This window comes from Siphateles boraxobius, unplaced genomic scaffold (assembly GCF_051911475.1).
Source record: "Siphateles boraxobius isolate OS27281-9 unplaced genomic scaffold, OSU_SipBor_1 77, whole genome shotgun sequence".
Lineage (NCBI taxonomy): Eukaryota > Metazoa > Chordata > Actinopteri > Cypriniformes > Leuciscidae > Siphateles > Siphateles boraxobius.
In genome coordinates, this window is record NW_027509205.1 from 17,364,458 (window position 1) to 17,505,697 (window position 141,240).

At 38.6% G+C, this 141,240-nt stretch overlaps 4 protein-coding genes across 9 annotated transcripts; 3 read left to right on the top strand and 1 right to left on the bottom strand.

The window, feature by feature from the left end:
- The first annotated feature begins 458 nt into the window (after positions 1 to 458).
- Positions 459 to 70,763, top strand: plekhg5b (pleckstrin homology domain containing, family G (with RhoGef domain) member 5b). Of its 4 annotated transcripts, XM_077218708.1 has the most exons (22): positions 459 to 739; positions 1,668 to 1,841; positions 20,284 to 20,360; positions 42,733 to 42,874; positions 43,676 to 43,775; positions 44,628 to 44,697; positions 45,010 to 45,101; positions 45,397 to 45,533; positions 46,656 to 46,822; positions 60,634 to 60,837; positions 62,035 to 62,205; positions 62,460 to 62,555; positions 62,877 to 63,077; positions 63,181 to 63,291; positions 63,998 to 64,147; positions 64,233 to 64,370; positions 64,560 to 64,679; positions 65,621 to 65,753; positions 66,018 to 66,133; positions 66,267 to 66,412; positions 67,347 to 68,276; positions 69,354 to 70,763. In XM_077218708.1, exons 2-22 carry the CDS (start codon positions 1,760 to 1,762, stop codon positions 69,361 to 69,363), a joined length of 3,393 nt encoding a protein of 1,130 aa, XP_077074823.1. In that variant the 5' UTR covers positions 459 to 739; positions 1,668 to 1,759; the 3' UTR covers positions 69,364 to 70,763. The 4 variants fall into 4 exon arrangements, with proteins under 4 accessions (XP_077074823.1, XP_077074822.1, XP_077074824.1 ...); XM_077218707.1 differs by lacking the exons at positions 459 to 739; positions 1,668 to 1,841 and adding an exon at positions 13,417 to 14,197; XM_077218709.1 differs by lacking the exons at positions 459 to 739; positions 1,668 to 1,841; positions 20,284 to 20,360 and adding an exon at positions 28,549 to 28,761.
- An 11,892-nt stretch (positions 70,764 to 82,655) lies between these two features.
- Positions 82,656 to 120,340, top strand: LOC143726006 (ankyrin repeat domain-containing protein SOWAHC). Of its 2 annotated transcripts, XM_077218961.1 has the most exons (10): positions 82,661 to 82,908; positions 94,783 to 94,844; positions 96,000 to 96,233; positions 99,335 to 99,445; positions 108,350 to 108,406; positions 109,594 to 109,725; positions 115,875 to 115,949; positions 117,972 to 118,044; positions 118,544 to 118,633; positions 118,891 to 120,340. In XM_077218961.1, the coding sequence occupies exons 1-10, from the start codon at positions 82,785 to 82,787 to the stop codon at positions 119,073 to 119,075; spliced, it is 1,143 nt and encodes a 380-aa protein (XP_077075076.1). In that variant the 5' UTR covers positions 82,661 to 82,784; the 3' UTR covers positions 119,076 to 120,340. The 2 variants fall into 2 exon arrangements, 1 of the variants encoding a protein (XP_077075076.1); XR_013198372.1 differs by lacking the exon at positions 118,891 to 120,340 and having other exon boundaries at positions 82,656 to 82,908; positions 116,053 to 118,044.
- A 6,567-nt stretch (positions 120,341 to 126,907) lies between these two features.
- On the top strand, positions 126,908 to 128,874 carry irx7 (iroquois homeobox 7). Its single transcript, XM_077218996.1, has 2 exons — positions 126,908 to 127,448; positions 127,950 to 128,874. Exons 1-2 carry the CDS (start codon positions 127,242 to 127,244, stop codon positions 128,673 to 128,675), a joined length of 933 nt encoding a protein of 310 aa, XP_077075111.1. The 5' UTR covers positions 126,908 to 127,241; the 3' UTR covers positions 128,676 to 128,874.
- Positions 128,875 to 130,988: 2,114 nt separating this feature from the next.
- On the bottom strand, positions 130,989 to 136,826 carry cd40 (CD40 molecule, TNF receptor superfamily member 5). 2 transcript variants are annotated; one of them, XR_013198401.1, is made up of 10 exons: positions 136,616 to 136,778; positions 135,789 to 135,876; positions 135,027 to 135,149; positions 134,530 to 134,682; positions 134,196 to 134,286; positions 133,614 to 133,672; positions 133,147 to 133,245; positions 132,205 to 132,224; positions 131,768 to 132,085; positions 131,532 to 131,682 (listed from the first exon to the last, which is right to left on the bottom strand). XR_013198401.1 is itself a non-coding variant. In XM_077219201.1 (9 exons), the coding sequence occupies exons 1-9, from the start codon at positions 136,643 to 136,645 to the stop codon at positions 131,846 to 131,848; spliced, it is 903 nt and encodes a 300-aa protein (XP_077075316.1). In that variant the 5' UTR covers positions 136,646 to 136,826; the 3' UTR covers positions 130,989 to 131,845. The 2 variants fall into 2 exon arrangements, 1 of the variants encoding a protein (XP_077075316.1); XM_077219201.1 differs by having other exon boundaries at positions 130,989 to 132,085; positions 136,616 to 136,826.
- Positions 136,827 to 141,240: the final 4,414 nt, after the last annotated feature.

Consider the following 141,240-nt stretch of genomic DNA (forward strand, 5'->3'; position numbering starts at 1 on the left):
GTGTAATGCCTATGTATGCCTGCACGTCTATACTTTCTTCAGCAATGTTCCTGTCACAAAGGAGCACAAAGTGTAATTTGTCACAAAGACCAATTCCTTGTGTGTAACATACTTGGCAAATAAAGCTCATTCTGATTCTGATTCTGATGATGCCCAGCAGGTGGAGGCAAATATTCACAAGTATTCAGACAAGAGTGCAGATTCATGTATAAACAGATACCGCTGGGGGGTAAATACGCTGAACCTCGATTTCAACATTCACAAAAAGTCATGATTTTGTAAACAATATGTCAAAATAGTATATCCAGGTTAGCATAGGGACATAAAATATTTCAGTAAGAAACTAAAAAGTGAGTAAAAAAAAAACCGAATAAGAGCCAGGAAGACAAATACATTGAGGTAAAATGATCTATCTCTCTTCGGCGCCTCTAGCTGCTGAATCCAGGCACTGCAGGGATCTCTTCACTAGGTGATTTGAATGAATGGGAAACGCTTTCCATGGCTGAAACAGAGTAGAGGGAACAGCCCCAGACAAAGCAGCGAGAAACTTTCACGCTGATAATCACCAGTCCTGTCTCACCAAGCATGGATTTACTCAAGCCAGAGCTGGTGAGGTAGACTCGGCACCTTTCTGCGGGGATGAAAGCGACATTGAAGTGAATTTGAAGTCCTGCTGCTGCTGAATGGACGAGCTTATTTTCTCTCCGAGGCTCGATCATGAAGCTTTACGATGCAACAGGTTAGTGAGGAGTGAGTTTCGATACAACCACTTAATCGAATGCGATCAATTTATCTTATTGGTGAATTGGTCATGTTGTGGTCAATGTATTAATCGCTGAGATGCATAAGTAAACAGCATGCACGCTTACCGAGCCATTGAAATTACAATGCAACATAATACTGGAGAAAGATCAAAGGAGATGCAGCCAAATCTGGCCTGTTATTATGCAAACCTGGGTCTGCATTTATTATCTGCATGCAGTGCAAATATATTGTTTTCAAACATTTAAAAACTATTATACGATTTTATACAAAAGATTTAATGACTGAAATGGCAAGTGTTATAAAAGTACTCTTATATAAAAGTATACTTTTAAAATATGATTGAAAACTTAATATTTACTTAATAAACAACATTTGTTCTGTCAGTATTTAAGCCTTTTTTATTGCCACTTTTTTCTTCTTCTTCACATTTTCTGGACAGTCACACCATGTTAACATTTGTAACTTTAAACCAGACAAAAAATATCAGCATTTCATTTAATTCACAAATTGTATGCTTTAATGTCTTTCTGAATAATTTAATATATCCAGAGAGAACCAAACTAGCATTACATATTTATATTTGTATACATACTACATATATTTATATTTTGCTTTGCTGTGCGACCAGATGCAACAGCGTGAACTGCAAACTGTAGCTAACTTCGATACAAAGTGTTCATTAACATTAATTGTATTGTATATATCTTCAGGTTAACCTAGTTTGATTAAAGAGATAAATACTGCTAGGGGTGTTGTAGATCTCATTCCAACTTCACTTCACAAATCTGGTCGTGATATTGACATTTAGCCTAGATGCTTACCCAAATTTGGGTGATGTGTCCCATCTGGGATCTATCCCCCTGGCAGTAAAAGTTATGTTCATTCTCCAATCATCATGGCAGGAGTCGTATGTGACCGCTGGTGACCCCGCCACCAGCTGTTTAAGTGTGGATTTCTACCTCAACACAAAGGACGTAGAGTAAAGGCACATATCATGGTACCCAACAAGTGGATTTTGCATCCAGGTCTTCACAAATCGCCTCCCAGAAGTTGGCTTGGCATCCGGCTACGTCTCAGTAAGTTTGTGTACTCCTCTGACTTTTATGAAATGTAAACAAACTGTTTTTGAAATTTCAAGAAAAATGTTAGCTCTTAATGATTTGACATATGAATGACTTTGATTGGTCGGTCTTGGCAGTCTTGCATATACATGTTTCGGCATAACTTTTTAAGTTGAACAAACGATTGATATTTTTGCTTCAAATCCCATAAACAAGTCAGCCAATAGTCATGGTTTGACATTAAAGGAATTACATATTATATATGTGACCAATGTAGCATATGCACTCTCTGATCATAGTTTAGTATTGATTGGGGTTTGTGTGCCAAATTATTAAGCAATTACAATTGGTCCTGTGTGTGTTTGTGTATGATGCAGCCTATTTGTCCGGTGGAATTATAAAAATGAGTTACAGCAAATCCCTTATCTGTTTACAGCATTTAAATTACCAGTTGAGTTTATTGTAATTATCATTTTAGATCATTTGCATATTAGGTAATTTTAATGTTTAATTGGTTGCGAATCAGACAAATTAAGTGACCTCTTCTTTATAAAATTTGAAAATGATGATATTTTTATGCATTTTATGATATGTTTTGCATATATTCTGATAGAAAGGTGCATTGTTGCTTACTGGTCTTGGCCAAAATATTTAAGATATTCTGGTCCCTATATATGGCTCAGGTCACTCCTTCAATGTAGCCTAAATCTGTAGGGCTTTTTTCAACCATTTTATCATCCGCCAAAATAATAAGTCATATTCCTAAGCCTAAAAGTGAAAGTAACCCTAAAAGTAGCTATATTAGTAGTATTGCTTGACTTAGCCAGCACCATAAATGCATAAGCATCCATAGCAAAAAGTCCAATAGAATAAAAAAAACATTAATTTAGAGATGTTTTTTTGCTTTTATTGTAATTTATTTGAACTTTATTTGAGTTTTTGGATGGGATGGCCATTCTATACTACCACTGTCAACAAACTGACATGCATAGGCCTAGACGTTTTTTTGCTGTTTCCAAACATTTTCCTGCTTGATTATATTGACTTCTGCAATCTCGAAAAGATTAGCCTTCCAGTCCGAATGGTTATTTATAGAAACCCAAACTAAAGTGTGGTGTAGTACGCCAGAGGCTTCCTAGCTCAGCGGGGGCTGCAAGTTACCCTCAGTGTACCAGACCACTCAAATCCTCCCTGAAATACATGGGTTTAATCTCCAAGCATCTGGTGTTTAAGGCTTGTCTGAGAAGGAGCTTCTGGCTCACTCAAGTTTGATTAGTCATTTTATCTTAACACAGTTCAACCTGGTGTGTTTTTCCTCCCTCATTTTGGACACATGATGTCAACTGACTGCCCTTTAAGTCTCATACCTTGAAATGCTTCCTGAAAATTTTCATTGCATCACAGTGTAAGACTGTGTTTTAAGTTGGTTACTCTTGCATCCGCTGATTCTTTGCCCCAAACACTGGCAAATCCTTCTACTTAGACTAATCTTATTATCTGATCTTATTATCTGAAGTGTCAATTGGTATTTGTTTACCAGTTTGTGTTTCTCTTAGCTAAATTTGGTTCGTCCAGTGATAGTCAGGTTTTCTAAAAGTTACTAAATGAAAGAGGTCATCACTAAATTATAACTTAATTCATGTTTTTGTTGTCTGTTTGACTCTTCTTTGACTTTTGCATGTTGATCATGGGGTCGTTTACACAACATCGTTTTCAACTAAAAACGAAAATCTTTTTTATTTGTTTTGGGCGTTCATTTACATGACAACGGCGTTTTGGGGACCTGAAAACGCAAACTTTTGAAAAAGTGCAAGTTTTGGAAACCTATTCCGTTAACATCTCCATGAAAACTACAAAAAAAGAGATTTTGTAAAAACGGTAACGTCATGCGCATGCGTATTAGGTGTTCAGTCTATAAGCGCGTAGCGTTTCTTTACAAAGTCACATCGCCAACTACTGGGCTGGCATGAATAATACAGCGTTTTTAGTCGTTTTCGTAGATCTGTATGATTGGGGTTTGTTTTGACAACTTTGTCATCTGTACGTGAAAAACGCAAAGGAAAAAAAATTCTGTTTTTAGCACATCGCACATGTAAGCGTACCCTAACTGTGCGTTCAGACCGCCGCCGGCGAGAGCGTCAAAGTGGCCGGAAGTCATTCATTTTCAATGAGAGCCGGCGGCGAGCTCCGGCGAGAGCGGCGCGGCGCGTCTTGGACGGTGAGAGCGGTGAGGAGAGTTGAAGTCAGGTCAACTTTATGGTAATAAGCAATGACGCGGTTCGGCGGCAACCGGCGGCAACCAATCGGAATATAGAAGTGCTCCGTTTGAGAGGAGTCCAGAGAACGCAGTCCTGTAAACTTTGGTTCCGACCACATTAGTTCCCAAAGCAAAATAGAGGAGGTTGATCATTTGAATTTGATAAGAAGGTGCGCTACACTATTTATAGGCAATATTTTCGTGCTAGAACGCTTTTTTTTCAGCAGGAATGTAAATTATAATAGCACTTAACCATGAACACAAAAGCCACACCACACAAATGGCTTTTAATTTGTTGATTTCATTAGCAAACATGTCACTATAATTAAGTTTTTTCCATCGATCAATTTTCTGCAAAAATAACGATCGACATGATTGATGCTTTGTGGCCCCTTTAAATACAGTTGTAAAAATGACCACGCGTTCAATCTACGTCAGAGCATCAGAGCGTCCACAAATCTTTCCACGGCGTCGCTGGCAGGGCGGCGAGAGCGAATTTTGCCGCTCTCGCCGGCGGCGGTGTGAACGTACAGTAAGTGATGAGGCTTAATTTTCAGTGGACAGATGATCAAATTGGTAAAAACTTCCCATACATACACTATAGGACGGACCCAGAAATATCTAGAAGCCAGAATATCATAGAGAATCTGGCTTTTTTTTTCTTTCTTGGGGGCAGTAAGGAACCACCTAGCAACCAACCAGAACTCCATAGCAACTGCATAGCATTGCCATTGCACTTTGATTGCACTTTGAATTTTGAATGGGTGAAATATATACTTATTCATGCTAAAAAAAGTGTTTAAAACCATATGAAAATGACATTTTACACAGACACTGACAATTTAATTGTCAACGAATTGACTGCTTCAATCACAAGCACTTAGTTTGAATCAAAAGCCGCGTTGCATTTTATTAAAGTGATCAAAAGTAAAAACGTAATGAAATATCGCTGGTATCTTAGCTCACATGGACGTAATAGATTATAGTCTTTACTTGAGAGACTGTATTGTTAGCATGACTACAAAAGTCAAATGCAACCCCCTACATACACACAAAAACACACTGCAGGGTTATTGCTATCAGCTTTTCAAGTCCTATGATGTAATACTCATGAACAGGCTCTCGCAGCTGTTAGCCGTTCCCTCCACCGTTCAACAACCCTCTCAGCCTTATAGCTTTCCCATCTTTCCTCACTCTGTCATGCTTTCAACTTGCTTTTATCGCACACTAGAAAGGCTTAAGACTGTGCTATTAGCATATTGTTCTTCCTCCAGATCCTGCCCTTGGTTTAAGTGTTTGTTCAGCTATTAGACCCGTTGAATAAATGAGGTTAGCGGTAATTTAGCCGTGAACTTGCAGTTGCAGTCTTTTTGAAGCGCCGCTGTTGGAGCCCTAAGGTGAAATTTGTGTTCCTTCATTTAGGTCCCAGCTGAGATGAGTAATGAAAATGTTCACTAGTATGCTCTACATACTTCACTGCAAGACTTTGGCTTAAATAATAAATATAGGATTTTTTTTAGTAATATTTTAGATCAAAGCAAACAAGTTTATCACGTTTATCTGTTACTTTTATAAAGTTATTCAATCAAGACCAGTGAGTGATTTTGTCTTTGTCTTTTGTTTAACATTAAGGAAACCAGTAGGTATTTGCATTAGGCTCGAGCCCGCAGCTCGCACACAGAAAGCGCATGGGGATCAGTCTCTTTCGCTGTTTAATGGGTTTTAATAACTCTTTTTAAAATAAAGCATGTCCTGTATTTTACGACAGTCACGTTACATGATTTGATTGATTTGGACGTTAAGTCCAGGCTTTCAAGGAGGGGCGAAAGCACACCGATTTAAAGGAATGGCTTGCGCTCAATGATAATTTTATTTTGAATATCATTTTTTCATAATCGTTGCACTTGGAAGTCAAAATCGATACTGAAACTAAAATTTGATTTAACGCATAGCCCTACTGCTGTTGAATTGTTCTTCAAATAGATCACCATGCATGAAAGACACATGATTGAGACGCATGGAATAATTTTGCCAATCAGCACAGCCTTCTAGTAGGCGGTCATTGCTGTATTTTAACATTATTACAAAGACATAAAAGATCACAATCTCTTTGAACTGCTTAAAGGGATAGTTCACCCAAAAATAAAAATAATTAGCCCATTTTACTCACCCTGAAGCCATCCTAGGTGTATATGACATTCTTCTTTCAGACGCATACAATCTGAGTTATATTAAAAAAATGTCCTGGCTCTTCCAAGCTCAACGTAATGACGGCAGTTGACGCTTCACGCGGTTCAAACAAACAGGGCTGGGCAACCGTTCGTCATTACGTTGTGCGTCAAGTTCAACGGTTACTCTTTTGGCATAAATTGATGCGTACGGCCGTCTGGCAGAAGCTAGTTATTTTAGTCAATAAAGTTTTAAATATGGATATTTTTCTTACACGACCGCATCGCTTCACTTCTGAAGGCCTTTATTAACCCCTGCAGAGCCGTGTCGAGCACTTTAATCATGAATAGATGCGCTTTAATGGACTTCCAAAGTCATACAGCCATTAACTACCATTATCAAGCTTGGAAGAGCCAAGACATTTTTTAATATAACTCTGATTGTTTTTTTGTCTGAAAGAAGACTGTCATATACTCCTAGGATGTTCAGGGTGAGTAAATCATGGGCTAATTTTGTAGATTATGGTGTCTTCAAAATCGATCATGATATAAAATCATCAGATTGCCCACCCCTACATAACAGTAAGTTTCCCTGCTGAAAAAAAACCCTTCTGAAACCAGCCTAAGCTGATCTAAATTGGTCTTCCAGCCTTTGGTTGGTTTCAGAAGGGTGTTGGCCTGGCTAAGAGACCAGCATAAACTGGTTAAGACCAGCAAACCAGTTTTATAATTTTTCAGCTGGGTTATTAGGGCTGACAGGTAACATAACACATTGACCTTTGTGCATTAATTCATACTGTGCATACATAATGCATACTATTCCAACGACATTCTCATTTTTATCTCATAATTACTAGTTGGAAACAAAAAAAGTTGACAGTTGTGACATCATGAAACAAAAACATGGCATGCATGGCTTTAACAGGTAAAGCTAATTTCGTACTTTTTAGTTTGATTTAATTACAGTCATTGTTACCGCTTGTGTTTTTTTTATATTTGAGAGAATATGTAATGGATGATGAAAGAAAACCCAATAGCGAAATAGCAGCAAACAGTCTTTAATGAACAGAAAAGGTGCTGTCCAGGTAGGCAAGAAACAAGTAAGCAAACATAAAAAGCCTTAGGGGGCAATTGGCAGTCAGTAGTAACAAACTCTCCGTCCTGACAGCACGGCAGATTGATGATAGTTGGAGAGATGAAAGCAGAGCCAGTCAGCGCGGAAACTCACAGGTGATCAGAGATCCCAGAAAGCGACGAAGGTGGAAGACAGCAAACAGGTACTCTGCAACAGGCACAGCTTAGTAACAGATCTCTATGGTCGTAGATAGCTCAAGGAGCGTGAGCACAGGACAGGACAAGACAGGTTCGATAGGGCAAAAGTGCAACTCTGACATACGTAACACGTCTGAATAATCTGGCGTCAAGACAGGAGAAAACCGGGGAAGAAAAAGCATACACAATTAGGAGGAAAGAGGAAACCGGTGTGAACAGGATAATTAGATAATGATTGGAGAGTAGATACAGTTCAAATTAAGCTTTGGCGGGCTGCATATGCTGCAAATAAACTGCATCCGACTGTTTTCCCTGACGTCTGGATCATTCGGCAGCGTATTCAAAGACTCAAACAGGAACAGCACATCTGCGTAGCATCGCAGTCATCTTGTAAACAGACCCACTCGCTGCACGACAACGCATGCGATGATGCGAAATGAGGCGTAGTTGTCTTGCGCTGGAGGCGGTCATATGCAAACGACTGGTACGTCACTTCGCACCGTGATGTCACTTCATACCATGGATCTAGAACCAGCTGTATTTAGAGCTTGATTAAATAAATGCTTTGTTTATAATTGGGAGGACGTCTTAAGCTATGAAACTTGCAGGAAGTTTTAATAGTACATAGATCTCTTATATACCAAAAGATCAAGGCAAATTTGGTTTCTCATGTCATGACCCCTTTAACTAACTTCTCGATTCCCCAGACAGCCGAGCCCATCACGAGACTAGAGGGGATGATCTCCACCTGAGTGGAGACAGGAATTGAGGAGTCGAAGAGACGGGAGAGCGCGTAAGGTTTTATATTCTTTGATCCGGGTCGATATGAAATCGTAAAATCAAAGCGCGTAAAAAACAGAGCCCAACGTGCCTGACGAGCGTTCAATCTCTTGGCTGAGCGAATGTATTCGAGATTTCGGTGGTCTGTCCAAACAATGAAAGGAACCGAGGACCCCTCCAACCACTGACGCCACTCACCCAATGCCAAACGTATGGCGAGCAGTTCTCGGTTCCCGACATCATAATTGCGCTCCGCGGAAGAGAGACGATGCGAATAGAACGCACAGGGGTGTACCTTCCCATCAGCTGATGAGCGCTGGGAAAGGACAGCCCCGACCCCCACCTCCGAGGCGTCGACCTCGACGATGGGCGTGTTAAATGCGGTCTTCCATTTGTCACCCTCCTTGATACGCACAAGATGGTAAGCATTGCGAAGGTCAAGTTTAGTGAAAATCTTTGCTCCCTGCAATAGTTCAAAGGCTGAAGACATCAAAGGCAAGGGGTAACGGTTCTTGACAGTGACCTCATTCAGCCCCCTGTAATCGATGCAGGGACGCAAAGAGATGTCTGTCTTCTTGACAAAGAAAAAACCTGCGCCGGCCGGAGACAAAGACGGAACAATAGTATCCGCATTAAGACACTCAGAGAGATAATTCTCAAGTGCTTCGCGTTCGGGCGCCGATAAAGAATAGAGTCTACCTCGAGGTGGCATAGTGCCCGGAAGAAGATCACTGCCACAGTCGTACGGTCGATGAGGAGGGAGAGAGTTGGCCCGGGACCGACTGAATACCTCTTGCAAGTCGGGATACTCCTCCGGTACACCAGACAAATTACCCGGTCCTTCTTGAGAAACAGAAACAGAGGATACATGAGGAATAGCAGAGGTTAAAACTTAACATGACACGATAGCTTCCAAGATGAAACAGAATTATTTGACCAATTAATCTGTGGATTATGTTGGACCAACCAAGGGTGTCCTAAAACAATAGGACTGTAAGGGGAACAAAAAATATAAAAAAATAGTCTCTTTGTGATTTCCAGAAACAGTTAGTGAGAGAGGAATAGTCCTCCTCTGTATCCGAGGAAGTGAACTGCCATCTAGAGCGAAAAGGGGGGTGAAGTCTCTTAAGTCCATGAGGGGAATCCCTTGTTCTTGAGCCCACGCCTCGTCGACGAAATTCCCTTCCGCTCCAGAGTCTATCAAGGCAGAGCAGGTGACCGAAGAACCGGACCAACGAAGGGAAATGGGAAGAGTGGTACACGACCTCGACGGAGGGTCCCGAGAAGAAGCGCTCGCCAGTGGCCCTCCATTTACTGGCGAGCGTTGGCTTTTACCGGGCACGCATTAACAAAGTGATTAGGTGAGGCACAATACATGCATAGACGGTTGGTAATCCTTCGTTCTCGTTCTCTTGTAGAAATGCGTAAACCTCCGAGCTGCATAGCCTCTGGCGCCGGGGCAGTAGAAGGCACGAAAGTAAGAGACGATTGCTTTGAAGAATCCAGGAGACGTGCCCGGTGACGCTGATCAAAGCGTCTCTCCAAGCGAATGGCCATGTCGATCAAAGCATCCAGACGAGAAGGGACCTCTCGAGCGAAGATCTCGTCCTTTAATTCAGGATTGAGCCCCTCCAAGAAACGGGCTGCTAATGCCGGTTCGTTCCATCCGCTAGTGATCGCGAGAGTGCGAAACTCGATGGAAAAATCCGCCGCAGAGCGTTTGCCTTGGCGAAGCGAGGAAAGCCTTCGGGAGGCCTCTTCCCCTTAGGTGGAACGGTCGAAAACACAGATCATCTCGGACTTGAAACAAGAAAAACTAGACACACGGTCAGTTTCACCTTCCCAGTTAGCTGCTGTAAGGTAACGTAAGCGACTCTTGCTCGATCAGAGGCATATGTGGATGGCTGGAGAGAAAAAACAACCTCACATTGAGTCAGTAAAGCCCGGCACTGAGTGGGCTCACCCGAGTAACACGGAAGGTTATTGATCCGTGGCTCTGGTGTCTCGCGGTGATCCTGGATGGTGAGTGCCTCATGATGTTGTTGGTGAATCCTTGAGGAGAGCGTCGACACTCGAGGAGCTAAGGACTCGACGGTCTGTCTGGCAGCGGAGAGTTCTTCCTCATGCCGTCCCAGCATGGCACCCTGGAGTTTAACTGCCGCTTGGAAACGATTGCCGCTCGCTGGGTCCATCTTGGCCAGATTATTCTGTAATGGATGATGAAAGAAAACCCAATAGCGAAATAGCAGCAAACAGTCTTTAATGAACAGAAAAGGTGCTGTCCAGGTAGGCATGAAACAAGTAAGCAAACATAAAAAGCCTTAGGGGGCAATTGGCAGTCAGTAGTAACAAACTCTTCGTGCTGACAGCACGGCAGATTGATGATAGTTGGAGAGATGAAAGCGGAGCCAGTCAGCGCGGAAACTCACAGGTGATCAGAGATCCCAGAAAGCGACGAAGGTGGAAGACCGCAAACAGGTACTCTGCAACAGGCACAGCTTAGTAACAGATCTCTATGGTGGTAGATAGCTCAAGGAGCGTGAGCACAGAACAGGACAGGACAAGACAGGTTCGATAGGGCAAAAGTGCAACTCTGACATACGTAACACGTCTGAATAATCTGCCGACAAGACAGGAAAAAACCGGGGAGGAAAAAGCATACACAATTAGGAGGAAAGAGGAAACCGGTGTGAACAGGATAATTGCATAATGATTGGAGAGTAGATACAGCTGGAGGTGATAAGGATGAAGTGCGTGTAATGAATGGTGAAGTAATCTGCAAGTGTAACTGTAAATACCTGAGTGTGTGAACACGAGGGGGAGACAGAGAGAGGGGAAAACAGAAAGAAAGAATCAGGATCATGACAGAATATTGAATTATATATTAGGTATTTTGTTGGTCTTGAGGTCGACATGAAACAGAAGTCGCAACAGTCTTTTCATCCCTATTGTGACGTATATCCGAGTGAAACAGCTTCTCGAACAAGAAAAAATGTAGGGCGGGGCTTGATTTTGTCCATGGTGAATTGATTGGATGGTTGTGGATTGCTATTGGTGGATCTCATGTGAGTGACAGGTTGTCCCGCCCACGCACCAGTAAACACGCCATCGGAGAAGAGATGTTACTGCAAGATATTTTGATTAAAAATTACGAGGGCATATAAATAAAAAAAGATGTGTACGGATAAATAATCTATTATAAATACTGCAATGTTCCATTAAAAAAATAATTGTCGATTTTGGCGTTATGAGAGTTGCCTTATAAACAAATAATCTGTTATATATATAATCTGATAATAATCAGTTTGAATTTCAATTATATCATCTCCTGATAATTACAATAATTTGGACAACACATAAATGCAGCAAACATCTTTAAAAGGAGTTTAGAGTCAGAGCTATGTGTGTTTTTTTTCAATGTTTATATTTCTAGTCGTTTCTAGATTGTGACTAAGCAATTGACTGTGTAGCTCTATTGTAACTCCTGCAGCTCTTGGTTTCTTGGCTTTATGCTCAGTTCATTATAGGAATAGCCCGCTTGTCACCCTCTCATCCGTGTGCAGATTACGGTAGATTAAAAGGGCCCTTTAACAAGAGTTCATGCCATCACTTTGTCCCACGCTGACTACTACTGAACATCTTCCCCCACCCAGCTTAAGACCATTTAGGCGGATCTCAGCCTCGTGTTAATGACCACGTCTCTGCCAAGGATGAGCAGTAATATCTGCTTGTGTACTGAGTGTACAGACGGTATAGCTTTTCATTACATACTAAATACCCCTGTGCTGTTACAGTAACAATTAAGGGATTTTGAGTGAAAGGCATATCAGTCATTTTCATGGCTGTCCACCCAGTGAGAGGTAAAGTCTGGCTATCTAGATGGGTTGTTTTTCATGTGTAGTAACCACACATTACTTGCAGACAAATTGTCCTCGACGATTGTCAATAGCTGGGTTTCCATCCATGTATTTCTATGTGAATTTTTAGATATTGCTTTTTTATGCTATTTGGTTGCTATTAGGTGATTGTTTACTAGCCCAAATAAAAAAAATGAATTGTCTTCATTTTACATCTTCAGTTTGTTGTTGTGTTGCAAATTTTGAAATATTATAATAGCATTTCTAGTATTTAAGGGTTAAGTATAGCATATGACGTGGCCGTTCAATCTAAATATAGGTGTCTCTGTTTTCCACTACTTTTGCAACCAGAGTATCAAACTGCTCTCCACCTGTCAACACCATTGAGGCTTGGAAAACTCACTCCTGATGCACACACTCATTCTGCCTTTCGGTCACATGTCTGTACTCAAACTCTATTACGTAAGGACACTTTATATGCTAACCCAAAATATTTATGCCCTCTGTTTGAGTTTAAAAATGAATCTGAAGTTGCAGAGGAAAAATCTCAGATTCATTGTCTGAAGTCTGCTTGTTGCGTCTCGTTCTACAGCTGCCTGAGCGGCCTGTTCATATAAAAAAGCTGCAATTTCAAAGCCAGGTTCTGGATTACTACCATATGTCTGCAAAGCCAGACTCCAAGAGTAAGTCTGCCCCAGCCGTACCCTCTAATTTCTTATCCCAAAATTGGACATTTGAATTGCTGTGCAACATCGTCCCTCCCCTATTATGACTCTTGCATGGTACGTTCTCACAGTAATTCTTCTCTGCAGGATAACTGAAGCCATCTTATTACAAAAAGAGGTTTCCAATGTGTTCCTTTAACGCTTAGGAAATGCCACGTTTGAAATGATGTCATGTTGACTTGACATGTAGAGCGGATATCTTATCAGGAGCCACTGCTGGTGTCCATCCACGGAAACAGCTGACATTGTTGTAGTCACACGGCATTCATAACGCATAAATCTCAGAAAAGGAGGACCAGGGCTGTAATCAATGCAGAAATGTCTGGCTTTTATTGTTTGTGCAAATCATAGACAAAGTTCACTGTCTGTGTAGGAGGGGTTTGCAAGGGATCTTTGTTTCTCAAATACTGGAAGGTATTGGCCTAGTCTGTCAATCCCAGCATGCACTTCACCCCAGTATGAATACAACATTTGTCTGGTAGTGTGGGTTGAACACCCTCTGACAACCAGGCCTCTTTGCCCAAACTGCTTGCACAGACTTTGACACCAATGTGCCTGTTCCTTGCAGACTGGGTAATACTGATTGTAGAGTGAAGAAACCAAGGAACATATGACTTGAAGTTGAAGAAGAAGCACCATCAACTTCTCAAAAGAGATGAGACATTTTTGTAAAGACATCAAGCAAATTAGGAAGACTTTAATTTGATTGTTCTTGCCAAGGTGTAAGGGAATTTTAGGTGTTCCCGTCTTGGCGTACTGCAAGATTCTGTGGTGAGATCCACAATTTAAGAAGCGAGGAACCAGCCATACATTCTCAATTGAGATTTATTGTCATGAGTTACATTGGGATGCTGTGAAATGGTTGCCAGGATTTCCTCGGGTTTGGAATGTAGGTCCGGTTTTGGCATGCCTAGTTGCACACTTTTATGGGTTGGAACTCATGAAACGGGATCAAAGAAAGGTTTAATTGTTAGGGAAGATGAGGTAACTGCAGGTGCTTGCTTTATGGCGAATTGTTTGAGATTGACTATATCCAGTTAAGGGCACATCAGAGGTGGACATCAAGATGACTCGTTAGATGTCGAGTGTTTATTTATTGTACGAGTTGGTTTTGTTTCCTTTTAAAGTAGCCTTCAGTTAGCGGGGTGCTTACTTTCACAATTAACGTTTACAGCCTCGTCTTTCACAATGTTCTTTTACTGGAGGAAACGGGGAGCATATGAGCTCGAGACACTACCATCTTTTTTGACACAGCGTGGGGTGGAACGGTACTCTTGGTCGTCCCCACTGGATGTCATCCATGATGTTAATGGTAAGACTGGATCCACTTTCCCAAAATACCCTAACTCTTTAGACACTAACCATGAGTTGTCATCTTTAGTACATTTTCATCTCAGATGGTACTTGCTTAAATTTTAGAATTTTAATATTGTTGCATCCCTAGTTCATGTATCTATGCATCCGATACACTATGGCTTTGACCACTGCATTGTTTCCTGTTATCTGTAGCGCTACATTAAGCTGTTTTTCATCATAAGACCTTTCCACACTTCTTGTTAACTTTGTATGCTTGCTGCCTTCGATTTGTGTGTTTTGAAGTTTTTGAAAAATGTGTTACGGTCAATCATTACTGCCACCTCCATAATCTTCAGTACTCTTGCCCTTATACCTATGCTAATAATAATAGTATATGATGAAAATGGACACACTGTTTTTCTTTAGCCTATCATTCAGTCCTCCTCAGTGCTTTATTTGTTTGTCTCACAACTTATGCAATCTAAATTTCTTCCGGAACATTTGGGACACTCATCTGGAGATGGAAAGCTTTAACACTGAGTCTCTTCTTTGATGTCTTCCATTCATAAGACCTGTAATTAAGGCTGATCCATTACTGAGAGCCGCTCTGGCCACTGCGGCCTACAGAAGAGGAGTGTACTGCATTTCTAAGTGCATACTTGTCCCCTCGAATGCCGTAATTAGTCTAGGGGATTATAATGGTGGGTCATGGCTCAATTTGGTGTTTGAGGTAATAGCGGTGATGGGAAAATGTCAGAAACTCATAGTGGATTATGCATTCATCTTATAAAGAACATTGCTGTAAGATTAGCTCTACTGGTGCCTTTAAAATGGTCTTATTACTGTATGTCCTCGAGATTCAAGTGTGTGTCAAGATTTTCTGCATGTTGTGTAAGAAGCAGTATGGCTGGAGGCATGGACGTGCTGTCTAAATAATGATAAATAATTGCTGATAAATAACTGAAATGTGCTTATTGCTCATTTTAGTTTAAGCAGACAATTTTTGAAACTTAGTACAGAAAATGTTTATCATCTCAAACGTTTCTTATTCAATTTGACTGTCTAATTAAAATAGGCATACACGTACAAACTAAAATTTTGGTTGACATTGACAATGCAATAAAAATGATTTTTTTTTTTACATATGGTTTTCCGCTAAAAGAGTCTTGGTCAAATTTTTTTTACAGAATACAAAATTACTTTGATATGGAAGCCGATTTTTGCCTCAAAGAATTTTAAGTTCTATTTCTCGCAAATGTGACGTTCTCATAATCTGAGATCATGATTATATTTTAAATTTGTGACTTTATATTTCACAATGTGACATTTGCAACTATATAACTTTTATTTCACACAATATGACGAGTTATATAAAGAAAATCTCTCATAATGTGACTCTTATTTTAAACTCTTTTTTTTTTGTAGACTTCATAATTATTTATTTTTATTCTACAAATGTGCTTTTGCATTAATATCTGATATTAAAGCATATTGTGGCCACAATTCTAAATCGGTTCAGGTTGCAAATGCAGTTTTGCTGTTTAGCAATATCTCTATATATCTCTAATATCTAATGCATTGGAAAAGGAAGCACCATATGTAGGCTATGCACATACAGCGAGCGCATTTAGCCCAGCATACAGCATTGTTTTGGATGTTTGATAAGTTCCGTCACGAAATATAGCTACATCATAAAAACCGACCAATTAGGTTGTGAACATATCCCTATGCATTTGGGTTCTGGATAATTTGGGTTCAATGTTAAAAAAAAAGTGAACGCAAAGTGGACCAGGACTATAGAAAATATGCTTTTTGTTCTTTGTTTTGCATTTGTAAGCAGTTTGTATACGGTAGAGATGCATTTCTGATGCATTAGCCAAAAGTCAGTTTAATATGTAATCAATGAGATCCTGTTCACCGTATAGTTTTAAACCCTTTTATTTTCCCATGTGGGGATGCAGCAGTTGGCTGTATCTCTGACAGTCAAGCGAAACACCTCGTACCTTGGCAGACTGCTGCCGTCCACCATATGTCTTCTAGTAGACGCCTCGCGTTACATAACTCTCTCCAGCGTCTCCGGCTGACGAGGAGGTTTAGCCTTCAGAGCGAAGCATGAGAACGAGGCAATCACACAGCAGTTCCAGTAGTGTGCCAGTTGCCTCAGTAGTACAGGACAGAGGGATAAATTCAACACTGATCTAAGGCATTCCTCAAATTCCTTGTTAAAAGCCTGCACAAAAGCGATACGTAAACATACTCTTAGAAATCTCCTAGAAACCTCTTCTCTGCCTATACATGGCTAACATGGTACAGTTAAGGTCAGGGCCTTACTGTGTGGTCTTTTTTGAGGAAGATTATGATAAGGTTGTGGGGTTGTGGGATTGTCGGTTGGGAACTGTACGCCTTTGTTATATGGATCACTGATTTGTATGATTATTAGAAGTGCTTGCTAAGACAAGCTTTACTATTTGTAATGCTCGTACTTTGGGTTGGGGGTCTAGTATGTCACGGTCCAAAGTATGTGGCTTGTCCTGCCTGAATGGTTTGTTCTATGAACATAGATTGTTTTTTAATGGCCTACATTTTTATTTATTTATTTTGGTTATTAATCATTTTATATTTTGCATATTTTATATAACATTGTAAGATTGTCAAGTCTTGTTTTTTTTCTTTTTAAATTGTGCAATATTTTTCCATAATAATAATACTGATTATATTAATACATTATTATTAGTAGTAATAATGTTTAGTATTATTATTATTATTATTATTATATAAACTCATACTATTGTACCATTGTTGTTGGTTTTATTATTATTTCTAAAAATTAGTTGTTTCATTTTCTATTATTACTTTGTATTTTATTAAATATTTTGTATTACTCAATTTATTTTATTCATATATATATTATACTTATTATTCATTTTATATTTTACATTCTTAAAGGTAGGGTAGGCAATTTTTTGGTATACTGGTTGAAACTTTTTCACATCCTGACAGCAATCAATAATAGAAGTGTTATAAATATAAACTTGTATATCTTTTGTGAAAGTCTCAGGACCAAAAATGTTTCTTCCAATCATTGCATTCAGTCCGATACGATTTTTGTCCCGCCTATCAGCATGTGTATTTCCATACCTCCGCGCACCCTGCTCGCGCAGACACCACGTCATCAGCGCGTTCCATGAGGCTATGCAAAGTTGTAGACAGACAGTCACTGAGAGCCACAAACAAACAGCAGCTGTCGTTTGCAGATTCTCCTCAACCAAAACAACAAGCTTATGCTGCATTCACCATCGTGTCGTAATTACCGTGATTACGAGATGGCAACCTGTGACATTCTACCCGGAGCTGTTTACATCCTCAGACTCGGATTTATGCGTTTCAATGTCAACACAATCAACACCAAAATGAACTGCAGACATTCCTATCCATGTTAAACAGAGAGGAAGAGAAAGGGATAGAGTGCGTGTGTGTGCGTTTGTGCGTGTGCGTGTGTGTGCGTGTGCGTGCGCGTGCGTGTGCGTGTGTGTGTGTGTGTGTGTGTGTGTGTGTGTGTGTGTGTGTGTGTGAAGGAAAGGAACATGAGGAAGTTAAAGAGATAATTAAAGAGAAGAATACTGCTGTATCAGACTTTTACCACCTATTACTAGCATCCTGCGCTAAGCTAAACATGTAGGGCCTACTGTCTTTTATCAAAGATTATCAAATCTCGTGTAATATTTCAGTTTCATCTTTTTGTGCCCTCTTGAAATTTAATTTTCTTTTTGTTTCATATTTTTGTTTTATTTCATTTGACTTTCTATTTATTGTTTATTTTTTATATTTTGTATTTTATCAATTTTTTGCAGAGCTAAGTACTATGCTTTTTTTCACCTGTTTTACTTTTAACATCTGCAGATTTTTTTATCACCCAAGTGTTTGGAAACCATAAATATGAGGAATAGTGATGCTTCCCTGAAATTCTATAAACTGGTTTGCCAGCGCGGGCAGCTGGTGCTGTGGTCAGACACTGGTGTGTGTCACATACTTTTAGGTTTCGTCACAAGTTTCTGATTCAGTCTAAAGCAGTGGTTCCCAAACTGAGGCATTTAATATCCTTCTGCATGTGTATCCTTCTTTAATATCCCCTCTTTCACTTAGACTGCAGTCACGATGAAACTGATTTTTCAGATGCATTTGTTTTAACATTATAAATGAAGGCAAAGTTTTTCTAACCCTATTAAATGTATGTGTCATGTTTTATGTTAAATTCTTAAAATCCCATTAATTTAATTAATATAACAAATAAAGCAATAAATTAAGCTAAATCAATCATTTCAATCAAATGAAATCAGTATCAAGAAAAGTCACCTTTGCACTGCAGTGACTCAAGCTGCATCTAGATGCATTTACACAGTTTAACTGCTCAGAGTGAATGCAATTACAATGGCATATTATAAAGTTAAGAGATGTTTTAGATAATACAAAAATATGAAATAATGGTAAAAACCAAGAGAATACTTTTAAATATTAAACTAAAGCCGCCAGTTAGGTGGCAGCAATCACTGTTTTAATGCGCGAGTCATCGAGTCATTGATTCATTCATTCAGTAATGAAGCCAGTGGCTGTATTTGCGAATGGTTCATTGAATCACTGACTCTCCTGATTCATTTAATGAAACACCACTGTGTGTTACTTGGAGACGAACAACCATAGACATCATGTCTATGCGCACAACGATGTGTTCGGTAAAAAAGTATTCTTGCTCGTATAATTAATATCTATGCACAGTCTGTATCTATACTTGTTCTGCATGGTAGTATGCTTAAAAAAACACTTTTACAAAGGGACATTGTCATAAAAAAGGCAGTAATGTAGTGTGATTTGCTAAGGCGGCATACTCTGCATGCAGCCTATTATATGCATGCTGCTTGTGTGGATGAAGTCAGTTTTTACCGCGATAGATGAGGCAATTTGACTGGATGTCATGTTTTGACCTTTTACAGCACTACTATTTTCTTATTTTTACACTAGAAGTTACATTTTGCCTGTTAAAAATACATGCTCGGTTTTAATGTTTTTTATTTGTGTAGAATTAAATTAACTGCAAAACCAAGCATTTTGTTTGCGAACCCCATCTGTAGCCTACGCGTTCCTCAGTTTGGGAACCATTGGTCTAGGATCTGATACTGAGGCATATTGCTGGCATATTACTTACACATTTAAAGCAAAATTTCTCCAGATGGAAAAGATGTTCATAATTTTTTTGTTTTTGTTGGATCGACTTCTACAGAGGAGTGCTTGCAAATGTGTCCTGAAGTTCCCATCTACATACAGACACACAGATATTAAAACATATGAAATGATTAGTACTCATAAAATGAATGTTTAAAGTGTGGTCAGTTGTTTTATTTTTACACTGCGCTAATAAGAAACACCTGTTTATCCAGTCAAGAATGAAGGGAAAGTGATATTACATCTTGTTTATGTTGTCTCTTATTTTGTACTACGTTGTTGTTGTCTTCCCTGTCCTGTTAAAGTTCCTCTGTCTGTCCATTTATTGCACTATATATACTCTTAGTATTTAGGACCTGTCATTTTTTGTTTTACTTTTTTGTTTGAGTTAGTTTTTGTTTTGTTTTGTTGTGTTTTGCTTTTTGAAAAAAAACAACAACAACAACACCCTAGCAACCACTCATAACACGTAAACAACCTTTATAGCATCAATCCGTTTAGCGACACACTGGCAAATATGGTGGTGACACTAGCGCATCATTTTTCTTATTTTTAGTCTTTCTTTAAAAACTCGAACAAACTTTAAATGATCTGACTTGTGATTTTCAACTTCTGGAAAGTTAAACAAACAAAAGAACACCACAACACCCTAGCAACCTCCCATAAGACCTTAGCAACCTTATAGTATCAATCCAAAATACTCTTGCAAGTGTGTAGAAACTCTGTAAACACTGTGAATACATTAGCGACCGCTTAGCAACATCCTGGCAATGTGGTGGCGACACTTGCACTGTGGTTTTTTTTTTTTTTTAAGAAAATGTACACGTTTACCGCTGGTTCTATAAGGTGTTTTAATGTGTATCTGTGTGTGATTTACTGTTGCAGACGAGAAGCCGGCTCAGGAAGAGGAGTGTGTAGTGTGCCAGCATCCAGACTGCACCGAGCGCCGTCACGCCTCAAAGGTAAGAGCAGCACACCAGACACCCGTCCTGAAGACCGCTGCGAGATCTCGCCTTCTCGTGGTTTAGAGGATCAGAGAGAGGCATGCTGGGATATGAGGTCGTCTCTCTGGCCACCGGACTGTGAAATGAATTCCCTCTCATAAGCTGATGCTGTCTGACACAGAGGAGAGCAGGGAACACAAGTCAACTCTCAGGAATGCTTTGATAACTTTCTGTGTGCTTTGGGAATCATAGTTGGGACTGTTGGGAATTAGTTAGACGACTGTTATTGTGTTGAGGGGGACGTTATGCAGCAGGTTTTGGTGTAACGGTGACAAGAAACTATTTTGTGTTTATTTGTTAGATATTCTTAGTGATTTGATTAAAGCTTTCATATAATTGTAGCTAAAAGAGTGTGGTACTCTGTTCCATTTAACAGATGTTTTCATAGAAAGACAGAATTTCTCTCAAAAGTTTGTGGTTGGTAAGGTTTTTTTGTTGTATCTGAAAAATGCCTCACTAAGATGCCTCACTATATCAAAAATACAGTAAAAACTTTAATATTGTGAAATATTATTATAGTTTTGAATAACTGTTTTATTTTGGAATTTCTGCAGAATGTTCAGTCTTCAGTGTCACGTGATCCTTTAGAAATCATTCTGATATGCTGATTTACTGCTCAAGAAGCATTTATTATTATTATCATTATCAATGTTGAAAACAATTGCGCCCTTTTGATTTTTTTTATGATTCTTTGATGAATAGGAAGTTAAAAGGAACAGCATTAATTAGAAAATAGAAAATGCAATGCTAAATAAAACATTAATTCCTTGAAAAAAATCTTTAAGATATGAAATGCATTTTTTAAAATAGTTTATTTAAAGAAATATAATATTTTAATATTTATTTTAAACTTAATTTAGCTTTAATTAAAATGTATTTAACTTTCATTTAAATATAGTTATATTTTTTCATTTTATTAATAACATTATAAAATATTAATGAATTTAATTGATTAATAAAAGTTTTAAAATATGTACGTGTGTGTGTGTGTGTGTGTGTGTGTGTGTACACATACATAAATATTTAAAAATGTTATTAGTAAAAAATAATCACAAAAAAATATCTATCTATATATATATATAATCTATCTCTGTCTATATATCCGTCCATCCATCTCTATACTTAATTAATAATAAAATGTTCATGATAAAATAAATTACTAAGCAAAAACTAGCGTTATAAGTGAACTTTATGGGAAAATATTCTGCAGAAGTGTACAGTTAACCCCTTAATGGTCAGCATTAAGTTTATGTCCTTCAGTTTGTCAAAGCAGATGAGCTGTTTATTCCCTTCTTACTCTGATTTATTTAATTAATGTTTGTTACTTTCTACTTCTTGCTAGAGTGTTGAGCTCATTTTATTTTGAGAGAAGACGAGAATCAAACCAGAGAGCTGTTACCAGTTGAAGCTTGCTAAGTCTCACCTAATCATTCTTTAAAAACAGTTGTAAATCACTCTCCATTCATGCAAAAGCCTGAGGTCCGCCTGTAATGTGATGTCTGTGCGTGCCGTTCTCCAGCGTGTTTGTGTGTATAAGTGAGCACACGAGGGCTCTGGATTAATGATTATGTGACCAGGACCGCTGTAGGGGGTCGTCCTGTAGGAAAACCTCCATGGTGATTGTGCTCGCCTGGCGTCAGCGCCCCGAGGTCACAGGCTCTGGTTATGTAAGGAGATTACAGAGAAACGTGCATGAGGGAGAAATGTTTCTAGTCTCATTGTCACCTTCACCTCCCTCTGTGCCTCCATTGTTTTTATTACTGGTCATCTCCTCGCTGACATGCTATGTCTTCATTTCTTTAGCTTGTCTTGTAACGTGATTGTTTATGGCTTGTTGTGACTCCTCGTTTTGGGTGATATATTGTTTAAAAGTTTGGGATCAGTAAATTGGTTTTAAATAGATCAAAACAAAACAATTTTCTTCATATTTTAAAATGTAATTTATTCCTGTGATCAAAGCTGAATTTTCAGCATCATTACTCCAGTAATTACAACTACCCTTCAGAGTCACATGGTCCTTCAGAAATCATTCTAATTTGCTGCTCTAGAAACATTTATTATTATTATTATTATTATTAATGCTGAACTGAGTTGTGAACCCTTTTTAGGTATCTTTGAATTGAATAGTAACTGTCATTTTTGGTTAATTTAATGTGTCCTTGTTGAATCTTTTGAAAAAATCTTTCTGATACCAATCTTCTGTATTATTATTATTATTCATTATTTTATATATATATATATATATATATATATATATATATATATATATATATATATATATATATATATATATATATATATATATATATTCTTATTTAATTATCTGAAATATTATTTAATTATATTTCTAAGCTAAAATTAGAAAGCATCTATAACGAGCCAGAAACACCCTAGGAAATATTTAACATTCAGAATATCTTATTGTATTGAGACATTTTCTAAAGTTTGTAATAGTATTTGCTCTATTTGTATTTCTTGCATTTTGATGCAAAAACTAACTATAGCTGAGCCACTTAGAAATAATGTACATCGTTTTATGCATAAGTAAATAATTTTTCATATATTTATTTTTAGACCTGAATAACTCCGTTTGAAAGTCTTTTTCCTGCATCGTAGAAAGTATTTTGATATGCAAACATAGTACTAATTACAAAAACAGTAAACGCTTAATTTTCTCATTTGCATCTTTCAATCACAGGCAGCTTTGCATCATTGGCCCTTTCTAAATTTTAGATCAACAGGGTGACACAGCTTACCCACTCCACTGGCACATCTTACCCTTCTATCCACTACCTTTGTGTATAAACATAGTATTTAAAAAGTCATAATTTTGAATTCCTGACAGAAACGTAGCAGGATTCCTGTGCAGTAACTCACCCTGACCACTAAGAGGAGGCAAAGAGACACGGCAGTGTGTGTGTGTGTGTTTGCGTTTAGGACTGTAGTTGCCTGCAAAAAAGCTTGATAACAAACACTCCACTTCAGATGCCTGAATCACTGTCTGTGTCATTTCTGCTTTGTAACTAGTCACGTCTCTTGCACAACTGTCGCTAATGTGGCTCTTCAGGCCTTCAGACTGGTTTAAGGAGGATTGTATTTATTTCTAGTCTGTTTTAAGAATAATGCTGACAAGAAAAAGTTAAATGCATGTCTTAAATACTCAATTAGAAAGTGCTTGCTTTCGACAGTTTTTAAAATGCTGTGGTGTGGCGTTTGTTTAACCTAGTAGAATCTAGTCGTTTTAACCAAGTAATCGTGGAAAGCCTTAAACATGAGCTGGTTGTCGGAGATGTTGGCTGACGGTACTGTACATGTTCTGACGTGTTGCACTGCTCAAAATCAAGTCTGTTATTTTATATCTGATCCCGTGTTGTTTTTAGTATTTATCAATTAGCTTTTCTTTTTATATTTTCAGTTTTAATTTTAGTTTAAGTAATTTTATGTGCTTTTGCTATTTGATTAGTTTTCAAAAATATTTGATGTATTTTTTTAATAATTTTAGTAGGCCTACTTCAACTAATTTATTTAAGATAATAGTAAAGGCAACATTTCTAATTGAATTTTTTCAAAAGTTGAAGTTTATCAGCTTAAGTTACTAAAAATGATTTTAGGTTTACTTATTTAGTTGTGTTTGCCATTTTTATTATGATGCTAAAATGATAAAAAAAGAAGAAAAAGATCAATAAATGGCTAACGGGACTCAGGAGTCTCTGGGTTGGTCTTTTTCCGGTTGTATCTTCTGGTTTCCATGTAGAAATGGGCCAGTCTGAGCGTGCTTCCATCACTCAGCGCCAATTACCTCCATTCACGACCCAACAGGACTAGACAAGGTGTGAATCGCCAGGGAAATCCACCCCACCAAAGACAAACAGCTGAGAGCTGTGTGTGTGTGTGTGTGTGTGTGTGTGTCAGACGCAGTGATAGATCAGATAACCACCCTTACTTTCTCTATAAAACCTCATCCTTTTCTAAATAAATCTTCCTCCATCTATCCACCCACTGAAACGCCACTCTGAAGATTTCCTTTAGGGAAAGGGTCCTCGCTACCCATTTCCAGATAACTTCAAGTTTTCTTTCCGTTTCCTCATTCCGCTGTAAATCTTTCCCAAGGCGTGTTGGTGAGTGATGGAACACATGCCGTCTCATTCGGCCCTCTTTTCTCATTTGCGTCTGTTCTGAAACGGCCCATAAATATTTCGCTTTTCATTACCCTAATGATTCATGGCTAACTCTGGGCAGCGGCAGAGGTTGATGATCGCTCTAATCTTTTTATATATGTAAATTATTCTGGATGGCTCCTTTAAGAACCGAATGAGCTGTAAGACAGTGCTATGGCCCACACAGGCTGTTTGGCCAATAATTGACTTGGGGTATCCTCTTGTCTTTTGACTAGATATGGGTCAGGATGCACAACAACTGACTAATTAATTGGCGAAGTCAACTGATGAGTCCTCGGTTTGGGTGATATAAGCAAAATATTATGAACACGATATGAATAATTTTATTTCCCGATATATGTCAGATTAGTTATTTTTTGCTTTAAATAATTTTTTTATGATATAGAAATTGAATTAAAATTTCAAAATCACAAACTAATACTAGCCTAACTAACTTGCGTAAAAAAAATTTTTTTCAAAAAACCTCAAGCTCACTGAAGACAAGTAAACAGTCAGTGATAGAAACAAAGAAACAAACTTATTACAAGCAATAGGATATAAAACTACAATAGAAAAAAGACACAAATGAAATAGACCTAACTGAAAAACTTTATGCACTAGAACTAAAAAACTACTATAGAACAAAGTTTATTAGGCTGCTGTTACTTTAAGAGTGAATGCACTGATCTAATATACTGATAGACTTTCTCAACCATTTATGTTCATGTAAGAGATAAACGACTGTATTTATGAGGGACACTGACAGGCGTTTTTTTTCTTTCTTTCTTTTTAACAAACAAGTGCTTGTATTTGGCTGTTCAAGCCCAGTAAGCACTAAAAAGAACTGAAGGTGCATTTTTACTTATAAATAAAATTGTAAGTAGCGTATTTCAAGGTTTAACAGGTTTTTGTGGCAGAGTATTCTTTTGCACTCAGGATCCAGCGCGCGTTTGCTTTCGTCCATGTCTGAATTAAGATGTGTGCCCCAGTCGTAGTTGAATTTTCCCCACAGATTGTAATGCCATTAAATAACCACCAAAAGCATAAATTCAGCTTTAGTGGACAAGGTAATGGCTCATAAGATGAAATGAGCGAGCGAAGACCCAGATGAGTGGTTTCTTTTGTGAAGGAATGGAAGGATTACTTCCCTATTGCGTGATGGTCATTGACCGCTCACCGTTCGAGCGTCTGCTGGCATTGAGGACGTGGACTGGGCACGAAAATCTGCTGGTCAGAGTAGGATAATGGCTTTTCAATGCTAAACACATGGGGTGCCTTTTGAGTGGTGCATGAGACCATCTGACACCAGTCATTCATCAATCACACAAACCGCACATGAGCGTTTTCATTCATCTGTTAAGGCATCAGCCGTTTTGATTTCGCAAATGAAGCCATGAATAAATGGCAAAATACGCCCCAAATTGATTTTTGGCAATTATAATAGTTCCAGCTAACACATATGGCCAGGTGTTTTCTGGGAGGGTTTCTTGGGAAACAAGCTATTGCATGATGTTGGTTTCTCAGAAATGGACAATTAAAGCCTGCTTGCTGGATACAGTTACCAGCGTAGTGCAAGATTACTAGTTGTTTAGTTGCATTGAGGTCCAAAATTAACTGAGTATTTTTGTGAATGAACATTTTTCTGAGCTCTTTTGAACTTTATATTTATGAAAGAATCCTGAAAAAATATATCAAAGTTTCCACAAAATATCAACTGCTTTCAATGTTGATAATAATAAAAGAAATGTTTCCTAAATAGAAAATCAACATATTAGAATGATTTCTGAAGGATCATGTGACACTGAAGACCGGAGTAATCATGCTGAAAATTCAGCTTTGCGTTACAGGAATAAAATTCTTTTTTAAATAAATAGATGTTATAAATAATTATTTTAAATTGAAATAATATTTCACTATACTTTTACTGTGTTTTTGATCAAATAAATGTAGTCTTGGTGGGCATTCTTTCAAAAATAAAATTCTTTCAAAGTGGTTTCTTTCAAAAATATTTAAAACTCTTAGCAACCCCAAACTTTTGAACTTTTTTGAGCTATCAAGAAATTTGGTTTGTCTGGCTTGAAATTGTTGTACCTTTTAGATAAGATATTCAGACTGTCGTAGTGATAGAACAGTCACAACACGTAGGCAGGACTGCCCTGTGTCCTTGCGTCATGACAAAAAGGTCTATATTGTGTCAGATGGGCATCAGATGTGTGGAAGCACTTATGCTGGATCTTCCCGATTGCTTTTCCCGGAGCACCTGATCCCCTCAGGTAATTGTATTACTGCTGTCTGTCTACCTCTTTAAATATAGACTATATTAATTGCGGTAGACAGCAGGGGGTTCTGGAGGATGGGACACTATTCCCCAAACAGACACACACACTGTCTCTTATGTAGGAAGCTAATTGTAGAGGATTTAAGTGAAGCTCAGCATGGTTTACTTTGAATGCCAGAGGAACATTGAGTTTTGTTTAGGGAGCTCTTGAACCTCAGATCCGTTCTAGTCGACCAGGAGAGAGTGTGTTTGGTAGAGGTGGGCTCGATGTGACTCAGGTGAACTAGTACACCTAGCGTATTTTACGCCCTAAGTTTCTAATCCTGCTAATACAATGCTGATGCAATAATGCAGAACTAAAACAAACCTCCCTTTCAGAGCGTTTTGTGGAGGGTTTGGTGTTTTATGTAGTACTGTGGTAAATCTCTGTAAACTAACGTTGTGCAGTCATCTGTTTTGGGGTTCATTAGGATTTTCTCCTTATATGTTTGACTGACAGGATTTATGTGACATGATCAGCTCCCGGTGGTTTCGAAACATTGTTTGTTTGTGCATCCCAACCAGCTCAACACAGCAATGTTGGTTCCACCAATGGTACCAGTTTGGAGCGAGATCTGATCAGATTTAGCAATGTTAAGGGATTGATGTATTTAAGCATTAAACATTATTTAAACAAGTTGATCTGAACCCCCCCCCCCCCCCCCCCCCCCCCCCCAGGGATTAGCAAATGTACAAATAAAACTATTGTTGGGTAATGATATAATACTAAAGTAACTAAAACATTAACTTATAATCCATTAAACATTATATGTATAGGATACAGGCTGATCAGGGGTTTTGTGGTAGCCTAAAAGGGTTTATTTTGTGATAACTGGCTGTACATTTGTCCCACTTGATACACAGCTACTTATCAAATAAAATAAAGAAATTTCCGGTGTCTGTCAGGAGTTATTAAGAAGCAATTAAGCATATGAGACCGGAGTAGCAAACTTCATCCATCTTGTTTACACAACACTTCAAAATAGTAGTCACAATATAATTCACAAAATGGACATAGAATGCTTGACTGGAATTATATCACATGAGAAGAAAGAGAGCACAGCTATATAGCAAATAACATTCACATCACAAATATGACCACAGAATGCCGCGATTGACCAATCAGAATCCGTTATTTCCGAGATGCTCTTAATACTGCGTAATGTTTTTAATGACCGTAACTATGACATGTCATCAGTATACACGAATTTTCAGGCTTCATACTTTCCTTTTTTAGCACTTTACCCAAATATTTATCATCTCTCCTCTGATATTTACAGATATGCTTCACCTGAAGATCAGAATCAGAGTTAGCTTTATTCACCAAGTTTGGTATGGTTTCCATGAGCTCAGAGAGAAAACGTTTTAATAAGAACAAAAATAAAAAACTAAATTCTTGACCCAGAGTTTATGTGCATTGTGTGTGTGTGTGTATGTGCATTGTGTGTGTGTGTGTGTGTGTGTGTGTGTGTGTGTGTGTGCAGGGATGGAGATGTAGTAGTGAACACACTGGGTCCTGCTCTACATACTGTACTGTCAACAAGATTTAATCTGATGTCTCCCTCCCCACACATTCTTGTATAGAGACTCTGGCAGTTAAATAGTCCCACAAACACAGCCCGGGGGTCTAAACAGCTTCAGCGTTGCAGGAAATGCCACACGGATATTCTCCAGGGATAGAGACGTTCACCTTGTATAACACACCACACACCCCAGCTTACGGAGTTATTAGATTGAAAGCACCCCTGTCCAACAAATCCTGCCAGACTTGCAGGGGAAGGTGCAGTTTGCTCTGGATTGAGAATAGAGGACAGCAGTTTGGCGTACAGAAGTGTGGAGCAACATGCACACATGCAAACACGCGTGTGACTCTGACAGGCTGCTGGTGAGTGCATCATATAGTATGCTAGAGAGACATTCATTCTAAGTATTTGTAAAGATTTTCCTTTATTAATGTTTGGTCATTTATTTTTCTTGGTTATAATGTGCATGTGTGATGCATATGTTGATATCAGTCGTGCATGATCGCACAGAAATTTCTGCAGAAAATTGTTTGGCTGAAGACGTGTAGTGGGAAGAGTTTAAACATTAAAGTTAGTGGGGTGAGCGTGCCGGTCCGGAGTGGGGTATAGGACAAATATGTTCAGGTTCCCCTCTGCTTTTCCTAATCCCACACTCTGGTTTTGCATGCTTAGAAAATTATACTATATTTTTTTCCTCAATATGTACCATGGTACTATTGCTGTTCTTCATGCTATTCTTCAAAGTACCATGTAAATAACATGGCATGTGATTATTGTAGTCATTCAGTACCATGATATTAATGTTTTATTTAACTTTTACCATGGTATAATAATGGTTTTCTTTGAAGTTCCATGAAGTACCATGTGACCATTTAAGATTTTTTTTAAAATTGTGAACATTGTATTTAACTAATTTTCCCTTCAATTATCATTACCATAATTCAAATACAATTTCTTCTAATTTCTATAATGCAAAAATATAGTACTTAAATTGTGAAGTACTAATACATAATGTTAGTGTTTGTTTAACGGCTTATAATTTGCACACATAATTGTATTAAGAGTATTTTATAATGACAAAACTACTATATTACTAAAATGAGAATGGCAAAAAAATCTGGTAAAACATCTGGGTGCATTATGGTTATGAAACTTTGGGAGAAAATTTCCTTAATTATCATGAAAGTGTCAATGCAAAAAAATCTATATGCTGTTTTCTATTTAATTTTCTATTTTCTTATGTATATAAGATATACATATTATATTTTCATATATATTTATATTTTGAACGTATATACATACACATATAAAATATAATACACATAATACACGTGTGTGTGTGTTTATATATTAATTTATAAATATTAATTGTGAATGATTTATTCTAAATGTTCAGTATTTATATATATATGTGTGTGTGTGTGTGTGTGTGTGTGTGTGTAATTTTATATTTAAGTCTTTATATTTTTTATTTTATTTAGCATTTTAATGTTTAAGAGATTTGTAGTTCATATACATTGATTTTTATATTCACATATGAAAGTTTGACACTTGATCTAACTTTTTAAAAAACTTTTTTTTGTTTTGTTTCTTTATTAGTTTTATTTTTTTGCCTTAAATCAGATATGTTTTCAGACTTGTTTTGTGAGATATAGTGCTTTCCTCGCTAAGAGAGAAATCAACTTTGCATGTAGCGTTCCCTCTCCTTTTACTTCCTTCTAGACTCTCTCTCTCTCTCTCTCTCTCTCTCTCTCTCTCTCTCTCTCTCTCTCTCTCTCTCTCTCTCTCTTTCTCTCTCTGCCTCTCCCTCTTTCCTGTATGTCTCTTTCTCCTCCTATTCCTCCCCTAAAGCTATGGATAGCAGTGTTGCTTCACAGAGTGGAGCTTGAGACGGCTCTCAGTGCACTTGACAGAGTTTGAGTAGATTGCGCGCAGCTGCTGGTGAGTTTTCTTCTGTCTTCGTTACATATGTCTCTGGTTAGACAGCAGATCGGTAGACATTATTCGTCCTAGGGTTTTTTCTTTCTTAAATGTCTATTTTATGTCAATTAGGTTATTATTAATGTGAATGAGTGATTTAACTTTTAGCTTTAATTTCAAGCCATGTTAAAGCAAGTCATGCACACATGATGAATTATGCAAGTTGTTGTCGCTAATTGGGTTTAAGCAGGGCAATATTTACGAGATTTCACTCTGATGAGTGAAATCATGTGAAATCTTGCGATTTGTGAAATTGGAGTGTATGTTTTAATTTGATTTTTATAAAAAACCAAAGTGAGAAAAACTGTTAACTTAAGTCCTTCATGGTACATTTTTTGTCTTATCTTGACATAAATTCTGAAATCAGTCTAAAAAAATCGCATTGTAAATCAGATTCTTGCTCACTTTTGTGATAATGGTGGCTGTATTCCAGGTGTGGGTGTGGGTGTGTACATGCACATTTGGTTTTGCTGATGCTACATGTTGAAACACACACTGAGTGGAATGTTTCTTGCGAAAAAGTGATGTTAGTCACTTTCCACTGCTCCTTTAGCATGGATTGTCCTTCAGGTCATACTTGCACTCTTAAAAATAGAGGTTCTTTAATGGCATTGATAGTTCCATAAAGAACCTTTATCATCCATGGAACCTTTCAATTAAAGGTTCTTTATTGTGGGAAAGTTTCTTTAGATTGTTAAAATGTTCTTCACACTAAGAAAAAAATGGTTATCATAAGAAATGATCACTGAAGCTTCTTTGCGGAACCAAAAATGGTTCTATGATATCACTGTGAAAACCTCCGTTTTGAACCTTTATTTTTGTAGCACATTTTTCTTGAGCTCTTGCAGTTTAGAATGGCAACCAACATTTTTTTTTTTTTAAATTGAAATAATGAAGATCTGTCTTGCAGAACTTTTAGCTCGATTTAGGGCACTGTAATGTGTGGAAAACTACGGGTGGAAAGCAATTTGGAGAGGAGAGAACCAAAAGAAGTCTCTCTTGTGCTAGAATAACCTTTATTTAATGGACATGAGATCTTGTGAGCTTGTCCCAGAGTTGGCAGACTCTATTGGCCTGGAGTGAACTTTGCTTTTCGAGGGAAGTGATTGTGCAGAGGCTTGTACGTGAACCACAGATTTAGTTTAAAAAGGCTTTCTCAGTATTAGTCACTCAAGGAAGTTTTAGTCCTTCCATGGTGACCAAATAGGCCTTTCATGTTCTCTGTATGTAAGCATGGAAATCCCACACCACTCCACAGACATTTGTCATCAGCTTCTGTGAATGGGCTGGTCAGCCAGACTGTTTGTGGCTGGTCTTTTGTGGTCCGTGTTTGACTCAAACCATGACAAAACAAACAGAAGTTTGGATACGTTCTTTTGGTTTCATCTGCCCTGATGTTAAAGCTGCAGGTTAATTCTGGAAGATTTTTTTTAGCATGAATGCTCAAGACGAATCTCCTAAAATGTGGGATCAACCGCTGGTAGCCTCCATAGAACTTGATTTGTTAGTATGGAGTTGTTTGGATTAGATCAACCAGGTTCATTTGTAAAGAATTTGCAGTAACACTTTAAAATAAGGTTTCATTTGATAATATTAGTTAGGACTAACAATGAACAATACTTCTACTGCATTTATTAATCTTAGTTCAAGTTAATCTCAACCATTACATGATCATTTTTCAAATCAAAAGTTCTCTGTTAACATTAGTTAATGCACTTTAAACTAACATGAGCATTTTTATTAACTAACATTAACATTGGTGGCATTAAGTAGCTTTATTAAAGTGCCACCATGCTTTTCAGATATTTCCTTTCATGTAGTGTGTGATATAGATATTTGTAAATGTAAAAGGTCTTCAAAGTTTCAAGGATCAGATTGCATGATAAATGAAGTCTCCCAAAGAAAGAACCGATTCTGAACTGCCTGAAACAAGTCGTCAGTAATTAAACTTGCAACAAATTTGCATAATGCCAGCCTATGGATTTCATTGGCTGCCTCATACCCAACGTCTACCACTCAAACGCTGTAGTTGTAGCTGAGACGGGAAGAGTTTGGTTTGTGTTGTCAACTTGTCGAGAAGACAATGTTTTCTGCGCTGCAAAAGAAAATCCACTTTTCTGCACTTCCAAAGTATTAGGACTCGCACTAGAATTGATACAGTAAAACTGTCGCCATCATTAGTTCATCGACACTGTGTAACAAGTGCTGAGGAAGATCCGGAGATGAAATTCAGATATGGTAATGTGCGTTTCCTTTGACACATGCTGTAAGCTGTAGACCAATCACAACAGACTGGGCCATCTGAGTCTGTCCAATCAGAGCAGAGCAGGCTCTTGGAAAGGAGGAGTTTAGAGACTTTTTCAGACACTGAGAAAAGAGGTGATGCTGCAATGTAAATTATAAGAAAATGAAAGTGTTTTTTGACCTCAGATGCATGTAAACCTATTGTAGGACACCTCCAAAACAAAATTAGGAAACTTTGAAATGGCATAATAGGGGCACTTTAACAGACCTTAGTGAAAAGTGTTACTGAATAGTTCACCTGAAATTAAAATTCTGTAGTCATTGTAGTCTGTAGTCTGTAATTAAACATATTGACCTTTGTCTTTCCAACCCTGTGTGACTTTCTTTTGAGGAAATAATACATTTTGATGAATATCCTAGATGTTTTTTGTTCGTAAAATGAATGCTTATTTTGAACCGGGCTAGTATAACTTCGAAAAGTCCATACGATTATAAAAATAGTCTATAATATGACAGTTTTCTGCTTGCTAAATGTCATAATCCTGCAGTAGCACCTCAATCTTGTGTACCAAATAGGGTAAATTTAGACCGCGGTCACTGTATTCCGACATGCATCTGTGCCAATGGTGTGGTAATGCTTCTTTCCTCTTAATTGTTCCGGATGTCCACTGACCCAAAGCGGTGACCCATCAGTCACTAGCCCCTGTCAGCATACTTGGGTGACTTCTCATATTTCCTTGATTTAGACCAGTTTTATCTCTTTAAGACTCATAACTCTGTGCCTGTGTTTGGAATATTGCTACTCCATGAATACTGCACAGTATGTACTGTATCTGAAACAAATTATGTTATGATAAATGCTTCAAACTTTAGTATACTACTTTGCATGTTTAATTCAGCAGGGTAGTGTATAGGTATCAACTTGGGGATAAGACATTGTTTGCAAGTTTGAACAAATTATACTTCATAAATCAATCTAATATGCTGATTTGCTGCTCAAAAAACATTTGCTATTTTTTCAGGATTCTTTGATGAATAGGAAGTTAAAAAGTACAACAAATCTTACTGACCCTAAACTTTTGTACTGTATAATATGCACGTTTACAATTTGTGGTAGGATTGTCTATGCATATAGTAGAAATGGTAAGAGCGTACAGTTAGTATACTTAACATAATATAGTATAGCCTATATAAAAGTTCGCCTGTAGCCATTTGTATTTTGGTTTGGAGGTATAAGAGATTATGTAAGAAGGTTTGGAGTGGATGAAATTATTCCTTTACAATAAAAACAAAAACAAACAAAAAAACAAGCTAAAATCCATGTGGAGTCAGTTTGTTCAAAAGAATTGCAATAATGTGGCTTTCTGTTTTTAGCCCTAGTTTAAGAGAACTCAAGGAAATACAAAGCGTGGTGAACCAAGCTAATATAACACGCCTTGGTTTGCGTAAATGCCTTTTTATTTTTTAATCTATCTTCTTTTAATGTGTACTTTATGAGCCAGACGCTTGTTTTGGAGTCAGATGATTCTGGTACTGAAAACCAACGCAAACTGCAACAGCTCTGATTTCACTTCCTTCATTGGTTGTGTTTTCAATGCACACAGAAGCAAAGAAGTCAAAAGATGTTTAGCTGTTTTTTCAGTTGCGTAATTGCTCATTCACGTAATTACTAAACCACACCATGTGTCTGGGTGTAGTTTGCAAACTGAAGAACTCACAGTATAACATAAAAGACAGGTTAGATGCAGTGACATGATGCTGTGCCATTATCCATGCTTATATTTTATATGGATTTTATTCCCATGGTTCATATGATTTTTTTATTTATTTGTCTGTTTGCTACTTTTATTTTATTCTTTTAAATCATAATAATGTCCTTGTGACACATGTTTGTTTTTATGGAAAATTTGGCTATGCTTCAAGTTCGCAAGTACACACCCAGCTCTCAGTTTTTTGATGACATCCTCTTAAGAAATTGTATAAATGGAAAAAAACAGCTGAGACTTCTAACAGCTGTAGCAGAACTCTTACTCACTCTAAATGGTTAGATGGTTAGATTAGTGTAGTTAACTCTTTTCTGGATGACTAATCAGTGAAGCTTGACGGATAACTGTATTTGGGTTGAACTCGAGAGGGACATGAATCAGCGTTTAATGAGTCTGAATGTATATTTTGGTCTGTTGTGTTTAAGCATCAGCTTGTCAATGTTTATAGACGTCATAAGCGTCAGACGGGACATTCACAGATGCGTGAGTGTGAATAAAGACATTTAAGGCTGTTTAGTGATTCAGACCGTTTTCTCACACTAATCACACCATGATGCTGTCAGGGTTGGGCTGATTTTAAGCTGTATTTAATCATAAGACTTCGTGTGTTTAGAAATCGTTCTGTTTAGTTAGTGTTTTAATTAATTAATTAAAAGTGAAAAACATGACTGAGGGTGTGTTCACACTTGTAGTTCGGTTTGTTTGGTCCGGAACAAAAAATAAATAAAATTAGTACTGGTCATCTTAGTGTTCACATTGGGATTTTAACAGTGAACCTAAAGGCATAGGGATTTGTTCACAACCTGATTGGACGGCTTTTATTTCATATATTTCACGATGGAACTTATCGAACATCCCAAACAATGCTTTGCTAAATGCACTCGCTTCGCTGTATGCGTAACCCTGCCATAAACAAACTGAGACTGAGTATTGTTATTTAATGCCACTAACCTGGTATCTTCTTCAAAAGCACTGGTTATATCAAGCTGGTTCAGATTCAACCCACTTTTGCTGTTTTTAAATGCAAAAAGCATTGGACGGTCAGTAAACGTGTCCTTAGGTGTGGTGTCTGAAATTATGGCAGTACATGTGAGATGTTTCATAATTATTGCACTGCAATGATGATTCAGTGATTTAGTTAGAATATGAAGCTGTTGTCAGTAAGTTTCAGGTCTCGTTTGGCCTTTTCTCACAGACTCAAACTCATGCCTCCCACGTGGGCACCACAGCTCGATGATGGTCAGCCATGAATCCAGTTTCACATCTCACATAGTCAGGGTGAGAAAGGGTGAACTGTGGGTACTGGAAGCGTGTTGAAAAGCGAGTTTTTGGTTTGACCTTCATTAACTCCATTAATTACGCTTATACATTATCAGCTGATTTCAGGTAGTATATAAATGCGCAATCATATGAAATGTGAAACGTTTGCATGCCTAGCAATGTACGTGTAGCACAGGTGTGCTTTGTTACGATCTTCCCCCTTCGAGTTTTATTTGATGTTGCTCAATATTGTAATGTCCCTCTGTTTGAGTTTCAGCATATCCTGTTACCCAGTTTAGAGTTCCTAGTTGAACGAGCCAATTTTTTTTTTTTGCAAAATAGGAGTTTTTTTTAACATATTGTATATGCATTTAAAAGTTACTGTCTTTAACTTTTAGGACTACAGAGCAAATATATTGATGACTTGTGTTGCACAGCACAAATTGTCCTATTAAATGCTATCTAGAATGAGAATAAAAAAAAAAGATATTGTAGATATGTTGGTGCTGCATGATTGTAACAAAACTGGGATTTAGCATTATTTTATTTATGCTATGTTGATGCTAGACATTATATAATAATATATAATAAAAGTAGTTAGTAGCGTTTTCCACAGTTCATTGTTGCTCGCGCATAATTTCATTCGCCCTTCCAAATGGTGAGGACAAATTTCTTGTGCAGCTTTCCATGAAAGGAGAGATTAAATGCTGACATGATTATCTGTGTGCGAAAGAGGGATGAAAATGTACATTATATAAGACCGAGCGAGCTGTGCAGTTAAAGGGAACAGGTGCTCAGTTTTGTGGCAGACGGTTTAATCCTGCACTAAAGGACACTGTACTTGACATTTGACCTGAAACTCTTCACACTGTCTGCACAGCACATATAGCCACATATAGACCAGAAAACCTGTTCACCATGGGTCCCCTTCACTCCAGGTCAACTTTGCAGATTGATGCTGATGAAATATTTAAGAAAGCCTGATTTTTCATTAATGAAAAGCTTTTGCAAATCAAGGCTTAATTGCTTGAAAGATTATTGATGGAGAAATTAGGGCATGAAATTATTAAAGCCCACATTTCGTCATAATCATCAGATGAATGAGCGCTGATAAATGGGGATGGATGGTCATTACGAGGAGCGAAACATTTACAGTGACAAGTAATTAGATTTTTGGTCGTTTTAGCCTTGCTATTTTGAGCTTTTTGTTAAAGGAACACTATGTAACTAGCGATTTAAAAAAAAAACTGCATGCATTTTGCAGGAGAACATTGTTTTGGTTGTGGTTGTACTCTGCGTGACTGTGCGGATGAATATGACCCTTCACAATAGATAATGCTTTACAATGAACTGTGTTAGAGAGCTACATATGGCGAAATATATCTGTTCAATAAAATACCTTACTCACCTGTTGAGTAATTGGCTACATTCACACTGCGAGCCTTAGTGCTCAATTCTAATTTATTGCTCAGATAAGATTTTTTTTTTTTTTAAATGTGACTATTATCTGATTCCAGTGCAAACAGATCATGGTCTTGGACTGACCCACATGCGCAAAAGAATGATTAAAGACATCACGTAGCATGCTGTCATATGGAAGTATTACTCTTTTATTTATAGTGTGATCTGCCGTCGAAGCCAGCGAATTTTTCCGCGTAGGCAATATAAAAAGCAAAGGATATGAAAAAAGAGAGCATAGTTTTTAAACATTAATGATATGAGCCCTCATGTTTTGCTTGTATTTAAAGCTGTCACTGTTACTTATGAGTTCTGACACATCACTGTCCTACCACTGACACATTTTGCGACGGTCTTGATAACTTTGGGTATGTAAAATCTTTGAAGTGACTCACATGAGCACAGAATTGTGACGAATGTTGACCTAGAGTGACGAAAAAGTCATATGAATTCCAATATGTCTGTTCAGACTGAGGTCGCATTGTAAAACATCTGACCTGTATCGGATTTTGTACCACGTATGGGTGTGGCCCAAATCAGAGTAGAAAAGATTAGATTCCATGTGGCTTGTGCTGTTCACAGTCTCATGAGAAGCAAAAAACAAACAAACAGATTTTGGACACGTTTACCTGCAGTCTGAACAAACGACCTCTCCGAGTCACTTTTACAACATTTCTAAACCCTCAGTTTTCGCCATCTCCAAAAAGCCAGGCTAATATTGATTCTGGTTTTATTACGAGCTCTATCGTGTTCTCTTCTTGCCAGCAGACTCTCCTCTGTTCGAAGTTTGTTCTAAATGGGTGATTCTCCGGAGGTTGGACATTTAGCTGCTCCATGTCAACCTATCTAACTCGCACACCATACACACGTCAAAGGAGCCGGAGCAACTTCACTATATTTATGGAGATGACGAAACACGCACGGGCGAGTGACGCATGTACGCAATTCCCCACAAAGGTCTATTAAAATAAGCTTACTATAATCAGGGTAAGACAAAACACGTTTTGGAAGAAGGATTGGTGATGAATTGACTCATTATTTAAATTTTGTTAGTTTTGAACAAAAAAAAGTACATTATTGTTTTTGTTGTATGTGAGCACATGCAATAGCTAAGAATGGTGCCACATGTCCCTAAATTCGATAAGCCCCTCTGGACACTTGTGTGTGTGTGTTCACAGCTGTCTGTTTCTCTCTGCTGTTCACTTACATTCACCTCCACACTCTAACAGGGCCCCTTCCTGAGGCCCATGGGTAATCCAGCACAACTTCAAAATCAGACAGCCTACACACACACACACACGCACACACACACACACACGCACACACACACACACGCACACACACACACACACACACACACACACACACACACACACACACACACACACACACACACACACACACACACACACACACACACACACACACACACACACTCAGCTGGCCTTGGCTTTGATCCCTGGCTAAGGGTCCCTTAATTGCCCAACTGTTTGGTCAGCGCATAACATGCTTGTAGTCTCTCGATTAAGCTGTTTCAGAAAGACTCAATTGTGCGTGTTTGTAAAGCTAATCTCAAAATGAATATCCATTTTTAATAGGCTAATACTATAATGTTTCTGATACCTAAATTCGCTTATAACATTTAGAAATGCTTCTTAGGGTAATGATTTTAGTTAGTATTTAATTTTTTTTTATTTAAACAAAATAGTGGAGGTATTATAGGTGTGCTCCATGTGTGAGGTTGTTTCAAACAATCAACAACAGGATTCTGCCTACTAAGATGACCACATTTTAGCTTCATTCCCAGAATGCACCACAGCCCATTGAAAAAATGTACAATGGTGGACTGAGAAGTAGCTAACATTTTACAGAATATCATTGTGTGTTTTACAGGTGTGTTTTACAGTGTCATATTCTTAGCTTAGCAATGTATTAAGCTAATAAAAAAAAATCTATTCGAATCAGTTATGTTTTCCTATTATTTATATACTGTTATGATACTTTTTAATATTTTGAATTGGCTTTTTTATACAAATTATAATGTGCTTACATGTGTTTTTGTCATTTTTATTAGTTTTTTTAATATTTCTATTTCTATTCTTATTTAATTTTTGGTTTTAGTTTGTTAGTACTAATAAACTTATTTATTTCAATTAGTTGGCAAGGCAACATTTCTAATTTTCATTTAAGTTTTTAAAGTTTGTTTATCATCTAATAACTCCCGCTTTATTTAAATTACCAAAAATGACAGATTAAAATTTTTGTTGTTGTTCTAGTTAGCAATAACACTGATTGAAATCAACTGAAGTCAAGAGTTTTTAGTGCACTTCCTAAGGACTACTAATTGTGTGACTGAGTGACCATTTCGAGAGAAGTCAAATCAGTAGTATGCTGTTTTAGAAGGAAGCTGCCTAAGAAGGTAGTGAGAAAGCTTTCTTGCCGCAAAGCTAGTCTTCTCCTCAACTTTCTCTAGAACTTCTTTATCACCTCTCTCCTCATCACTAAACGGGTGTGAATACGTGATCGCACATCTCATGTCACTGCCCCGGGGACAGGTTCACACTCTCAGCCAATCCATAAACGACTATGAGTCCTGTTCTCCTTCAGACAAATGTGCCATAACTCGTCAGAGAACATTAGTCCCTACCCGTGATTCAGCTCGGCTCTCCAAACTCCTGACGGCACAGAAAAAGCTGTCAGTTGTCATAGCAGCGGCTCATGGCAAACACACAGTTACGTGAGTATACAGACTGTTCTGTCAATCGCTGTGCAGGAAGTTTTACTGTAAAGAGGAATGACCTGTCGTCTTTTCTCTCATAATCAGTTATAATCCCCACTATAAAAAATCTAATGTGCTTTAGTTATTGTGTGTGTGTTAAATCACCGTTGATCACTTTCTACATGCATTTGTATTAGTGCTGTCAAATCGATTAATCTTGATTAATCGCATCAAATATAACAGTTTGTTTACATAATGTGTGTACGTATATTATTAAATTTATATGTATCATATACATCTTTGTGTGTGTCTGTACTGTATAGACACAAACACATTAGGGCACACACATGTGTATGCCCTAATACACACACAGACATATATATGATATATAATAATAAATATACACACATATATATATAAACAATGTTTTATGTTAGATGTGATTAATCGTGATTAATCGATTTTACCGCACTAATTTGCATATTATGTTTATTCTGCTATATCATTCTAATTTTATTGTGTAAAGTTTTTGACCAAAAGTTAGCTTTTTTCCCCCCAATATGTGCCCCTTTATCTTCCACGTTTATTGTGGAACAACTGATTAGTGCAAACCAAATTCAGTGCGCATGTGCTAACTGTGTGTACAAAGTGCATCACACACACTATACGCGGACCCTCGCATATGCATAAAAACTGAAGTATACTTTGGGCTTAAGAATGCACCAATGTTTAAACTTTAAAGGTATAGTTCACCCAAAAATGAAAATCCTGTCATGATTTTCTCAAGTTGTTCCAAACCTGTATGAGTTTCTTTCTTCTGCTGAACACAAAAGAAGATATTTTGAAGAATATGGGTAACCAAACAGTTGATGGACCCCATTGACTTTCTAGTATGGAGGAAAAAAAATACTATGGAAGTTAATCTGGGGGCCCATTAACTTTTTGGTTGCCGACAATCTTCAAAATATCTTCTTTTGTGTTCAACTGAAGAAAGAAATTAATACAGGTTTGGAACAACTTGAGGGTGAGAAAATGATGACAGAAGTTTAATTTTTGGGTGAACTATCCCTTTTGTTTGTTCTGCACTAAAGTGATTTGTGTGGTCACATTGAATCCATATTCGACCATTCATGCCTTTAAAGCTGCTGCTGCTTTGCACAAAGTCCCAACAAGCCTTTGAATCTGAAAAAGATGAAAGTACACCTAACCTAATTGTCCTTATTGTGGTTGACCATGTCATGCCTATTACAGACAACAAGGCCCATTTAAAAGCAAGCTCTATTTAAAAACTTTATGGAGCCGAGGCTGCCTTTCTTCCTCGGGGTAGAACCCTTTTGAGGTGACGTCCAGTCTGAGAAAGAGATGAGCCAAATCTAATCTCCACCGCCCCATCAGAAGGGTTTGTGAGAGCGCACAGCAGTTGATTAGCTCCTCAGATTAGAGGGGCTTTGGACATCTGAAGACTGATTTGGTTGTTGGGGAAGAACAGGACTACCCTAAAACTGCCCTGCCCCCATGAGCGCTTAACCTGACTAGACACCAAGGGGGTGGATTAATTGGACATCTTGTTGGTTCTTTGGGGGGAAGGGGATGACTTGAGACCCTTCCATGCGGTTTAGATGTGTGTAACGGTACTGAAGTGTTGTTCTTTTCCGCCATGGACTGCCGTCCACGGATGCCCACGGATGGGGCGGCCTGCACACACCCCATAATGTGGAAGGTAAGAGGAGGGGACGGTCGACTGATCGCTATTTTTCAATATGAGTCATTTCGGAAGGATTTGGCTTAAGCTCGAGTAGGTGTGACAGTCGATGCTTTTATATAAAACGGCAAGCTGCATACATAACGGTGTATACTGTATGAATCTGAAACTTGTTGTGGTTCTTGATTGAATCGTTTTTTGAGATCTGCTATGGAAGAATGGATCTTTTCTCAAGGACTTTATCTCTTCAGAGCTGTCTGTGCAACTTTAGCTTGAATCAGATGATTCACATGACTCTGTTTCTGCTATGTGTTGTCAAAAACAAGGCCACCGTTGGCTTTATCACAAATGGTACACTTTGTTTATGCACATCTTTCTTGCTATGCTTAAATTGGTTAAATATCTACAGCATTATGATTCTACTATCCAAGCAGTCCATGTGACATATCATACCTGGGACGTTCCATAAACAACCGGACCATTTTCATCTGATATATGGGCAATCGCTTAAATGTTTGGGGTCTTCTTTGGAAGAAATGAACACTTTAAGCAAGTATGCTTTAATAAAACATGACAGTATAATGTTATAAAATATTTTGATTTCAAATAAATGCTGCTCTTTCGAACCTTCTATTCATCAAAGCATCCTGAAAAAGTTTATCACAGTTCCCACAACAACATTAAGCAGCACAACTATTCTTGAGCAGCAAATCTGAAGGATCATGTGACACTGACGTCTGGGGGAATGATGCTGAAAATTTAGCTTTGCCATCATAGGAATAAATTACATTTTGCAGTATATTAAAAAGTTTATTTTAATTTATAATAATATTTCACAATATTACGTTTTTTACTGTATTTTTGATCATATAAAGCCTTAGTGAGCATAAGAGTCAAAGCTATTGCTATCAAAACCGTGCTATTACAATGGTTTTTGCACATGTACCATATTCTTGAACCATGTACCATGCTACTCTTGAACCTCTTTAGCCGTGTGTGTGTGTAAGGTTGTGTTTGAGACTGTATGTGATGATGTGAAAGATGATCAGAAGAGAAAGTTCAACACCTAGACAGTGACTTCAGCTTGCAGAAGCAACGATATGAAGTGTTTTTGTGGTGTGGTGAAGTGAAATGAACCTGACCCCGAGTGACTCAAAGGTTCTGGTCACATGGTCTGATGGATGATTTCTCTCTGTTCCTGTAGGTGTGTCATCACCCAGACTGTCAGGAACTGAACGGTAAAAGCCCTCTGCACCTGTGTGAGTCATGTGATTCTCGCTGTCACCTGGATGAGTCTGACAGCATGCACTTTGACAGGCATCCACGCTTTGACATACAGCCACAAGGTAAATGGTCCAACAGGCACAAACACACTCATGTTTCTCTCTGACAAACAGGTTTATGCTTCGTACAAAGAAACACCTGGACTGAGTGCCAGGTCCATTTGAATTTTAATGGTAGTTATTGTTTGTACAGTCACAGATTAACAGATGCTGATTTTAAATAAAATAAGTTAACAGAAATTTATTTGATAAACAATTTTTTTTAAAATATTTATTTCTTATTGGGGGAAAAAGTATAAAAATATTTTGAAGTATTTTTTATTAAAAGAAATTAACTTAAATACGTTTACTTGAATTCTTTGTTTTTATTTTATCTTTATCTTTTTGATCTTGAACAACTTTTTATCAATTTAAAAAAAAAATTATATCTGCACCAATATTTAGTGAAAATAATTGATTTATTATTATGAAGCAGTTATTTTAGTTTTATTATAGTTTTATTAATGTATTATTATTTTATTTTGAATTGGCTTTTATTTTTGATTTTTAGTTTTCATGTTAATTTTAGTTAAATTTTTAGCCATTTTGTTCTGTGCTTTTGTGATTTTATTTTATTCTTTTCTTCTTTTTTTTAAATATTGCTATTTGGGTTTAATTTTTATTTCAGCATTTCAGTCATTTGTTAGATTTGGTTTTACTTTTTCCATTTAATAATTTTTGTTTGTTTATTTTAAGTCTTTCAACTAATATTTTATTTCAGCTTTATTTCAATCAACAGAAATTTTTAATAATTTAAGTTTCAGTTAACGCTAATAGCCCTGTCTATAAAGAGTGAAGATTGTGAGATCAGATGTGTGTCATCAGGTTCTATCCTGGCGCGGAATGTGTCGACGCGTTCCTGTCCACCTCGCACGAGCCCCCCTTCAGACCTAGAGGAAGACGAGGAAGGAAGCACTGAACGAGGGTCAGTCGGTGATCCACAACCATCACACAACATTCAAATAACCATATGGAATCTAAATCACTGTAAGCACTCTTAGTTTGAGTCGCTTATAACATGCATTTGGGAATGTAACAGATGCTGACCATCTTCCCAAATAAACCGAATGTTTTCAACAAAGAGATGCTTTAAGGGCTCCCTGCCGTTTTCTGACAAAATAAAAGCACTATTTACAATATTTACCATATATAATTACAATTAGTATTGTACTTTTATTATTATTATTATTATTATTATTATTATTGTATTACTTACAAATGTACAATATTTCTGTATCTTTATATTATTTTTCATAAATACTTTTTAAAATTTACCGTGAAATATGAAGATATTTATTAATATTTATTATTCATATTTATTTGTTTAATTATTTAATGATGATGATGATGATAATATCAATAATTATTAAATGTATTAGTATTATTATTAAAATTATTATAGTCATATTGATATAATCACAAAATCTTGGGCGAAATTGGGCCACATTTATTTTATTTAATATTTGTATTTATTAATAATAGTAATAATAACAATATTATTATTATCATTTTATAGTCGTACTTGTATATAGTAAAAAAAAATTGGCCAAATTGTGCAGTTCTACAAACAAGCTCAGCAAACCTGGAGCGTGTTTTTTTTATTTTTTTTTATTACAATTTTCATTTTAAAAAATTTAATAAAAAAAGTTTCGCCACCATCCACCCCCCCTTCCCCCCAAATCATTCAACCCTAAAAAAAATTATAAGAATGAAAAGTGATAATGTCACATGACCCTCTGACCTCATGCGCCTGTGGTGTCTTTCTGTCTGTTGACAGAGAACGCAAGACTGGAGGTATGAAGCTGAAAGGAAGAGAAGGAAAGAAGCCCCGGCGACGCCACACTGATGTAAGCGCTGTCATCTTTTTGCAAAGGCTCTTTTTTTTCCATTGCTCAATGATAATCTGAAAACAAGCTCAAACAGTATAGCCCCATCCTACATATTACATTAGTTTTACTGTACAAGCACAGACTTGAATGTGGACTTTCCTATCTGACATAGTGTACAGGAAATGACACGTCTGGCATCGTCAGCAGCCCCAGTATGTGGTCCTTTGATCGATATCTTGTGATGATCACATTTAGAGTTTGGTGTAAATGACTGGAAGTGGTGTGTCTGCCGCCCACCTTTGACCAGTGTTGGTCTGTCGCCCCCTATAGGACCCCAGAAAGGAGTGCTTCAGCCTCAAGTTTGACCTCAACATAGACATAGACACGGAGATCGTCCCCGCTGTCAAAAAGAAGACGTTACGGTGAGTCAGGGAACAGATCTGTGTACCCTGGGATTTGAACCCACAACCTTGGTGTTGCCACCGCCATTCTCTACTGGTTGAGGAACAAAATTAGCTAGTAAAGTTTGTTTTTGTGTGTGTTTTTTTCTGTGAATGAGTAGTTAATATGTCCATTGCATAATCAATATTTGAGTTCAAAGTTATTTTGAAAAACTACCATTCAAAATTACCATTCAAAGGTCTAAATCTGTGATTGGCTGATTTTAAGTGTTGATACATCTGTTTTTGAAACTTATGCACTTTTATTATTCTTTAGAGAGGCGCTCGGACCAATTTTTGAGCGCAAGGGCATTGAGTTATCCCGAGTCCATCTATTCCTGGACCAGTCGAACACTCCACTCTCACTACAATTTGAGGCATATCGTTTTGGAGGACATTACCTTAAAGTAAAAGGTAAGAGTCACCCTGTATGTTTTATGATGTGTTTTAAAGGTCCTCTGCAGTGACCACTTTCTCATCAGCATCATTTCCAGCCCATCAATATAACAAGTTTTCATTGCTTCAATCTTGCTGTCAACATTTCCTCGCTTCAGCTGCGGTAACTCATTCTTCCTGCATGTTCACCGCAGTATACTTCAAAACTTATCTCGGTATTACACAACATGACAGACATTGTGTCCACAGAGCCAGACAGTTTCCTGCTAAATGAGGTGTGACCAATTAAACTTCATTAGAGCTGTTATACTTCTAAAGAACTCATGTGACTCTTTTCATGACTATACAACTATGTGCCTGTCTTTACAAATCTCCATCCCCACGTCTTTAATCTGATAACGCCAACACAGGCATCCGACCTACCGCTGTTGCGTAATACTGAGCCAGTGACGTGAGTGTGTAGTGAAGGGGTAGATTTAAAATAATTGGCACATTAACAGCTAGTCTGAAGAGTGGAGAACTGTTCAATTCATGCTGAAGATCTACTCTTTTTGAAGACCTTCTGTTACTTTGAATCACACTAACAAAAGATTCGAACATATTCAGTTGTACTGAGTTTGGAATTAAACACTATTTTTTACTAACAATAATCCACACAGTATTGTAAGTATTTTTTAATTTGATCATTTAGTTTATTTTGTGTAGTAAATCTGTTCTAGTAACATGGCCTAATATGCATATGAATGCCAAAAGGGCCATATTTTATACGTTTACCCCCAAGTCCTTATAGTGTTTGTCATCGAAATTTAGTTAAGTTTTTTTTTTCAAAGTTTTTTTGTTTAGCTATTTTGTTTTTTATTATTTTTTGTCATTTTAATATTTTACATTTTTTTAGTTTAATTTAATAATTTAACATTAATTCGCTTTTAAATAGCAACAACAACAACATGATAATAATAATAATAATAATAATAATAATCAATTCATTTAAATGTTGATTTCATGTTTAAAATAGTGTTTTATTAAAGCCAAAAAAATCTCAAAGTCGTGTGCCCCACTGCATGTTTTACCATGGTTACAGGCATTGTATATTTTATTTATTATTATTAATTGATTATATAATGTTGTGTTTTTGTGCAGCTCGACCCGGCGATGAACTGAAGGTGGAGCAGAGCGTGAAGGACCTGCGCTCTCTCAGTCTCCCCAACATGAAGCCGACAGTAGGGGGCAGTGTGTACATCCTCACGTCGGGCAGTGAGAGGGCAGAGCCCGGGTCCCTACCAAGGCGCGAGAGTTTGGACATACTGGTCAGTAGTGTTGCTTTTTTTTTCTTTTTGTGTGTGTGTTGTAAATCTGTTTTAGAAACATGGCCTAATGTGTTTATAGATGCTAAAAAGTGCCACATTTTTGCAGCATTTTATTTTTTACCCCAAGTCCTTAGTGTTAGTCAAGGTTGTCGTTGTTGTCGTAATAGTCGTACAAGACCTTTTGTCTGCCCCAAATGAGAATATTGTTTTTTGTTTTGTTTTGTTTGTTTTGTGTCATAAATGTTTTTAGTCATAATTCAGTTTTACGAGACCATATGTCCACCTCCTTGATAGTAGTGGCTTTTTATTTAATTAATTTTTTTATTTAATTTTTTACATTTTTACAAGATCATTTTCTGACACTTATACTCTATATATAAATGATCACTGTTATGATTGGCTAATCTCTTTGCATGTCCAATAAGTGTATTTGCTGAACCCGTTGACCCCATTTTCATGTGTTCCTCTCTTTCATGATATCTAAACAACACCTTAGTCCCATCTGACCTTCCTTTTAAACACAAGACATTATACCTCATGCAGGAAGTTTACTGATTGCATCCTCTGCCTCACGCGGGTCACTCTGAGCTTCTGATGTTGGCAATTGTGTACTTTTTAGCTCTTCTCTGTAGAAATGACTGGTTACTCTTTCATCATCACGGGATTGGATTTCCCGGTTGCGCTGTGATGCTCAGTAAAGATGGATTCATGGAAAGACAAGCCTGAACTCACTCCTGTGTGCGTGTACAAACATGGATTTATAGGCGTCGGAGATGAGTGCAGATCGTAGGATTGTGGGTAAAGGCCCGTCGTTGTCCCTCATAGGTTTTTATTGTGATTTGACATTGAATCGTCAGGCTTAGCAATAAAATCTTAGAACAGAGCATTCAGGTCTAGACTGTCATCCCATCAGGCTTTGCTTTGCTGTGTATGGATGGAGGTTACGTAACAGCATAAAACAAGACTACACGTGTTGGGAGAATATTGCTTAGGAATGACGCATTCGATTCAGGTTTGTTTTTCCAGTTTCTTGGAAAGACGGGCCTTTAGGAAAACCACAGAGAATCTCACTAATTAGACCCAGTGTTTGATTTACAGTTTTTTGTTTACAATAAAAGGTTAGTTTGCAACCGAAAAGGAAGATTATGATTGGTCTTTGAATGGAGAAGAAAACCTCCTACCTTTGCTGACATTTGAATCAATCAAAGTTCATATTCACTTTAATGTTATATTATCTCAGCACACATTGACATAAAGGCATGCATCAGTACTGCTATTGCTCATACTTGAGTTTAGAAATTTAAACAAACCCTGTTTGTGTTACAGACAGACAGGTAGGATACGTGAATCATGTGGCTTGGTTGAGCTTAAGATTTTTCACCAGTTTTAATAAAAGGAAGGGCTGTTGTTTCTGCTTCTACTTTCACAGTCATCGCCTCTGGTGTCATTCAAGTCTTGTGGTTTGCATTCACACATTTGTAAGATAACAGCCTGCCAGAGTTTACATCATGGTATCAACTGACATTTTTGGGTTCCACCACCCTCTGTTTTCCAGCAGGTCATTCCTTATCACTTTGTGACGCAATTCCTATTGTAGTTGTTCATTATATGCAAATAGTGCATCCCAAACTTTCCCCAAAATACATTATTTTTTCAGAACCTTGATCAGAATTAGATTTTTGTCATTTGTTATCATTAAAATTTACAGGGTCGAGAAACTTTTTTTTTTTTTTTACAGCTTCCTGATTTATTTATTTTTTTACAGGATTGTAGTAAAGTGCTTTTTGCCAAAACAAAGCTAGAAAGTTAATGTAATTATGAAGTTTATATTTACCATCTAAAAATATTTTTTTTCATGTTTTTGAAAAAAGTCTCTAATGCTCACCAAGGCATTTATTTGATCAAAAATACAGTAAAAACAGCAACATTGTGAAATATAACAATTTAAAATAACTTTTTTCTGTTTTAGTATATTTTGAAATATAATTTACTCCTGTGATGACAAAGCAGAATTTTTTATCGGGTTACTTTATAAAAACAAGTGACTTTTTACACTTTTTTTTAATGTCACATTTTGTAATATTTGCATGGTGTTATTTTTTTGTAATATCGATTATTTTCTCATCCAGTTTTTTGAGGAGACACTGCCTCCCTTCCCTGAAACGCCCCTGATTGATATGCTTTGGACCGTATGTTTTGATTGTTCTGACAGTAGCAGTGATCTGTTGTCAAGTCTTAAGTTTTCCGACCTTCTCTGTTTCTCGCTGATGGAATTCTCAAATCATCTGCCAACTATTCGGTTGGAATTTTTATGAGAGCTGCTGGGTTTTGTCTGCGAGCGCGTTTGACCTGTATGTGGTAAGTCGCCCACTGTGTCTTGCCCCCTCACCAAAGTCTGACCTTTAGAAAGAAACCCATCACCCCCGGGATTACTGGTGCGGCGGTGACACCAGGACTCCTCTTTGAGGTTTGATTGGCCAGATCCGCCCCTGTGGGGGAGTGACCTTTGAAGCGTGAGCGTTTGATGTAGCATCATGACTTTTACACTCCCAGGAGCTGAAAGACGAGTGTCTCACAAGAGCAGATTTTCAGGTGAAAGTTGTGTTTTTGCCCAGGCCTTCTTTTGCCAGCAACTCACCCTAAATATGATGGTCCTAGTGGTGTATAAATGTTTGTTACAAAAACAGTGGTGTTACTATGGTTACCGTTGATGTTCTGTTTTAAATGCATGCTGGGATTCTGTCGCTTTAATCCCGTGGCGTAAGATTCATCTCTCGCGCCAAATACGTCGACTTCAAGCATCTCCTCTTCACTTCTAACGTGCGGCTCTGTTGCTTTAGTCAAATAAGATTAGATTGCTAATGCAAGTTGGCGTTTGTGGCACACCGTTCACCCACACAGGTGCGCAGTAGAGCTATCTTGCCTGAGGACACCTGTCTAATGACCTGAGAGGTGTATTACACAACCTTACAGGCGATTAGGTCAGAAGTCCCTGTGGCCCCCAGGGGCCTCCATGGATCAGCGACACAGAGAAATGTGTCATTATGATGGATTTAGTGGCTCTTGGTTATGTTGTGAATGTGCAACACCTCCAGCTACTGACTATATCATTGCATTAGATGACAAAACAAGTGGCATCTGCACTCGAATGCTCACGGATATTTTTTCAGAACTAACATCACTTTTCTGAGCCATTTTTGTTTAATGACTTTTAACCAACTGGTTAAAGTAGTAGTTCCAGTAAAGTTACTATAGGTGTAGTTCATCATTATGGACTTGATTTGCAAAGTTTAACAATCACAAATTGTCAGTATACTTTTTTTTCTGTAACACTATTCATATTTTCCATTTAATAGTTTAACTGCTAACAAAGGATATTTCTGTGAAATATTTAGCTTAAAAAAATTAGATTGGTCTTTCTTGAAAAAAATGCTGCTTGGTGAGATGTTTTTTTAAATTGTCTAATACAATGACATTCATAGTTTAAAAAAAGTGCATTAAGAAATGTGTGTATTTATATTAGTGCTGTCAAATCGATTAATCACATCTAATATATTTTATGTTTGCATAATATATGTGTGTATAAATATTATTATATTTATATATATATATATATATATATATATATATATATATATATATATATGTCTGTCTGCGGGTACTGTATATAACCACACACGCATATATATATATATATATATATATATATATATATATATATATATACATACACAGTAAATATAATAATATATACACATATATTTTATAAACTTTTGTTAGATGTGATCAATCGATTTTACAGCACTAATATATATATATATATATATATATAATTTACTAGTACTTTTTATATATATATAAATATTTTTTATTAATTGTTTTCAGTTTTAGTTATTTTAATACAAGTTAAACTATGAATGAGAAATGTTGCCTTAGTAACTATCTGAAATAAAAGTTTTATTTATTCATTTATTATGCTGTCTCTAATGAGAAGGTAAATGGCTTAACATTGCAATATTTTCATTAGCTTACAATAGAATCAGTAGTTATACAGAAGTATGGCAGTACTTTGAGAAACATTGATTTCAAAGACTTAAGAGGTGTGTCTCCAAAAATAGCATCAAAAGCTGCCAGGAGGAGCGTTTGATCAAATGTAACTCAGTCAATGGACTATTAAAGGTCTGGATAAACTGCACAGCATCTGTCGGCTGTAACTAACTGCAGGAAATGAGCTTTTCCTGTTCCTATTTGAACTCTGATAAGAGTCTGGTTCAAAAGTGTATTAATATCACAGCATAGAGGTTAGTGTCGGAGCAGACAAGATCTAATCTTCATTGGTTTCCCTCCATAAATGAAAGGATCAAGTTTTAAAATGTTTTGTCTAAGGTGCATAATAACTCTTGCAAGCTTTGGGCAAAAATTGCCCATATGGCAGATCTCTGTTGCACAAAATGTTTCATTAGGCAAGAGACCAATGCAAACCATAGTGATCATTTATTTACCTGGGTTATCAACAAAGAAACAAAGCTCTTGACACAACATACCCCCACATGTGATTGATGCTCTTGTGAAGTTAACACAATTACCATGCATTTAGTTTCTGATCATTAACACTTAGTGTTCCAAGACAGTAGAACAAAACATGACTTTAGCAAAAAAAAGGGTCTTATCTTCATGGGAAACTAGTGGAGAGAATCTTGTTAGAACATTGTTTGGAAAGCAATTTCATGGTGTCTCACATAAATCACCTTAATTAGTAGTATCTGTAATGTAGCATAAAGCATTTACTGAACTCTAAATCCTGTTACGTAATGAATTAAATGTCTGTCATCACTGCTTTTTATACCTATATCAGCGAAACCACCCTTTTCTAGCAAAAGATATTTAGTGCATACCAATCATGCTCACTTTTCACCCAAAAAATACAAAGACATTACTAAAAAAAAAAAATTATAAAGAAAACCAAGCCATTTTATCACAATTAAGCCCAAAATGCTCTTTATAATGTGTCTTCACATTTCCTTTTTTGGTTGTTTTTAAATAAGTATAAAGGTTGTTTGATCAGCAAACATGTAAAAGTTTTTTTTTTTTTTTTTTTACTACACTGTTTGCTATCTAATTAGTTTTTTTTATTTTCTGATGCTTTACAGTAATGAGGAAATGCTTAATTGTCATCAAAATGCTGAATGTTTTTGGAGTGCAACATGAGGTAGATTCACTCACCCGCTTATTTAATACTTCCCTACTGTATGGAAAGAAGGCCTGCTGGTCTCTGCTGTGGGAGGGATCAGCATCTAGCGTGTGAATGTTGTTTGCTGTGATGTGGTGGAGAATGACTTTGGAGAAGATGGGAGGAGTAGATTGATGAAGTCATGAAGCAAAAGCTTCAAATCTACTCACTGTCAGCCAGATCCTGAGCACATGTGGAGTCTTCTAGCTTGTTTTCTGCCTCTTCTCTGGATGTTGACTGCTGAAGTTTAGAGTAAGACTAGTGCTTGCCTGAGGTCAGGTCCAGGTTGGATCAATGGTACGTTTTGGACGTCTGTCCTCGTGGCACAGTTGGGATCTGCTCCACATGGATACTGACCATCTGCCTGGTGAAGTGTCTCTCAAGAGTCCATCACCAAAAAAGTTTCAGGTAAAGCTATGGAACTCATTGACTTGCTCTCTAGTAATCATGATTTTAACCTGTTAACTGTCCGCGTCCCGGACACATGGCACATTTCTTATTATTGCCTATTTTTCCCAATCACATTTTTTAGAAGTCATCATAAATTAGGTAAGCTTTAACACTTAAAATTCATCCCTGAAAACCGTTTTGAAATTGGACATTGGGTTACTATGGAAAAGTACTTTAAAACCTTCAAGCAGGCTCCTCCCCCAGGGGGGCGGTGTCATGTTTCAAATTTGACAAAATGCACTCAACTATTTTATAAAATATTGACAAAACATGTATCATTGGAAAGGTCTGACACTAACTGTACGTTCCCACCCCCGCCAACTTGAGTTCCCAAAGCTACCGGAAGTCATTAATTTTCAGTGGAAGCTGGCTTCTCTCAGCTGCAAGGAACGTCAAATCCATTGGTGTCGCGTTTTGAGCGTCAATCAGAAAGTTGAAAGTAGGGGTGGCACGATCCGCCTTTTTTGCCTCCGATACCGATTCCGATACCTGGGACTCAGTATTGCTGCTTTTTAATGAAGCAGCAACATATGATAGATTGGACAGAACAACTAATGCTATCAATAAACTGCCATTGCGCAAAAGTATTGTAATATGAAAGCCTCCAATTCAGAGCAGCACGAAACCTTATGCGCATCCCGTGCGCAGAATGATGCGCTCGAAGCAACATGGAGTCACGGCGCGCAGCATTTCGCATTGAAAAGTTCAAAGCACAAAAGTAAGATATACATATATTTATTTATTTATTCATTAGTGTGAGCCTTTAACAGTTTTAAATTTCAGTTAATGTGCGCGTGAAGAGCAATTATATCGCTCTCTACTCCAGTGTTGTGATCACTGATCAGTTGTGTTGTGATCTAACAGACACCCGGTAGAAAGTAACATGTGAAACTCCAGCACGTTAAAGTCCTTTTATGCAAACCATAGACCTTTATCTACAGATCTACAGTATAATAATAGGAACATTGACTCATCTTGGAGAGAGTTTCATCGTGTTGACTGTTTTACCCGAGCGCGACGCGCTGTTTGAGTGCTGAGAATGACTGACAGCCGCAGCGGAGGGAAGCACTTAGGTGTAGATTAATTTAACAATTTAAATCTGTACCTCACATTAAACTATATGTAATGGCTTCAGAAAACTTGGAATACACGAAAACATTATAGTGCTTTATAATGTTTTTGTGCCTTTTGTGTTGTATAACAATAACATTCGTAGGCTACAATATCGGATCGGATTTGGATGGTCTCGTCTGGCGATACCCGATCCGGCAAATATTGGTAGTATCGGAGCAATACCGATACTGAGTATCGGATCGGCGCACCCCTAGTTGAAAGTAGCTCAACTTTATGGTAATGAGCTATGACGCGGGTCAGCGGCAAAAGCCAGCAACCAATCGGAATATAGATGTCCTTCGTGCTGGCTGATTCCAGAGAAACATATCGGGTAAACTTTCTTTGCTACCAAAACATTAGTTCCGAGAAAATGGAGGGGAAGCTAATCATCACCATTGCTGGGTTTCTACCATTTATGATATGACGTTGTTTGCATGTAGGTCATGAACCCAAAATCTCCGAGTCCAACGTCTTTTACGCAAATACAATACAGCAGCACCAAACACAACAGCTTCGCGATAATCCATGATCCAGTGATACACGTTTGAGAATGAGCGTAACTTTTATTTGAAATATTTACGAACGCTCGTTTCAAGCGGGAATACAATTCATTTGCTCACGGTAACACCGATTTGACCAATTGCACTAATGCAAATAATAATGCAAATAATAATAGCTAGTTATTCTTTTTTCCCCCCGATTTTTGTATTGCATCCCTAAACTAAATCTCACATTTTTGTGATATCAACTTCAAATTTGGAACACAACTTGGTTAGACGTAGCTTTGATTTTTCTATATATTTTAGAACCAAAAGTTTTGTAAATGTAATTTTGTATTCAAGTTCATTACATTTAGCTTATTTAATTTTCACTTTAATTTTTTTAAGTGCTTTTATTTCAACCATAATCTGCTAAGTGTCCTTAAATAGAGACCAACCTTAGGCTCTCATGAATTACAATCATTTAAGTTTGGATAGTGCATTTTTACATCTATGCTCAAAAAGGGAGGCAACGGTTAACAGGTTTGAAACATGATGCACGTTGTTATTTAGAGTGTTTGTTTCAGTGAATGGTTCGTCAGTGATTAAACTCCTGTATAGCTACATTTTGATTGCGTGACACTGTATTTCTCAATGAGCAAATGTTTGTATTGTGTGGGAAGGAGCTTTGTGTAATGGAAGCTGAATGTGCACGTAATGGAAAGCCATTAGCATCATTCCGCTACCTGACGACGACACAAGTTTGGGCCCGTGTGCTAGACAGACGCTGTTATCTTGTCAGGCGATAAGGCCGTATCGTGGTTTTGATCACTGATTATACGACTGTCCTTAAGCTTCAATGGCTCTTTGTTATGCTTTTGCTTTGACTAATTGAAGTGGGTGACACTGTGAGTGTTGTTGACCTTGAGACTAGTCCTATGTTGACACTCAAGGTAAAGTTAGTAAATGAAATGTGACCTGCTCAGAATGGTGTTTCTGGGTGTTTTTGTGAGCTCTGGTCACTTAAGCTGTTCTTCTTCTACCTGTGTTTGTTTCATCATTATTCAAACTTGATCAAAAGCTGTTCTTATCTTCACACTGGTTTGTTGTGTTCTCGAGATAAACTATGTTTTATGGAGAAGTTTTGGGTTAAAAGGCAGCTACATGCATCAGTTCCCAGTGGTCAGTCTGTTGTTGTCGGGAATCAGTCAGATACAGATACAGGAAGACGTGACCCTTTTAGGAGTATGTTGTGGTAAGCAGTAAAATTTTAACGAGGATTGATTTGAGTGCTGGTAATGTAACAAGTAGGGAAATGTCAACTTAAAAACCTCAGCTGACTGCTGAACACTTAACATGATGTGGGACTTATTCAAGTTTATTTATACAGCACTTAGTCATCGTCCATCGTGATGGCTGACAGACATCACAATGTTTAGCCAGCATCGCGATCCCCCCCCCATCGAGATGTTTGTTTGTGCCGCAGTTCAGAGATTCCTGTCTGTTGGATTTATTACAGCGCGTGAATTAATCAGTTTCTCCCGAAATACATGAAAGTGGCTGGTGAACTGGGAGAAAAATAGAGTTGACTTTATAGTTATTTGTGTGTCTGATATGAATAAAAACCGTCGGCAAATATATTTGAATGGTTTATTGCTGCTTCCATAGACACCATTGTGTATTTTACAAACTATAAATGTATTGTTTTGCTATAAATTATATGCATTTAAATGTCTGAAACCTAAAATAAACAGTATGTGGCTAAACACACTGAACAGTTGTGATATAGCCTATGACAAGCACCGAGCGCGTCCGTCTTTGGCTCAGCGCCAGCCTTAGCACGAAAGCACAGTTTGAATCTGGCAGTGATGTCACGTCACTTTACATTCGCTCCTTAGTGGTCAGCTGCTGCAGATTTAGCCAAAATCGAAATTGCTGATGAGATATAGAGGAAAATATGTAGTGGAAAATGAGAATGTAATCCCCCCCCTCCCTCCTCCCGATATCATCGTCCATCGCGATGTTTCACTGTAGACATCGTCTGATACCAAAATGGTAGACATCGCTCAACCCTAACCGCACTAAGAGGGTAAAAACCTGTGCATCCACTGAGGGAAATTAATATAAATGTATTCATTCTTTATTTTGTTGTATTTTATTTTGTTTATTTGTTTGTTTGTTTGTGTCTACTGACAAAAAAAGAATATGAATTTATTTTTAATTGTTTTAATTATATTTGTAGAGTTGAGGTATGGCATTTTACAGTGGTATTTGCAAACAACAAAGTAGTTGACATTTAAAAACATCCACAGAGGAAAATGGATTCTTTATTTTATTTTGTTGTATTGTATTTTATTTTAATTATATTATTAATTGTTTTATTTATCTTTTTATTTATTTGTCCACTGTCAATAATAATATACATTTATTTATTATAAATGTTTTAATTTAACTTAATAAAATAATGATGTATGCAGTTTTAAAGTGGTAATTGACATTTAAAAATATATATTCAATTCAATATATTCTTTTTCTTTTTTACTATTGCCTAAAATCATAAGAAACGTATTGTGTGCGTATTGTAATTTATTTTATTTTAATTATATTATTAATTGTTTTATTTATCTTTTTATTTATTTGTATCCACTGTCAATAATAATATACATTTATTTATTTATTATAAATGTTTTAATTTAACTTAATAAAATAATGATGTATGCAGTCTTACAGTGGTAATTGACATTTAAAAATATATATTCAATTCAATATATTCTTTTTCTTTTTTACTATTGCCTAAAATCATAAGAAACGTATTGTGTGCTTAAATGTTGAAGATTTCTTTGAAGTCTACAGGATTTTAAGATTGAAATCAAAATGTAATGTACTTTCCTGGTCTTCAATTCATAAAAGACCATTTGTCTCTTTAAATATCATGTCACACTACTAAAGTGAATGGATTGGAGATAGTTTATGTTGACATTAAGGAATTATAGAACATTATATCTATTTTCATTATATATTATGTATATTATTATTTATTATGTATTATTTTAGTGTGCATCAGTCTTTCTTTAAGCAGGCATGTCCTCTAATGAGTTACTAACGTGCTGAGCATGCAGGTCCAGGGCCGGTATAAATTTTTTTTAACTTCTCTAATGAGGAGTATCATCCACTCAGACATTTTCTTATAGATCACATGGCATCTTTAGATTCATAATACCGATGCAGAAATTCAAGACTTGTTGCAGCACGTACTAGTCTGGGATTCCCCTCAGTTTTCAGTTTCTGAGGTCATTTCCCTGTAATGGCAAGGAAATAATAGATTCTGGGAAATCACTCAAGGGACAGGGATGCCATGCTACTGTCACTTTCAATTCAACATAAATCCCAAGGATCATCAGAACCTCTTTTTAATGATAGTAGACTAATTCAGCAACAGTTTTGTTATGTAAAACCAGTTTGTGGTTAATTGTAAAAGTCTCAACTACATTTTCTTTATTGTGTAATTACCTTTTCTGTATGCAAGGACTGAAGTAATCTTATTTTTAGACTTTTTAAATCAAACATATGTTCCCAAACATACGGTTGGCGTTTTTGAGGCACCAGGATGTGTTCCTGGGGACCCAGCTTCTCCCCTCCTTCTTTACATGTGACCCTCTGTCTTTAAGTAGCCACACCTCTCTTTCCTGCCCCACACAATGGGACAGGATCCTCCTAGTTGCTATGACGTTTGGGCTGCCCTATTCAGTAATGCAGGCAGACAGGCTCAGTGAGAAAGCTTTACCTCTCATTGCAGGCTGAGCAGCTCTGGTACACTAGAAAGGACCTAGTACGGAGCCCTGATGCACCTCATATTTTTAGCAGGAAATTAAGGGGCGCTGAATTAAAATTAGTGATCTATCATTTAACACACTTCATTTTGGCTCAAGAACTCTAACGCATTAAGGAGTCGCAGGTTCTGAGGTTCTGAGGTACTTTTGTACTTTTTGTGAGTTTGAGTGATCATAGCAGCTGGCTCTAGCATGGGTCAGGCTCTGTGAACCCGGCTGAGAGATTACCATGGTCTATCTCTCATTTGACATGCCGCTTGCTTCCATGGTGAGTAGATCAGACACTCTGGGAACCCTGTTCCGCTTCATAAATTCGTTGGTTATTCAGTCCCTCCACAGAGAGTGAGAATCACCAGGCACAGCTGATCCTAAAGTGTGTGTTATTGCATGAGTTTGAACAAATTGCATTTTTTAGCTTTTGAATAAATTATGTGCCGTTTATTGCTTAGGTGTTTTCTCCGTTTGTTTATAGAGTACTTTCTTTATTGGTTGTAATTCATAAAAATGTGTATAAATGTTTTTGTTTTATTACAGTAACTTTCAATGTTGTGTCAGTGCTGGTATTGTGAGCCATAACCAGCGTTCAGGCGTCCGTTGTTCATCCTCCCCAAAGTAGAAACATTTCCTGACATCTGTGTCCTCATCCTTTCACCCCAGAATCCTCCGAAGTCCCCCCATCAAAGCTCATCGTCTGCCTGTCTCTTTGCATCGGTTCTAAATTTAGCAAGGGGGGCATAGTGGCCAATCCGTCATTCTTTTGCAGGGATGTTCTTGATTACCTTACCAACGGTACAGTTCACAGAGAAGTATTGGAAGGAATCTTAATCGACTTAAATAGCGCATGCAAATGCTTTGGCGGGTGTTATAGTACATGGCTTGGTAACTAATTTAGTTGTTTGTGAAGCTCAGCAATCGTTTCATTAGGTAAATTCAAAGAAATTTAGATTTTTTTTTGTCATATTTAGTATATATACATCTTGTACATCATGTAAACGTGTTATTTTGTTTGCCATAACCCGATAAAGCCTATATTGAGGTTGGAAGTATTTATTGGAATTTATTGGAGTGACTTAAATGCCTTATTTGAAATATTCACATATTCATTTATACCTGTGCATGTCTAAATGAGAGTAAATCTGGGTGCTACATGATGCCTGCAGGTGTTAGAGTCAAGCAAAACAATAAAAACATTTTTGGAGAGAGGAAAATATATATAAGATTTAATTTTCAACTGTAATAATATTTCAGAATATTACTGTTTTAACTGTATTTTTGCTTAGATGCAGCCTTGGTGAGCATAAGAGACTTCTTTCAAAACATTAATAACATCTTACAGGCATGATTTTTCAATGTTAGTGTGTATATAGATATGTATTTAGTTATTTGAAACACCTGCACAGGTGTCTTAAGTGCATCAGCATCAGCTTCTCTTGTGTTTTTTAGGGAGTTCCATTGTTTTGTCTTCAGACCTTTCCTGTTATTTGTGCATTCCCCAAAAATGTCGTAGTCCTCTCTGGAATTTGCAAGAGTTGTTAGCGGGTAACGGCACTCAGGGCTGTGGAATTCCCTCCGTCTTGGAGAAGGGTCAACAAGCCTGTCTGCCTCCCGCTCAGCGAGATTACTACTTCCTTAGATACTAAACAGCTGTTTGTTTGTTTGTTACACACACTGAAGCTCGTAATATGGAGTGTGTCTAAATAGAAAGATGTTGCAGTGCTCTCTGGCAGAACAATTGCTTATAAAATAATGGCAGTCTTGATCTCTCGGAGCAGGGTTGCTGACCTCCTCGATTTTTGTTTTGTATGATGTAATGAGGAAATTGTAACATTCAGCAGGATTATTTATTATTAATTTATGAATCATAATGCATCATTGTTTCTGTTAATGTCATTGCTTTGCAGGTACCCTAAGTTTTCCATGTGTCCAACTAGGGTTGAGTAATGTATAAAATTATAAAACGGTAATATGAAATAAAATGGTACATTTTACTGATTTAGCAAAGCTCGTCATAGTCAACTAATTCTAGTTAACAATTCTCTTTTTTTTCCAATTACTCTGTTTCTGACAGAGTTTCTGAAGCTATGCCCCCCCCCCCCCCCAATAAATATGTTCCATTGCAATTTGCAATTGACGTTTCCATTTTATATATATATTTATATATTTAAGATAATTTAAGCTGTAAATAGTTTGAAAAAAATTATATATAGTTTGAAAAAATATATATTTTTATTTAGAATATATTACAATTATATTTAATTAAAATATATTTTATATTTATTCAAATGTAATTACATCTGAAAAACCTGAGAAAATATAAACAGAAGATGTAAACATAGAAATTGTATGATGTGAAATATACTATTTCTAGATCAGGTTTTAAGAATATTGTGATTCCAGATGTGTGTCCACCCTTATTTTTAACTTTTTGTTTTGTATTGTGGTAGTGGTTTGATATCTACAGATGAATGCTGGTTCATTGATTTTATTTTCCTCCTCCACCCCACCTGCCTTACTCAATCGCTTTCTAAATCTCTCTCACACGCCCTCATTCTGTATCGTACTGTTACTGATAACGGTCTCTCCCGTATCTCTCGCTCTGTTGTCCTTGACATACTTGTTGATATCCTTCTCACAAAGCTTTATCTTTCTGCATTTGTAAACTGTCAACTCACCTGGATCTTCCGATTTTCCATCACTTCCTCTTCGCAGGGTCAGGCCCGTCGGCGGAAGAACATGACAGAGTTTCTGGGCGATGCCAACATCCCATGCCCGGACACCCTGGCCGTACACGGCGGGGCTTTACCAATCGCGGCTCCAGGAGGTTCACTGGCCGGTGTGGCCGCTGGTCCCGACAACTGGAAGAACCGCGCCACCAGCCGGATCAGCGTGTTCTTCGGTGCCGGAGCAGGAAAGGTAAACTCTCTCACCTTATCTCTCCCATCTTGAAAACATCAGGAATTTCTTGGAAAAGCAAGTGGTGTGATTTTCCCGTAAAAAAAAAGACCTCATGTAAAGATTAAATTTAGCAGCAAATCTGCATTTTAGAATGATTTCTGAACTTAAGACTTGCGGAAAATGTAACTTTTCATGGGAATAAATGATTTAAAATGAACTAAAGAAATCAAAACTCAAACAAGAGGCGGATGTAGTATTTCTCAATGAAATCCACTTCCTATGTGTATAGTTTGACTATTTCCTCTTGCATTTTAATACATGAGAAAAACAATACAACAGACAAAATCCCAAAATTCATGAGCCTCAAAAGAACTCCCCCTCTGAAAAGTTTCGTCCTGCATTTAAACCAGATACTTGACTAAGCTGTCACTCACCTGTCACTTTCACACTTCCATCCTTTTCACAATCAGCCATGAAACCCCCAAAGAAGACAGACAGGGGCTGTTCTTGTGTCCCACTGGGACTCTTTTCCACAAAAGAAGGGTTAACCAGTCATCTCCAGTGGCCACTACAGGCAGCCTATAGTTCATCTGTGTCTGGCCTCTATTGTTTGGAAGCACTCAATGCTAAATACTCGTTGTCATAAGTACACCGGCCCTCCTGTTACAGGACAATAGCCCCAGTGGCACACGGGCCATGAGAGTGTCACTGACATGAATGGATGGACTTTAATTGTGAGGTTAAAGAGAAGGTGGCGTTTAGTGAAAGGGGTGTCTGTAAGGTGTCATAAACCCTGTCGGGGGTGTTTTGTTTGAATAGACAGGCAGCGCCTCAGTTGTCTGCTGGTTGGTTGGTGGTCTGCTGATGTGAATTGTGTTGGGATTTTGCTAAATCACAAACTTTGTTAATGTTAGGGCCTCTTTATAGTTGTTTTGTTGATTTAAAAGGATTCTATCATTAACATAAAGCTAACTATTATATAAATTATTATGGTTTTGGGATATTTACCATGGAACTATCTAGATACCATGGAATCCATCCGTCATTCCTTCCATCTATCCATCATCTAGTCGGTTTATCGTTCATGCTATCTGTCTGTCTGTCTTGTCTATCTATCTATCCATCTATCTATCTATCTGTCATGCAATCTATCCATCCATCTTCAATGTAGAAAGATGATTTCAATTTTCTCTATTTCCCTTGTGTGTCTCTTAGGATGTGGACCGTGTGGAGCTGCTTCAAACTAAGTTGCAGGCGTACTCACAGTTTGGTCTGCCCAAGGTTCCTTCTCAGCTCGCCTTCCACCAGGATTCCTGGGAGGAGGAAGAGGAGGAGCCAAACCTGACTCTTGAGGAAAGCTGGAGGCAACTGTTGGATGACCCTGAGGTACTGACACACTGCATCTTCTATCAGGAACATAATCCCATGGGATGTCCCCATCTATTGATCATTGGAGCTAACACATGTAAACATTACCAACTACGATTATTGGTTGCAGTAACCTCAAGCTTTCTCATAAATCAACTGAATTTTGCATCTCAGAACTGTTGATATAGGACATGTATCTGATTTCTACTATTTCACATATTGAGCATTGCACATTTATTAGTGCAATCTGACTTTTTTCTGCTTGTTTTCAGAGTTTAAGTAGACGCCAGTTTCAACAGCAAGAGGCAATATGGGAACTGATCCAAACTGAGGCTACGTACATTAAGAAACTCAGGGTCATTACTGATGTAAGTCGCCAGTTTTCTTGATTACATTTTCTTTCTTTCTTTTTTTTCTTCTTTTTTTCAGTTAGAACTTTTGAAATTAAAGTTGCACTTTATTGTCTTTGTACATAAATGTTTCTTGTCTTATTGTGAGACTTTGTTTATAATATTGACTAGTATTACTTTTCATAACCCAATAAATCCTAATGAAGGAAATCAAGTCCTGTCCGACATTATTACCTACTAAAATTGTGTTTAATCAGAAACATGTTATTTTATGGAAGCTAAATGCATTGCAAATGCCATGTGATGTTGTTTTTAAAGCGTCTTCTGTTGTCTGTGCAGCTGTTCCTGTGCGGCCTGCTAAATCTACAGGACAACGGTCTCCTGTGTGAAGTAGAGCCCGCACGGCTATTCAGCAACGTCCACGACATTGTGCATCTGCACTCGACACTGTGGGTTCAAGTCATGTTTCCGGCACTGGAGAAAGCGCGAAACACACGGAGCTTGATCGACCCCACGGACCTGCAGCAGGGGTTCAGTACGGTGAGTTATATATATATATTATATTATATTATATTATATTATATATATATAAGCTATTTATCTTCTAGTCAAGTAATTAAAAGTGTCTTGTTTGTGTGGATAGTTTGCGTCCAGGTTCCAGCCATATATCCGGTACTGCATGGAGGAGGAGAGTTGTATGGAATACATGCGCTCAATGCTGAGAGACAATGAAATTTTCAAGATCTACATTACGGTGAGTTTGCGACCAAAGTGTGTGTGTGTTTGTGTGATAATAAATTCAACCATATATTAATATAAAGCAAACTATATCCATCCATGATGTATTGAATTTCTGTAGCTCTTTTTACTAAATGGATTTTCAAAGTAGATTTACAGAATTATTATATATATAATAATGTAAATGTAATTTATACTTTTTGCTTATTTTTTTATTAAATGTAATTTTTCTTATAGCATTGGCAATCCATCGGCCTTGATATTAAATTTAATTTCTATAACTCTTTTTACCATGTAGATTGTTCCAAAGCAGGTTTACAGAATTTATTTATTTTTATTATAAAAAATAATAATTTTTATATATATATATATATATATATATATATATATGTGTGTGTGTGTGTGTGTGTGTGTGTGTGTGTGTGTATGTATATATATTTATGTATATATGTTTTATAATATTATGTTATATAATATATTTTTAGATTATACAAAAAAATAGACTATATAGAATGGTAATTATTCATCTTAAATGTACAACAAACTCTTCAAGATCTATATCATGAAGAGAAGTTTTCGACCAAATTGCGCAGAGTAGTACAACTGAAGAAAATAAAATGTAAAATAAGGAATTTTTATTTTTTTACATTTTGTAAAAACATTTTTTTTTTTGCTTATGATCTAAATTTAGCTTGTAATCATTGCATTTCTTATCTTCACAGTGGGCAGAAACAAATAAACAGTGTAACCGTCTGAAGCTGATGGACATGCTAGCCAAACCACACCAGAGACTCACCAAATACCCTCTGCTCCTGAAGACCATCCTGAAAAAAACTGAAGACCAAATCTCCAGAGACGCGCTGAACAGCATGGTTCGACCCTTTTGAACATTCACAAAAAATATATATCTTGATGTTTATCTTTTGTATTCATCTGGATGCTTGTGAATGTCTTCAGGTGGTGTATGTGGAGAGCTTTATCAACAGTGTGGACTCTCAGATGCGACAGCGTCAGGAGCAGCAGAAACTGGCCGCCATTTCGGCTCGAGTGGAGTCGTACGAGGCCGTGGAGGGAGCCAGCGAAGAGGTGGAGAAGGTAAGAACTCATTAAAAAAAAAAGATAAATCATTCCAGTGTGATATTTTGGATTTCATAGAAATACATTTTTTTGTTGTAATATCTTGTTGGTCATGGTTTTCATGCTGGAAATTTGGTTTTGGTTTGAGCAGGCTGTGATTTATGTGGAAAACAGTTTAAGTATTGTTTAACCCGTCCATGTCTAAAGGCTCTAAAGGAGTTCAGCCGAATTGACCTGATGGCACCCATGATTGACACGGCACCAGAAGAGACCAGGCAACTGCACCTGGAGGGGGCGCTCCGCATGAAAGAGGGCAAAGACAGCAGGGTTAGTTCACATTAAATAATTAACATGAATCCCTCCCAGTTTCAGATCCATTTGAACAATTTGGGGACTATTTGGAAGCATTTGCAATGTAGTAGTTGGTTTTAAATAAATAAATAAAGGGATGGATCACCCAAAAATGAAAATTAGCCCATTATTTACTCACCCTCAAGTCATCCTAGGTGTACAGTATATGACATTCTTCTTTCAGACGAATTGGAGTTGTATCAAAAAATGTCCTGACTCTTCCAAGCTTTATAATGGCAGTGAATGGCTGTTTCTGTTTTGAAGCCCATAAAAGTGCATCTCTCCATCATAAAAGTGCTCCACACTGCTCCGGGGCTTAAGAAAGGCCTTCTGAAGCGAAGCGGTGCGCTTGTGTAAGAAAAAATATTCATATGGCACCTCATAAAGTAAAATTCTAGCTTCCGGCCAACAGCCATACACAGACTACTTGCATCTAAAACGCAACTTACGCAACTTGTGATGTCAGAAGAAGTAGCGTAGTGCTTCATGGCGTCGCATTCCTCGCATAAGTTGCGCTTAGACTTAAGTTGAATCCTTGTGTTCATTTGGCCAGAAGCTAGTTATTTTACTTTATAAAGTTTTAAATATGGATATTGTTCTTACACAAATGCACCGCTTCGCTTCAGAAGGCCTTTATTAACCCCCCGGAGCAGTATGGAGCACTTTTTATGATGGATAGATTAACTTTTATGATGGATAGATGCACTTTTATGGGATTCAAAACAGATACGGCCATTCACTGCCATTATAAAGCTTGGAAGAGCCAGGACATTTTTTAATATTACAACAATTATCATATACACCTAGGATGACTTGAGGGTAAGTAAATCATGGGCTAATTTTCATTTTAATTAATAATTAAATAATTTTCAGGCCTTTAAATACTGCTTGTGTTCATGTTATCTTTTCTTGTATAGATGGAGGTTTACTGCTTCCTTTTCACTGATCTGCTTCTGATCACTAAACCAGCGAAGCGTTTAGAGAAGGTGAAAGTGATCCGACAGCCTCTCCTCCTGCATAATGTGGTGTGCCGAGAGCTCAAAGACCCAGGTGAGCAGTCTGAGCCCAGATTAATAGCGGTCTACATTTACATTTAATATGACAAATGAGCAGAAACAAGCAGCAGAAGATCTCAAGAGAGCATTTTGTGAACTATAGTCATCATTTAATGTCCTAACTAGAGGCAATGAGATAAATCGCTCTCAATCTCTCCCATGTTAGTTTTTGTCCCAACCAGAAATTATCCTTAACAACATCACATCAATTCAATTGTAGGTTTAAATGTATTTCGGTTTTTATTTTTTATTTTCCTAGGCTCATTTGTCCTCATCTACCTCAATGAGTTCAAGAGCGCTGTGGCTGCCTACTCTTTCCAGGCCAACAGCGCCACCCAGGGGCGAAGCTGGACCGATGCAATTTGCAATATCCAGGTAAAGTCATACTTGTGCCTCAGAAATAATGATCTCCGTTTGACATTTGTGATATTCTAAACCATCTGAAGACCATCTCTTAGTCCTTGCTAGATAAGTTTGCTGATTTAGCTATTTTGTGCATGCATTTTAGAATCAACTGCAGCGGCTGCGGTCAGAAGAAGCTCGCAGACAGAAGGCTTGTCTGAAGAAAAAAATGGAGGATCAGGGGGAAGACGAGGACAGCTGTAACTCCACTACCAGTTCACCTCACCTTAGACACAAAGATCAGAGCAATAGGTATTTGATTTTTTTTATAATAAATTGTTTTATTTTGTTTTTGTATTATTTATTTTGATTTAATTTAAGTTTTAATAAACTGATTATTTTAATTTTAATATAATTAAAGAATTAATATTTTAATATATAATTGGCCGGTTTCACATACAAGGCTTAAGCCTAGTCCCAGACTAAAATGCATGTTTGAGCTGTTTTAACTGAAAGTAACTTACACTGATATATATTAAAATATGTCAGTTGCATTGTTTTGCCTCAAGATGCACACCAGTAATGTTTTTCTCTAAGGCACATTTATAAAAGCTACTTAAATGTCCTAATTGAACTAAGGCTTAATCCTGGCTTAATCTAAGACATTTCTGTGAAACCAAACCAGGCCCTTTATTTTTATATTTGATTACATTTAATGATTTATAATTTAAGCAATATATAAATGTTAATAAGTATAATTTATTTTATTACATTCTATTTTAATAAATACATTATTCTATTTGAATTTAATTCAATTTATTCATATTTTAATAAATATTTTATATTTCATTTACATTTTAATGTTTGTATTTTAAATTATATACTTATACACATTTATAATATATATATATTAAAATAATTACAATTATTTTATTTTAATAAATTAATTATTTTTAACAACATTGATACATTATTTTATTTGAATAAAAATGTCTTTTATTCATATTTTAATACATTTTATATTTCGTTACATTTTATATTTTAAATTATATATTTATATACATTTATATTATATTATTTATTTTTATATATTCAATTAAAATAATTGTATTATTTTAATTGAATTAACAAATAAAATATATATATATATATATCTTTTTTTCAAACAACTTTGGCTGGCAATTTGAACTCACGAAAAATGAACTCACGAAAAAAATGAACTCACATTATGGTTTTTCTGTTTCAGCCAATCAGATGGCTCCACAGAAACCTTGTCAGTGATGGATATGGATGAGTCTGGATCATCTTTGGATCCCTCTACTCTTCAGTCTGATCTAGGTAATGCTAGTCTGTCCTCCCTCTCAGCGCAGGCCCAACACCAGCAGGCCACAGACATCGAGCCCCATCTGGACAGTCAGGAGGGCTCAGACCTGGACCCACAGTGCCGTTCCATGTCCATGGACAGCGCCTACGGGACACTCTCGCCAGAGTCCATGGTGGAATCCCAGAGTCGAGTGGCCCCGGTGGAGGAAGACGACTCCGAGGAGGACAAGGCGGAGACCACGGGTGACGAAGGAGAAGATGAGCAGAAAGAAAATGTGGAAGAGGAAGACGATGAGGAAGATAAAAGCTCATTTGGATCTCAGAACTCAGTGGCGCAGTCTCTAAAGCCCAGGCGCCGACCCCGCGTCGAGTGTCGCCTGCCGTTTTTGGAGAGACTTGCTGTCAAATCCCGTTCAGAGGATAACCTGCTGTCCACGGTTCACCATTGTAACCCGGGCATTGCCAGGGCAGCCACAGATTGCACAGGAAGTCGGCGCACATGGGAGCAGGGGGTTAAATATGTAGAAGCGCCGCTCAGCAGGAGCCTGACGGAGCTCAACCCTGCCGGACCGGACGAGTGTCTCCCGAAGGATGAAGAGACGGATGAAAGCCACAGACTCACGTGCAGTTTGCCCTCAGGCATGCTTTTGGACACATTGAGACGAGCCAAAATTGCACATGAGGCTGGTAGCAACCAGATTCCCTGCAGTGCGTCAGACGGGGAGCTGTCGCCCCCTAGTGGCACGGAGAGGACGGGCCACAGTGAGAGACCCCAGCAGCACAAAAAACTCACACTGGCCCAGCTCTACAGGATACGCACCACACTGGTGCTCAACTCAACGCTCACAGCCTCGTAAGTGTCACCTTTCTGTATTTGGATATTGTTTTTTCTTTTGGCGATTTAACAGATAATGTGCAGAAATTAAAAAAACAATTAATAAAGAACAGTTTATTTGTTAATTAAGATATTTATAAAATTTTGGTTGGTGTTTTATTTTATACAGTGTCTGAGGTATATTAAATTTCTGTAGTCTTTTTACTAAATATATTATTCCAAAGCAGGTTTACAGAGAATAGAAAAGATAAACATTTCAAAATGGTTAATAAAATGTGTGTTTGTGTATATATATTTTAAATATATATATATATATATATATATGTGTGTGTGTGTGTGTGTGTGTGTGTGTGTGTGTGTGTGTGTGTATATATATACTGTTTGTTTTTATTTGCATCTGTTTTGTTAAATAAATGAGGGTCTACTTTTAATTTAATTACATACAATTTTTTATTTTATTAAAACATTGCCAATCAATCTACCTCAATATTTAGTTTGTTTAATTTGTGTATCTGTCTTTACTATATAGATTGTTTCAAAGCAGTTTTGCAAAAAAGTTTTTAATTAATATAATATTACTATCAAATCGATTAATCTAACATAATTTTGATATGTATGTGTATATGTATGTGTGTATATATATATATATATATATATATATATATATATGTGTGTGTGTGTGTGTATATATAATGTATATATTTATGCACACACATGTTTACATACTTTTATGTTAGATGTGATTAATCGCGATTAATTAATTTGACAGCACTAAATAAACATAATATAATATAAAATTAGTAGACTACATTAGATGGCAGTTAATTTTCTTGTATAGTCAATTTATATTGGTATGTTATCTATGAAAAGAAAGAGAAAAATGGAAAGGTAAAGAAATATATATATAAGCGATAGATGTATTTATATTTTGGTGTCAGGATGCTTTATTTATTTATTTATTTATTATTAAGTTAAAAGTATTTAGTGGTTACTCAGAGGGAATGTTGGTGTTGGTCTAACATTGGAACATTTTTTGTTGTTAAAAGTAGAAAAACTTTTTTTTTTTGACACTTGTCGTCTTCTTTCTCCCCTTAGAGAAGTGTAGTATCTTCTGGCACAGATGTTTTCGGGACGACATTGTGAGACTGAATTCGGGACACAAATGCACTCTACCCAATGAGTTCTCCTCTCCGCTCCCTCTTCCAGTCGGATGGACTCCTCATCGTGTAGCTTTCCTGTCATTTCTCTGCGGGAGGGGAGGAGCGCAGGCTCATTAACTCGTTGCACTTTGTAAAACATAACTACAACTAACTTCAAAAGAGGTCAGCAGGGCCGTACATTTTTCAGAACCGGAACTCCAAGACCAACTGATCAAAGGAAAACGTGGGACGTTTGAGCTTACGATGGGTCGTGTGGTGGCTAAGAGGAAGTAGAAATGAGAATATGAGAATAAAACGCCACATCTTGGATTCCCTCACCACCCCGTTCGCTTTCTTTCTAAGAATGTTTCTGTAAAAAGTATATTTCGACAAAGAGGACGCAGGTGATTCACGTTAACTGCACTACTGTGTGTGTGTGTGTGTTCATGTATGGGAAAGTGTGTGAATCCAAATGTGTGTGTGTGTGTGTGTGTGTGTGTGTGTGTGTGTGTGTGTATGACTGAATGAGTTCTAGAATCTTGACCTAAACCAAATCACTGTTTGACTTTAGATAACTTGAGTAGCCACTAAGGCACGTTACACATTACTTTAGGACCAGTGTTATGTTCATTTGACAGGATGGAGTGAATATTTCTGTCATGCAACTTGCTTATATGATTAAATCTTTAGGTTGGCGCGGCTTATTTAAGTTATACATGTGCACCTTGAACACCTTACTGTATATTGTGTTGTGTGGGTCAAGTTAATGCATAAATAATATCTAATATGCTTGATGTTTAATTAAAGGTAAACGGACTGAAAAAAACTGTATTTTTGGTTTATAACGTTTAAGGATTCAGAGAGCATCGCCTGACCCTAGATGAGCACTTATTATTGATCATCTAACACTGAATAGGGTGTTTGGTTTTCAAATGTTAACATATGTATTGAGGATTTATTGTTTTCTAAGCTTATGATCTCACTGCTGTTACCCGAAAGGTTAAACTGAAACTGCCCGGTGCATTACTAAAACCCAGTCCTTTTGAACTCTCTTTCGAAAAAGAAACAAACTAACAAAAAAAAACCACCCTGCCCAAAGTAAATATGATGTATTATATGTTTACTTAGTAGGCTTTTTGTGTTTGTCATATTTATTGAGCTTGCTTTGTTTTATACATAAAATGTGGTTTATAATAGTATCCTTTCACTTCACGGTTGTACTTTTTTTTGTTTTGTCGTCTTAATTTGGTCATTGTCATTTGTTGAATTAATTTTTGAAATCTGCTAAGAACCAAAATAATGTTGTTTTCCCATGTTGAGGGAGTGTTCCTTAAATGTCTTTCGAAATAAAAGACATCTTTCAGTATTGGCGGAGTTTGATGTGAATTATTAGTGACCTCTCATTATACACTGATTTTATTTCAATATAAAACATTAAAAGTGCAGTAAGTTCTAGAATTATTAGAAATGAAATAAAATATGGAGTAAAATGAGTAATGCCTTTGACAAATGTCTTTTAATATGGAGTCGCATGAGATGAGATATTAGTGGGGTAAAAAAAGTTTTCATTCATGTTGGCTGCCTTGTTGACATCATCTGGTTCAAGTGGCAGAAGAACATCAAATATTTAAAGTTGGCATGAAATGGAAGTTGCATTAGTCTTTTAAATCCGAGTAAAACGGCTTCTCGAACAAGGTATGGTAGGACTTAATTTTGCCCATGGGGAATTGATTAGATGGTTGTGATTTGCTATTGGTTGATCGTGGTGTGAGTGACAGGTTGCCCCGCCCTCCCACCAGTAAACGCTTCATCAGAGAAGAGAGGACGCTGCAAGAGGGAGGGTGAGTTATTTATATGATATATTTAAACCCCTATATTTATTTTATATTACAATTTTGTATCATCCAGGTCCGGGTTTAAGTTACCCTGTAATAGGTCATCTAGACTAGATGTTATTCTATAAGCAGAAAACTAAACTATTCAGACTACACTATGACCACTAGAGAGCGCTACTGAATCAAAGTTAAGAATTGTAAGCACTGCAGTGAACACACGGAACTGACTGGTTTTATAAAGGTTATGTCACGTTAGATTTTAGGGTATTAGTTTTCGCAGCATATTTAGTATTTGAGGAATTTTCATTACTTAAATATTTCTAAAGGAAAGACATTGAGGGTAGTGAGTGAGGACTATTGATCTTCAAAGTTTTACTTGGTATTTCTTTATCAGCTTTTTCCAGCAGCAGGACAGTCAAACATTAGAAAGTGTAATCTAAAAGATCTGAAGCTGTATAATCTAAACGGTTACTTGAACTGATCTAAATCCATAACTACAAGTTCTAAAGCTACTGAGCTTTGACTTAATGTAGACTGTATCCACCTATATGTGCAACGTGAAGCTATTTTCTGTAAAAGTGCAAGATTTCCAAATCAGCCGCTATAGGTAAATGAATAACTAGAAGAATAACAACGTGAAGTAAACGGATAAAACTATTTAATAATAAAAATAAAAATAATTTGCCGGCAGCTATCACCCTGTAGCCCACTGAAGGGTTAGATGTCCCAGGATGTCCTTCGTAAAAAGAGTTGGAGTGTAACCCTGACATCCTGGCCAAATTTGCCACTGGCCTCTCCATCATCATATCTCCCTAATCATCCCCATTTATATAGTGATTGTCCTCATCACTCTGTCTCCTCTCCACCATTAAGCTGGTGTGTGGTGGGAGTTCTTCACATCGTCTATCGCCTCTTTATGAACTTTGAAGCCTCAGAGTGGTAGTTGCGTAGCTTTCAATGGAGGGACAGAAATCTCTCAGATTTCATCAAAAACATCTTCATTTGTGTTCAGTAGATGAACGAAAGTCTTACGGGTTTGAAACGACATGAGGGAGAGCGATTAATGATAGAATCTTCATTTCTGGCTGAACTATCCCTTTAAAAATGAGGTGGAAAAATCATATGTAATCAAGCACAGGACGACTTTCAATTAATCATGCGTAACACACAGCACGTCTACCATTCTGAAAATGTTTTATAGAAACATAAAGACTAGATGAGATGCTCTGCTGTGTATTTACATTTACTCTCAAACGGATTCATGAGATCAGTGTTTTTGTGGCATCATCTTCAGATCTTTCTGAGCCTGAAAGTGTGTTGGTCTAAACTCATTCCCCCTCTGTGCTCGGCAGTGGTTAGCATTCTGGGATGTGTGCAGGCCAAGGTGTATTTACAGGTGATTATATCAGCTAATCGGTGGATTACAGCATGTTGACTCCACACAAGACCCTAATCCTCATGGAAAAGGCAACGTTCCGGACCGTGGGATTTTCTCCATTAATCCCATCCTAGATTTGCCGGATCCAACCTCCCCCATTCCCACATCTGGCCTTCTGGGGTTTATCAATGTAATCCTTCATTTTAGAAGTAGTTTATTATGCTTCATCGCTGATACACTGGACTTTAATTATAAAAATGCAGCTTTACGCAGCAACACTAAAGTAATTACACAATCTGAGTCGATTAGCTGCTCTGTTTGTGTGTGTGTGAGTATGTGCTTCCATACAATATATATATATATATATATATATATATATATATATATATATATATTCAAAAGTTAGGGATCAGAAATCAATACTTTATTCAGCAAGCAGGCATTAAAGTGATCAAATGTGACAGTATTTATAATGGTACAAGAGATTTCTATTTCAAATAAATGCTGAAACTTTCTATGCATCAAAGAATCCTGAAGAAAATATCACGGTTTACACAAATATATTAAACAGTACATCATTGATAATAATTAGAAATGCTTCTTAAGCAGCAAATCAGCATATAAGAATGATTTCTGAAGGATCACAAGGGATGAGAAGAGATTTTCAAAACCATAAAATAATCGTAACCAAATTGATAAACGTATTAGTTCTGTCAAATCGATTAATTGTGGTTAATCATATCTAACATAAAAGTTTGTGTTTATATAATATATGTGTATATATTCAGATGCGGAAAGCATCTTCTCCTTAAAAACTTTATGGTGTATTTATTTTATTTTTTATTTTTTTTGGTCTGTTTAATATGGAAATTTCAACTGAAACTGTATTAGATCTTTCACCAAGTTCAGCACAAGCGATCATGAACTCCTGCTTCTCCTTGTGACAGATGTCATAAACCATCCTGTAAAATGTGTCTGATTAACACAAAAGGGCACTTTGGGAAATCCAGATTACAAGAGCACTTTCCTTTATTAAACGCCGCCAATCCCAGCACTCTCTGCAGCTCTGGGATTAGAATCAGGTAGAAACCATTGTCTGTCTAAACAATCCCCTCTGTAAGCCTCTCTGGCTGTGTTTCTCCACTCATGATGGAGGGAAGTGTGTTTGTGTGAACACCGTTCTCTGAGTTCTCTTTAATCAACATCATCCTCTTTAGAGGCCTAGGTGATTGGATTTCGGCTGTGTTTGAATGAGGGATAAGAAGGGAAATGAGAACTGAGGCATGTTTACTAGGTTTTCGGCTGTGCGAAAAGGCCCCGTGACAAGCGCAGGCCATATGGAGTGTCTCACCATGTGAACAGCTGCCTCCTATCAGCCCGTCCATGTCGCCCGGCACCATTATACACCGATTGACCTTTGTATTGTCACAAAAGCTGCCAAGCAACATCGGGCATCATTAGGCACAGTGGTTTTTATCAGGTTAACAAGGAATATTGTATACTGATCCAAGAGGAGACATGGGAAATCTGGAGTGGGGTTTGATATCTATCCATCTGTTAAGTCCTGAGGGGTTTTTTGTGGACTGTTTGAGTGTTTTGGGTGGTTGCTAGGGCGTTGTTAGGGTGCTGTAAATCGTGCCCACCTCCAAGTCTGGTCTTTGTAAATGTATGGAAATTTAAACTTTTTATCGTTCACCAAGTGAAAATCATAATTATTATTGTTGTTATCATAATTATTTGTAATCAATTACTTAAGATATAAATAATAAAACGCACCACAAATAATTAATCATATCACATATTTTCACATAATTAATTTGCTAGACGGTCAGAATTTTTCTGAATTACTTTTATTATATTCTTATTCTTAATCGTATTATTTTGTATTACTTCATTATCATAATTATTTGTTACCACAAACAATAAGTAGTCAAGTTAAGTCACCCTCATTTATATAGCGCTTTTAACAATAAAGATTGTTTCAAAGCAGCTTTACAGTGATAATAGGACATTAAAGTAACAGAGATTGTTTTGGCTTTACAGCAGCTCTAGAATAAAGTTATTGTCCAGCTTTAGTTAGTTTTGATTGATTCACTTCCGTTGCAAAGATCATTAGTTATTAACTTAGTGCTAACACGACACCGGTCTAACAGAAATCCCTTAACGTGCTCCGGCCCGCTCATTTGCACAAAACAGTGCCTGGTGACTCGAGAACGTAAACCTTGAAATCGGTTCCAAGGTGCAAGCCTTGAAAATAAAAAAATAAAAAAAGGTTATCTCTGCGCAAACTTCAAAAACGCAAACCTGTGAAAACGCTGACGGCGTGCACATGCGTATTACGTGTTTAATCTATTAGGTATGCGCGTTTGAATATATGTGTGCAGGCGTGTAGTCTATCTTTACAAATTGACCTCAACAAATTATTTGTCTGGCCTTATAAATTTATAATACATACCGGTAATTATTTCTCGCTTCCGTGTAGCCATGTGAACTGGAATTATTTTGACAACGTTTTATCTGTACAGAGGTAAAGGGAAGGAGGCCTTCACAGTGGAGAGACGAGATTACACTTTAGGACTGCGTTGTCGTCGTGTCCAGGCACAGGTCCTTCATCAGATTCACGGCGGACTGTGGTAAACCTCGGAATAAACAGAGACTAATATTAGCGTAGATAACATTCTTCTTAAGCCTGTTTTATGCTTCTGCGCCGAATCGACGGTGTACCCCCACAGACCCCTCTGTGTCGCCACGAACCCCTCCGGGTAGCTCGATGTGCACCTCCAAAAAATTGTAACTACGCGTCGAGGCGACGCAGACCACAAGGGCTGTGATTGGTCAGATGCACCGCGATGCAACTCAACCTGACGGAGAACCATAAAACAGCCACAACGCCGTAGGAGTGACGGCGTATACGCGGTGGAGTTGACGCAGAAGCATAATGAGGCCTTTATGATGTAACGAGTACATCGGGATTTATGGGAAGTGTTCCCGGTTCCGGCTGACCTAATCTATGCAGCCTAACATCGAATTATAGAAGTCTATAGAAGTCTTAGTTTTCTGGTATGTTTTTTTCCCTGAATTACTTTCATATTATTGAAATACTCGCTTCTCAGAAGCCAGTGAAGAGTCTAGGGAGATGGTACGATGGGGATCTAAAGGACACAGTTCGAGTGGGAGAAGTTAGACGACAAGCAGTGGAAGGGTTGAAGAGCATAAACAGCTGTGCTCTACCAGGCAAACTGAAACTCTGGTGCTTTCAGTTTGGTCTACTGCCAAGGTTGCTGTGGCCACTGACTGTGTATGAGGTTTCTTTGACAACAGTGGATAAGCTGGAAGCGTTAATAAGTTCATACATCAGGAAATGGTTGGGAGTTCCACGCTGCCTCAGCAGAGTGGGACTTTATAGTAAAGGAGTATTGCAGCTGCCAGTCTCTGCTTTAACCGAGGAGTTTAAGTGTGCCAAGGTCAGACTGGAAATGACTTTAGCAGAGTCACGCGACAAATGTGTAAGGGAGACAGCCCCTGTGGTAAAAACTGGTAGAAAGTGGTCAGCAAAGAAATCTGTAGTAGAGGCAAAGGCTGACCTTCAAATTGGGGATATCGTGGGACAGGTACAGCATGGAAGAGGGGGTTTTGGGATCAGTTTAGCTCCTCCTAAATGGCACAAGGCAGGCCCAGCCCAAAGGAGGAAGCTGGTAGTCAACGAGGTGCGAAAGCAGGAGGAGAGGATGAGATGTATAAAGGCCATTTCCCAGGCCAAGCAGGGAGAGTGGATGAGATGGGAGAGTGTGGAACAACGCAAAATGGGCTGGCAAGACCTTTGGTCAATGGAAGAGAGTAGGATCAGTTTACTTATTAGGTCAACATATGATGTTCTCCCATCACCGCAGAACCTAAACCTCTGGGTAGGAGAGGATCCATCTTGTCCTTTGTGTTCATCACCTGCCACATTAAGGCACATTTTGACAGGGTGTAAGGTGGCTCTTAGCCAGGGTCGGTTTACTTGGCACCATGACCAAGTATTGCGATGTTTGGCTTTAGCATTGGAAGGCAAGCGTAGTATGACCAATAAATTGCCGCCTGTTCTAGCAAAACATTACACGCAGAAGACAATATTCCTCCGCCCAGGCGAGCAACCACCAAGAAAAGGTGCTAACACCAATTCTCGCCCAGGACAACTGGAAGCTGCTAGGGACTGGAAGATGCTGGTTGATCTTGATCAACGGCTTATTTTTCCACCTGAGATTGCCACCACTAACCTACGACCAGATATTGTTTTGTGGTCTGGATCAGCACGCATTGTTCAACTGATAGAGTTAACAGTGCCATGGGAGGATGCGGTAGATGAGGCATATGAGAGGAAGAAACTGCGGTATGCTCATCTGGCCACTGAAGCAGAACAGCGAGGATGGAGAGTCCAGGTTTATCCAGTGGAAGTGGGTTGTCGTGGTTTTGTGGCACACTCTACAACCCGGTTCCTCAGAGACGTCGGATTCAGTGGCCAAGAGTTGCGTCGTACAGTAAAGAACTTATCTGAAGCAGCAGAAAGGAGCAGCAACTGGCTGTGGTTGAGACGGAAAGATTCTAGCTGGCTGTGTACAGGCCGCCATGCTACGGTTTCGTAGAATTGTTGAAAACTTGAAAGGTCTGTTGGTTTATTTGTATAGGTTGTATAGTATTTACAGTCATTACGTTCCTGTGTATATTGCGTGAATGACGAGTGGTTGGGCAGATATTGTGTTTTGCGGTAGGTGGTATGCCATACGGAACCGTTGCCACTGAAACTGCATATTAACGCACCAGTGGGGCTCGACAGCCTTAGTCAAACGGGTTGGCGCGTATGGTTGGGTTGCGGAGAGATTGTGAGATTGTGGTTAGGTCTCAGCAGCAACTGTTGGTTTATTTGTATAGGTTGTATAGTATTTACAGTCATTACGTTCCTGTATATATTGCGTGAATGACGGGTGGTTGGGCAGATATTGTGTTTTGTGGTAGGTGGTATGCCATACGGAACCGTTGCCACTGAAACTGCATATTAACGCACCAGTGGGGCTCGACAGCCTTAGTCAAACGGGTTGGCGCGTATGGTTGGGTTGCGGTGAGATTGTGGTTAGGTCTCAGCAGCAACTGTTGGTTTATTTGTATAGGTTGTATAGTATTCACAGTCATTACGTTCCTGTGTATATTGCGTGGATGACGGGTGGTTGGGCAGATATTGTGTTTTGTGGTAGGTGGTATGCCATACGGAACCGTTGCCACTGAAACTGCATATTAACGCACCAGTGGGGCTCGACAGCCTTAGTCAAACGGGTTGGCGCGTATGGTTGGGTTGCGGAGAGATTGTGAGATTGTGGTTAGGTCTCAGCAGCAAGAGGGAAGTAGAGGTCAGTAAGCTGGGCTGAGTTGAGTGGGGGACGGAGGGGGTGACTCTGGGACGCCAGAGTCACTGTCGAGCCCTCTTGAGGTGCCGTGGGCTAGTCGACGAAACACTGAGGACGGAAGGTGCCCACTTGAAGACCCTAGAGATGTTCCCTACTCCGCTCAATCCAGAGGGTTGTTATGGGGGGACCGCACTGTGGTTGCAGCCGTTGTGTGTGCTGACGCGCAATACACTGTATTAACACCAGACAGAAAATTCACGTCACCAGATGGAAAGAATGGATGGAGAAGCATAGGTTACTGTAAAGCTACGTCTTAGTTGGTGATTATCTTGGCGAAAGCCGAGTACAAATCAGCATGAAGTTTTAACATCTACTCTCGTGTAATGGAAATCATTATTATTATTATTATTATTAGTAGTAGTAGTAGTAGTAGTAGTATTTGTATTAGTAGTAGTATTAGTATTAGTATTATTAATTTATTATTATTAGTAGTAGTGTTACTATAGATCGGCTATTTATATTAATTATTAATTAATTGTATTATTTAATTATCATAATTGTTCATTAACACAAAAAATAAATAATTAAATTGATAAATATAAACAATAAAAAGCATCACAAACAGTTAATAATAAGATTTGCATAATTCATTTGCTAGTTCATTTTCTGTTGTTTTTCCCCCTAAATTACTTTTACATTTTTATTATTATTTTGTATCACTTCATTATAGTTATTTATTACTACAATAATGCATAAATAAATAAAATAATAAAAAGCACTGCAAATAATTAATAATAAGGTTCACATTAAGGTTTGTTTGTTTTTTAATTTTCTAAATTGTTATTATTAATTATAATTACAAAAAGTATTTTTATTAATTATAATAAATTATAATATTTAATATTATAATATTTTGTACCACAAATAACAGATAATTGTATTAATAAAAATAAATATAAAAAAATTAAATTAAATTAATAATAAGGTTCACATAATTCCAATACTAAGGGACCAGGCCAGAGTTTCTACTGTTTTTTTTTTGTTTTGTTTTTCTGAATTACTTCAACTTGGCTTAATATTTAAGCTGTTTTTCTGTTCATATTCTGTCCCATTAGACATAACATATGTCTGCGAGCTCATAATCATTACTTAGGTGTTTCGAAAAATGAAAGTGACCATACGGCACAGTTTATAAAAACAACTTTACAGAGATTACTGTTATTGTATCAGCCTTAAGGAGCTTATTGTCATTCCAGTATTGTATTTTAAGGGGGTTAATGCACATGAAAATTAAATGACAAGCATATTACTTAATTAAATGGAAATCCATTTGGAAATGCCAGACACCGCCAACGAGTTATGATGTAAACGAGTTGCATTTACTACCATTTCTGCAATTAATCTGGTTTACTGTGGCTCTGACATACCTTTGGATTACCAGATGTCAAATCCATGAAGCCGCAGTAAAAGATAGCATGAAACATTCAATCAAATTTGTATTGTCACTGCAACTAAAGGAAGAGCACATGCAGGTCTCTGATTGTGTAGGCAATGATTCTTGCATATGGTTCTTTGAATAAATGATAAGTCACCAGTTGTGTTTGATAACCAACCCAGATCTTTATCAGGTCACTCAATCCACACAGCTAAATAATTGTGACTAATGACAGTGAGGATAGAGCGTATGACTGTCCGCTATATCAGCTGAATGAGTGTCCAGTAGAGAATGTTGCCCTCCCGAAATGTCTAGTCATTTCCAGTCGGTAAACATTAACAGATGAGCTCACCTTGGGAATGCACCAGTTGAATTATCTTTAAGTCCTATAGTTTAGTGTACACTTTCTGGATAGCAGTAGCCATCAAGTCTTGATTACAAAAAGCTATTTCCATCGGTATTGCGTTATTAAAGGGATAGTTCACCCAAAAATGAAAATTCTGTCATTAATCACTCACCCTCATGTCGTTTCAAGCCTGTAAGACTTTCGTTCATCTTCAGAAATCAAATGAAAATCTTTTTGATGAAATCTGAGAGATTTCTGTCCCTCCATTGACAGCTACCTAACTACCACTTTGAAGCTTCAAGTTCATAAAGTGATCGTAAAAAACTAAGTCATATGAATTAAGCTGTTTAGTCCGAAAACTTCTAAAGAGACTTGATCGCTTTACATGATTAACAGATTGAATTTAGGCTTTTACTTATAAACATTCATCAGTGAGCAACATAAACAGAAGCTCAACTGTACCTGCTTGACAAACAAGAACAAACCTCTTGATGAGGCTTAAACGTGCTGCGTAACACGAGAATGAACCTCACTGGTTCTTGCCGAAGCTCAAACGTGCTGCGTAACACGAGAATGAACCTCACTGGTTCTTGCCGAAGCTCAAACGTGCTGCGTAACACGAGAATGAACCTCACTGGTTCTTGCCGAAGCTCAAACGTGCTGCGTAACACGAGAATGAACCTCACTGGTTCTTGCCGAAGCTCAAACGTGCTGCGTAACACGAGAATGAACCTCACTGGTTCTTGCCGAAGCTCAAACGTGCTGCGTAACACGAGAATGAACCTCATTGGTTCTTGCCGAAGCTCAAACGTGCTGCGTAACACGAGAATGAACCTCATTGGTTCTTGCCGAAGCTCAAACGTGCTGCGTAACATGAGAATCAACCTCACTGGTTCTTGCCGAAGCTCAAACGTGCTGCGTAACACGAGAATGAACCTCATTGGTTCTTGCCGAAGCTCAAACGTGCTGCGTAACACGAGAATGAACCTCACTGGTTCTTGCCGAAGCTCAAACGTGCTGCGTAACACGAGAATGAACCTCACTGGTTCTTGCCGAAGCTCAAACGTGCTGCGTAACACGAGAATGAACCTCACTGGTTCTTGCCGAAGCTCAAACGTGCTGCGTAACACGAGAATGAACCTCATTGGTTCTTGCCGAAGCTCAAACGTGCTGCGTAACACGAGAATGAACCTCACTGGTTCTTGCCGAAGCTCAAACGTGCTGCGTAACACGAGAATGAACCTTATTGGTTTTCGCATGTCAAGCTAACATGCTTGAGCTTCTGTTTACCACAACTGATGAGTGAGTTGATAAATGTTGATCTGTGAATAAAAGCCTAAATTCAATCTGTTTATCATATAAAGCGATTGTGTCTCTTTAGAAAATTTTGGACTAAACCGCTCAATTCTAATTTTTACGGTCTCTTCTTGAACTTTTGAAGCGTCAAAGTGGTTGTTAAAAAGGGGTTGTGTTCCGAAGATGAACGAAAGTCTTACGGGTTTGGAACGACATGAGGGAGAGTAATTAATGGAAGAATTTTCATTTTTGGTCGAACTATCCCTTTAAGGCCTTTTGTGACAACACGCCTCAATAGCATCTCATATTGTTATGGGGTAAGTTGTCACAGTGGAATCTGCTAGTAGCATGCGACACACATAAATTAGGGTTATAGTTTTATATTTAGATATTTTAATTTTATGATATTCATATATTATACATTTATATTTTAAATATTTTATTTAGCCTATATTTTATTCACGTATTAATAAAAGTGTTCCTACAGATTTGTGTTTGAATCTCAAATCATAATTTTGGTGTTTATATAGCCTACATAAGTCTCCAGTGGCAGACCTCCTCATTATGAGATGCAAATTAAAGGGTTAGTTCACCCAAAAATGAAAATGATGTCATTAATGACTCACCCTCATGTCGCTCCAAGCCCGTAAGACCTCCGTTCATCTTCAGAACACAGTTTAAGATATTTTAGATTTAGTCCGAGAGCTTTCTGTCCCTCCATTGAAAATGTATGAACGGTATACTGTCCTTGTCCAGAAAGGAAATAAAGACATCATCAAAGTAGTCCATGTGACATCAGTGGGTTAGTTAGAATGTTTTGAAGAATCGGAAATACATTTTGGTGCAAAAATAACCAAAACTACGACTTTATTCAGCATTGTATTGTCTTCCGGTTCTGTTGGGGATCTGCGTTCAGTGACGCTGCTGACGTAAGACGCTGCTGACGTGTGTCTGGTGCGCCCGAGCTTCGTTTACAGTCTGAGGGAGACGTACGCTGGAAACAAAACAATCTTCACAAACATGTCTAAGGATTTCCACACAGAGGAAGACTTGCATTTTTTTGCCCAGCCATATTTATTTGAACCCGAATACACGGACGCACCAGATACACGTCAGCAGCGTCTTACGTCATCAGCGTCACTGCGGACTCGTGAACGCGGTTACCCAACAGAACCGGAAGACATACAATGCTGAATAAAAGTCGTAGTTTTTGTTATTTTTGGACCAAAATGTATTTCCGATGCTTCAAAACATTCTAACTAACCCACTGATGTCACATGGACTACTTTGATGATGTCTTTATTTCCTTTCTGGACAAGGACAGTATACCGTTCATACATTTTCAATGGAGGGACAGAAAGCTCTCGGACTAAATCTAAAATATCTTAAACTGTGTTCTGAAGATGAACGGAGGTCTTACGGGCTTGGAGCGACATGAGGGTGAGTCATTAATGACATCATTTTCATTTTTGGGTGAACTAACCCTTTAAGCCATGTATTCTTTATGAATTCTTCAGAGCACAAAGAGTTAACTGTGGGAGGTTCTGTCAGTAGAATTGGGTGGAGTGAACTTGGCCAGCCTGTGTACACTTTTTTTTCTTCAGTAATTAGCTAGGCTTCCAGCAAAGCCATGCTTCAGCATCTTCGAGAAGAACCCATCACGACCAGAGCTCATCTGTTGTAAAATTACTGTTTATTTTCAGTTCCCTGTCAGAGATGGGCGAAATCAGTGAAGCGTCCTTACTGGATTACATCTGTTCCTGTGGAGGAAAAGTCAAAAATTCAGATCTGTCCAAAACATATAAGCATTTTATAAACCATAGCGATTTGCAGCTACGTGGTGAGTAAATGAGAATATGACATTTTTCACATTTGCTTTACACCTAATCTAAACTGCAGGAACGCGACGAGACGCGTTTTTGCGTTTAGAAACACTAGCTAACGTTACACTGAATGAAACAAAAAGCGCGGGGTCTTTTTTTACAAGTTGTTTTAATAAACTGAATTTTAATGTGATATGCCGTCATAAAAACACAACACTCGAGCGTGCGACGCAACTGAGGCAGTGTAGTGTAGACCAACTATTATAGACATTTTAATTAGTCGAGTTGCTAGTAGTGTAGCCTAAATTGGGTGTTCTTGGTGGCAAGTCTGGCACCTTTTTCATTCTGAAATCAGCATAGGCTACTGTGCTTTTGCTCTGCTTGAGGTCTGAGTAAATGGCTGTTAGCGACTTAAAAAGTAACTGTGGCAAACATCTGCTTTAGATTAGAAAAGCTTTACCAACAACAGATAGAATTACACATGGAATTCTGTCATTTCCTTCGCTCCCTCAGGAAGGGCCCCCACATTCCCAAACCATGACAGTGGAGTTCTAAATAGAATATTCACTGACGGTGTAGTTTACTATTTGATCCAGATTTCAATATTAATCAAAATATGGCCATATTAAATTGTTTAATGCATTAAACTGATTGGCATCACCACATTAAGCTGATATTCCTATTGGCAAATTGGAATAACACATCTGGCATATGCCTATATAGGCTAAAAGCGTTAATTTAGAAATGTGCATATTCATATAAAGGTGATATTACTGACAGTTGTGGAAAAAACAAACTATTGAAAAAAACAACAACACATATTTGACACAAGGAAGGTGTGTCAAGGTACCCAAATTCTGAGAAATCCTGTTCACATACTTATTATGATAAATGTTGAATTGCTGATGCTGACTTATTCTTTTCTGATTTTGCTTTTCTAATGGCTCAAATGGACCAAATGTTTTATTGATAGGTCTATATAAGATGGATAAATTTACCAATATTTGCATCAAATGATATCTGTAGCTGCTTGCCTGCTAAGCATGAACTCTCTCACTTGTGTCAGTTTCAACAGCCTTTTCAATGGATATTGCTGTTTTTTTTGTTGTGAATTACAAGTTGCGAATATTTCTCAAAGTTGGCATGAAACAGAAGTTGCAATAGTCTTTTCTGTGACATTATCCAAGTGAAACAGGTTCTGGAACAAGAAATATGTAGGGCGGCACTTGATTATGTCCATCGGGAATTGATTGGATGGTTGTGGTTTGCTATTGGTGGATCTCATGTGAGTGACTGGTTGCCCCGCCCACGCACCAGTAAACACATTATCAGAGATGTCGCTGCAAGAGGGTAAAGTTATTTTGTATAAAGATTACAAGGGAACATGAATTAAAAAAAAATTGCACAGGGAAATCATTTAATAATAATAATGATAATAATAATAATAAATACTGCAATATTCCATTATTTTTTCTATTTTTTTTTACCAATTTGGATTTCATGGTGACTTTAAAGGGGCATTCGGCAACTATTTCAGCTTAATAAAATCGTTCAGAAATCATTTGGATGGTTTAATAACCTGTTCTGGTGAGAATGGTGACTTTCCCCACTCCCCCCAACGTTCCAAGGCGGAAAACCAACCTTGCAACATGAGGATTAATGTCCCGGTAAGTTGGAAATAGGAAGTCTCGTGAGAAGCGAGAACGAGCGAGAAACACAACTGCTTTATGGCAATTCGACATAAACACACACGCCGCCCTCAATGTGTATGATGTATTACCCACCTCGGTAGACACAGCTCCACACGATAAAGTTGGCCGGCTCCGATAATAACAAATGCACATGAGCAGCGGTAGAAAGGGGGAGGAGGGTGCCGCAAGTGAGTTTTTTTTTACGACATTGTTTTGAAATATACGCCTCAAAGCTGTAGGGGGAGCTCGTTGAGAAAACATGAGACAACAAAAGTGAAAATCAGCAAAGAAATAGCTAGGGTTGCCGAATGCCCCTTTAAAAACCTATTGTATAGTTATCAGCAAGCATGTGTCGTTGAAAAACAAATACTGGTTTAACCACTAGTTCTTTGTGTGTGAACATAAAATATTAATGTAAAAAATGAAATGGTGTGTCTGCAATAAAGGGCTTGGCTGCAGCAAAGTGGGCCAAATAAAATAAAATTAAAAAACAGGCATGATGTTCTCATAAACCACTTAAACAGTAATTCAATTAGATAATGTTGCATTTAATCCTACATACATGTGTCAGACATAAATATATGAAACAATTATCCGTAATGGCTTTTAATGCTTCGTCCAGCTGTGCTTGTACAGTTGTGTACAGAGGTTTCAAAATCTGCTTTCATTCTGGTACCATCTGACACAGCTAACCAATTATCATAATTATTCCCCGTTACCACATCAGCCTACATGACATGCTCTAATTCTGGGGTTATATGACTCCAGTCCTTTTTAGGATGGTGGTTTTGATGGGATCTCAGGCAGTTGCTATATTCTCTGTGGGAACGTAGAGTCCTCATAGTTGGCCAGCGTAGACTAATAAATTTGCTCAGAAAGCTAAACAGTGTTCCTCTCTTAGTACCATGGCAGGAATTCTGTTGGCTACAACTGTTAAGTGTTGACTTCCCTTAGGGTTTCCTGTTGTTGTGGATGCCGTGTTGCACTGTCATCCCTATCTTTTTCCCCTGGCAGGAAAACGGAAAGGTTGTGTTTAAAGGTTGTATTCTCTATTTAAAGATCCAAGCCCTGATATGTTTTGCCTGTTTGGAACAATCCAGTTTGAGTGGTAGTGTTTAACCCTTTATGGATCAAATTATGTCAATGTGATGTGTTTGAAAGTATACCACATCCCCACTCTTCTTAGGTTTGTTTGTTTGTGGTATCTGGTTTTTGACATATAAAAGGGTGAAATATTTCATAAAACAAGACCAATTTCTTAGGCGAAAGTCTCAAGAATGACATTCTTTAAAATAATTTTTTGTATTATTTTTATTGTATTGTTCATTGACAATGACATTTTATTCATGACAAAGTCATTCATAATGTTCATTAGCAATAAAATAATTAGTTAATAGGGTCATCAGTTATAAAAAAATTCATATTTGGAGTGAAAAAATGCTTTATTATAATGCTTTTTTCATTTCTACATGTTAACAAAATATATTAGTCATGTCTTATATATATCAACATCAATATAAAAGTAATCACTGATATCAAAACTATTCAATGAAAAACAGTGTTACAATGTACAAATATATAAATAATAAAAAAATTAATTAATTAACTAAATGAAAATGTGATTAATACAAACAAAACATTTGATTAAAATAATAAATAAATAACACAAATGTGAATGAATAAATAAATAAATAAATAATACATTTAAAAGCACTGCAGTAAGTAAAAAAAAAAAAAACATAATAATATAACATAATTTCCCTTGGATGAGAATGATCATATTTGAGGGCATCAAAAAGATTAAAGACCCCTGACCTAGACTATGCTATGCAGTTAATATGTATCGAGCCATTATAGGATTTTTTCATTTATATATGAATACTAATTTGAAAGATTAATACTCCAGATTATGCTTACCATGTTGACCTTCAACAATGTGACACTTGCTATGGTAACCAAAAACGACTCGGTTACTAAAGTAACCTCGGTTCCCTGAGAGGAGGGAACGAGTATTGCGTAAGTAGCTTACGCTATGGCAAAACTCCTTTTCTCGAGAATATTGAAGTCTTTATGTAAAACGCATTGCAGCTGCACAGCTGACAGCAATGAACGAAGGCAGCTCGGTCATTGGCTGTGCTGCGGCAACTTGCTCGAACCAATGACGGGGCGACTCTGAATGCGCGACCAATGAGCGCGCTTCGCGCCCGCGCGCGTCAGAGCCCGCCAAGATGGGCGTGGCCAAGAGCTATATATTGGGCGCCCCGTCATGAGAGTTCTTTAGGTTAAAACGACTGAAGCGAACTAACCAAGCACAAGCACGGCAGCTTACGCAATACTCGTTCCCTCCTCTCAGGGAACCGAGGTTACGTTAGTAACCGAGTCGTTCCCTTTCGAGAGGTCTCTCCTATTGCGTAAGTAGCTTACGCTATGGGAACACCATGCAAAACGCCGTGCGTGCTGAACTTCGCCTTATGATAGCCAGAGGCAGGTGCCTGAGCTAAAAAAGCAAAGTTATCATCCAACTAGCCGGCAGAGGCGAGCTTTATATGTGGGAAAGAATACAGAGCGGCTAGAAGGCGCTCAGTGTGACACAAGCACATACATAATCTAGATACGAACTCGTAGTTCAACTAGCATCATGCTGATAGTACATTGGAATGCAGTGTCGGGACCTGTAGGTTGTAGAACCTGATAAATGTGGACGGTGAGGCCCAGCCTGCCGCCGCACAAATATCCTCGATCGGTATCCCGCTCGACCATGCCCAGGAAGAAGCCACACTCCTGGTGGAGTGTGCTTTGACTCCCCAGGGGCATTGAAGTCCCTTAGCTTCATAAGCCAGCGCTATAGCTTCAACTATCCAGTGAGAGATTCTCTGCTTTGAAACGGCGGAACCTTTCGTACGGCCGCCAAAGCATACAAACAGTTGTTCTGTCTGTCTGAATAGGGCAGAACGCTCCAAATACACTCTGAGAGCCCTAACGGGGCAGAGTAGATTAGCGTCGTGTTCGTCTGCTGGGGACGATAGCGCAGTTAGGGAGATAACCTGTGCTCTGAAGGGAGTGGTGAGCACTTTAGGAATATACCCATGTTTCGGTCTAAGGACGACCCTGCAGTCGTTAGGTCCGAATTCTAGGCAGGCAGCGCTTGTCGAAAGCGCGTGCAGGTCGCCCACTCTCTTGACCGAGGCGAGTGCCAGCAAGAGCGCAGTCTTGAGCGAGAGCTGTTTAAGGTGCACGGTTCGGAGTGGTTCGAACGGAGGCCCTTTAAGAGCGTCTAGGACAGTAGCTAGGTCCCAGATCGGCACTGAGGGGGGGCGTGAAGGGTTCATCCTCCTAGCGCCCCTTAGGAAACGAATAATTAGGTCGTTTCTTCCCAATGGACGTTCCATTACAGGGTCGTGTGATGCTGTGATGGCCGCCACATATACTTTGAGCGTGGAGGGGGCGCGGCCCGCCTCCAGAAGCCCTTGTAGAAAAGCGAGTACGTTCGTAATCTCGCATGTTTCAGGGTTCAGGCCCTTGGCATTACACCAGACACTGAACACTTTCCATTTCTGGGCATATAAGCGTCTCGTGGAGGGCGCCCGCGCCTCAGCGATGGTTTTTAGTGCTCCGCTCGTGAGGTTCCTGGGAACCCGTTGAGGGGCCATGCATGAAGGGCCCACAGATCGGGGCGGGGATGAAATATCATCCCGTTGGCCTGACTGAGGAGGTCTGGCCTCAGTGGAATCGGCCGTGGTGCAGATTGCATTTGCATCAGATCTGGAAACCATGTTTGGTTCTTCCAGAGTGGGGCTATCAGCAGCACTGCGTCTTTCTCCTCTCTGACCCGACTGATGACCTGCGGTAGCATCGCGATCGGGGGAAAGGCATATAAGGGACGGCTCGGCCAGCTCTGGGCGAGCGCATCCATGCTTTTCGTGAAGAAAAGAGGGCAGTGCGCGTTCTCCTTGGAGGCGAAGAGGTCGATCTCCGCTTTGCCAAAGGTTTTCCATAACCAGTGAATCGTCAGCGGGTTGAGAGCCCATTCTCCTGGGAGAATTTTGTCTCTGGATAGCATGTCCGCCCCCTGGTTCAGGGCACCTGGCACATGCGCTGCTCTCAGCGAGCGCAAGTTGTGCTGGGACCATAAAATGAGTCTCCTGGCCATTGAATGCATGGAGCTCGACCTGAGTCCACCCTGGCGATTTATGTACGATACTACCGTCATGTTGTCCGTTCGGACCAAGACGTGTTCGTTTCTCAGCTGTGGGAGCAGGGCTCTGAGAGCCAAAGCGACCGCTTTCATTTCCAGACAGTTTATGTGTAGGCGCTTCTCCGGGTTTGACCAAAAGCCGGAGACAGGCCTGCCCTCGTAAAGGGCCCCCCAACCTATTTTGGAGGCATCTGTCGTTATCATCTTTCTCCTTGTGTTCACACCCAGACTCACGCCTGACTGGTACCAGTCGGCGGCTTTCCAGTGCGTCAGGGCTTTTATACAGCCGTGGTTCGCTCTGATTAAAAGGTGGCCCGAACGCCACGCGTGAGTAGGGACGCGGCTCTTGAGCCAGCGTTGGAGAGGGCGCATATGCAACAATCCTAGCTGGAGTACGGCCGATGCTGAGGCCATGAGACCGAGCATCCTCTGAAACCGCTTGACGGGGGCGAGCGCGCCCGCCCTGAATGATGTTGCAAGGCGCCGGATGGTGAGCGCGCGCTCTGATGAGAGACGCGCTGTCATTTGCATCGAGTCTAGAACTATTCCCAGGAAAGAAATCCTCTGGCTGGGAGATAGTATGCTTTTTGCAAAATTGATTCTTAGACCCAGGCATTCTAAATGGCTGATAATCCAAGATCTGTGTGTTATTAACTGACTCTCTGATTGTGCTAGAATCAGCCAATCGTCGAGATAATTCAGTATTCGCACTCCCCTTCGCCTTAGGGGGGAAAGTGCTGCATCCATACATTTCGTGAATGTACGGGGAGCCAGGGACAGGCCGAACGGAAGTACTGTGTACTGGTACGACTGTCCCTCGAAAGCGAATCTCAGAAACGGTCTGTGATGAGGCGCTATTGGAATGTGAAAGTAAGCATCTTTCAGATCCACTGAGAGAAACCAATCTCCTGGGCGTACTTGCGCGAGGATATGCTTGGTTGTTAACATTCTGAACGAGCGAATCATTAGTGCTTTGTTCAGGTGTCTGAGATCTAGGATGGGGCGGAGACCGCCATCCTTTTTCGGGACGAGAAAATAGCGGCTGTAAAAACCTGCCTCGCTCAGAGAGGGGGGAACAGTTTCCACAGCGCCCTTTTCTATTAGTTTGCGCACCTCGGTGCGTAGAACATGTGAGCACTCTTTTCTCACTTTCGTCTCGACCACAGTCGTAAAACGTGGTGGTCTGCGAGCGAACTGGAGCGAGTATCCGTGCTTTACTATATTCAATACCCATTTCGGCATATCTGGAATATTTTCCCATGCCGCTGCGTGTACAGATATGGGCTGAATACAGGCTAGGGGCGGGCCGCTGTGACGCAGGGACCCGGCCAGCGAATCGCCTGAGCTCATAGCTCTCAGAGGCGCGGGCGCGCGCTGAGCAGCTGAGTGAATGGGCGCGTGTGTGATTACAGCAGCGCGCGCTGTGTCTGTAAAACTCGCAGCCTGGGCTGGGGTTGTGTTTGACACTGTAAGGACAGTGTTTATAAGTGGGGGTGCATAAACAGTGGTAGGCACACGCGTCACTTTTATAATGTTTCCCGCTTTTACTGGGGATGAATTTATAACTGTGTGAACAGTGCTTGTGTGTAGTGGTGCGTACATGACCGTAGGCACGTGATCTACATTCATGGGGTGCGCAGCTTGAGATGGGAATGAATTTGGCACTGTTTTGACAGTATCTGGGAATGCACACCTTGTGGACATGTGAACCCTTAGTGACACAGGCAGAAAAAGACTCTTTTTGTGTTTTCTGTGCGTCGCCGTAAAAACGGCGTTTGTTTGCAGGTGAGCGAGCTCTGTGACTGGCCCATTGACTGCTGTATGAACATATCCAGCCGCCTGTAAGGGGACTGGGTAATGCTTGAGCTTTTGCAGAGAGAGTGGTCCGGCTTTTGCGAGACACGCACTCTCTCTTTTCATTCTTGTGGCTAGGACGGCTTTCGAGGCTCGGGGTTCAGCACAATCTTGGGCCGAGGACCCCGTCGCTCAGAAGGCGGCTTGCGGTTGTGAGAGCGCGAGCGGCGTCGAGCGTCAGCCTGAGGCGCGGGCTGAGAGGCGGTGGGGGCTGTTCTAGCCCGCTGCGGCTGCGGCGGCCTCTGTCTGCTCTGCGATGAGCTGGAGCGCTTGGGCAGGAAATGCCGCATAGCTTGTGAAGCATTCTGGGCCTCAGTGAAGCGTTCGGCGAAACCCTTAACCGCCGGTCCAAACAGCCCGCTGGTGGAGATAGGCGCGTCGAGAAATGGCGCCTTATCCGCGTCCTTCATCTCAGTCAGAGTCAACCACAGATGGCGCTCGAGAACAGTCAAATTAGCCATGGCACGGCCGATAGACTGGGCGGTGGCCTTCGTGGCTCGCAGGGCTATGTCAGTCGCGCTGCGTAGGTCCTTAAAGGCTTCGGGTTCGGGGCCAGACTCGTCCATAGAGCTGAGAAGCTTGGCTTGGAACACTTGAAGTACCGCCATAGAGTGAAGCGCTGATGCAGCTTGGCCGGCGGCGGCGTAGGCGCGACCGGCGAGAGCTGAAGTAGTGCGGCAGGGCTTCGAGGGGTGGGAAGCTTTGGCTTTCCATCCGGTGGTGGAGGGCGGGCAGAGATGATTGGCCACGGCCTCCTCGAGGGGCGGTGTTCCCTCGTAGCCTCTTTCCTTTGCGCCGTCCACAGAGGAGAGCGAGGAAGAAAAAGAAGGCTTTAGGCGCGCAGAGTGGGGGGCTTTCCACGACTTGGTGAGTTCGTCGTGAACTTCCGGGAAGAAGGGAGAAGGCCTTTGCCGAGGGGCCTGCTGGCGCCCCTGCAGAAACCACTCATCCAGTCGGCTCCGGGTTGGTTCTTCGGGAGAAGACCAATCGAGCCCGAGGTCTTCCACGGCCTTAGAGAGAACGCGGATAATCTCGCTATCCATGGTGGAGCCCCCGCTCGCGCTAGCTAGCGTCGACGGGGCGGGGTCGAGAGTGGAGCCCGGCCAGTCGTCCGATGCAGCGTCGATTGACAAGCTGTCATCCATTCCCCCGTCGTCCTCGGACGCGCCGAAAGTCACAAGGCCCACCGCTCTGCTAGAGGGGTGTGGGTCCGGCTGGGTGAACTGAACCGGCGGTGGGGAAGGCAAGAGTGGCGGTGAAGCACGCGGAGACTGGCTCGGCGTGACGTCACTGAGCTCAGGTTCAGGAAGCCTCTGTGAGCGGCGCTTTTTCTTAGTGCGCGGCTCGAACAGAGGGATGGCGGCGATGGGCTCGCTCACGGCGAAAGCGGCGAGGCGAGCCCGCAGTGCGGAGAGACCCAGGTCGTCACATTCGGGGCATCCGCCCTTGGTCAAAGCAGCTTCTGCGTGGTCCCGGCCCAGGCAGCGAGCGCAGATGATGTGACGATCCCCGTCCGGGAGAAGGTCTCTGCACGACGCGCAGGAAGGCAGTTGAAACAACGCCTTGGAAAATTTGCTCTTTTACAAGTGTCGCAGAGCGAACAGATGTAAATACTTGCGTGAGCAGTACGCCGGATGGCTCAGTAGGATCGCGTTAGAAGGCGGCTGAAGGTGCCGACGTCCTCGTAGCAAATCCCGCTGGTATGCTTTTCGACGGCGAAGCTTCAATAATCCGGAGGATCCAGCGAAGAAGGTGTTCGCTGAAGGAGATTAAATCTAAAGAACTCTCATGACGGGGCGCCCAATATATAGCTCTTGGCCACGCCCATCTTGGCGGGCTCTGACGCGCGCGGGCGCGAAGCGCGCTCATTGGTCGCGCATTCAGAGTCGCCCCGTCATTGGTTCGAGCAAGTTGCCGCAGCACAGCCAATGACCGAGCTGCCTTCGTTCATTGCTGTCAGCTGTGCAGCTGCAATGCGTTTTACATAAAGACTTCAATATTCTCGAGAAAAGGAGTTTTCCCATAGCGTAAGCTACTTACGCAATAGGAGAGACCTCTCGAAAGGGAACTATTCAACAGAAAGTAGGATTGAGTAAAATAGCACCTGCAAACAACAGAAATCTTTGTGTTAGGCTATGTATAAATTAAACAGGATCATTTAGAGTTTAAAATGTGCCTTTATGAGAGAAATTTCCATGACAATCTGCCAAAATGATATGCTCAAGTTAGTAAAACTAGAGTGGTGGTTTTTAAAATATGGGTTGCGAATCGCCTTAATGGGGAAACAACAAGTGGTTACTAGAGTGATGGTGCGTTCATGCCATATCAAAAATTTGAAAAATAAATGTTCTCAAGTTTGTTGGCTTCATAACTTGTATTTTCTTGTATTTCTGGCATGGTGCATCACAGGAACATATCCTGAACCTCCGCTCCTCGAGTCCTCACGGGCAGTGCTTGTAAAAAAACAAATAAGCGCCACCGGTGTAGTCCAATTCATGAACCGATGACTCTTATGAGTCGGTTCTTTTGATGACTCGTTCAAGCGACTCACGAGTGAAGTGTTTGACCAGTCTTTTATTGACTTATACAGTCAAGTCAAGTCAATTCACTTTTATTTCTATAGCGCTTTATACAATACAGACTGTTTCAAAGCAGCAACAGTGATGAACAGGAGAATGATTCAATGATACAAACCGTTCATTTCCGCTATACTGCAGCTCTAAAAGAAAACAGTTTAATTGTTCACATGAAGTCAGTTCAGTGTTGATTCAATTTCATTGTAAAGATCATTAATTATTAAATTGGTTTATTTAATCTAGCAGTTTTGGAGAAAACAGTGATCATCCAGCTCAGTTCTCATCCAATAGTGTCAGTGCAGTCAAATCAATAATATTGTTGAATATTGTTGAGTGGCTCCTGAATAAACATGACTCCCTTACTGAACTGCAAGTTCCATGTCAAAGCTCATTGCGTCAATATAACTGTGAAAGCAAAAATACATTTTCCTTGAGGCAATGGAATGAAATTAAAGTAGGGAAAATAAGTCTTTGGGATCTAAATAAAACTACGAGCCAGCGCTGGGAGGATCTGGGTGATGATCCATTGGGAATTGTCGTTGAAAAGGAATATGAGCAACGCAGTAATGGAGGATTTGTTTGCACAGGTCTCCTCCCTGTCATTTTCTATTCTTGTATAGTAATTCGAGCCAGATTCTGATTTCTTCTTGATGCAGTCAGTCTGTGCTGAAGTGATATTGCATAACATCACAAACTCCCACAGGCCAGGAATCAGAGTCCATTGTGTTCAAAACATTAAACGGGTAATCTTACAAGTCAATAACTTGCAGACAGAACAAATCAATAAATAAGCAAGTGTTCAGGGTGTAGTGTCAATCTCAAACCAGTAAATGTTGCTTTTAAAGGGATGGTTCACCCAAAAATGATAATTCTGTCTTCATTTTCTCACCCCCCATGCCTTTCCAAACCTGTATGACTTTATTTTTTCCATGGGAACACAAACAAAAACATTTATTTATACAATTTAAAGGGATAGTCCACCCAAAAATATATATTATTTTGTCATCATTGACATTTACTCAATTCATTCCAAACCTTTATGACTTTATTTCTTCTGCTGAACACAAAAGAAGATAGTTTGAAGAATGTTGTTTACCAAATAGTTTCGGTTCTATTTGAGATTCACTGTAGGGACAAACATATAGTGGAAATCAATGGGAACCGAAACTATTTGATTGCAGACATTCTTCAAAATATCTCCATTTGTGTTCAGCAGAAGAAAAACTCATAAAGGTTTGGAACAACGTGAGGGTGAGTAAATTGGAGACAACTGTTATTTTTGGGTGGACTATCCCTTTAACTACTTCTGTATTCCATAGAAGACATTAACCTCACAGTTTGGAATGACGTGAACAACAATGTTTGGGTGGATTGATTTTTTGAAAGACTAACTTCTGATATTCTTTGTTTGTTTTTTCTGAAATGTTGAGTTTAGATTTGCAAAGCCAAGAACTACTGCAAGGTCATATTGTACGAGTAACCTTTCTTTTAAGAAATATTTTGAAAATTATGCTGAGAAAACATGATTATCATCTCTTACTCACAACACTTTAATCTCTCTTTTTTTTCCTGCAGCCAAATACAGAGAAGAGTTCAAACTCATCATTGATAGAATTGCTGTGGTGAAATCTGAGAATGTGAGTACATGTGTTGTCAGATCATTATTGCAGAGTTTAAACTAATTATCTCCTCCCTCTGTCTCATTAAATAATCGTTAGTGCATTGTTGTGTTTGTAATGCGATCGTGTTTATTCCCTGTCCCTGAAGAATAGTCGCACAAGTCTCTATTCCCACAGTGATTCATTATTTACTCTGTGACTGGGATAGGTCTCATTTTCTCACATCAGTGCTATACCCCACACCCTTATGATTTTGGATCGTTGTCCTAGACGTGTAGGCCTACTTCCCCTCGCATGAGATCCTTTTCCATCTGATCTGAAAATCCATTTTTCCAGCCATGAATTGCATTCAAAAGTTTGAGTTCATTAAGACTTAGTGGTTTTAAAAGAAGTCGCTTATGCTCACCAAGGCTGCAGTTATTTGATCAAAAATACAGAAATATTAATAACTCTTTTCTATTTTATTATATCTTGAAATTTAATTTATTCCTCTGATGGTAAAGCTGCATTTTCAGCATCATCACAGTCTTCAATGACACATGATCCTTCAGAAATCATTCTAATATGCGGATTGGCTGTGCAAGAAACATTTCCTATAATTATTATCTATGTTGAAAACAGTTGTGCTGCTTCATATGTTTTGTGGAAAATGTGTTAAATATATTTTTTAGGATTCTTTGATGAATGTTTCTTCACTTTGAAAGCCCGTTAATAAGTTATAAATATCTTTAATGTCACTTTTGATCAATTTAATGGGTCTCTGCTGAATTGCTTGATTGATGCCAAATTATTTTTATATGATTTTGCTAAAGACACCAAAAATATTTTATTTAATCATCATTTAACACCTTAACATGGTTCCAAATCCGTATGAATTGCTTTCCTTCTGTGGAGAGATATTTTGCAAGTGTCCAAGGTTCTCTTTTTCATATCACTAAAAATCATTTTATTTCCTCAAAAAAGTGCAAGCAGCAGAAAAAACACTATAAAGGCCATGCTCTATAATGCTATAAGTCTTCTGAAGGATAGCTTTGGACTTTCGACAAAATATTTCATTTTGTGCGCCAAAAATGTGATATTTTGTTTGAGTAGATTGAGGTAATTTTAAATTTATGGTAAACTTTTTTTTTTTTTATAACAGTATGGAGGTAATAGTTCCTTTTTTTATTTCAGGGAGAGAAATATCTCATCATCAAGAAGAAGTATAGACAACTAATAAAAGAGCGAAAGCCTTGCGCTGGGGAATTGATCAAGCAGGTTCATCCGATCCCACAAAATGAGCTCCAGGTCTCTAATCCAGTGGAGAACCATAACCCAACAGCCCAGAAACAGCCAGCACTGGTGGCCTGGTGCTCAGGACCCATGATTACAGTCACAGAGGCATCAGAACCGACCCAGACCGATAATGTGAGTGATTCTTGTTGTGATATCCATTCTGTTTCAGGCCTCCAAGCTAAAATTTGAGAGTAGTAGCACCGGTCCTTCAACTGGTCTGTAATGAGATGCCCAAGATACTTATATTTAGAACGTAACACATTCAAAAGCCGTTTTCATGGTTACATTCAATGCATTACTACATTAAATCCATGACGAATGTTGGTGATTTGTGGAATGAAAAGCCTTCTATAACTTGTTCGTTCATGGCACAACGTTTCTCCTGGTTTCCATTGGTATTTGAATGCTTCTCACTAGATTTCGCAGTGATAGTACTTTGGCGAATTCAAATGCTGGAGCCCTGTTTTACTTCTCACCATAGCATTAGTAAAATGCGCCTCACAGATCTGTGACCAGCAGCATTGGGGTTAACGCATTACAATTGACATGCATTACGTAATCAGACATAAAAAGTAAAGTAAAATTCATTACTTTATACATTTTTATGTGTTTAATGCATGCTTGCTTAAACATTTTTCAAACTTCTGAACATCAAGCCTCAGCAAGGTGAGAAAAAGTAACACAAAAGCAATGTAACAGATTGCTTTCCATAAAAAGTAAGTAGTTACTAATAGTAACTACTTACTTTTTAGGGAGTAACACAATAACTTTTTAGAGAGTTACACAATATTGGAATGCCTTAGTGTTTAAAGTAACTTTTTCCCTGGTGACCAGTTTCATCACATACATGTTGTCATAAATGACACATCTTGACGTCTTGTGATTTTACACAAAAAAAAAAACATAATGGAGAATAAGAAACGAGAAGAACTAAAGAGGAATCTGGCTGAGTAAGTTGACCGCAGTATTTCAGTAATATTTTGTGACGTAACTGTGACGTAATTTCATTGAACATAATATTTAAAGCTCTGCTTTCCAAATGAGTGAATTATTATTGTCCAAGTATGTGTCATAGTCTCAGTTAGACTAGCATGAAATGTCCGCATCAACTAAAGAGCATCATAGTATAAAACTTAAAATTCAGGTCTCTATTAATCATTTTCCTGGATATCACCCAGAATCCAGTGTTTTCCTCAGACTGTTTGCTAAAGCTTTTTTAGCTGGATTAAAGAAACAGCTGGTGATAAGAGAAAGCTTGTCAAAAGCAGATAACACTGTGTTTCAGTTGCCTTATCTTTAGCTGTAGGACTTCAGCTGTTAAAAGCGTTATATTGAACCTCATATTGAGACTTCCGGCAAAGGGAGAGTATAGTTAGTATGTACAATTTAATTTTTGGAATGATCAATGGCTATTTGTTTTGCTTGGTTTCAACATCATCTTCATATATCTTTGAAGCCTTGAAGCATCTTTGGATGATACTGTATAACTTGCATCTCCAATGACCTTGACAAAAACAACTACTGGGTCTGTGCACAATGTCACTGAGTATATAGGTTAAATAATTTGCATATATATATATATATATATAGCACAACATTCACATAGCAACTCTGTCATTTATTATTTTTATGTGAAAATTATTTGAAAGTTGGATATATTTCTCTATAAAGGTAAACAGCTTCAGCATAGCCATTATAAGAAACGATGACATGGTTGTTATAGTTAACTAAAAGTAAAACTATTAAATACATTGTTAATTGAAATAAAGCTGAAATAAAATTAAAAATATGAATAGAATGAATAGAATGAATTAGATGAAAAAAGAACGAAATGTTGGCTTGCCACAAGTGCTAAAATTACTAACTACTAAAAAAACTAAATTATATAATACATGAAAACAAATTGTAAAAAAAAAAAATTATACAAATAAATCTAATTCAAACTATGAATAACAACTATGATAGCAAATAAATAATACTTAAATAAATAATACTGCTCGATGAGTGTCAGTTTCACCCATGCATGGAGTGCAGTTCAACACACAATAGTGTGAATTTCCTGTCAGCACTTATTTCAGCCACAATGAAATTGTGTACTGTTAAAACTGTTAAACAGACAAACTGTATGAAAGCATGCAAGTGGCTGCATTTATCTCTGGGGAATGAAATACCATTTGGCTTTCCTGATTTCTGAATAAAGAGTGGATGTCTTCTATAGATGTCTACTGAGAATGCATTTGTACTGTGGCTTAGAGAGCTCAACGTGCTGCTACTGACTGAAGACAACACATGCAAAATAGAAAAACACTAGGAAATTACGAAAACATCTTCATTAGTTTGACAACACACGTGCTGCAAATACTCATAATGCAACCAAATACAGAAACACATTGCAAAAGTTCACAATGCAGCCAATACAGAAACGCGTTGCAAATACTCACAACTCAACTAAATACAGAAATGTGCTACAAATGCTCACAATGCAACCAAATACAGAAACACACTGCAAAAGTTCACAATGCAACCAAGTACAGAAATGCTCTGCAAATACTCACATCTCAACCAAATACAGATTCACATCAAATTCACATCTCAACCAAATACAGAAATGCACTGCAAATACTCACAACTAAACCAAATACAGAAATGCACTGCAAATACTCACAACTAAACCAAATACAGAAATGCACTGCAAATACTCACAACTAAACCAAATACAGAAATCCGATGCGAATACTTGCAACTAAACCAAATACAAAAACATGCTGCAAATGCTCACAACGTTACCAAATACAGAAATGTGCTGCAAAAGTTCAAACCGCAATCAAATACAGAAACACACAGCAAATAGCACGGACCACAACAGAAATGTTTGAAACAAAAGGGAATGCCAAAAATGATGAACCTGTCTGGGATATGCTTTACCGTTTATTGTCTACTAGTCACTGATGACCTAAAAAAGTTAGGTTTTTTTTGTGTTTTTATTTTAACATCCTGATCGTATTTACATTGTGAGTATTTGCAGCACATGTGTTGTCAAACTGATCATGTTGTTTTCTTAATTTGCTGGTGTTTTTTTCTTCTATTTGCATGCCTTTTCTTCAGTTGCAGCGTGTTGAGCTCTCTCAGCCACCGTACTTTTGGCCCAAGAACTTGATGTTTTGTCAGCATCAGCTGATTTGTGTGCAGTGAAGTGATCTTAGTGAAACTTCTCCTTTTCTTGTGATCTGCAGTCAGACAGCACCCTCTCACCGCCAGCAGAGGCAGAGAAACCAGAGCATCTGACGGAGGAGCTTTCGGCGTCAGACAGAGAAGATGAACTCGACAAGGATTCAGGGTCAAAGGTTAGAGCCAAGTAGCTTAAGTATCCTCATCTGTTTTTATGATTTTAATTGATCACAGACTATTTAAGATGTTTGGTTTGCTTTGTCTGAAATAGAAGAACTGTAATGATATAGAACAAGTTTCTCTTAGTTGTCATAAAAACACTGAACATAGAAGGTTCAGGATCAATAGGTTACTATCGTAACCCCGGTTCTCTGAAACATCGAGTGGAGAGATCCACCTATGGGAAGGGCATCCGTACCTGACCTCTGCAGAAGCATCCAATTGCACCAAGTCTGGCTAGACAGACAGAAGCGCGCAGCCAATGCCAGGTGAGGCCACACCCCCTCACCTAAGGGCATATAACATCTGGGCGCGCTGCTATTCCTCAGTAAGTATATTCGCTTCTCGTGCAGCAAGCGGGGCAAAGCTGGTGGATCTCTCCACTCGATGTTTCAGAGAACCGGGGTTACGATAGTAACCTATTGTTCTCTTTCATCATCTCGTGTTCGAGATCCACCTATGGGAGAGACATGGACAGCTCCCCGATTGCCCAATACACTCACAGTGAGGTTCTGAAAGCCAGAGAAAGACGGTCACCCCGGGGAGGCGGTGCCTGACACGTCCATTAATCATGAACCTGCAAAGGTGACGCCACACCGACTGCTGTGGACACGCAGGACATGAAGCATGCATGAGACACATACATGAAAGTACCCCCAACCCACCAAGGCACATAAACTAAACCCATAACGGGAAGTAAATGTTTGGTGGCAAGAATGAACATGACCAGCCGGGCCATTCACTCTTATTGGTTTCAACAGGGTACAGGGAAGAGCTAAGAAGACCCAACCCCTAAAACCGAATGTGCTACCGAGGTTCTGGTGACATCCAGCCGGTAGTAACGCACAAAGGTATGAGGAGAAGCCCAACTGGCAGCGGAGCAGATGTCCTGCAGTGACACTCCCCTAAACAAAGCCCAAGAGGCGGCTAAGCCCCTTGTGGAATGAGCTCTGATGCCCCTTGGGGGCTGCACTCCCTTTGCTTCATAAGCCATAGTTATAGCGCCCACAACCCAATGTGAGAGGCGTTGCTTCGATATGGGACTCCCTCTGTGCGGAGGGGCCCATGAAACAAAGAGCTGGTCGCTCTTCCGGAAAGCGCTGGTCCTGGTCATATAAGCCTGTAAAGCACGGACTGGACACAGAGCATTCAGCCTCTGATCCTCCAGAGAGGTAAAAGGTGGAGGGTGAAAAGCGGACAGCTCCAACACCTCCGAAGTGAACGCAGGGAAGCACTTCGGCATGAAGGCCGGGTTAGGCTTAAGGGAAACCTTATCTCCACTGAGGGAGAACTTAGTGCACGAGGGGTGAACCGAGAGTGCATGTAGCTCACTGACACGTTTGGCAGATGCCAAGGCCAAGAGCAAAGCTGTCTTGAAGGACAGCAGCTTAAGGGAAATACTCCCCAGGGGCTCAAAAGGATGTTGAGACAGTGCTTCCAGCACCATGGAGAGGTCCCATTCCGGAACAGTTCTCCTGATGACTGGCAACGAGCGGCGTGCACCCTTCATGAATCTGCGGATTAGAGGGTGCTGCCCGACAGTAGAGCCCTCAAAACCCACATGACAGGCTGAAATCGCAGCCAAATAGACCTTAATGGTGGAAAAAGACCTCCCTTTTTCCATGAGGTCCTGAAGGAAACACAAAATATCAGGAACTGAGCACTGATAAGATGTGAGACCGCGCCCATCGCACCACCCTTCGAACACGTGCCACTTACAGCCATATAAGGACCGTGTAGAGACGGCCCTGGCATTCTGAATAGTGGCGACCACACGCGGCGAAAGCCCAAGTGCGTTCAGGTTCGTCCTCTCACGGGCCAGGCCCAGAGAGCCACCCTGTCCGGGTGGGGGTGGTAAATCTCCCCGTTGGCTTGGGACAATAGATCCGTGCGAACGGGAAGGCGCCACGGCTCGGCGTATAACAGAGGAATTATCTCCGCCAGCCATGGTGCCTTGGGCCACCTGGGTGCTATCAGAATGAGAGACAGGCCCTGCTCTCTCACCCTGGCCAATGAGGGAATTATCAGGCACAGGGGAGGAAAAGCATACAGGAGCACTCTGGGCCATGGGTGGGCCAGTGCGTCTACCCCGAGGGGCGCGTCCATGTCCCTTAGAGAGAAGAACATAGGACAATGGTAGTTTTCGCGCGAGGCGAATAGATCTACGCTAGCCCGTCCGAATCTCATCCATAGCATTTCCACTATCTGAGGGTGAAGACGCCAATCTCCGTAGATTGGGTTTCCCCTTGATAGCAGATCCGCACCTCTGTTCAGAATGCCCGGAACGTGAGTTGCGCGTAACGACAGGAAAACCCGTCTGCTCCACACCAAAAGCTTGTAAGCTAGAGCGTGGAGTTTCGACGAGCGCATGCCGCCCTGACGGTTGATATAAGCCACAGCCGTGGTATTGTCGCACCGTACTAGAACGTGATGTCCCTGCAGGCGAGGCAGAAAATGATTCAGAGCTTTCCAAATGGTTAAAAGCTCTAAATAGTTTATGTGCGCTGAACGTAGTCTGTTTGGCCACAGACCGTTCACCGTTCTGCCCTCCTGGGTGGCACCCCAGCCTGTCAAGGACGCATCTGTCGTCACAACTTTCCGCATCGTAACCGCCCCCAGAGGGGTTCCCCGTGCGTAAAAGTTCTCGCTCTCCCAGTGGCGCAAGGTCGCCGAGCAGGCGCGTGTCACTGTTACCGAGCGGCAAAGGTCGCGAATCGGGCTGAAATGTAGTGACAAGACCCATTTCATGAACGCCCTCATCCTCAGAAGTCCCAATGGCACAACTTGGGTGGATGAAGCCATGAGACCCTGTAGCCTGAGACATGTGCGATATTGCACTTTCGCCCCTTCTCTGAACTGCGTCAGACAGTTCATCAGAGAGCGAACGCGCTCTTGAGAGAGGCGCGCTCGCATGGAGACCGAATTCAACTCCAAGCCCAAGAAAATGACATTCTGACTGGGCGTGAAATTGCTCTTGCTCACATTCACTTGAAACCCGAGCGATGTGATGTGCGCGAGCACACGGTCGGTGTCCTGCAACACCTTCTCCTTTGATTCGGCTATGATGAGCCAATCGTCTATATAAGTCAGGATTCTCAGACCTGATATTCTCAGAGGTGCTAAGCCCGCCTCCGCGCACAGACAGAAAGACCGGGGACTCAAACTGAGTCCAAACGGAAGAACTGTGAATTCGTAACATATGCCCTGGTAGGCGAAACGAAGAAACTTCCTGTGCGGAGGATAGATGCTTATGTGAAAGAAAGCATCTTTCAGATCGACTGATGTGAACCAGTCGTTCTGTTTTATGGCACGGGCGAGTGCGCCTTGTGTCAGCATTCTGAAATTGTATTTCCTCAAATGTTTGTTCAACACTCGAAGGTCCAAGATAGGGCGGAGAGAGCCGCCTTTTTTCGGGACCAGAAAATAACGGGAATAAAAACCCTGGTTCATCAGATTGGGAGGTACCACCTGAATCGCTCCCTTGTTTAAGAGAGATGAAATTTCCTCTTTCAGAATGTGAGAGGCGTTCTCTTCCGTGTGAGAAAAGAGAATGCCGTTGAAATGCGGGGGTTTTACTGCGAATTGCAATCTGTAACCCTGCATTACTGTACGCATCACCCACTCGGGAGCTGAAACGGTTCGCCAAGCCGCTTCGTGACTCGCGAGAGCTCCCGCTCGGGCCAGAGCGGAGCTGTGTGAGACCGACAGGTTTATTTGTGATGCAATGGCGCCATCTAGTGGGTACACTAGAGGCGACATGCAGGGGTTCGGAGGGATTTCCTCTCTCTGCAGTGAGATGAATTCTCTCTGCGGAGAGAGGTTTTCCCGCCGAAACGAATTCATTTGATTCGTATTTTTTTGTGTTTTGTGTGTTTTGTGTTGGGCAAACACTGGGGCCGAAGCCTTTATTGAGAGAGTGAGGGGAACAGAGTGTGGGCAGTGTGGTGTCACTGAGCTTAAACTTTCCCTTACAAAGGGCCCCCTGAACGTGGGGGGAAAACACACATCTCTCGAACACACGAGCTGGGCAGTCTCGTTTACACACGGAGAGCTGACCCATCCGCGGGACCCCCTGGGTTTTTTGGACGGGGGTCCTAGAAGAGGAGGGGAGTCCGAAGGGCTTGCGGCCCGTGAACATGGACTCGAAGCCCCCATCGGCTGAACATCAGGCAGGCCGCTTGCGTTTCGAGTCGGTGGGGTTGGAATTCGCAGGTCTCCCGGCCGCGGCCGCGGCGGGAGCGGGCTTACCCCAGTGCTTGTGTGTAGGTGCTGGGTTATGTTGCCGAGGGGGTGGTTTGTTGCGGGGCTTTTCTCTGCCCTGATGAAACTGTCGTCCCGTGGCCGGTGGGTTAGGCAAACGCACAGGGGGCGCCTGGCGTGGGACTGACTTCCTAGGAAGGCAAAGTTTGAAGGCCTCATCCTCCTTTTTCTTATCGTCACACCGTTGTTGCATCAGTGCGACGGCGGGGCCGAAGAGAGCCCGGCCGGGCTCCACCGGCGCGCCCGCGATGCGCCGTTTCTCACTGTCAGGGAGTCCCGACAGGTTCAGCCAGAGCGCGCGCTCTCCGACCACGGAAAGCGCCATGGAGCGCCCGCAAGCTTGGACGGCCTGCCGAGCGTTACGGAGGACGAGGTCGTTCACCGTTAGGATCTCCTTCCACAGGGTTTCAGAAGGATTTCCCTTTTCCAATTGTTGCCCTAACTCTTCAAGGATCTCCGCCTGGTAGGCGGAGAGGAGCGAAGAAACGTTAAGGGCCCTGACAGCCACGGCCGAGGACTTATAAGCTGCCTGGTGAACGGAGGCAGCAAAACGGTCCATCTTGTTGGGCAAGACCGGCTTGGGGGGAGCGAGCAGCCCGCCCTGAGCGGGGTTAAGGTGCCTGGCGATGGAAGGTTCGACGGTGGGAGGTTCGCCCATACCGTGCGCCGCCATGTCCTTAACCTCGAGTCCCGTGAGACCGTGTTTGAAGTCGAGCGGGTCGCTCCAATAATTTCTCATGTGCTTCGCGCACGCCGGGAGGATGGGGAAGAGTTGTTTCCTCGGGCCGGGAGGGGGTCCCAGCACTTTCCCATCATAAATATCCCTCTCCTGGTCGGTGGCGCTCTGCGGTGCCGGCCATTCGATGTTGAGACGAGCGGCCGCTCGCTCACACACTTCCAGGAGGATGGCTTGAGGCAGAACCGCGTGGGCCGTAGCCTGGGGAACACCAGAGGGCGGGATGGCCTCCTCGTCCTCTGAAACCCCAAGAATGGCCGCATCCTCCTCTTCGCCAGAACCGGGCAGGTCGTGGACGAGAGTGAGGTTGTCCCCGAAGATGTCCTCCTCGGGGAAGGCGGGATTGGGCTGGTCAGCCCAGACGAGAGACGTTGCGCCCCGGGAGGCCCCCGGTAGCGCGTCGTCATCACCGTGTCCCCCGTCCGAGTCAGAAGGGCTGAGCCCGGTGCACTGTGTCACTGCCACCTTAAGACGGCGTTTTAGCAGCTTCCTAGGCAGCAAGAGGCAGAAACTGCAATTCTCCGGGTTTTCAAGGGCTTCCCGAGCGTGCTTAAGACCCAAACAGACCACGCAAAGCTGATGAAGATCCTTAGCTGCGATGAGGGCACCACACGCGGCCGGGCAGGCCCGTGACATGCTATCCCCTGGAGAGGCTGCAGGCTTAGACAGTGACATACCAGCGAAGAAAACGGAGAAATCCGTGGCGGGCAGCCGTGAGGAGAAACGGTGAAAATAGCGAGAGCGTGGGCGGCTCCGAATGCAAAGCAGCAGTAGTTGAAAAATAAACAACTGTCACGTCCGGCGGAGGCTGATCTGGTCGATATGTCCTCCTGAAGACACGAGGTGAGCAGTGTAAAAATCCAACCGAGCTGTGAGATGCAGAGATCGCGAGAAGCGAATGTCAACTGAGGAATAGCAGCGCGCCCAGATGTTATATGCCCTTAGGTGAGGGGGTGTGGCCTCACCTGGCATTGGCTGCGCGCTTCTGTCTGTCTAGCCAGACTTGGTGCAATTGGATGCTTCTGCAGAGGTCAGGTACGGATGCCCTTCCCATAGGTGGATCTCGAACACGAGATGATGAAAGAGAACTATTAGTTTAATATCTTTAAAAATGCATAAAATGCATTTCGTACAGACAATGACTTCTACATATTTTTTTTGTGATTTAACATAATTCAGATGTCTTAACTTATTTTAATGTGTTATCTTAAAATAAATATTTCTTGGAGGCTTTAGTAGAAGTAAAAAAAAATTCTAATATCTTAATATACTATTATACCTAAATAATATTATTTAATATTTAAAATACAATAAATACAAATATAAAAAGTAATTTGGCATCATATTTTATTATTGTCTTAAAAATAACAAGTGCAGCAGTTTTATTTTAAAATAAGACATTTTTAAAACTTCCAAATGTCTGTTAAATTAAAGTTTTATGAAAGTGTAGCGTTGTCAACATGCAAGAAGCCCTCTTGTTGTCACGTGACAAGACCACAAAAACGCGAAATGACATCACAAAGATGCCCACTTTGGGCATAGATATGTACTACATATAGATATGTACTACATCCGCCATGTTGTCATTATCACGAATGGTATCGTGAATCTAGAAGTAGTAAGTCATCCTGGTACTTTTCACCTTCTTTTTTACGAGTACTGTGAATTCTGACATACTTCTTTTGTCACATACTGTTTTTCACCTACTATGTAGTAGGGAAGTATGTGATATCAGTTGCAGCCATATAGATCAGTGGTGCCCACAGTAGACGGTTGCTGAATACAGAACTGTGTACTTGCATGCTATTCGTACTATTTCTGCCATAGAACAATATGGTAAAAGTAGTATGCGTAGTATATTAGTATGTGGTTCCGAATTCAGCACGTGTCAAGCTTTTTTTAAATATTCAGACTCAAATTCAGCTTGTCAAATTGTGAAACCCCAAGAAAACTTCATGATTTTGATGATTTAAAAGAAAAGGTATTGAAAATATTTGAGAACTCTTTTGAAAATGGTGATAGTACTGTGTACTCGCACAGGGTGTTGAATTTTATAACTTAATATTTGATTATTACACCCTTTCAAAACTTGAAATGTTTTATATACCATGAAACCACATCAATATTACATTCTACATTTTTTTAAATATATTTTTCCTTGAGATAAACTTATCATTTGGCATTGCTCTTATTTGCTCATCCTTATATGTCATTCATTTAAAAGCTGGCACAGTAATTCACCACAAGATTGCCACAAACAAGCTGCTCATTTGATATCTGTAATATTAAGATTTACCAAAAGGTGGCGCCAGAATAATTAGCTGGATTTGAGAGGCCATATTTCAGCCAGGGGTGACAGCATGAAAGACACGTTCATTTACATTTGAAAGAAGCTTTCTATTGTTGTGCAAAACAGCAACATGCTCCACCTCATTATAGAGAAAAGTATCATCTGTGCCCTCCAAACATTTGTATGCAGATCAATCTGAGATGCGGCTAGAGAAAGGCCAATGTTTTATTACGGCATAATGTTGGAACATGAGATTTTATGCTTTATTTTGATGTGTATTATTATTTTATTAATCACATTGAGTCTTTTTTATATTTTGCTCTTCGAGCTTTAAGACATTGAAGGTTTTGTTTTGCATTAACTTTCTCTTTCAACCACAACATTTGCAAACTTGATTCACACTTGAAAGCTCTTCACGCCCGAAAGCTCTTTCCAAGAAGAACTGACTAGTCCTTCTTAAGAATTATTAATATGATGCACTGAAGCTGAAATCATCTGCATAAAATGTGGTAACATATTTTAATATTTTTCAATGTAACAAATCTCTTTTGTTGTTGTATCCATTACTGCATTCGGGTTACGCTACATGTTATCTTTGCTTACCTTTCTGGTTGATTTTCAGATAACAAAAAAAATTATAATTTTGCGTGCAATTATTCAGTCGCTCACCTTACCGGTTACATTATTTTCATTCTTGTTTTAAAAGGAAATATGTCTGGCTTAGTTCCTGTTTAAGCACAGGTAAACCAATATTGCTTGCATTCTTTAGGAAAAGAGGCCTTGTTAGTGTAGCCTATATGAAAGAGCTAAAGTGTTTTCCCACTGTCCGATCGGACACTCAATTGCTGTCCTGAGAACAATTAGTAAGCACGTGCACTGCAAAAATGACCCAGCCTCTCAATTTTCCCTCACATTACTCAGCGTGACTGACACTTTGGTACATAAAGAGAAATTCACCTTCTCTTTGGCTCACAAAGCGAGTGGATTCTGGTAAAACAGCGTACGATAAAAAAAACAAAAAGACATAGTTAGAAAAATTTGGCTAAGCTAATCGTTCACCTGTGACTCTCACAGGTTTAAAGCTTTTTTTAATGGTTGTGTGACCTGAGAAGAGGTCAAATTGGAGGAATTATTCTTTGTTTTTACTGTCCTTTCATTTTAAAGAGCAGATTTGTTGTGTTTTTGAGGTAAACGCCCCTGGAAGTTTTGTTCTTAGTATTCCGTTTAAGACTGCGTACTGATAAATAGAGCGGCATTATGAGTGTTTCCTGTATTTGCTGTGTTTACTGCACCTTTGTTGGGGCCTATTAATGTCTTTGTGGGCTGTTTACCTTGTTTATTTGCTACCAAAGATGTTTAATTCTTGACAGCGCTGGGTTTCCCTCCCCTCATATCTTAAGTACAGAACAGGAAGAGGAAGCACATGACTGCCGAACCCAAACGCCCACTCTAGCATCTCAGATTATTTATGTTCCTAACTGTACAGTTTCACACTGACTCCTCTGTGTTGCAGGTGATACTTCCAGGTGGTTTTGTGAGTTATTTCAATGGTATCATGTCCTGTTTCTTTCCCAGAGTGAATCTGAGCAGGATGAGGATTGCGGGGGCAGTTTGGGATCCACCGCTGTGGCTGTGAGTATAATAAATCATACACACATTAGGAGAAACATGTATTATGATATAGTTACAGTAAAATATATTTTGTTTCTGTAGTTACTGTTTCTACAATAAAACTAATAAAAACATATTTTATCCACCACTTTCATTAATTAAACCACAGAAAAAATGTCTTTAAGAGATCCAATATTCATTTATCAGTAATTTGACAGTAAAAAAAAAAAAAGATTTTGTTAACCTCAGGTTACTCCAAGTTTCTCCCTGTAAGAATTGCAGTCAGTTGCACAGGGTTAAAGCATCTGCTAAATTATTATTTACTTATTTTTTTGGTGGAATCGAATAGATTTACCATGATAGATGTTTTGAATGATGTGCACTTTCTGAAGGTTACTTGATAAGAAGGCATTTGCTAGGACAATACACTACCATGTAAAAGTTTGAGGTCAATACTTTTTTATTTGAAATAAATAAATTAATAATTTTATTTAGTAAGGACACATTATATTGATCAAAAGTGACAGTAAAGACATGTATAATATTCCAAAAAGATTTTTATGCTTTATTATATTTCCATTCCAATAGTTTAATAGATTAAACATATTTATTTTTTAAAGACATAATTTTTTTCCAAATATTTGTTCACTTTTTCTTCTTCTACTTTCTTTTCATTTCGTTTGTGATAATACCCAACACCAACACATAAAAGAGCACAAAAATAAATGTTACAAAACATTTGTTTCAAATAAATGATTTTTTGCCATCAAAGAATCCTAAAAAAAAAAAAGTATCATGGTTTCCACAAAGATATTAACTGATTTCAACCTTGATAATAATAATAATAAATGTTTCTTGAGTATCAAATCAGCATATTAGAATGATTTCTGAAGGATCATGTGACTGAAGACTGGAGGAATGATGCTGAAAATTCAGCTTTGATCGCAGGAGTAAATTACATTTTTACTATATATTATTCAAACAGTTTTTTTAAATCTTGATAATACTTTACAATATTCTTGTTTTTACTGTATTTTGTTCAAATAAATGCAGCCTTGGTGAGCATTAGAGACAAAAACAAACCCAAACTTTTGAACAGTAGTGTATATGTAACTGTGACTATGAGGGAGATACTGAATATTTTTAACATTTGTTTTCAGTGTAATTTCAATAATGTAAATGGCTTCTCTTGTTTATTTCGTTTATAGCTGGATCCTCTTGAGAAAGAGTGGATCTTCTCGGCAGCAAGTGGCAAACTGTCTCATCTCATTCAGCTCCTGAAACAAGACTCTTCTCTGGCCAATAAAAAGGTGAAGATTTATATTCGTATCCCTCTCCGCCTGAATGCATAAATGCTTTATATGATTAGAATGTATGCACCTCATATCATAAACTCACTTTTAATAATTAATGTTTCTTGGTCTTTTCACATGCTCGGAACAAACCAGGACTTTACCTCAGTAAGTTTGCAACCAATCATACAACACTACACTTACTCTACCACCTGAAAGTTTGTGAATGCATGGTTAAATTAATATTTCTCATGATGTTAAAAACTTGAGTATAAGATCTAATATATATATATATATATATATATATATATGTGTGTGTGTGTGTGTGTGTGTGTGTGTGTGTATGTATATATATATATATGTGTGTATATATTTCTGCTTCAATACTGTTTTACATGCGTCCTAGGATGCAGCTCAAGATTTAAAAAAAGAGGTTATCAATACATACTTCCATTTGTGATATTTCTTAGTTTTAGGGACTTGACTGATCTTCTAAAATGTCATATACTGACATGTACACAAGATCAAAACCTCTACAAGTATTTAGTGAAACCTAATTTGTGATTGTACAACAAATTGTTCATTAATGGTCTCTCTCTCTCTCTCTCTCTCTCTCTCTCTCTCTCTCTCTCTCTCTCTCTCTCTCTCTCTCTCTCTCTCTTTTTTTAAATTCTCCTGGATTTGTCTTCTAAAAGGGGGTGAGTTGGATTTTGTCATCTTCCTTTTTCAGTGTTGGGGAAAATGTTATATAGTTTTCCAAGCCAGGGTCACTTTCGATCATGTTTTATTACTTGTTGGAAAAGCTACTTATAAGTATGAAATAAAAATATAGTTAGTTCTTCCTCAACACTGCCTTTTTTTATTTTTTAAGCACCATTGCTTCAGTTCATTAGTGATGATCATTGAGTCCGTTACAGTGCATGTGAATGTTTGCCAGTGCGGTGAGCAGATTGTCAGCGATGTACATAATTATGGACCGCCGATTCCCTGTGGCTCCTCCAAAGGTTACCGACTTTCCACAGTTTCCACTCTCGTACCCAGGTGCAACACAGACCAAAGAGCAAAGCTCAACCCCAATCATGCATTTCAAAGGCTTATTTTCAGAAGGATTATGAAAGATAGCTTTTTAGCTCCTTCACCCCCCAAAAACAAGCTCAAATCCTTTTATTTGTCCCCCCTGTGCGCTTAAGAGCTTTGAGTCTGTGTTTGTGGTCGCTGCCTGGGCCGGAGTTCTCACACTGTCCTGTGTCAGACCACCTTCTAAGAGCCTCTAAGCCTTTCGCCTTCCCCGCACAGACAAGATACAACGGCAGCCATTGAAGTGCGGGAAGATTAGGGCTCACCTCAAAGACTTCAACCACTTAAAGATAATCTGAAAGTAATAGAGCAGGCTGGGATTAATTGGAGAACAATCGCCGCCATGTCCCCAGGAAGGTGGTAAGTCGGACCCCCAGGTGGCTTTGATGCCCCCCTTCCTGAACCAAGAGGCATGCCAAGCGAGGCACCTCTTCTCGACTTGGTACAGGGCGACCGCGCTTGCGAGACGTGGTTTAAGAGGTCATCCGACGACTTTTATGGCATTTTGCCTTCTACACTGTAAAAAAAGTGTGTTTGGAGTTTGATTCTGAAGTTCGAATCAGCTTTTCAAAGCGAACTTGCGGGAAAAATTCGCTCTGGCTAGTAAACACCTTCAAACTACCATTGGTCCATGGCGATTATGTAATAGATGGGTGCGGCTCTGAGGCTCCGCCCCCTTTGTTGTGGAACGTTTCTCCAGTTCATCTCTTCTGTTTAGTCCATTGAGGTCAGGCGTCCGCAAGTAAAAGCATGAAACACACAGGAGAGATGGTTTATAGTAGGAATTGAAGTTGTAAATTTAAAGGAAAATGACACTGACACTGTTTTTCATGTTTAATGCTTTAAAGCTGCTTTCTTTAAAGCAATCTATTGTATAAAGTGCTATATAAATAAATGTGACGTGACTTTACTGGGGTGCCAAATTGCAGAGATCGTGCAGACATATCCACATCGCTATGATCAGATGCTTTATAACTGCTGTTTTCTCACCACTGTCATTTTTGTTGTTGAGAGGAAAGCGTGCAGCACATATTGACATATTCATCTCTGCTCACAACAGCGTGGACGGTGTCGGGATATTCGCTGACTGTATACTGACTTCTTTTTACCCTTAACCGAAAAAGTAAAAATAACTTTGCCATCAGTATCGGGGGCTTTGCTTGCTCAGCTTATGGAGAAATTGTTGTACCAACTTAATTAAAGTGGGTCTACGCTTTCATCTTACACAATATAGTAAGTTCTAAAAACTCAAAATTAATATTTGTTATTTGTAGAGTAAATAAAATGTTCAATCAGCTTGCATTTTAAGTTAATGTATACATTAACATTATATAATAGTGATGTAGAAGTTTCTTAGTTTGTCTAACTTGTGTATCAGTTTCTTGAACAAACTGAAAAGGTTATACAGAATTACTTCTGTATGCCAAAGCAAGTTGTGTATAGGTGCTGACAAAATATAATCAAAAACACTACGTAGAGCGAAAACATCTATTATTTCTGAATAAAAAATTTATGTCATCATAACTCCCCATGCTTTGACCAAAAATACAAATTATTAAAGTGCATCAACAGTGATCAACCGGAATGGTTGATTTTTTTTTTTACAGTGTAGCTGTCAAAGATGCTCATTTTTTGCTGTCGTGGATCTTTTCTGCCCCCTCTATTGTTTAAGTCTTAAGTTTTAAGTAGCTATGCTTTGCCTTTAGCCTCTCGGTCGCTAAAGTTACACATCACCCTGAGCCCGTAACCTGACACAACACGCATTATCTCTGTTTTCCTTTCACACGTTGGAAGCTCCTTTGGGGGAAAAAAATTCCAATTCAGCCTCTCGCAGTGAAGCCCATAAATAAACAGTCGTGATCTCAGATGCAACGTAAACACTGCTTCCTTTGAGCCACTCGAGCAGGACCGCTCGCTTTCTGTCCACCAACAAGATAAGTGTAAATGAAAAGCCACCTGTGCGCTCATCTCTTTCTTTTTGTCTCCTTCTCCAACATGTCATCCTCTCCTGATACCTCCCGGACTTCCTCCTTTCCCAGTTTGTGAGTACACCATTTATCCATCTCTCTTCTTTAAAAGCCGCAGTGAATATGTCTCTTTTGGTAGTCATCACAAAGGTGCTATTTGGTTAGTGAGAGTTAAGGGATCCCCGCCAGGCCAAAACAGGAACCTGAGGAACAAGGGTAGGAGACGTCACATCCTGTTGACCGTCGTCCGTCACGCCGAGCCTCCATGAGACCTGTCGGGCTGTCAGTCAAGCATGTGTGCCAGCCAATCCATCTCAAGGGTGCGACAGTGGAAACAATAGAGCGGCTGATAGGGGAACCAGACTTCATCTATCACAATATGTCCTGCGAGCCGGACTGGAAACACCTACAGTAGACAGAGCATGTGCTAAAGAATACACAATAGTGGAGATATGTACTGCGTACTGTATACAGATGAAAATGTGCGCGTACAAAAACATTTCAGGATGTAGTCCATTGTTGTCTGGTGACTTCGGTCAACGAGAAGGACCTAGTTAATAAAAAACTATTTTTCTGCATTTTTAGTGAAATTAATTTTGGTCAGTTACTAAAATCATAGTTGATAGATGCTGCTTCAGGTTCATATGCTGCCATTTTAAATATATATATTTTAAAGAAATTATCACTTTTATTCAGCAAGGACACATTCATTTGATCAAAATTGATAGTAAACACTTTTAGAATGTTACAAAATATTTTTATTCAGAGATTAATCAGCATATTAGAATGATTTCTGAAGGATCATGTGAGACTGAAGACTGGAGTAATGAAAATTCCTCTTTGATCACAGGAATAAATAGAAAACCATTATTTTAAACCGTAATAATATTTCATAATATTACTGGTTTTACTGTATGTTTGATCAAAAACATTGAGATTTGGTGAGCAGAAGAGACTTCTAAAACATTGTTTAAAAATCGTACCAACTTCAAACTTTTGCACGGTAATGGATGTTACACTAGAAATGGACACTCACTTAGAGCTTATTGCATTGTGGGATACATTATTCTGTATGAATCTATTCCTAAAATAGCCATGTAATGCAACTAAAAGCATTCAGTATGATATATATATGTAGATATATTAGTAATATCAGCTGAAATAGCTTGAAGTAAATAAGTAAATAATATTTTTTTTTTCTATCAGTTAAAATGGTATTCTTCGCAATGCAATAAAATGAGTGAAACAGAAAATTCATTGGTAAAAAATGTAGGTCAGATAGATTTATTATGTGCTACATACAGCATGAATTTCTTTACAAAACTAAGATCTTAATTATTTTAATTTTTTGTATTCCTTCAATAATTTTTAAAAGCATCTAAGGATGCAGCTTATGAAATTGGTTGAGAGGTTTGTTTTAACATTCCAGAAACGGAAAAGGCATCAAATTAATGCGTTTAACTTATTAAAGGAGATTATGAGATTGCCTTTTGTCTAACTTTGAAAAAAATGAATTCTCTTTTCAGCAACAGAAAATTCTGCAGTAAATAATGTAGGCTAGAACTGGATTTTATTCATCTGAATATGATTGGATTGTGAACATCCAGCTGTGATCCCCCCCCCCCCCCCCCCCCCACGTGACCCATTTTACATCAGCAGAAAAATACCCAAAAAAAGCATTTCACATGCAGAGAAAAGTTTAAATTTTAATGCTGTTTGATATATTTTTTCTTCAGAATAACATACACTGAAACATTGTGATGCACCACCTCATTAAAGCGGTTGAATTTGATATGTGAAGAGCTCTGATAAAGGAGATATGTCTCTCAGTCTGAGATCAATAGACATCACCTCCATTCTCCGTGTTTGAGAGTGTCGGGCGTTTAGAAGCTCCAGCATCTGAGCTTGTGTGTGGTGTGCGACCCCTTCTCTTCTTGACAGGCCTTGTCAACGGGCTGATGCCTGGGTGGGTCCTCCTTCAGAGGGTCATACCAACATCATCAATCTTGCACCCCGTGACAGGCCTGTGCTCCCCCCGCAGTGGGCACACTGGTTTGTTGTTTTGTAATTAGACCGCCATTAGATGGCAGGAAACCGTCCCCTCCACACCCTCTGTGCACAGCTGGGGCCCTCTGGCAGCCTATGGGAGCCACGGGCCGCTCCACCGCGTGGCGTTAGGGGGGTGGGGATCTACCTAGTGGGAGAGAATGAACATGCGGAGTGTAAATGATGTATTACAAGATGAATCAGATGGGTTGACGATCATGTACTAGCTCAAACAAGCTGGTCAAACAACCAATATGAGGATCCAGATTGACCGTGATGAACAAAAGTCTAAGACCACACTAAAAAAAAAAAAATTATATATATATATATAAATGATTGATTAAAAAATGATATATTTAAAAGAAAATAATAATTTGAAGCGTATGAGACGAACATATACGAATTATGTAGTGACCAAAAAAATGTTAAATCAATCCTTTCAAACTATTTCTTGAGCTGCACCCTGGGATGCTTTTAAAACGATATTGAAGGAGTTACAAAAGAAATGATATAAAAGTGAAGTGATTTGAATTGAGTGAATAAGTAAAATAAAATATTAAAATAGAAAAAAGTAACAAATAAATATTATAATGAATAAATAATATTAGAAGGAATATTAGGATTCGGCACAATTTCTAGTTCAGATTTAATAATTAAAAATGAAAAATGAACAAGTGAAAGAATAAATTAAATAAATTAAAATGAAGTCAAATGAATAAATATTATAATGACTAAATTATGTTTGAAGAAGGAATACTTAAGATTCTGCAACATTGTGATGCATTAACCATTGTAATAAATAATAAAAAGATATGAATGAATAAATAAATACATTTTATAAAAGAGTAAAATAAATATCAAGATATAGGAAAATAAATATCAAAATAAAATAAATATAATAATGAAATAATTATAATTACATAAGGATTTTGCATAATTTCTTGGTCAAATGTAAGCAAATTTGTGACACTAACCATGTTATCAGGAGGTCATAGGTCATACTTTGTACAGGAGGATGTTATATAAATAGTTATGTGATATTTCATGTAAATATGTATATATTTTAGTATTGTAAGGTTTCAATATCTCTTACAGACAGCGCTACACTGGGCTGCGAAACACGGTAAAGAAGATATGACCACAGTGTTGGCGGAAGCAGGAGCTGACATCAATACGAAGGCAGTAAGTACAGATATTACTCAAACTATTCATTTTGAGTCCAATACAAATGCATATACGCCTACACTCCAATTCATTTATTTTTGCGTCTCTTTTTCTCTCACAGCATGTAAGTACTCCTCACCTTGCACTCACCCTGGATGACAGCATGCCTGGGTTAATGTTTCTCACGTGTGTGCCAAGCTGCCAGAAAGTGTGCGTTTTTAAAACGTCCGCTACTGACATAACTCCTCTGAAAGGGTATGTGGGTGCCCAGCTGTGCAAATGAAACCAGGCGCTGTTTGAGAATGTCTGTTCATAAATCAAACTCTGTCATGTTAACAGCTTCCCTTAAACAATGTCTTCATGTATTCCAACAGCAGGCTCAGAGCAAAGCAATTTCACTGAATTACCAGGCAATTATGATTCTGTCATTAGATTTTGTTGCTGTAACCTCAGTTAATTTGTGTCCTGTCTTTCTCTCCCCCTCATCGCTTCTTTCTGTCGTTCTCTGATTCTCTTGTGATATGTTTTTCTAAATTATTATTGGGACATGGGCACTAGGGGTTGAGCGTCGAATTTCCCTTCACCCCGTCAGTTTCCTTATCATTTCTGATTTGTGGTGAGATTCATCACTAGAGATATTTAAAATAGAGAACCTTTTTCTGTTTGGGTGAATGTCACACATAACATTATCACTCCAAAATCAAAAGAAAAGAGTCAAAATACATTATATTTAAAGGTACACTATGTAACTTTTGGACCTCTAGCTTTTAAAAAACAAAACTGCATGCATTTTGCGGAAGAACCTTGTTTTGGTTGAGCTTCGGCTCTGCGTCACTGTGCGGATGAATTTGGCTATCCTGTTCTTCATAAATCAGCCACTGAAGAGATATCACCAGTTTAGATGGAAAGTATATCCATAAGTGTCTAATAGACATGGAACTAAGTTGATATGGAACTTCCTTGACAATAAATTGCAACAGGTCTAAAATATAAATGCTTATAATAATAAGGTTACCATAGTGAATCAGGGTAAGACAAAAACGTTTTGTAAGAAGGATTGATGATGTATTGACTCATTATTTAAATTCTGTCCATTTTTATCAATATACAGGACTTGACGTTAACACCCACCAACCCGCCAAATGCGGGTGTATTTCAGCAGTGGCGTGTAACCCAGTCACTCCTACTACCCACTTTGGCAGCTTGAATATTATATATAATATACATTTTTCAGTTGTAGTCTTTTAAAAAGGCTTCTGAAAATAAACTAAGTGCAACTAAGATTTTTCGATACATATCGATACTGAAATATCTAAAACGCTTCCAATACTCATTTTCGATACACGATACCAGCTGTGCTTTCTCTCTCTCATCTCTCCGACAGCGAGTTACACACAAACCCGCCTCCCCTCACTCATTCGTTTCTTTTGCTCCGGATGAATATTGTTGGTGTTACAGGGCAGTGTGGGTTTGCACGCATTGCTCATAATTGGACTCTTTCCCACAGATTTCGAGCTCGGACCCAAAGTGCAGCACATTAAGCCGCTTCTCAGCACTAAATAGTTCTCTTTCACTGCGTATTGTGCTTAAACAGTCAAAGACACTAAATAATGTCAAAAAGTCGGTCTTGGTGGGTATTCACGTAACCCAGTCAGTTATGTTTTAAGTGAACATAAACAGCTTAGAAAGAAAACGCATGTGTAACCGTATAATGGATCGGTGCATCAGGTCTTAAAGTGACAGCCTAATATACCTGCTGCCAAATTGTGAGATAATATAAAAAATATCTATATGGCAGATTTTCTACATGGTACTGATGTCAAAACTTTGGAAAACCACTAGCCACAGTGGCCAAATCTGTGACAATGAGTAAAATGGGCTATATTCTCATGAAAATAATGTCACAGTGCATCTTCAAAGTTAAGATAATGACATTTATTTTTGTAATATATATTTATACATTTAATTCTTTTGATTTTGAGGTGAAATGTGATCTAGACATGCTCTTGACAATCTTTTATATTGATTCTTATCTCACAGGGATACACACCTTTACACATTGCAGCACTGCACGGACATCGACATATATTTGACCTGCTGGTTAGGACATACGGTAAATATTTTCTTCACAAACATTTTGTTGAAAATTATCTGTATTTTAAATAATCTCGTTCATTCAAGTCTGTTTGCATTCATTTGAAAGCAGACTTCATTTTACATTTACATTTAATTGACATGTCAAATGTTGTTCCAGTAAAGCAAATTCTTCCTGATATATCAGATGAATGTTTCTTTATGAATAATTTACCATATTTCACTGCATTTGAAGTAACTTGATTGAAATATTTGTGATTTATTTGTAACTTTATTTGCATGATATTTTCCCTTTTACAACAATCAACATGTTTGGTGACATTCAACTATTTATTTAATTATTTAAGTGTGAAAAAGTCATTTTTAGAGACCAAAAAAAAAAATGTACATTGTCATTCGCTGTCTTGTTTATCGAACTGTTGTATAAACACAGTATCAGGTGTAATTGTGCTGTTGAACTGAATATTAATGCCTAGTCTGCTTAATTTAACATTGCTGAAATGTGAACATGTTCACAGGAGCTAAGGAGAACCTGCGGGACTACAGCGGTCACTTAGCACATCATTACCTCAATTTACGTGATACACAATTAGGAGACCATGAGCTATGTGAGTCAAACTTCATTGTTTTTTTTATGCATATGCAATGTAGCATGTGGGTGTTTAGTCCATTCAGACCTGTGGCACATGTGGCACAGCAGCACTGAGGAAGTTTTCCGCATTAGCGTATGGTTTTTCTGAATCTACGGGGTGCCTCGTGGATCAATTTTAGACTGTTTGTCTTCACCCTATTTGTCCTTCCAGCATGTTATTTCATTCACAGTGTGGTCTTCTTCTTAACTCTGCTTTGATGTTTGTTCTCCAAGCTGAAGTCAGCGAGTGCCACAGTCTAACCCAGGCCGGAGAGCGCAGGAACAGGAAGATCACGTCATTATTTCACTCCATGAAGAAGTGGGGATCAGCTGAGGAGCTCGCGGCCGTACCGGAGGAGAGGACTGTTGCTCATCAGCTCATGCTGCCTGCGTTTAGGCCCAGAAAGTTCTCACGGTAGACTGTGTGTGACGTCCAAACATCTTCAGTCTTGCTTTAGTGCCAATCGGATGGTTTACAGATGAAAACGCACTTGTTTTCTTTGCTGCTTTTTTTTCACACAAATAGTATTATGAAGTTACATTCACATTTTAAGTAGCAATTCAGCTTGATAAATTAGCTTTTGTAGTATGTTATGCCACAGCTGAATGAGACATGTTGTAGTGTAATGTCTTATGTTCTCTGCTCTACTACTTGTTCAATTAAGAGGTTAAAGATTTACAACTTTCGCTGAGCAATGAAACAATGCATTTTAAATTACCCTACATCGCAAGTATGAAGAACTCAGTTTCACAAAATATGTCAATGCTTTTCTCTATCTATCTATCTATATAGATCTGTATATAAGCAACTTTTCTCTATTTGCAGATATGATGAGACATGATACGCTTATTTACACAATTTTCCTTGAAAACCATGATGACAGGTCTAAGATATAAATAGGCTTATAATATGCTTACCATAGTGAATCAGTGTAAGACAAAAACACATTTTGGAAGAAGGATTAATGATTTATTGACTCTTCATTCAAAAGTTACATAGTGTATGTTTAAGTTCCATCTTGAATAAGTCCAACTTCACCATTTATTTGCCTTATCTTCACCTTACAAAACTTAATAGTCAGAACCACAGTTTATGGCTGTGTGAGAATGTACCAAAAATACCCTATTTTCATATTGTGTGTGTATATATAGCATATAAATAAACAATATACAATTATAATTATTTAAAAAAGTTTTTTTTCAGTGTACATTATTCTAAAGCAAATGTTTTAATTATCTTTCAACAAAATGTAATGACTTGCTCTGCCTTTGAAATATCTTTTCTTTTATGATGATGTAACCAAAGCACTGTGGACCGTGAAAAATAATATCAGCCAATAATACCCCAGCCAAGTATTTTACAATTCGATCTAATCCCTATGAAAAAATTCCATTCTACCTTATTTCCCTTTGAAATATTTAAATGTGTAATTTTATAGATTTAAAATCCTTTGCTAAAGCCGTTTCTTTTATTTTCATGGTTATTGTCTTTAACTGTATGTTTTTAGCCTATTTTTATATTACAATAAGTATGTCTTTTGCATTCCAAAGAGGTGAAGTTGAGTAAATCTGCTAGTTTGTGCCTTAAGTCTGATGGTGTCTTTCCTGTTACCCGAATGTTTATTTGCATAATGTAAATTATTTTCTCTTATATAAAAGGACAAATAAATTGTACTTTGGATAATGGGTTATTTTTCCCCCTGTTCATTATCATGTGATTTACCTCTAATTGTTACAAGCTTTTTTTTCCCCCCCATAAAGTTCACACATTTGAAGTGTTGAGCTCCAGTCTCCCACCTTTCCTCTGGGCTCTTCCCATAATCTAGCATGCCGGCTCTCTCATCACTCTCGTGGATCACCCTAACAAGATTACACCCTATCAGATCTTCCACCTCAGTCACGATCCCCTTCCTCGCACCTTCCCAGCGACACCCGAGAAAGAAGAAAAAAAACTGTTCCTCGGTTCTTTTCTCCTCTCCTCCTTTGATTCCCATCGCTCGCTCTGCTTTGAGCTCCCCAGATGGAGCAAATATGGGCCCTGGCGGCCCTCCGTAAGGTCCTGAGCCCTTAATTCCAGCTTAGTCGCAAAAGGCCAGCTCTTGCTTTCGGGTTTTGGGTATCACAGAAGTGAGAGGGAAGACAGGCAAGTGATTTTGTGCTAGCTCTTTCCTATAGGGCATGGGGGTGTTTGAAGGATAAGAGGAACTTGCTGTAATAGATACTTATCTGACTGCCCCGCAGTCCTCAAACACGCTGCTCCTCTGAAGAGATTAGAACCCAGGGAGGGCACATTAGCTCTAATCCCGTGCTTTGAGGCCTCTGCCCCACCCCACGCCCCACTTATTCTTGCCCCTTCTGTTGCAGGGGGATACCTTGTATCTGGCCCATGTGTAAGGGGAGCCTGTGGCTACACAGGAGGGGGGTGGAGGGTGTGTGTGTGTCTGCGTTTGCGGTGAAAAGCACGGAGAGGCCTCTACTGCTGTGTAACTGATTCCCAGCTCTCTGAAGAGATTAGGCGCTACATTGTTGGTTTGGTTGCTCATTTCCATCTGAGGGCCGCTCCCCCTGCGGTTAAGGGCCGCCATTGTGCCGGGGAGGGGGAACTGAAACCAGCAGCTCAAGGCCCCCAGCTTCCTTGTAGTCTTTGTTTTACAAATGACCCAAAATGTAGATGTCATGTCACAGATGCCTTACAAGCACACCAGGTATTGATTGTGAGGAGAGAACAGCCGCAAAAGGAGTGCATTTGTTAAGCGCTTCAAGCGAGTCTCGCTTCCGTGCGTCGGTACCGCATGAGTTTCCTCACGTTTCTGATCTCTAATCATCAATAATGCTCAATCTATACAGCTGATTCATTCTGGATATATACACAAGCATAGACAGAAATATGAAAAGACAGACAGTCAGATGTATGTCTATGCTTCGATATTTCTGTATGTCTATCTGCCTGTCTGATACATTTTGATCTATCTGCCTGTATTTCTGTCTAGCTTTTCTATATGTCTGTCTATCATTCTGTAGTTCTGTCAATGCTTATATTCTGTGCTCCTGTCTAGCTGTCTGACTATATGTCCTAAACATTTTGATCGATCTGCCTATACTTCTGTATGCCTGTCTATCTGACTATATATACCTATATCAATATATACCAATCAATCTGTCTGTCTCTATTTATCATAATACATTATAAAACCTATCTTTCTGTCTGTCTATCTCTCTGTAATTCGGTCTATGTTTATATTCTGTTCCTAGTCTGTCTGTTTAATACATTTTGATATCCATCTGTCTGCTTGTCTACCCGTCTTATATAGTAATACATTTTGATCTATCTGCATATCTGTCTATCTTTCTAGGTCTATTTTTTTTTATATGTCTATGCTTATTTCTTTCCGTCTTTCTGTCTGACTCTGTCTAATACATTTTGATATATCCGACTTTCTGTCTGACTATGTCTATCTCTATCTGTCTATTATATTTTGTTTTTGATCAATCTGTCTCTATCTTTCTATTTCTGTCTGTCTATACAGTATATCTTAATACATGTGTCTATCTATCGTGCAGTTTATCGTTCAGTCTGTCTATCTATCTGTATATCTATCATATAGTTTATCGCTCTATCTATTATGTAGTTTATCGTTCTATCTATCTATCATGTAGATTATCTATCTATCTATCTATCTATCTAATCCATCATGCAGTCTATCTATCTATCGTTCTATCTATCTATCTTGCCGTTTATCGTTCTATCTGTCTGTCCGTCGAATTGTGATGTTCTCTCTTTACTCTCTTGTTCTGACCTCTTTTGCAGCGTTCCAGTCTCTCATTCTGGCAGTAGAACACATAGCAGGAATCTGGGAGCCGTATGGACACATTGCACAGTATTCTCAATCACACATACTGGATGCTCATGTAAGACACCGTGTGGAAGGACCCCAAGCCACAGCATAAACTCAAACCACCATGCTAGCTGTCACAGGCTAACCAACGCCACCTGTCACTCACCCCATGCGGGGGCTGTCAATCAAATCACACCCCAAAAGAGAAAGAGGAGTGGGCGGGACTGCTCCAGACCCCTAACAAAGGCATCCTCCCATTGGTGAGTACTTGCAATGTCACTTCTCTGCAAAGAGGAGTGATAGAGTGGGGCTGATAACACAAATGACAAAAGATAGATGGATAGTGGAGGGGGTGATTGATAGAGGGGAGGTGAGAAAGGCTGATAACATTCACGTTCAGCTAACTTCCCTCTGTTTAGGTCTGTGGCCTTGGCATAGCTCATTAGCTCTCAAAATGAGGGTTTTGAACAGTAAAAACAACAGCATTGTTTCAGGTGCGCAACACTTCTACGAGGTCATGGCTTTTAGAATGAGGCCTGTCTTGTCTTGAAACGGCCCACATCAAAGTAAACTTCTTTTTCAAAGGGGTTAAGAGCAATTTAGACCACAAATGGACGTTTATGTTTCTCTACACTGTAAAACAGTGCTTTGTCAACCTAAAATTGCATTTAATGTGGTAACATTCAAAAGACTCATAACCAGTTTCATTCATGTCCACATTAAAATGTTATTTTAATATAACTCAAGCCACACCATGCAATGAAAGTCATTTTAAAAGTTCCTTAAAGTAACATCTGTATTATTTATTTACATACATTTTTATTCTGATGAATTTTCTCTACATTTTGCTGCTTTAGTAAAAATAGATTTGATGATTTCTTTATTAGCTGGTATTCTTTTAGATAAAACACTAACAGTCTTAATACACAGTGTTTAATTTAATTTCACCAAGTCTGATTCATAATGGTGCATCTCTCTTCACCTCAGAGCGGGTTAAAAAGGAACAACTTCCAGAAAGAAAAACTAACATGTAGAAGGTGTGAAACCTTCTCTGTGGATTCCCTTCATGCTTTTGTTAACGGGTCTTATTGACACCTGACTATTGGCCATTCTAATGACATGTTCAAGCCTTTTGTCTGCTCAGCGGTATGTGATGAGCGCTAAATGAAGTCACACCTCTGCCCATTGTCATTATCAGCTCATTAGGACACGCATACTTTGGTCAATGGACGATCCTCCTATTTGCAAGGAATTCCATTTGGGGAAAAAACAGATAGTTTGGTTTTGAGTTTTGAAGTACCTAGACAAGTCTGGTTTGTCTTGACATGTTTAACCGTTGTATTTCCTCACCACTATAGTAACTATGATTTTTGTTTGTTTCTTTATTAATGTTTGGAGAAGTTAATTATTTTTTTTTATTATATTGTACTACATGAAAAAAGGTATAAAGTATAAATACACAGCATAAAAAAATCATATTATTTGTCTTAATATCCATAAAACAAGATTGTACCATAAAATTGTAACTTTTTTTATTTACCATGCATTTGTATGGTTTTATTTTATTGTAATTTATTTTACTTTAACAGCCATTTTGAAGTATGACTTATAATACCAAGTTTTGCACAAACTTGTTTATATTGGATACAATTCATCGATTTGACAACAATCATATATATATATATATATATATATATGCTATATATGTGTGTGTGTGTGTGTGTGTGTGTGTGTGTATACACACACACACACATATATAGCCTATATATATATTAGTGTTGTCAAATCGATTAATAACATTCAATATTAAAGTGTGTATATACAAACACGCACACATATGTATAAACTTTTATGTTAGATGCAATTAATCAATCATATATATATATATATATATATATATATATAAATATATTCCCAATGTCCCGGTAATTAATTATATCTTTACAGTAAACCTATATTTTCTATGAATTTATTGAGGATTCTGGCTGACCCTAAAGGTTCTGGTTACACTAGTAAGTACTGGGCCCTTTTGTTTGTTGGTTTGTACTGATTAATCTGGTTGATCTGTTTGGTTAACCACAATACAGACCACAATCATTTCGAAATGAACTCCAGTAGAGTGAAACAAAAATTGAATCCGGCTCTCAGGAGAAATCTCTGCTCATGCCGATCTTGATTCATTTGCTGCCTGAGTCTGTGGCGAAAGACTGGAAAAAGCTCATCTCTTATCTGAAGTATGTTGGACTACTATCTCACACTTTTCTCCTCTCGGCAAATGACTGACATCCCCTGAGCAAACAGTCTTAACTGGACCTGTCAGAACAAGAGTTCACCTGTATTGTGTGCGAGAAGAGAGGAAAGAGAGGAGAAAGCCGAGTGTGTGAGGAACACAATAATCACAGCCCTGAGCTGCTTATCTCCAGAGATGCAGCATAAGCTTTGCTCTTTGCTCTCCGTTTTGACTATTGTGCTACTTGAGTAAATTTGCTCTTGGCCCAAGGGGATCTGAGCTCCACCCTGCTTCCAAACTCTCTCTCTCTTTCTCTCTCTCTCTTTATCTGTCTGTCTTTCAGCCCTTAAAATGTCTCACCCTCACACAACCTCAGCACACCAAATCTTAGTAAACATTTCCAAATAAAAAGTGATGAACCTTTGGAAAAGATCAAGGTAAACAGCTGTATATAAAACATATAGCATAGCTGTAAATAAAACATAAAATGCAATGATGCATGAGAAATGACTCAACTTTATTTGGTGAGGTTCTGTCAAAGTTTTAGGAAACGATGCATGCCACCACTCTTTGTGTTTCTAGTTTGTGATCTAGTAAAATCTGTTTACTAGATAACAGATTAAAGAGCAAGTTTCAACTACAACAAAAAAACTTGTATTTCCAATGTCAGAGACTGCCTGCACCCCCTGCTATCGGGTTGTTTGCTGTGCTTTTCTTTCCAGGGCATTGGTATGTATGTTTAGGAATTCTAATCTTATCTGAGTATCTCCCTACATTAACATCTGTTATGCTGCAATTACCATATACATTAGTCAACACCTGTTTCACTTAAACCTATTTAATTACGACAATTGTACTGGTTTGTTGCGGGCAAAAACAAAGTCATCCCCTTTTAAAAGAGGTTTGATGTTCAGTCAAAATAAAGCCAAATAATTCATAGTCCAGGTTTATTTGGACCCGAAAGAAAAAATCTGACATAAAAATTCGTAACTAATTTAAATACATTGCATTTAACAATAAAAACCGCTTATTTGATTAATAAAATCGGCGTGTAGACGGATTTTTGTTTATTTTAGCCCTGCGTCTACACGACGGTGTGTTAAAAGTTAGACCTGTTGCAAAGATCTACAATTCTCACGATAAGATTTGTTAAGGCCTATAAATCTATAATATTTTAATATAACTTTAACATTTTTTTTTACCAATGCTTATTTAAAAATGTAAATATAAAAAATGCATTAGTCTATTTTTACTAAATAGCCCATAATAGCAAAAAAGAAAAACGCCTAATGTTTTTAATGAAAGATAGGCCTATCATGTTTACCAATTAATCAAACGCGCAATCCATGCTAAATACATTTACATTTTTTAGAATTACATCAGATCTAATGTCAAATCAAAGCAACTAAAGTTTTCAAACCTGTGTTAATTAGTTAAAAGGTAGCCTATTTGCTTACTTTTTAAACGCTCCAGACACACACATTGCACCGTGTTGCTAATCAAATTTTGATTATGGATCGTCAAGTTGTCCTGTATCGGTTTGCTCAAACAAAAAGATGAAACGGTCTCAGCAAGATGGAAAAAAAAAAGTTTATTCTGAGACGTTAATGTGCGACATTTGAAGGTGTTCCGAATGGCTTTATTATAACTTTTCAGTTTTCCCGACTGAACTTCATTCAATTTATTGCATGTTAGCTAGACAACATGCAAACAAGATATATAGCCTATGTAAAAAAAAAAGTACACTCTTAAAAATAAAGGTTCTTAATGACATCTTTAATAGCCTTGGAACTTTCCATTCCATCAACGTTTTTTTAAGGTGGAAAAGGGCTCTTTAGATAAAAATAAATAAATAATAATAATTAAAAAAAGTTTTTCGCACACAAAAAAAGGTTTTTTTAAGAACTGAAAGGTTCTTTGGGCAACCAAAATGGTTCTTCTATGCGGTATCACTGTGAACACCCTGTTTTGAAACCTTTATTTTAAGAGTGAATATAAATCAAAACGAATAGGATATTAGGCTACATGTAAAATATTTTTTTTAAATACATTTTTAATTAGATGATATCTTTCAGGCTATAGCCTATAGGCCTACTAATAAAATATAGTTTGACTTAACTTTTGAAAAAACCTTATACATTATCCTATGATTTAAAACAGGCGGATTTTCTTCATATAGACTGGACTATATGTAATGTATTTTTAATTATATGAAACTATTTCAGGTTGATTTATCACAAGAGCATCTCCAGAAAATGGGAATTTCAAACGGAGCCTAATATTTTCCACTCTTCAGTACGGATAAGCGTGAGATAAGCATCATGAGTTTAAAGACTTTTAGAGGCCGTTAAAAGGAACAACCGAAATTCTCTTTGAAGGGATTTAGTCCTAGAGAAATCCTTCGGATCACAGCTGCCAATCACCTGCTCTGGTCCCGCCCACTGATGCGGCCCCGCCTATAAAGAGAGCCCGTGAACTCGTGGGAGTGTCATTCAAACACCAGAGCTCAGGGAGTAAGGATGCCTGCTTCACCAACGGTGTTTGGAAACTTCTACATGGACAGAAACATCAACATGCCCGCTGGATATCAATTATTGGGCTGCCCACCTGGAGTGCAACAGCCACCGCCGCATTTTGTGGGCATGGCTGGGGTTCCCTTACCTTTCTCAGGAATACCGGGGTACAGCTTCATCCCTTATCCTCATCCGGGACACATTTCACACATTGTAAGTATTTGAATTCTTCTCATATTGCATTACAAATCAATGCAGAAAAAACACAGTAAAAAGATTTAGAAATATTTAATTTTTTGTATGTATATGTATAACTTTTAATGTATATAGAATAAAAATTCTATTATAGGTATAGTTCACCCAAAAATGAACATTCTGTCATCATTTACTCACCCTCAAGTTGTTCCAAACCTGTTGAGTTTCTTCTGTTGAACACAAAATAAGATTTTTTCAAAGAACGTTGGCAACCAAACAGTTGACGGTAGCCATTGACTTCCATAGTAGGAATAAAAATACAATGGAAGTCAATGGCCAACATTCTTTAAAATATCTTCTTTTGTGTTCAGCAGAAGAAACTCAACAGGTTTGGAACAACTTGAGGGTGAGTAAATGATGACAGAATTTTCATTTTTGGTTGTAAAAACTCTTTACTGTCATTATTGTAATGCAAAACTATTCATATTCCAACACTGAATCTCTTGCTTATACTTTCAGAGCAATACCTATGACCTCAAGGCTGCATCACCATATCACCAAGCTCTTCTCGGACGTGGGGGACCCTATTACACTCCTTATCGTCACATGCCAGCTGATGACCCCAGTCGGGTCACCAAGGTGGCCACCCGGGAGAGCACCAGTGCTTTGAAGGCCTGGCTGAGCGAACACCTGAAAAACCCATATCCCACCAAAGGCGAGAAGATCATGCTTGCCATCGTCACCAAGATGAGCCTCACGCAGGTGTCGACGTGGTTCGCCAATGCCCGGCGCCGCCTGAAGAAGGAGAACCGGGTCAGCTGGGCCTCCAAAGGAAAGTCAGATGAGGAGGATGAGGAAGAGGAGGGTGAGAGTGAAGAGGAGGGGTCCTTGAGGAAAGGGATGGAGGATGAAGATGAGATTGATCCACAAACTGTTGATGAGGAGGAGGATGTTGTCACGGTGGAGGACCGTTTAGCAGAAGGACTTGATCAGCAAAAAGAAAGTGAGAAGTCTGACACATCGTGTGAGACCAAAAGAGAGGTGTGTAAGCAAAACGTTGATGTCCTGAAACCTAAAATCTGGTCTCTCGCGGAAACTGCGACCTCTGATATAGTCAAGAAACCCAGTGATTTGAAACACCCTCAAAGCCCAGACTTTGGTAAATGGTGGGCTGGATGGCCTTCAAGAGACTCCTACTCACCTGTGAACCTTTCCACACACAACCTTCTCAAGCAAAGTCAATGAGACTCTTCATCCAAAACACAGACTCAATTTTGCACTTTGAAGCCATTGGGAACATTTTGTTGTGGAAGTTTGCATACAAGATTTAATCAAATGCCTGCATGGTTTAAAAACCAAAGGATGTGTGTTCTGTAAATATTGTACATTTATTTTGTTTAAATTATAAATGCATTTACCTGCTGACTTATTTTTGCTAAAATAAAACGTTGAAAAATCTAAAGGTTTTGCTCATGGTCAGTGTTAATGATATGGGGGGTTATTTTTTACAATGAGAAATAATTTTAAATGCGAAATTCTGCATTGTTTTGCTTTTAGTTAAAGGAGCATACTTTCGATTGAATTTCTGAAAGTCTTAAAGACCAATTCACTTAAGCAATAAGCCACGAAAATCTGTCCATGTTCAGTGAATTGCCTGTAACTCGAATAGTGTTCGTAGCCGCAAAAACGTTAAAAAATAGTGGTAACACCAACATAAGTAAAATATAGACCATTCATTATTAAAAAATTGCCTTTATTAAATGTAATATCCGACGTTAACAGTGTAGGCTTCATTATTAGGCTACAGAAACTAAATACGAGGTCAAATGCGCTCATCCAATCAGAGCTGGCGCAAAGCGATTCTTTTTAAATAAAATATCAACAGCAATGCGATAAAAAACATTGATTTGAATAGGTGATTTTTTCATTGATTTTTAAAAAAAATATCAATTGATTAATCTTAAACCACATATATTTACGTAACTGTTCGCTGTTTGACAACGCTTTGGAACGCGGCTCATCCAATCAGAATTTAGAACTATTTTATTGTTTTATTTTTATAGTCACACATTTAGCCATCATAACTCTCTAAAACCTTTAAAAGAACCTGTATACAGTCGAACTTTATATATGATAATTGCAGTCGCTCGAGAGGAATTCTCAGATTTTCGAGGCAGATCAAGACGCGTTCAAAGCGTTTCACTTCAAGGCTGGATTTAGGCTTCATGTTATCAGTGACGACACTACTATTAAGGGATTTGCATATCTAGCTCTGATCTGTTAAAACAATTCAAAGCATCGCGGATTAAGGACATGAATTGTTCCGTCTTAAAGGGTGATAATTAAGATTATTCTCCTGTTTAGTCACGACTTGACAGACGAAAAGTGCCAGAGGCTCTACCTGGCTTTACACCCTCATTTGGTGCTTAAAGGTAGGATCAAAACCTGAACAAAGTTACTTATGAGAAAATAATAGTATTCTGACACAAAAAATCAAAGTGCAAAAAGTTAAAAAGTGAATTATATTATGAACATAATATAATGGTGCGACAAAGGATTACAAATACGTTTTAAAAATTAACAAGTCATGCTATAGCGATTAAAATTTCTTGTGCATATTTCACCCTCCTAGTTATAAACTACCATAAGAAAATGATCAAATAATAGAATCTCAAATGAATAAACTGATCCATCAAGCGATGGGGCAAAAAAAAAAAAAACTTGCATCCTTTTTCTTTAATAAATCTCTGAAACAAACACCCCAACATGATTAGGCCGTAGGACAATATTCTGTTTTTGCGGCGTCCCCTCTGCAGAGGGAATGATAAAAGGAAAACTCTTCCTTGCCAATCGCTATGGCCTCCATGTAAATTCAAAGTCCTGTGGTCTGTTAATCCAAGGATAATGAAAAAACCCCTGTGTACAAAAAAGGAGAACCTCCAAGCAACCCCCCCAAGCACATATTCACAGCTAACACACACTGGGCACAACAATCTCCTCCATGCCCCCTTTTCAGTGGCCCAAATGATGTGTAATCCCAGTCTAAACATGACAGGCAAAAGGCTGTGATATTGAGATAAGGATTGAGGTGTTGAACAATGGTGTGAGATACAATGCCTAAATCGGCCATCAATGTGTCACACAAGGGCCTCCTGATCCCAGCATATGGTCTTATGCTTTAGACGCTACACCCTGATTTATAGTTCAACAAGCTATGTTTGTTTAGATGTATACAAAAAATATGAGCTTTATAAGAATGTGTCAAGTCAGAAATATTTACACCAATACAATCCATTACAATTGTATATTTTCCCAAAAAAAGTGAAGTGAGTTGGATTAAGAAAATATTGCAATGAACTATTTTATCCCAAAACTCCACAGACATGGAAATGGCAACCTCTTGTGGACAGTCAGAGTATCCCACAATGTTTCTCTTGGACAATCATGTCTCATGAGCGATTTAAAACTCACTCATTATAACATGTGTCAATAGTTTTTCTGTGGACATTTCACACCTCATAAGTGGCGAGTAAATATCTTGCAGTGATAGACGGAGTATTTATGGAGAATCAGGAATGCTTTAATATGTATAGAGAGTTTATTTTACATAAACCTGAAATAAAATACAATAAAAGAACAATTCACAAACAAAAATAGTGATTTTCAATGGTAATATTTACATAAAACAATACAAAGCATCACAGAAAGCACAACATTTAACAGTCTGTCTAACAGCAAACAAATGAATACAAAGCCAAAATATTAAAACGTATATTATACATGATTTTGAGCATAATAATAATTACACTCACTTTTTTTGTACAACGCTATATTCAATCCCAGCTAACACTTTTGAAGAGTTCTGAAAAGGGTACTTCCAAATATTCAATGAAAGTTCAAAACTTCCATTTAAAAGAGTTGTAGTTCATACAAGCATTCTGGAAGAAGGATCCATAAAAAGCATCCATAGGAACTTTCATAGTGCTTCACCACTTTTCTTCCTCGCGCTTTTAGAAGAAGTAGTGTGTGTGAATGCTACCTAGCTCAACAAAAAACACCCTCAACCACCACTATAATCCATCACTATTTGTATTATTTTCATTTTTGTTTGCATCTAAATTTGCCTTCTATTTTGGACTTGTAATTATGTTAGGGGATTTTATTTCATAACTACCACATGAGTCATGACACGGCAAACACTCTCACCAGCATTGAGTAGTACAGTATATGTTTGAAAACACAAAGCTCATGCAAAGGAGCTAATGTTTCAGCCATGAATAAACATGATTGTATAAGACACATGCTGGTTTAGGGACGTTTAGAGTAAAGCAGTGCTTTATAATGTAATGCTCTATACGTTGATGGTTGTAACATGATGGGAGCACTGTTTTCTGTACGCTGTACAAGACTTTGCTCTATGAATATGAATATGAATTTGATTCAGTACTTGAAATGATATGTTCCTTGCCATGTTCTTGATCAACAACATTTCCATTTTCCGTCATGTTACTTAGCGTGGGGCTCACGGGTATGCTGATGTCAATGTCCTCCTCAGGGTGTTGTTGTAATGGTTGGTCTGCTCTCTCAGGATCTGCTTCCTCTGGATGCCTCGGTTTTATGTTTAAGCCCATAATATTTGGCCTCGCTGTGAGGAACTAAAAACAAAAAAAACATTATCATTAATCTCCACGCATGATTATTCAATGTTTTGATTTTAAGGCTGTGCATGAATTTGAATGTTGCATATGATTAAGTAATAAACCCAGATATTTACCTCTTTCCATCCCTGATTTTCTAGAAGAAAAGTAAAAACAGCAATTATTGATAATTGTTTTTGTTTTATGAAAGATATAATGAGCACTTGATCACTTAGAAATTGTAATATGAAACCCTATAGAGTAAAACAGTCTGGTTCCGGAAGTAAAAACTCCTTTTCTCCAAAGGGAAATTGATTTTTAAATGACAAATTATAAACCTTTAAAGACAGCCTTACTGTGAGCTACGAGGTTGTTAATCGATAGTATTTGCTTCCGTAGAAGCTGTTGGCCCACATTATTTCAACTTTTAAAATATTTGTTTAACAGCAGAATTTACAGTGAAAAGCTACATTACCCATGATTCTGATTTCGCAGAAAATTCCACCAATCAGAAAGTAGAAGTAGCTTTTTAGTTCCGCCCACTACCATTAAGCACAGCTAATGACGTAGAGTCGGTCTTGAATATTTGCATATATGTGCATATTATGCAATAAACTTAGATTTTATATATATATATATAATCAACATTTTTAAATGAGTAGTTTTATATTTCTCTATCGTTTTACTTTGATTATGCTCTTCACAAAGCTTCATGGGATTGTAGTTCTTTCACTCACTAAAGCCGTTAAGAACAGAGTCTTGGGCCTTTGTATTTTTGTCTGATTTTCAAATGCTTTCTGCTTCAAATCAAAGTTTGTAATGTTGTAAATCAGCTCATGGCTTGTTGGCTTGGTTCATGGCTTATAACTCTTTAACTCTTGATTCATGGCTTTATAACTCTATTAACTCTTTTATAACTCTTATAACGACTTCTTTGAAATCCCTATGAGAGAAATGAATGGAAAAAATACTTCCGGAACTGAAAAAGTGCAACTCTGTTGCACTCTATTGTGACAAACAGTATACGTTGTGTTATTGTAGATAAATTTAGTAGATAATTTGTAGGTTGCAGTACTTACTTTTTGACATGCGATAAAACACAACAAGAACTACGATGACAACCAACATAAGTACTGCAACTCCCACGCCAGTGATAACTCTGTGAACGGGTGAACCCACTGAAATGTGAAAAACAAAACATACAACAAACTGAGAAGACTTCCTCATGCCTTATATTAAGGTACCTGTAATCAAACCAATACTACTGACAGCTTTGTAAAGCATTTGTGTGTGTATTGCAAACGGTGCAAACTCTTTACAGTCTTGTTTCAAATAAGCATGAGTGATCAAAAGTGATCACACCAATTTAGCCATCAGGAACTGCCTTCACCCACACAACTGTCAGGTTTCACTACTGTGTTTTCAACACCCACATTAAGACTTATAAGAGCTAACAAATCAACAACGATTTCAGTTCTGTTTACTATTTAAAATTCATAGCCATTTTGGACAAAGAATGAAGATTGCAAGATTGCGTTTTACTCACAACAGCTGCGGTCCGAAGTTGAACTGCCAGGAGTGTTTGGATCATATCCATAGTCACATCTAGACACAGGAAAAAAGAGAAATGATTGTCAAAAGAACTCTTGACTTAAATTCTGATATAAACCTATAAATATGATGCCCAAATGAAAATATATAATAAACAAAAATTTGGAGTTGTACATGTTTTTGAAATAAATATCTTATGCTGCATTTATTTGATCAAAAACACAGTGAAGACAGTAATATTGTGAAAATGATTATTTTCTATTATAAAATGTAATTTACTCCTGTGATCAAAGCTAAATTGTCAGCATTATTCCTTCAGAAATCATTCTAATATGCTGATTTGATGCTCAAGAAACATTTCTGATTATTATGAATGTTAAAAACAGTTGTGCTGCTTCATATTTATCTGAAAGGCGTGATATATTTTTCCCAGGATTCTTTGATGAATGGAAAGTGCAAAAGAACAGCACTTATTTGAAATAAAAATCTTTTGGAACACTATAATGTTATCCTTGCTGAATAAATGTATTAATTTCTTTTTAAAATAGCGACAGAAAATCAGAACGATTTTTCATACGTTGTCCATTCCTTGCAAGTGTCGGCTGAATCATGAGTGGAGAACGTTCCATTTTTACAGGTTTCACACACAGTATCACTGTCCGGTGAACCTGTGTAAATACAAGGAGATGAGGGGCAAAGATTAAACATTGCCACCAGGCTTCAACAGATTCCTCCAAAGTGTCTTTAAGGATAAATCAGATGATTACAGAATGATTATAAAATCTCTAAATCACATCTGAAGTGATAGTCTAAGAGGGCTGTGGCATATTATTATTCTGGAGGTGCAATTCAGGCCAGAATCAACAAGTGTATATATACATTTAAAACTAGTGACGCCTGACAGCACAAACCTTTTTTGGCGACTCTCTGTCCTGGCTTGCAAACACTGTGTTTCGTACAAACGCTGCAGTCATCATCTTGTGTACAGTAGTATCCAGGTTCACAAACGCATTTGTTTAGACGGGTTATAATGGGTTTATCCTCTTGTGGCTTTAAATGTAAATCTGGTTTAAACAGAAAAGCAAGAGGAGAAATTACATTTAGATGTATTCATTTAGCAGACTCATTTATCCACAAGTTTATCATGGATATTAATAATTAAGTTTTAATTTTTTTTATTATTATTGATATTAATAGATACAAAATTGAATGTGTAACTGTTAAAAAAACATACATTCGTCTTAATTAAATAGTTAAATATCTTGAGGCCAAGACTAAACATTGTATTTATTAACAATGTTAATTAGTGATGCTAATTGCGTAATTTTTACATTGTATTTATTAACAATGTTAATTAACCCCCCACCCCTCCCTCCCTCCTAATATTTCAGCAGTACTACACACTTACTCCTGTCACAGCTGGGCTGGCGTTCGCATCTGGTTTCGGTCGTGTAGCCGCTCTGATACTCTCCGATTTGGCAGTCCTGACAGCGCGGGTCCTCACAGTTGTCGTCCACCATCATCCTCTTACCTGTGACACACTCACATTAACTACCCACTCGGATTAAACTAAGAGATTCGTATATTAAAAGAGGACTAAGACTATGTGAAATATGGTAGTATTGATGGGTTTATTTCAAGGCAACATGTGGAACTATATTAAGACAAAGCAAGGACTGGGCAATTTAAAAAAAGATGAGCTAACTTGAAAAAATAAGTTAACTCATTTAATTTGATCCAGTTAATGTCAACTTATACTTTTGTTCTTCTAGATGCTTACATTGCTAAATGCTAAACATGCTTTAGTTTCCTTGACAAGAATTTTTCAAAGTTCAAAGCACTACATGTTACTCATTAGATTAACAAAAGTTTCTAAGTTGACTTTAAGTGGACAGAATTAGTTGAGTTAACTTATGTTGAATGTGATAGGTTGTCTTATTTTTTCAAGTTAGCTCAACTTCTTTTGTAAGTTGCTTTGACAAGAATTCTTAAGTTCAAAGACTACCTGTTACTCATTAGATGAACAAAAAAGTTGACTTTAACTGGAGCGAACTAGTTGAGTTAACTTAAGTTGAATCTGATAGGTTGCCTTTTTTCAAGTTAGCTCTAGCTCTTTATACTGTGTGGTGATACTTTCTCGAGTCTAGACAAATTTATTATGTCCACATACCTGGTCCACACTTTTTGCAGCATTTATCATTCTTCTTATAATGCATTTCATCCTCCTCACAGCATAACACAAAGTGCAACAGTGTGACCTGTCAAAGACATAAGAGGAACATTATGAAGAATACTGTATGGCATTACAAAACAGGTCATGTGATGTCCACATGTCAGCGCCCACGAGGAGATAATATGAGGAATAAAACAGCTTTTTTCAGGTAGACTAATATGTTTAGAGTTCATTAAATATTGACTGTAAACATCTTTATTAGCAAATATAAGTTAATCTTTTTTAATAATCAGTTATCATACAATGCGTTATTAATAGCCAACCCTATATTTCAAAATGTATGTTTTCGACCAAGTCAGTTAAGGACGTGGGAACTCTCAGACCCCCAAAACAAGCCACCAGGACATCTTAAAACTGAAACGACGTTAGGCAATACGGAAAGTCCCTGAGATCCCCACCAAGAATGACCGTTTTGAGCAAGGCAGACTGCAACCTTATAGGCATACTTGCATCAAATAACTATTTAACAACTACAATGCCCATGTTTGTTTTCACATGTCACTTAGATACAGAGATACTTTAAATGCTTCTCTAATGCTATTAGGCGGATTCAAATAGAAAGTGAAAGTAACCTGAAACATACGAGTCATTGTTTCAGCAACAACGCCAATCTAAGAATTCTAAAGGCTGCAAGTGAAAAATAATAACAGTACTGTTACAATGAATATCAACAATGTAAATAACAACAGACACTAACATTCACGCGCAGTTATAATTCACGCGCAGTTATCATGCACGCGCAAAGCGTTCAGCACACTACTTACCAGCAAATAAACAACGAAAACTGTCCTCATGATGGCAATATCTATAGAAATGGATCCAACCAGTTGTTAATGCTTCACAAACACATAAGACACTAACAGTCTACTGCAGCTCTTCAACTAATGAATCACAGGCTCAAGAGGGGATTTCTTCCCGCAGACATACACGCCCACATGTGACATGTGACCATTTCCCATTTCCCCATGCTATTCCAAGAAGTGAGAGTACAAACTCTGAAGACGTTTAGAGCTACTGAAAAAGTCTTGAAAAGATTGGTTATGACGCTTATTATATTATTTTGAAGTTTATTAAGTTATTTCGAGGTTTAGAGAGAAAGATGAAAGAGTACATTTTTTCAATAATTAACTAAAAATCCAAACAAAAAAGACACAGATTATAACAGGGGAATGGTTTATCTTTCAGCAACCAGATAGAACTTCCCAGCTTGACTCTCACTTCCTCCACAGACAAACACTATTATTGAGTCACGTCACCAGTGACAAAACTTGCATGGAAGTCACACTTATTTATCCATCCACCTAAAAAAAAAAAAAAAAAAAAAAAATTATCCATCCACCTACTTTAATTTCACATTATCTACAGATGCAAAACAAAATATAAAATAATTAAAGATAGTTTATCTATGATTTACTGAATGGATTACGTCATGTGACTAGCTACAGAAAAATTCTGACCACTAAGTGTAACATGAGCAGGGACGAGACAGGGCATCCAAATCCAAGCACAAAAGTTTATTAACATAAAACAAAAACAGATAAACCAAGAACAAGAGTAATCCACAGAGAGCAGGCAGGAGAGCAATGACCAACAAACAACTGAAGCACAGAGGTTAAATAGATTAACAAGGGGCTGATGAAGGACAGGTGTTGGTGATTTGACGTCATGGTACCTAATGTGGGTAACTAGGGTGACAAACAAGGTACAAGGCAGTAACCAGGAAGTGAACAGAAAAAATGGGAACCAAGAATAGACTTTAACATAAAAGTCCTCCTTACAAAATACAAGACACAGCACAGGGATCGTGACAAGGTGTAGCTGAGGACCACCACATGGCACAGAAGACCACAAGGGCAGATCAGACAGGCCTGAAGGTCCCCATGGCGGATCAGGCGGAACTGGAGCAAAGAACACAGGTTAGGGTTGGCCTCTGAGGCAGTGTGTCAAAACAGAAAAAAAAAGTTCGGTAATGGCCTCCGTGGCCATAACAGGGCAGGCAGGACATTCAGGAGAAAATGTCTTTGAACTCGGCCTCCTTGCACGAGACTCGGAACCATAAAACGGGCTCTCTAGCCGAGGCAGGGAGTTCATAGGTGACCTTCATGGTCGTGACAGGGCACACAGGAAGCTCTTGAACGACCTCCGTAGTCGTGTCAGGACAGTAGGGGCTTCGAAGGCAACCACTGTGGCCGTATCAGGGCAAACAGAGTTCCTGGGCGGACACCACCGCCTCGGGCAAAACTAGATCTGGTTCCGCCACCTCGGGAGAAACTGAAGCATACACGGCCAAGACACAAAAGGGCCACCGTCGTAGCGGGGAATGGCATCAACAGTTGGAAAACCCACAGACTTGATACCCCCATGGAGATGCTAGCTGCTTGTACCAATATCAGTGCTGTGTCCAAACTGGAAGTCAATCTCACATGCCTAGGAACCACCTTGGTATCTTCAGGTGCAACGTTTACAGTATGACAGCTGGAAACTCTTGCGTGGCGGCCATGACGACTGGAGACTCTGGAGTAGCGTATACAGCATGAATGCCTCGTTCCTCCTGGTAGTCCAGGTAGGTTCATGCAACGGCATGACCGAGCTAAGTGGCTCAGATAGCCCCCCTCGAAAAAAAAGATCATGAGGGATATTTCCTTCATTTTGGCAAAATGAGCCAGCTCAACAAAGTCCTGTACATAGTCCTCAATTTTTCAGTCTCCTTGGCAGAGACACATAATCCACTGCTGGGTCCATTTGTGGTCGAGTCTTTTGTTATGTACGGTGAACTCAAAAACAAAGGAGAGCTGGATCTAAATGCAGTGATTTTAATAAAAGAATAAACATAATAACAACTCCAACACGGGGGACCAGAGAACCGAATGAGTGCACGAAACATACATCCGTGTAGGACAAGACTCAACCAGGAACACAAGAAACACTGGGGTTTAAATACAAAAGGAGTAACACACCTGAAAAAAAAATAAAAATAAATAATCAATAAGAAAAACTACAAAGGACTACAAAACATGCATGGAGCAGAAAAGGAAATAGCACTCCACACAACTACAGGGGAACCGGGCTGGGATCATGACACTAAGACTTCAATATATATATATATATGAAGATTTTTATATTTATACTTATATTAAGATTAATATATCGTTATATATGTTACATTTTATTTTGTGTATGTGTGCCATACAGCAGGCTATACATAATATTCAAATAATATACAAAGTATGAAATACAGTGTTGTTATTATACTATAAACTATAAAAATATAAAAATAATTTTTCATTATTTTAAATGAATCTGGAATAACATCAAATTTAAATATTAGATGGAAAAAACGTTACCTTAAAAAACAACAGAACATTAAAAGTGCTGACAAATAACTACAACTGAAATAAAAATAAATTAAATCTAAAAAGAAATATAAACAAATAATAAAAATGACAAAAAACAAAATTACTAAAATATAAGAAACATTTAAATATAAAAAGCAACTTTACAAATATTAATAAATACTAAAATAATATAAAATAATAAGTATGAATATATAAAAGTACAATAGCCCATAAGAAAGCAAGCAAGTGATATAAAAACAGTACAAAAATGTAGAGATAATGCCAGCATGCTTTGAAAGAGCACATTTGACAGTTTGCCACTGTGAGAAAAGAGGAGATTTAGTAAAGCCGTCTGTAGCGTGAGAGCTCAACAGCCACAGGTGAATCCCACCGCTGCTATAGGACTCTCCCTTAGAAAAAAAGAAGAAAAAAGCCCAGGTTTGGATTCAAGACAACAGCAGGAGGAAATCCCCATGTAACAAAGAAGTTGTTTTGGATTATACACATGAGTAGTTTTAGGGACATACCATGGAAGAGAAGAAATACTCTCTGATCATCAATGATTCAACGAGCCGGATCCCAGCACAATGACGTCTGACTTCAGACACGCTTGGAAGATTTTCATACTTATTGACTGTATCACTTCCTCACCAGCAGGTATACATTCTGAGAATGTTTTGAGGCATGGCATACTGTAATTAAACATTCTAGTGAAAAACCCTTTCAGTCCCGCGAGGAACAGTTCAGAGAATATGGGTGTCACATGTTACATGTTCTCAGAGGGAGATGCTTCTCTTTCAAGACATTGCACAGTCTATGGGGCTTGGCAAAGCGCATCTACAAATTACATAGACAATAAAAGTAGGGTATCAGACAATAACGGGAGCAGAGTCTGTATGTTAAATAATTGACAAGTGCAAAAGGTTGAAACACTACTAGGCTATACAAAATACATCTACATGCATATGTAAACTTGACCCAGTGGTGAATAGGATGTAAACACTTCCTTTTCACAGTCTGTCACTTTTTTGACACGAGTTATTTTAAGCCAGAGTGTTTTCAGCTACATTTGAATATGTTTGGGAGGATTGATACTGTAGCCTACATAATATCACAAGTTATGACTTCGTTTAACACTCAATGTGGATATTAAATGCTTGAAAGTGTAGCCTTTTCAAAGAGTTGAAACAGAACTGATTAAAATGCTAATTTCATTCCAAGTCATGGTGTCCATTTTCATTGTTTACCAAAATACAGAAGTTAGCGTTATCTGTAATGACAATGCTCAAAGTATACAGCAAGATCCTATCTGAATGTGAAAAGACTAAAATCATAGAAGCTAGTTAACAGGCTACTATCATAAATGTTACTGCTGCTTTTGCTCTCATCCCTCAAATTACATGATCTGTTTTTATATTAATTTAACTCATCAAAATAATTGAGTCAATTTCAACTTTTTTTTATACATTATTTGATATCCAAGACAGCAACATAGCTTCGGGCCGGATCTGGTAGGCTACATGTGGATTCAACGCGTATAGGCCTACAAGATGTGGGCCGGATCTGGGCCGACACTATAGGCTTGTTCAACTTAAACCAGCACTGCACAGTGACAGATCGATGGGTTTATGACATCAATGTACCACAAGAGCGATCGAAAAGCATACAGAGCCGTCTGGTCTCCAATCGTTCTCTTGGTATTTTGATGTCATTCACCGATCGGTCTGTAGGCTACAGCGTTAGTTCAAGTCGAACAAGCCATATGTTGCTGTCCTGGATTCAATTCAACATTTATTCAGTTATAATTAAATTTGAAATGACTTGTACAATCAAGGTAATTATATAAAAAGGCAGCCACTGAACTTAAGTTTTTAAGTTGATAGGCCTTTTAGGTGGATTTTTTTACAGTGTTCTTTTCAGACTGGTCATGGTGCCGATGTGCAATGAGCATGCGTATTAGTAAAAAAAAATATTGACAGACAGTCTGCCGCTAAGTGGAAAATAGGTTACCTGATGATTATTGGATTTAAACTGTAGTAACTATGATATTTTGT

Coding starts and splice junctions, on each gene's coding strand:
- plekhg5b (XM_077218707.1), top strand. CDS start 14,074: ATGTTCTTTTACTGGAGGAAACGGGGAGCATATGAGCTCGAGACACTA. Junction 20,361..42,732: donor AGCGCCGTCACGCCTCAAAG/GTAAGAGCAGCA, acceptor CTGTTCCTGTAG/GTGTGTCATCACCCAGACTG. Junction 60,838..62,034: donor TCGGTGCCGGAGCAGGAAAG/GTAAACTCTCTC, acceptor TGTGTCTCTTAG/GATGTGGACCGTGTGGAGCT.
- LOC143726006 (XM_077218961.1), top strand. CDS start 82,785: ATGGGCGAAATCAGTGAAGCGTCCTTACTGGATTACATCTGTTCCTGT. Junction 99,446..108,349: donor ACAAGGATTCAGGGTCAAAG/GTTAGAGCCAAG, acceptor TTTCTTTCCCAG/AGTGAATCTGAGCAGGATGA. Junction 109,726..115,874: donor ATATTCGTATCCCTCTCCGC/CTGAATGCATAA, acceptor ACAGCGCTACAC/TGGGCTGCGAAACACGGTAA.
- irx7 (XM_077218996.1), top strand. CDS start 127,242: ATGCCTGCTTCACCAACGGTGTTTGGAAACTTCTACATGGACAGAAAC. Junction 127,449..127,949: donor CGGGACACATTTCACACATT/GTAAGTATTTGA, acceptor TTATACTTTCAG/AGCAATACCTATGACCTCAA.
- cd40 (XM_077219201.1), bottom strand. CDS start 136,645: ATGAGGACAGTTTTCGTTGTTTATTTGCTG. Junction 135,150..135,788: donor CTGCAAAAAGTGTGGACCAG/GTATGTGGACAT, acceptor AGTGTGTCACAG/GTAAGAGGATGATGGTGGAC. Junction 132,086..132,204: donor AAAATCAGGGATGGAAAGAG/GTAAATATCTGG, acceptor TTTTGTTTTTAG/TTCCTCACAGCGAGGCCAAA.